Genomic DNA, 144,179 nt, shown 5'->3' with positions numbered 1-144,179 from the left:
GAACTGGAAACTGGAGTTGGTGCACCCGATTGCATAAATCTCATCCCCAACCTCCGACCTACGGCGTCGTTCGTCGCTTTCCACTTCGCTCCACCATCGATAGAGAGTTCCTCGCTATTGGAGTCGAACATGTCGGCAGCGGAATTGAATTTAAGCAAAACGGAAAAGGTCAGCAGACGGATCGATGGCTGTGCTGTCGCGAAACCGGCACTCATCCGGGTAACCCTAAATCGGCTAAGTACGGGTGCGAATTTCGCTTGCGCAAGCATCCCGGCGTACACCAGCCGTCATCGCACCGTTCGCGCCGCGAGCTTCAATTAGTCGTTAGCTGTTTGCCGCGACTTTGGAGCAACGTAAATCCCGTACGCAGGAACGGTTCGAATATCGATCCGGCAACCATCATAATCGAATCGAAGAAAAAAAAACCCAAATCAACCATAAAAGATGGTTTTGCATGCTCAGCTTTTCAATCACTCCAGCCCGAACGGCAGAGGAAATACCCCTGCGAGGGAACAGGAAATAATCATCCTTTCGCAGCAGAGCTGCAATCATTGACATTTATATTAACGCCGCGCTAAATCTCAACGCACTAGTTACACCGGGAGGGGTAGGGGGCGGAAAAGGAAAGGCCGGGTAGAATCGCAGAAAAGGTCAGCGAACCGCGCGCGTCAAATCCGATTCCGCAAGGTATGGAAGAAAGGAACGCGGCACCAGACTTCAGCAGACGCCAAACCGGCGTCTTGAAGTGAACTTTTTCCTTCCTTTAATCTGTGCAAACCTCCCCTCGACAGTATCTGGTTGAAGAGTGGTTTGCCAATGACGCTTTTGCTTGGCAACTTCTCACCGGTGCTACCTTTGTTTACGGAAAGCCTTAAAAACCGGTTCATTCGCAAATTGGTACGTTGCGTTCCCGTAAGCTACAACCGGTCATTGGGAGAACCTAGAACGTACGCGTTCCCGGATGTGGGCAGATTCTGGTTCGGTTCACTTGCTTCCAATGTCCAGGTTCTGGCTTTGGTTGCTTTACGATTGGGGCGGTCCAGATGGTTGCCGGCAATGCAAATGTCAATTCGTTGGTGTTTGACATTAATTTAGATGATCAAATACATTCTTGGTTGCTAATTCGAAAGGTCAATCAACGCATCTCCAGAATGGTTGTTCTGAGCACGAATGTTTTTTTTTCTGAGGTTTGGAAGACAGCTGTCAGGAAGATATTCAGATATTCAGATTGTGAAGTGAAGTCGGATGGATTTCAAGTTCTGAACTTCAAGTTCAAGTTATTCATCATTTAAGTTCCGTACGAAGAACTGACTCTCCTCCTACGGGTGATCTCTTGAGGTTGTAGCATCACTAAAGATGGAGAACTTCAGGTTGAACTTGAGGCTTTGGAATTCTAATAGATCAAACCTTTCCTTGTAGTGCTGTACTAGAATTTTATCACAAGTAGTACAATAATGAAACACATTTGCCACAGATGACATGTGAGGTTTGGTCTACGCCCCTTTCGATACGTTAAACTTTAGGCCAAATGCAAACGAAAACAAATGAAAATGACAGCTCTCAGTAAACTCTACTAACATTATCCCGTATCCCCTTCTAAATGCAAATTACCGACGAGAATAAAACAGCAGTACAGCGCTAAGAATAACCGTCATGCTGATTCTAGATCTTCAAGGTTTCGTCTACCATCGGTCATCTTAAAGGTTATTCTTCGCAGACGGTGCACGCGACGATGGTTTCAGTGATCTGGTTTTAAGCACCCAGCACGTTGCCGTAGACGAGTAAAAATGGACCACCACACTAATGAATTCCTACCCCGAACAACCGATTTCCTTTCGAATTCGTCGTTCGAACGGCGGACGGTTGATCTTTACCCAAAAACCTCGGCAAAAGGTGAGCATGTGGCTTTTCTCGGCACACTGATTGCATTTAAAACAGTTCGACCGTGCAGCAGGAAAGCAGGAAGATTCGCATCGATGGCCGTGCTGCCGAATAGGGGGGCAATATACTAAGAAACTCTCGTTCGCTTACCTTTTTGCATAAGTTGGCCATGAAGGCACACGCGCTGGGAGTCGGGACTCGCTTCCCTCGCGGACGGAAGGATGTTCGGTGCTGCAGCTAGCTGGCGGTTCCCGCCGGGAATGCCCCCGGGGGTGTTGCGTGCAAAATCACGCTCGTTCCCTTACTTCCGGCTGTACGCGGTGGCTTTATTCCGATCGAACACTCGACCATTTGCCTGTTTCATGGTCGCAACTCGTTGTCTAACCCGTTGTCACTGGTCACTTCGGGACCACAAATTCACAACCCACAAACGTAAAAAACGCACACACTTCCCACAGACCTTCGGTTGAATGGTCCGATATGCACCAGCGCCCGGTGGGACTGAAGTTACGCAAAATTCACTCAAAACAATTATGGACAAATTTTTCACTCTTTCCCCCTTTTTCTTTCGCACACACACACACACATACACACACACTCGGTGGCGTATGTTTGACGCGTACTTTTCGGGAAAGGTATTGATCACGGGGTGGTGAGATGTCGATCATGTAACACAATGTCGCCGGTGTTTCTCACTTGGCTGCACTTGGCGAAAATTTTTAATACACACCGTAAGACTGCAAGGCTGGAAAAATACTGGAAATGACAATCATCATCATCATCACTTTCTATCATTACCGTCGCGGGGGGTGTGATTTTTCACTCGTAAAATAATGCTTCATTTCAAAAGCAACTGCATGTTCTTTTGGACGATAAAGCTCGCTGCCATTCCCCGGCTCCCGTTTCACTTTCATTCTCGCCTTCGTGACTTTGTTTTGGCGTTGTTCGTTTTTACCTCTTGCGAGATAAGATATGCGCGTTTTATGTGTATATTTCTTCGTATCGTTTTTTCTTCTCTTTTGACCCCATCTTTTCCATAACGTCGAATTCTTTTCACTTTCGTTTGCGATTAAAAAAAAAGTACACCACTTCATGGTGATGCTTTTTTTTTGGTCGTGCATGTTTCTGCTTTTGTTTATACATTTTTCACCATTCTCGTGCTGTTTTGGTTTTGATGTTGTTATTTTCTTTCACCTTCGATTTTACTGGGTTAGTGGATCGGTCGGGTTTGTAGCCCGCAGCTCACAGGTCACATCGGACAACACCGTGCGCGACGCCGCACATTACAAACCCCGGCTGAGCGCGGTGCGGGGTTTTAAGTGTTTCTCAACGCGCAATACTGGCGATGGTGCATAATGGTGCGTAGACACATTTTGATAACATGTCTATAGCAGTCGCGTAACATGTGCTACTGGGAGGAAATAATGTACCGGGGACAGCGATTACGGGTTTTGGGACAAGTCGGGATTTGAATTAATAGAGAGACAGAGAACAAAAGAGGCAAAGGTAGGCCTTGAAGGGTCAAAAAATAGGTCGAGGTCGATAAGGTACCGTGGCGAATCCGATTGGTAGTGGTGGAAAAATGCAAAACCCACCCGCCCCGAACACATCGTAAGAAGTGTTTACGAAGAAATTAATGCACGATTCAATTTACATAATTGTAGCAGTACCAGCGCCTGACTCATGTCTGAGCTACATATTATCGTGTCCTTGTAAGGAAAGTTATGCAGCATTCTGTAACGCCCCTTGCCACTGTAAATTTATGCTGCTAGAAGTAGTAATCAATACCAGTTATGCACGTTTTACGCATTTTAGCGAGAGATCATTTAACCGCACACTTATTAACCGGTTGTTCGGTTTATCCGTGTGAGTTGAAAATTACCGTGTGAAGTTAGTGATCTGTCAGTTTTTATTCACTTAGCTCTTTTAACCGTGCTTTGACCGATTGAGAAGTGCACAGATACGCGACGACGTTTGTATCTTTCAGGATTTTCTCTGTATTTGATCTAATTAAAGAATTTCATGATAAAAAGAATTTTTTTTTATAATTTACAAACAAATTCTAAACATTGAGATACAATAACTTGTAAATTAACAAATCAATGAAATAAAAATATTAGAAGTTAGTCAATCATCACACCATTTCACTGCTACGAGCTGCAAATACATGTTAATCTTTTTTCATAAATTTTCAAATTTTGCCCGAATTGCAAACATTTCTGCAATAGCATCTTCAGCTTGTCCCCGCACCACACATCACAAAGTCATGCACGCAAATGATTGTGTGCTAAGGTAGCAACAACAACACTTGACCGTGCTCATCATCAATTCCAAAACGGTCGCCTCGGTTGGTTAGGAAGAGCATACAAAGCAGCGCAGGCAGGACGCGATCCTACCGCGCATAAGGCACGCTCGAAGGCAACCTGCTGGCGAACGTTCGACCGATAATTGCACCTTACCCGAACCCGAACCAAACCGTGCGCCAATGACAAACCCGGCACCGACCGTACCTCGTACTGGTGATTCAATTGAACCGTTAATTGCTTTGACATTAATACCTTGCTCCAGTCGCCGGGGACGTAAAGAATGCGTTCTACTGCCGGTGTCCCTCTAGACTGGCGGCTTTAAGGTCAGTACTAGCCGTATATGCCCGAGCCATCGATCGAACGATCGATCGCCCCTGGTGACAGCTCGATGACATAAGAGCGAATGCAAATGCGAGCTTGTGGGAGGCGATCGCTCGGAATTATAACGGTTCCTGTCACCGATTGCGTAAGTTTGCGCAGGTTTTGTGGTGGTTTTTTCTCAGTTTTTTTTCCAGTGTTACAAACTATCTTTCTCGTTTGTGTTACGTTCACGGTCGATGCTGGCGGGAATGGGGGCAGTGAATTTATCATTTTTTGGCAAGAACTTGCAGAAATAGTGTAGCGCTTCCTGCTCGGTGCAGGTTTGGAGGACAAACCCCATGAAGCGTTCCGGTATGCGGAAATTACGAAAACCCGACCCGTAATCAATCAATGTACAGATGCGACTAGAAGAAAGAAATGTACAGATGCGCAAGAAAGAAGACATCAGGTGATGAGAGTGTTGACCGGTTTTACCTCATGGTCTTGTAATTTATGCCCGGTTTACTCGAACCATAGGCTGGTGTGTATGATCCATTCCCCGGATCTGCCGGCCAATGCTAATAGGCAGGTTTGGTGGTGGCATATGGTCGATGTGGCTTGTTGGCGAGACTCTAGTGGATATCAAGTGCTGTTTTTTCACAAACATGCTCAGTTACGGATCAAGTGCATACCGATGTACCTTCAAGGGTATGTCTTTTAAGTGATGGATGTGCATTTACGCATGGAGATCAATAAATGCCTTGATCTTTCTTGGAGTGTTCAATAACAAGGTTAGGTTTTTTGATTGAGATTTGGAGCAGAGAGCAAAAAAAGGATTTGGAAAATAGCAAAGTGAGGAATAGTAATGCATGGTTTAGCCAATTTTAAACCTCAAATCAAATTTGTTTTGATCTAGGCATGAAATAGGTTATTTGCTATACAAGAACTACATTTAGATTTTGAAGTTTCTAACACTTCACAGATTACATAAAAATAAGCATCCACAAAGGTATATACCGGATTTTTCACATAAATGCACTTTGCCACCTCCGTTTCACAACCGAAACTCAAATTTGATAAAAGAACACACTAGTAAGTTTATGTACTTCTCGGGGGTTCTCTTACCTTAATCATTGCAGTCAATGATTTGAAAGTTCCCATTTATATCCGCCATAAAAAAAAGCATACCCACTCTTGTGACTATACAACCCAACAACTGATTTACGATGCTACATCTCCCCCGAATTCCAAGGGGTGGGCGAATAAAATTCTGCGAAGGATCAATTCACCCTGGGTGGCATTGGATCGGTTCACCTGAGCATATGTCCACACCCGCGGGCATTGTGAACCGGCTGAAGGTTCCGACATTTTAGCTTTTACAAAACCCATGTGCCATCAGCGTCATCTTCAGTGCCACCTTCGAACGCGTGCCACGGAAAAGGCTCCCACATCAAGAGGATCAACTCGACGCTAATGGAGCTAATGACAGCTCTATTCCCCGCTGCGAAGGAACCTCCGACGTCGCGGTCCGGTGGTCTCGAAAAGCATCGCGGAACGCGGTACGCTGAAATGAAAGAGGAAGAAAACACAGAACCAAGATAAGTAATGGTGCTTTACGAGGGGTAACAAAAAAATACTCTAAAAAAAAAACCCGATCCCGCAAAGGTCAAACCGCTGGCAAATTGCATCAATATCAATATTTGGCATATTTGGACGTCGGGGCGGATACTCATGGTCGGCATAGGACGATGCGCAAAAGGTCCTCCTTCTATAGTTTAATGTTACCGTCCGAGATGTTTGCCGTGTCTGATGTTACTGCGCCGATATGATGATGCGGTTTTGCAGTGTTAAATAAGGAACAGCAAAGTATTGAAGGTCTCCCTATCGTTCGTGCACTCCGATGCTCAGTTCTACTGTGGAATGAAGTTAGAAAATGAGCGCTGCAACACTCGTCTGTTGTCATTACTTGATGACCGCACGGTGAAGCTATGAAAATCAATCTTTTTGTAATACCCCAGCGGTAAAGATCTCCCTAGTGGTTGTTTTTTTTTGCATACTGCGCAGTTTGACACCGTGTCCGCACCTTTCTTCCCGTGACACACAGAATGGATGGCATTTCCTTGTTCGATGCACACTCCACTACACAGACCGACCGACCGGTACAAAACCCATGCCAGCGAGCTTTGTGTGCTGCACCTTTCTGTGGTACTCCGAGCGAACAAAGTCACCGATCAAACATGACGCCTCGCCGGCATGTGAGCTGTAGCTGGCCCCTTAGGCGGGAAAGAAGCGAGGCTAGTTGTTGTGCTTTTATCAATTTGAAAGGTTCGTCCCAGGGAGCGAACCGTATCGTAACACGATGACAGAGATGAATGGAGCACTGTGTGTTCGTGCGGCGATAATAGTTTTCTAATGACTCTGAAGGCTAATATCGCGAGACCGGTCCTCCGTCAGGTTGAACTTCGGATGCCACCGGTTCGTTTCTGAGGCGCGTATCCTCACGAAAGGCACCGTGGCGCTTTGTTCTACTTATGGTAATGTGAGTTTTTTTTGTCTACGTCAAACAAAGCTTCTCCATCCGGCGAGCACAAATAGATGCTTGTGCTCCACCACTGACAAACAACATAAGTTCCCAAGAATAAACATGCAAAACCATTGGTCTTCGGGTTCGCATTTTGACATCTTGCCTTCTGTCACAACAGCACACAAATCATGCGCCTCGGATGAATTGGGCAGGTAATTATCATAATTAAACTAAAAGACCTCGCGAGTGCTGCTGCTTCAGTGATCGCCAGGTTCGACACCCCGTTTGCAGAAAAACGATCATCAACAGTAATTTGTTATCTTCCACGGTGCTGCGTTACAGTGGGGATAAAATGTCAAACAAGCGTATACGCGTGGTGTATGCGCGGTCAGACAAACGTCACATTAGGCATCGGTCGTATCCATATCTGTCAAAAAATAGTAGCACGCTACCCCTGTAATTAAACATGGCGTCCAATTGCATTCTCGTTTCGTCAAATGTGAGCCGATTTTTTGGTGTATTCGTTTCGTTTGGATTGCCACACACACATTATCAAATATAACGCATCCCTATCAGTGGGCTAACAAAAGAGTGGTTAAAGCTAAACATCTCCCCGCATCGGGCAGCTCAATGGGGTATGTTTCCACAGACACGTGCAAACTGTTATCATACTGCCACCGCCACAGCCAGCTGAGATTGCCCAACGATGCTTCAAACAGCGGCTTCACACATGCGCTTGAATGTAGCTCAAAATAAATTGAAACGAAACCTCAACGCGAGCTGCAGAAATATCTCGCAATATGCACAATGCGCGAACGGGTCCCATTATCATCATCTTTCAACCACCCCCACCACACGCCACGTCCGCGCAGTGTGCGAAGTGTCATAATTTCACTCCACATACATTCCGGCCCAGCACCGAGCGCTTTCCTCATCGGCGTTATCGGCTGCATTCTCGTGCAGTGTGAAGTTTGCCCGCTGAAGAAATGGTAGCCTTCGTGACCCGAACTCTTTTACGCCCCATTATGGGAGAGTAGGTCAATCTCCTCGCCGGGAGTGTGTGATGTGGGTGTGTTGCTATGTGTGTGAAACTATAATCGATTTGAAACCATTCCAATAAGCCTCAGACACGCTGATGGGGAGCCGTTTGTTATGTTTTTTTTTTTTTTGCTTTGCCTTCAAAATTCTTCCCAATTACAAATGTCTGATGCAATGTTTGCAGGCAGCTGGCGCTGATAGAGTGATTACCGTGATAGACGAGGGCCCAGGCGCATGATAAATAATCGTCCAATAAACATAGCCAGGCTGCGCGGTTGAGCGGTGCAATCTCCCGAAAGCTACAGCCACCCCGCGTTTGGGAGATTCCCACCAGGTACCACCACAGGAAGGTTCCGCACGGATGACGGGCCGGTGCAAAGGGCACCCATTCGGAGGGTTATTTCCCACGGAGGGAGGGCGGTGGGACACCAAACCAAGACGATTGCCCGGGATCGACGGTTTGCCGTTGCAACTTGGACCACTTGGGCAAGACCCCCACAATGATCATAATTAATTCAAAGCACCCACGGCACGGAGACGTTGGCGTCGCACGTGATTGCGGAGATTATTGGTGAAGGTGGTGGCGCTGGTGTTAGAATTGCCACCCCGGCGCATTGAAGCCCGTCTAGAATAGCCGCGTAGTGTGCGGTGCTATGCATCGAAGTTGCAGTTGCTTTTATTGCACTGGAACTCGCCTTTGTGTGGTGGCCGCTTGCCAATGTTGCACACGAAACCGGTGCACGAGACGTTCTGTGCGGTCCGTATTCGGGCGAGACAGGGAATGGCCACCTAACCTTTGTTGAGTTGCTGGGACAAGATCAAAACCTATTTTTCCCCTCAACGGTGTGACCTCAGACCGAAGGGGGAGGGGACACTTTTGCAATTGCAAGTTGAAGCAGATTGGTGATTTTTTTTTGCAGCAATCTGCTCAATAAATTGTTGCTAGATAATGAAGAAGTTTGGCAAGACAAAGGTTTTCGATTTGCACTTAAGTTTTACATCCTTATGAATTCTTGTTGGTAAACTTGAATTTAATGCTATTCGAGTTGAATTTCTTATTTAAAGTAACGATCAATGTAATCAAGCCCGGGATAAAATACCTCCTCCCACATCCTTTTAATCAGTCTTTGCTTGAAGAGGATGGGGCGGCCCGATGGCATGATTGTAGCGACGCCAGTCTTCACACGAACGGACCGGTCCAAAATCCCATCGGGACCCCATCCCTCGTACGTAGGACTGAATATCCAGCTACGTGTAACCTCTTGAGACCTCTTGAGGTTGTTGTGGAGATCGGATTTGATCCAAGAATTGTTATCCGAACTAACATTTAAAATTTTGTTTGTACAGAGCTTGCCCTTGCCGGAAAAAAACTTACGATCCATCACCATTTACTGAAAGACTAAACATACCTCCTGGTGGTCTCATGTCTCAACCAGCATAGATTTAGCTAATTTGTGTCACCCACTTGAAGTGAATGTCATTCCAGCCTTGGACTTCTATGTCTGTACCTTTGCGCAGTTCGCCACATCGACATATTCGCCCCCTTTCTTATCTTATAACGTAAACCGTCGTCTCGGTGGGGTCACTCGTGTCGAAGGTGTTAAGTACGATCGTGATCAGATTTCGTTCTTGGCGCATGCGTCTTACATTACCTAAGCACGTGTGCAACAATCATTAAACTCGTATTGCTTTCTGGATTATGGCGAATCGAACGAGCGTGTGCAAAAATAGAGAACCTTCACCGTGGTCCCGGCTGACCTTTTGGCACACTGCCACGGGCAATACACTAACCCGGTCGGTCAAAATGGCCTACAGCCTGTCCGAATATATGTACAGCTCATCCTCAACCAATCGCCAGATGTGATCGTGGATGGAGACTCCGGCTATTAATAGTGACCAGATTCGTACGAATTTCTCACGCTACCAAAGCGCACACACGGTGCGCATTTTCGACACTACACACGGCAGCGGCAGCGGCGTCGGCGACATCAACGAGCTCGCAAGCGACGAACCGCAGCGAACGAACGAAATCGAAAGTATTCACTCCCAGGCAAACGATGCGCGCGAGAGCGCCATGTGGCGAGGTTTTTGCTCTCCCTTTTCGTGATCTTTGACTAAAATGTTAACCGGTTTTTCCCCCTTTCCAACGGTCGATCATCTTCAGCTTTACATCCTCCGGCACGCATCTCGTCGGCTAATCGAGCAAACGGACGCACACTAACGATCACGATCGGGGCGGGAAACGGTTTGAATGGTGGCGGGGGATCGGATCAGAGTACCGCGTCCTCTGCAGCACAGCAAGATGTGTAAATGACACATGCACGACAAGCAGGAAGTCGACGCAGCATCGCGCCGGCACTGTATGGTTCATGTCGCGAAGGCTACCAAACGAATGTAAACAGCAGCGTCTTTCCATCCTCCCGATCGGAACCTGTTTCTGTCGATCGAAATCGAAACCAATTTCCATCGCAGTTATTTTGCCTGGCTGGATGAACAAAGACGGCGCGATAGCGTTGGCCCGGAACCAGCATCGGTATTAGTCAGCTGTTTGGTATGCTACGGAATGTCGCATCGAGCAAGCAAACAGATAATGTAGCGTGTTAGTGTTTTATTAAACAATTATTATTCCCTAGACATTACTTCATTTTTTTTGTCAAAAGAAGATATTCTCTTTACAAAAAAAAAAAGAAGCTAAAACTCCAAGAGGTTATAGGGTCGCCCTGGTTATTTTTGTCGATTGTGGCCTTTCTGGTGGCCTTTCTATTTTCATCCCATGTTCCACTTCTCCCCAGTCAATGGATCCCCCCCCCCCGTCCCCTCATTTGCCGGAGGATGCCAATTTGAAGATGCGATCGGGGGGCTGTCTGGTTGATGATGTGGTGAGCATAAGGTGCAAGATGGAATGTTGCCGTCACCGTCATCGTTGCCTTGGTCGATAATGCGTGATGTAAGACGATACTGTCTAGCCAAACAAAAATGCGTACAACCACGGCAAGAATGCAATGGCACAGCGTGATGGCGGTGTTTTGTTGATGTGCGCAATAATGCAATACTAACAACATGGTTCATTTTTAAACCAATGTATGCAATTTATATGAATGTTTAGAATTGCTTGTGGTATGAAAAATGTTCAACAACTTTGTTGAATAATTGTTAGCGTAATTGTTTATTTCGTGGACCGAAAATGTAGACTTTGGTAAGAATTCACAACATGAAACATTCAAGAATTCAATACCAAATAATTGTAATTATATACAAATTCATCTAATCGATTTGATTCATCTAATAGCAACTCTTGTTGAAAAAATGTTTTCTTTGATTTATATGATAATGGAGCAGTTCTCTCCCACGTTCGAGCCTTACTAACATTTAAGAGAATCCATCATAGTATCAGATAACCATTCTCTTTCAAACTACTAACGTGGGATGAACACAAGAAATAAATCACACCAACTTAACAAATGTTCACCACCCCATCCGTCACATAAATTTCGCCAATCACTCGAAGGTTGAGTACTGTTTGGTTTGGTTCAGCGTGTCGCATGAAAATGTCACCGAGAAGTCATCCCAAACGGGACACGCAAAACGACTTCAGTATCGCAAACAAAAAACGGGCCTGGAAAGAACGATTTGCAAATTGACTGCTTGCGCGGTTTAACCGAAATCTTGGGATGCCATAAGAAAAAAAAAAAACAGCTCACTCGCTCACATTTGCTGTGCTGAGCTTGACAACGTCGCGTTGGCTACCCCACGCGGTGGCATTTTCCGGCGGGTCATAAAGTACGCGTGCCATTTGAACCATGGCGGGCGAAGTGAAAGGAACGACCCGGGTGCGCAGACTAACGAGCGATGGGCATGCAATGTGCCCTGAGAATTCGTCGCGACATGTGCTTCTCGTAGTGCCGAAATTTAAACAAAACCATGTAGCAAGAGAGAGAGCAAAAAAAGAAAAAAACGCACGCAAACACGAAACAAAATTGAAACGGAAATCGAACACAAGACACCCCTGTTTGCACAAACATCGCTTAAAGAGATTAATCTTTTCCCAGCCAGTTTCGATTATGAAAACCGATTAGACACACGGACAGCGGTGGAGTGGCTGGGATCGAAGAAGCAGTCATACATCGTCATTTGGCGATGGCGATTCCTACCGCCGGTTTAACAATGCCCGCGTCTCTCACGGTGAAACAAGCTCATCTGCTTGACATCATGCTAAACTGTCTGATTTAACCTGGGGGCGATTTAATATTTATTACCAAACACACTCACTGCACAACCAGCAGCTTGAAGCTAATCAGCTTTCCACCGATGATATTTCACAGCGCATTTGAACGCATGGTGGCGGTGCACCAACGGATCTCTCTGCTGGCTGGAAGGATACGAGGAGCATCCCTCTGTACCGGCAATTATCTTCAATTCCCGACGTACCATCCATCAGGCTGGGACAAACGGGCATCCAGCTTCACGTTGGTAAGGCGAGAGACCTGTGCGATTCGCTAAAACACCCGATTAGGTACTGCGCATTATCCATCCATGCGGTTGCTAGGGCACTAAAAGGGACTCCTCATCGTTTGAGGAAAATGTGCACATAATCGCCTATCATGAGGAGAATGCAGCAACATCTACCAAACCAGATAGGCAACGATTAAGCACCACTCGCGTCAGCTGATTGAACGGTGGTTTGCAGTCGATCAAGTAAACGACGCTGCTCCTCGAAGAGCCCTTTGAAGCGTTCCGGAATGGAAGATACCATTATGCAACCGAAGGTCATCCAGCCCTGCTGATAACCTGGACACGTTCCTGTACGCATGGAACCACCTTTCACTATATTTCACGGTAATACTACTTTCACACGGTTTTGCCCAAAGACATCCCCAGGACGACTCCCGTACGGAACGTAACCCGTAACAAGGTCAGTAAGTACGGGGCACACTTGTGCATTACAGAAAGCTTCACTTTTTACTCAATTGGCGAAGGTAAGCGAGATTTTGGGTTATTTTTCGCGAAACCTTTAGGATCGTCCATGGGAACCGGGTTCTTATCCGGTCCCAATTTTAGTCCCAAATGATGTCGCTTTCAACGAACGGATTTATTACACATGTGTGATTGTCATTTCTACCCCTTAAGGGAAGATTTTTTTTAGCTTCTTGATTCACATCTTGATTGGCAGAAAAAGACTCTCCAACGACTCTCGAGCGGTCGGTTTTGGCAGCGGTTTTCCGGCACTGTCCTATGAGTCCCATAAGTCTACAAGTCCCCACGAGGTCTAACGCATAATCTTATGCAATATTTTTGGAGAGCTCACGTCGTAAGTCTGCCAATGGCTGTGGCAGGCATTATTACGATCTTCTGGAGGTATTTTAAGCTCCACAGATCCGACCGAGGACGAAACATCACCAACGATGTTTTGTGAATTATTATGAAGCAGATTAACAAGGGGAAGGAAGTATCAAGAGTTAAGGTAGCAAGGCAGAGGCAAACCGGCATGTGCAACTTCTACCATCATGTGTGAGTGTGCTCCGGTGCTACTAACACTGGTATCTCCACCCTAGCTAGCACTGTGAACACTGTTTTGTGTTGGTGGAAAACGGAGAGGAAGGAAAAAAAAATCCGACGACAACCCTGCGCTACAACCACTTTGCCCATAAACAACAGCACAGTCTGCAGCATGTGCAGCAGCTTTCACTCTTTTTCACACTCTAGCCATCCTTTTCGTGCCGTACCCGCGCAACGATTTGCACCCTCTCATGTCCACTCATCTACTTCACGGGGCCCCTGTGTGCACCTGTGTTTGCTCTCATTTTGATTTGATACGTTTCGGGTAAGACTGCAATGCACCTACACTCCACCCTGCGGATGGGGGGGGTTGTTTCCTCGCACTCACTAAAAAGAAAAAAAATCAGATATGCCACCTGAAAGACGAATCGAACGTTGGCCACATCTTAGATCCAGCGTTGGCTGAACCTACGCTACCATTAATGTGAAGGAACGATCGACCCGACCCGGCGAAGAAAAGCCTTCGACGGGTGGAAATATTTTTCCCCGCTTTTTATTATGAGTGTGTTTCAAACCGCTTGTGATAAGCGATAAGTGCTCTGAAGGGGGGAGGGGTTTTGTAAAAGCAGTGCAAACCAGACACGCTCCAAAACGTGCCACTCCGATTCGCATTCGAGCTGGTCCTGGCGGAAAGCTAACCTGTTTGTTGGTAACCGATTTCGGAACCAACCTGTTCGGTGACGGTGTTTGCTCGGGGTTATTTTTTTTTTTCAGAGTAGGACTGTAGGGCACTGTACGCACACGCACAGAGACACTTTCGTTGATATCTGAGCGAGCTGAAGGTAACGCATTTTGCCAATAATCGAACACCACTAATTATTGCCTTTTAGACGATCAATCCGAGTGTGTGATATTAATGCAATTAGCCGATTAAAACTGGTGCCAGCGAATGCGAAGGGTGGTTTAGCGTTGTTTGCTCAGCTTTTCTTTCCATTTTCCGGCACTCCGCCTGGCAGAAAACATGCAGCAAACACGCGTGCAACCCATCACCTCACTGTGCCGTGTGCGCGCTCTTATCGTTCCTCGTTGCTTCCAGAGCCAACATTAGTGTAGGTGCAACATTGACCCCAAAAACGGGTTGATTTTAATCGTACCCCCGCACAATGTAGTGGATTGTGGGGATGGTAACGTCTCGACGGAGAAGATGTTCCTCGCCAGCTTTCATCATCAGCATGTTTCTATGTTGAATATTTCCCCACTGCACGACATTGTCTCGCTTGCTCGTTCGCCGTCAGTCGGTTATCATGTTGTGGTGTGTGGAATTTTCGTTGGAACTCCGATGTTGTTCGGTGCAGAGCAGTAGTACTGCGGCGCCCTTTGGTTGCGTGCCGTACCAGACAGACAATTGGGGTTAGTTGAAACCTGAGCTACCGTCGTCAAAGTGACGGGCTGTAAAGCGAATGCTCATGACGCTTCGGTGGTGGTTTTCGTTTAATTATTCTTCTACAGGTGTCTTTAGAGGGCAAGCAGTGGCATTCACCGCGATCAAATGGTTAATGATGAAGTTTAGTAGCAAATAATATATACCCAATAAAGCATCGTGTGCTTAACATGCTTAACTTTATCGTGTGGAAAAATCGAGAACTTAAAGCACCCGGCGCCCGTGTGGCACTGCTCCTGAAGCGTGGCGGAATTCTATTCGATGCGGCTCGGCGGCCAGGCAACATGCTAATTGCCCCCAACGGAATAAAGATGGGTAGCTCCCAGTGCGGGGCGCCATTTTGACAAACTGTCTTGGCGAATTAAGTTGTCGTATCCATTAAAGTGACGCGCTCGTTCCGATTCACTTTCCGCGCTGCCCTTGGCACTTGTACGGAACGCTGGGGGAAGATACATGGTCCGAACGCTGCAGGCGCGAAGAGCACACCACACCAATTAGCGATTCATAACGGAGCAGTGACTTTACGCAGCAGAGAGGGAGGAAACGAGCTGCTCGTGTTTACCGTCACGAGTGAGTGCGTTTTACATGTTTTGAAAGAATTGTTTTGTTTTGGTTTTTTTTAACAAATACTGAGCATATTCTTTGCAGCTAAAACACAAATTTTAGGGCAAGAATGCGGAACAAGAATTAATAGTAATTGATTAAATGCAATTATTTATGCAAACAGGAAGCTTTTATGGTTATTATTCATCTACGCTAATGTTCAAGTTTCAAAAAGTTCAGCGTCTTCTGGTAACATCACATTTTCTAACTCTTATCTACTATTTCAAGCGGTAACATTGTACCTCGTTAAAACGTGTTTTTATTAACATCTTCAGACTTCAGCGTGGCAAACACAGAATTTCAAGTACATCACGGTCTCTCTCTCTCTCTCTCTCTGGCACGCCACTTCAATCCAACAACGTGCTGCCACCAAAAAGAACGTCCCGTTTGCCCTTCCCTTTTGTCAACAACAGAACCGTACACGGGTCGCCCGAAAAAAAAAACGTACACGAATGCACCTTTCAAGTGGACTAATTATAAGTGAGAGACATACAGCTTCAGCATGTTTACAAACAACATACACGTTACCGTGCCAGACGAAGGTGCAAGAATGGGAATGTATTCGAATGCGACCTCAAGCGACACATTTGCCTAGCATCACGCATACATGCGGGGGAAAGCCTCCCGCGTTTATGTGTTATCAAGAGATAAGGCGGTTGGGTACGAAGGCAATGTGCGTTTCCAGATGTGGCGGTACACTGGTGTCAGTCTACGATTTGACGTACCGTGCGGTGAACGTGATGAGCTAGTACGAAGTGATTTATTTGCTTGTTTGCTGTGGCTCTTTCCCCGGGAATGATTTTGAATATAGAATCGAAATATCTGCTCCGTTCCGATGGGAGAGTGCATTAAGTCGTGTTGCTATTGCTGTGTGTCGTGCTACAATACACCGATCTGCTGTGTTGGAAGGTTTTGAAACGAGAGGTGTAGCAATTGATTCGCTGCTAATCACAGTGTTGCCACTCGCTCTTTCCCTCCCCCTAGTCTTTGCTGTTTGCTGATACCGCTGCTCGGATTGCTCATCATTCTGTTTGGGCTAGTGTTTGGGATGATCGTAGGGCTAGCCTGGATAGCACAAAACCACACCGAACCGGAATCGGTAAAGCGTATGCTTGCAATATTGGCCAACAGTTCCTCCAATGACGGACATGCCATTGCGGAGTAGAAAAACAAGCGCCACGATGGATGTAGATGTGCATGTTCTTATCATTTCATTATTGCTTCGTAACGAAGCAAAGGTACAGCAGAACACACACATCGGCTGGAGGTAGTATGTGTATGCCGAATGATTGCAGCAGGTACGCTGGGACCCCTTTGATCGATATCGGATTATACGAGTGCATTAAATTAGGTGCAGAGGCAAATTTCGCTTTGCAATCAAGCAGTCTTGTAAGACGCTGTCGTATTGTAGCCCTCAGAAGCAAGTAACGCACGTAAGTATCTGCTCAATTCTATGGGAAACCTTCGTACTGTGTTGAGAAAAAAGAAACCTAACGGTGGTTCGACGTTAAGGTCACATTTCAAACGCACTTCTCACATTCATTGCAGACGTTCTCGGATGGTCTAGGCAAAAAAGCTGCGTACCCTAACCGCAATGCGTTGCGCGGCAGATGCCATCTTCCAGATTAGATTTCCCCGATTACCCACCGGCACCCGATACGGTCGTCAGCATCGTTAGCAAACACAGCCCGCGTATAGGATATATAGGTCAGCAGGTTCGAAACAAAAAGCAAGAAGGGTTAGCATAATTAGCATGCAGATTGCGAATATGCGATCGACGGTCAGCCCGAAAAAAGATTGATGATGGTTTTGCACCGTGCCGTGACGAGCAGCGCGTGTGAATCACGCACTGGTACACTAGTCTTTATCAGATAATCGAAGATAGTAGCGCAAAGATAGAAAAAGCTAAAGCAAAAAGGTTTGCAAAAACCTTACGACACCGGCCCCCGGAGGTAAAATCTATCCCGCAATTCCATCACTTTCGGTCGATTTAATTGATCGACGGCTAAAATCCTACGCTCCAATTAGCCGATGCACCAAGGCGAGCATAAAACCGGCAGCATAATCGAAACCAAACTGTATGCGCGCGCGTGCGTGTGTGTGCGCAATAATTTCGCCACCACCCGGGGTTGGCACCGTCCCGCAACACCACACCGCCACACTTTCACATGGCGGGCGAGCGCGATTTGTTTGCATCTTTTCCCTCCTGCACGGCGTTACATAAACCTCGACACTCGAGCACCGTGTGGACCGGTGCAGTTCCACAAATGCACCACATAAAATGGTACGAAGCAAACAACAAACAATTCAACTCGAAGGGGAGTTCCAATTTCCCACCTTGCGCGCACGGGAGCATAGAACAGCATGAGAAGCGGGGCACGACTGCAACGGTAGAGCAATGCTGTACCCCTTGTACAGCATCAAACCGAAACCGATGGACCGGGCACCGCTCCTGCTTGGTGTCATTTCGTTGAGTATCTTTTTTTTTCATTTAATTTGAAATTTCATCCCAGCTTTTCGGAATGCGTTGCGTAGCGGCACGCAATAGGGGTGAAGAAATGCCCTCCAAAAACGAAGCACGCTTTCCAAACAGCAGCCCCTATTGGATGTGTGCCCATTAATTTGTACGCATAATATTTACGCAAATTGGCACTTTCTTCCGCGCGGGACAACCGTCGGACCCCGTGGGTCATGGAGTGACATGATTGATTGGTAAAGTGGATGATGGATATCAGGACCGGAGTTTGGGTGTGGTTAGGGAGAAAATGTAAATCTTAAAAGTTCCGCCTTAACATAACCTCGGGATATTCCTACCAGGCGATCAAGCGTGGGTTTGGTGTAGTCAGTTTACGTCAGTGAGTTTACTAAAAATAGGTTATATTGCGCAGGATATAGCTGAAGGTTTAGAACCTTCCGAGGAGTTAAAAGAACGATCTATAATCATGTCGGTAGTACACTAGCATACAAATTAAAGGTGATACACTTTAACAACATTTTGACCTACATTTCATTGGGATCGCCATCACAAGAGTAAGAAAAACCCTACGGCAACGATAGCGTATGTGCTCGGAAAGCAGGCGAATGACCATAAAATATAAATAATTCACCCTTAGCAAGTGATTTTAATCCATAAAAATTCGTACAGTTCCTTCTGCACGGTTTCTGCAAGGTCCCTGACAATTGCCATTATGCACGCAACGAAGGAAACATATTCATTACAACTAGCCTCCTGCAGAGAGCGCGCGCGTGTGTGTGTGTGTGTGTACGTTTTGTAAGTGCGTATCGACTTACACGTCAATTACCTCATTCAACCCGATTGGGGTCTGCTGAGTCACAGCAGCACAACGAGGAAGGATCCCCGGGTTGAAGCTGAAACTGACCTCACACGGTGGTACCATGGCACGTAAAACACCAACGACGTCTTAAATCACAGCAGATCTTCAGCGTATTCAGCCGAAGGAGTCATCAGCTGGACACCGGTTGCGTTATATGTGCGTCATAAAGAATGCAGCATTGTGCAGCAGGAGGGTTTCAGGGAAGAAACTTAAAATAAAACGCAGACATAGCGAAGAACCCTAGCGGACGTCTTTTATGGCCGGGAAATGTGAGGTACTTTTATAATCACGATGGAACACTGTAATTTGTCGTCAATTTTATTGCACCGCAAGTGGTACCGTATTGCTACGCTCGTAAAGTTTAATATTAAATCAAATGGCAGATAAGTCCAGCATCTAGCCATTACAAGATGGCGGGCAGGAACTGTAACATGTTTAACTCCCGCGCAGTTAAAGTCAACCAGCTCGTCGGTGCGCTGTAAATGCAACCCTACAGATTGCGTAAAGCCGTTGTGCGCCTACCCGATCTCGTCCCGAAAAGTGTGGGGTACCCATTCCCAATCTCCAAAAAGCGTGAGCCACTTCCTAGAACCCGTCACCGGTGGGAATTATTGCTTCTTGTTCGAAAATTGCATCGAACTACGGTGCGGCTGCGTTATGTGATCTTCTCCCGGTGCCTTTATGGCTGGAAAGTGTTTGCTCGACCGCCCCGAAACTGTTCACCATCTCCCCCCCCCCTCGCAAAACAAAACGTTTAAAATAGTGCTCCAGGTGAAGCGCACCAGAAGGCAGAAGCTTCCCACCGCCGCCATCGTTAACTGGCGACATGACACTAAACAACGCGCTCCCGGGTCCCCGTGGAGACGCGCCAGATGAAATGAATACATGCTCCAACAAAATTGGCCACACGCTTACCCTCCTCCGCTACGTGTTTGCTCTCCCCGTGGGTGCTTCGGGAAATGCTACAGCCGACGACAAAAATGGCTCACACCGTCGGTCCGCTCTCGTCGCGTACACTGGGTTTGATGGGAAAAGTAAAAACTCATCCGAAAAACAAAAACCCTCCGCAGACGGCTCGAGGTATGGCGGTGGCAAAGGTTTCGGGACAAGGCTTTACTGCCCCTCGAATGCGATGCAATCGCATGCAGGAAAAGTGCAATGAAATGTGCACTGTAAAGTGAAAGACACCAACGGTGACTCGTCTTGTCTTTCTCGTGGCACAGGTCCCCCCGTTTCAAAGGCTGCACAAAAAAGCAGACCCCAGCGTTGTATAACATCCTGGAACGGCGTCAAACGGTAGCGTGACACCGCGCTTACCTCGCGCACAGTCGCCCCCTCTGCCGCACAGTGTGAACCGTATTTCTCCCGTCCGAAAAAATGGGCCAAGCTCCAAGCTCCGGCGAGGGTTCACGTTGTCACGCAATAATGGCCGCTTGAAGGTCGTTGCGACTGGCTGACGGGTGCAGGCTTGCAAATCACTGTTCAATAGTGGATCTCAGTCAGGGTGTTTGTTACGGATTGGTCTGCGTGTATATGTGCTGTGTGGTCACATCAATCGTCAGCGCTAAAAGAGTGATATCAATTTCAAGATATTTATAACCACGTACACTTAAGAAGCAGTTCAAACTGTGAGAATAATCACCAGCATTGCTGTAAAAATCGATCTCTTGCACAACTTTCGTCCCTTGACAGCTTCCCTTGTTTGTGTACTTTTAGAATACTAATCCATTACACTAACTACAATGTTTCTAGTTTATCTATTATCGAATCCTTCACTACCACCACTCTGCAAGAAGCGTATCCGATCAACCCTAAATCAATACTCTATCGAAGAGTACTAGCCGGATTTATGTAAATGTGGGTAATCACAGACTGTGAAGCTGTGCGCCCACCTTGGGGCGCTTGATCGTGTTAGTGCGAGGTTTGAGAACCATCCAAATAGCGATGGTGCCTGTTTGCCGATAGGTGCCAATGTCTTCGTCACCATCGTCGATCGCTTTTGATGCCTGCACAGTGTAGAGAACCTGCGCACCGTTGCTCTCCGCGGGGGAAAGGTAGACATCGCCGATCCGACCCCAATAAAAAAAAAGATGGCGGTCGAGAGCCCGTCGTGATCTTCTTAACCGTACCGCCAGATAGACGAACGATGGCTGGTGCGATTTCGCTACGTTCCAGCCTCTATTGCCGCGTGGTGTTGTACCAGCGCCAAATGCCAAATGTTGCGCATCTTCACCGAACGCATAGTGGCGTGTGGATTGGTTGTGGCGCGAGCGGATGGCACATGATGTACGCGCACGAAACTTGCCCGGCAGGTTTTTCCCCATGTTTTCTGTGTGCCTGTGAAAGAAACTGGCTTGTTTTCTGTTTAGCTGCCTGGCTCTACTACTCTCGGATTTGAGTTAAACTCATCGCCTTCGCCGCATATCGCCACTACCCGGTCCTGCTGCTGGTAGTGGCAAAAACATCGAACCGAATCGAAGATATTACCTGCTATTAATGTGGCTTTCTTGTGTGTCTTTTGCATCAAACCATCGCAGCTATATTTAGCATCAGATTTACATGCCGGCTATCGGAATCTTTAATCTGTCTTTTTTCAATGCTTTGCGCAATTATTAACTTGTGTTTTCTTCATTTTCTTGTCACTCTATCATACAAGGTCACGAAAAGAATTGATGTGCCTTGAACAAACACCATGACTCACAGACGATTTCGATTAACACCAGCGTGACTTACCGATCTCGTTCGGAAACCGGTCCGGCAAGAAAATACAAATTCCTCGGGCAGATACACTATCCCACTACAGTCCAAGAATCCATGGACGTGGATGTCCATGTCCAGATTTTTACCTCACTAAGCATTCCACACGGTTGCGATCTCTCACATACTCGTGAAGGGTAACCTTTTTCCTGCTCGTTTTACTAACCTAATTCACACATTAGGCAATTACGCAATCGGCATGAGTTTTGTTTCTATTTTGGCTCATGTTCAATGAACGCTTGCTGCTTGGATTCGCTCTCGTTACGCAGTGTACACAGCCGACTTGCAGCAAACCGATGCTCCCAATCACTCCCTACAGATCGGGCTGCAGTGTCAGTGGTGATCTTCACTGATCACGACATCATCTCCTACTTATGGCTGGGGGAGTGAGAGGCTGCACACGCAAGGTCCCCCAAACGGCAAAAGCCGGCCGAATGGATTAATGCTCGGCTCGTGTTGAAGATGCTGAAGATCATCGGGCGAATGATCGCCAATGTGCTTACGGATGTGTGTGGACTGATGTCGAAAATCAAGCAGCAGAAGCGTGTACTAGCAGCACGCCATAGTGAAACAGCAGAGCTGGATTTAAATCTTGCCTTCTAAACACACTCACACACCAAACAACTGACGTCAGTACGAACATCTTCAGTAAAGTTGGTAGCGAAAGAAACTGTTTCCAACCGTCGGACGGCTCACCCGTAAAGATCAAGTACACCGTTGACCCTCACCCGGGAACTCCCCACTATGCACTAAAAGTAACCTCAAAAAATGAAAGATTGCAATCATCATCAGCGGAGATACTTTGTTTAATATTACTGCTGTTGTCGTACGTACACCGCTCGGCATGATGCAGAGTAGCGATATTTGTTTCCATATGTCCCGACACGCAAAACAAAAGCTCCTCTAAATTAGCTTCAGGCGTCCACATACAACAGGTCTTTCGCCACACCAATCAATTGCAAAGATTCGGTAGAGAAAGGTTTCTTTTCTGGACTCTTTCAGCATCGGAGAATAGGCACACCGCACCGTCGAGTGTCTTCAACAATAAACACTGCCAAAAGATCCTCCCAAAGGCTGAAGATTGCAAAAGAAATGTTCGTCCCTTTACAAAAGGCAACTCGAAATCTGCAAGGAGTCGACCCTACCAGAGGCACCACCAATTGAAACACAAAACTTCTACATTGGCAGGCTCAAGCTTCCCCGTAGTTGTCCCTAGTTTCGCGCGTCCAAAGTGGTATTCGCCAAAGCGGTGTTGAAATACGGTTGCCCCGGTATTGACGCACTTTACTGTTGACAGAATAAACACCAGGTTGGGCAAATATTATCGTTTGCTGCTGCAAACCAACCTCATCTATCGGCTTGTGCGACACATCTTGCACCGTTCGGTGATTTCTTTGCTGCTTGCTTAACCTTGGGTATGAGAGGTAGCATTCAAAATGGAATTCCTATTCCCCACGTACGTACCACCTCGAGCATGCATCTTCCTGCCCATTGTAGCAATTGTAGATTATATCACCGCTTGAGCTCTCTTTTCTGCGGCCCCTTTCCAAAGCGGCCCGATACGTTTATGGAACTCGAGCCCACCACACAAGCATCATCATTCTCCTCCCGAAAAAAAAACGGCAAAACCCCATTCGCACACTTCAAAGCACAAACCGAGGTACCGAAAGTAACTATCAGCTTTGTGCACTGGACGGCACTGCCAGGCCCCGGTCAGTGCCACGGGGAAGGAACGAGATAGATTCCCACGATACAAATATGGCTGAATGTGCTCCTGTCAGCAAAAATTTGCAATCGTTCCCGACATGCTTCGTCCACCGCCGTGGTAGGTGGACATTAGACCATTGTCCAACGTGTGCGCCCCAACGAGTTTATTTGCTGTATGTATGTATGTGTTTGTGTGTGTGTGTGTGTGTGTAAAGACGCACTTTTTTGTTTTGCTCTTCTTTCACATGGGAACCGAACCTCTTGGCAAAGGAGGCGGGTTATATTTATGCTCACAATACGGTCCCATCCAGGCAAACAAACAAACAACTTCTGCGACCAAGCAAGTGACGAACCCACCCTCCCGCGTGAGGTTCTTCGATCGAAAGCTCGTGTTAAGGCTTTAAGACCTGTTTTCGCAAAAGATACGGTGGCGGATACGGAGAAAGGAGGGAATGGAGGGGGGGAGGGGTGGTATTTTTGCACTGCCTTAATTATGCATGACAGGGCTGGACACCATAGACACATTTCGGTGTGCGACAGGGAAGTGGTGGAGCCCTGTTGCTTAATTATATCATTAGCTCGCATCGCTTTCCGGACTCGAGACCGGATGTGTATTTTTTCGTCCGGAGAAGTTTGAGAGGGAGGGGAAAAATCTTGACACGGGACCGTATATTTACATCCTCCAACAGTTTGGTGGATGAAAATGTGCTTTTCCCCGTCTGCGATGGGTTGTCCTAGGTACCAGAGCACTTTCGGTATAGTGGCGATTGCATCATTCGAAGCGCGAGACAGGTTTTGTCTAATTTTGAAGTGTACGCACTAGGCGTTTTGCTCATGTGCCATTACCTACCATACCCATTTTCCACGACACCTGCAGCAGCGACGGACAACAAGGTGATATTGAAAGGTTGCATTGCGACGATCGGGAAAGGGTCCACACGCCACGGTCAGCTGTGCCGTGTTGGATGATCTTTGCTGGCAGATATATTGAGCACCAAACCCACGGTATGGGTCTCTACAATGTGTGCATTCCATTCGAGTTGAACGTTTCCGACGCCATTCCATTTCTCTTGCGATCTGCAAGCAATGGCAATTGCAAGCGGAACGGAAGAAACCAACCAAATGGCATGCCTGTTGCTGCACAAATCGCTTTCGTTTCGAGCATTTGCAGCTAACTGCTGGATAAATTCCTCGCCAAGATGAAAAGAGCGTACGATCAGACGCAATCGTAGTGCAAAGCTTTGCTTTGTATGACCCACGGTTATCCTTCCGTTGGACTATAAACTGTTTCATCATTTAGTAACTTTAATTTCTCGTCGTTAGAGTACAACTTCCATCATAAACTATATCTCTTTCCCGTATGTAATTTGCTAAATACATTCCACAATGATAGAGATGTTAACTCGCTTCACCTTTTCGCACATTTCCATCTGTCGATGGGTGGGTGAAATTTAATGAACAGAAATACTGCTATCGGGGGCGAAAAAAAACTTCAAACGCCAATCATAACAAACACTTTAACCAGATAATAACGAACTCAACAACGATCCATCTCCGTTTACGCACACTTACCATCAACCTTCAACCAACGCGCGGGGCAGCATAAACGCCCCTCCCTTAGTGCAGCAAGTTCCATGCGTTATGCTATCCTAAGCAAAGCATCCTCCCGAACCAGCAACCCGCCGACCAAAGCTTCGCATTCCACGCCCGGGCTGCATTTAGCGTGCAAACCGTGGCTGGTTCCTTCTGCTTTTGTTTTCGACCATTCCTCCGCCAGGCACACCAACACATGCGAACGTACTACACAAAACCATTTACAGCGATACCGATGGAAAAACTGCCTCGGAAAAGCGCTAATTGGTGCAGGTGAAAAGCACTTTTCCTTCGCGCGTTATGCACTTGGTGTAACAATAACAGTAACACTGACCAACCCATTACCGTCGTGCACCCTCTGCCAACATATCGCCCACGAAAGGGGAGGAAAAGGGGGGCTCACTGCCCACCGGTCAACAACATACGGGGGAACAACTCTCTCAATCGTACGCACACACACACACACATATGAACACGTTTTCCACAAAACGACAGTACCACACGTCACTCGGCCGGATTCGGAGAAAGGAAACGAGAAGCGCCCCCGAAACCGGAAGAAGTTTGAAACGGATCCAAGATTGCACGAAAGAGATACTCCACCGGGTTCAAAGGAACAGCGTGTATAAGATAGCGAAAACAACCACTTCGAAACGGTGCATTAGTTAAGACGCGAATTGCCGGTTACGATTTGCAAAAAAAAACTGAAGGGAAGTCGACATAGAAGTTATGTAAAATATTATCTTAGTACTGTCTTGGTTATGCTCAGAAATTTTTAATCGTTTCTCGATCGGCAGTTGTGTTTGGAATCCGCGAAGAAGAACAAGGTCAATAGATATCCTTAGAGCAACAACAATTTAGTTGCGCTGACTGACGTTGAGTGATGATAACAGTCGTCTAAGAGTGATTATGAAATATTCATGATATAAAAGGTCGCTGTTCTTACTAAAGTTTCTTAAATATTGAAGACAAAATAGCTCCTTTAATACCTTCTCTTGTCCTTGTTACATCCCTCGGCAGAAATAGTGACTGATATTTGAATGGAAAAGGCATGACAGTTGACAACAAACATCACCCGCACGGAACCAACACCCACAAGACAGCAAAGTTTGTTGTTATTTGTTGTGTGCTTTTGCTTTTGCACTTCCATTCGGTTCCGTTCCGATTTTTCCTCCCTTTTCAAGCGGTAAACACATTTATGGTTTTACGGTAAGTATGCGGCAAGTGCTTCCACTACGTCGAAAGCCATGTAAACATTCACGAACACACGTGCAGATAAAACAGGTCGCACGAAACGGACCGATTAACGTAACGATTTGTCTACTGTGTGAAAAAAATACGAAAAACACCAGCACGGTTTGGGTTCGGTTTGTCACCGTAGGACGTCACCAACGGCAAGGTCTACGAAGGAAGAGCTTTAAATGATGTTATGTCCCTTTAACTGGGATATTATGTTTGCTGTCAATTTTCTTCAGCAACTCCCCTTGCTGAGAGACACTTTAAAGCACCCTTCGATGATTAGTTGTCCGTTTTTGTTTCATATTATTATACTTGTGTGTGCTTCTTTTCTTTTGCACAAACCAGCACCTTAACTTTCTTCGCTTTTCACTGCGAGGTCCACTTTGGTTTGCGCTTTTGCATCGTACGGTGAAGGGAATTGGTAATGTTTTGTTTTCCACTTTTCTGTCACCGGATTTTGCCTTTTATTTCGGGTTCGACACTTTTTTTTCTCTTATTCCTCCTTCTTCGACGGGCCGGGAGTTTGTTTTTCTACCGGAAGTGAGAGCTTCCGTTGGGAAAGGGTACGCGACACTGGGCGGCCACTGTCCACACTCACCCGGAATGTCAAGAACCCGCCAGCCTAACAATCACACTCTAACACACCATTGCCCGTACGTACGTTGGATTGTGTCGTTGGCAGGTGGGTAGATAACGAAAAAAAAAGGTTGAGGAATGATACGTACGAAAGACTTGAACGATCGCTAGCAAACGAAAACGCGACGAACAGAGAACACAGAGAGCGGTAACGGACGACCACCTCTGCGCGCACGGACTGTGTTGCGTACACTGAACACGGGGCAAGATCGCGGCCCGAACCGTACCGCCAATGTTCGCTGTGGCGGATACTTTGGTGGTGGGGATGCTGCTAGGCCCCTTTGGGGTGCCCAGGTCCGTTCCGATCAGCCGTTCCGAAGGGCGCCGCAGGAGAGTGAGAAACGAACGACTCAAAGACACGAACCCGAACAACGGCGAACAACTCCCCGGCGGTAGGCGGTTAATGTGTGGTTGTTGTCTGTGAAAGGTGTACCGGGGGGGGCTCTCAGGTTCGCAGGTAGGTGGTTGGCATCGCTCTGTCTGCGTTCGTACGCAAAAGCCCCGTTTCTTGGTATACGATGGTGTGATAGACGGTAGACGTATGGTTGCATATACACTGACGACTGGTACGTTAGCACATGCGGCCCAGGATGATAGGGAGGTGCAACTGAAAGTGCACATAAATCCATGAGTAGCGTTCTACTCTTATCTTAATCAACCAGATTTATAAGTCTCCTAAAACGAAAAAAAACAACATTATTTTCAAATGAAAACCACTAAAATCCACGGAAACTTCTCATCTTACCCTTCAATATCATCAGCTAAGCATGTGATATAGTGGACTGCGTCCGCATGCATATTACCCATACATCTACCCAGGGTTGCTTAACCCGGTGGGTGTTGGTGAAACGAGCTAGAAGCACAACAACGAGCACTGCCGCCCCATTCACCCATCGGCCGGGAGTCGTCCGAGAGATGCACACCTTCGTTGACCGAGCTTTCTTCCTGAGAATCCTTCTCTCATTGTGGTGTCATGGAGATCGAAGGTAGTAAATCCTCTCTTGCTCACGAGCAATACAAATAATCGCGCCGCAGTAAAGATTCCCGTGGTTGGATGGATGAAGGCACCAAGCGGATGCATTGCAGGCAGCTCCACAGCGAACGGACCCCAGCGAAGAGCCATCGAGGAGAGCCTCTTGCAAAGTGTAGGCAAATAAAGTGCAAGGGAAATATTTATCTAACCGTGTGGTTTCCCTCCACACAGCGCAACAATGTAGTGTTGCCACTGCTGTGATTGCAACTGGAAAAGAATATCCATGGAGTGACTTTGAAGAAACAGGTAGATTTCAGGTAGAAATATGCATATACTAATAACCAATCTGCAACTATAACCTTTAATAGAATAGTACTTCTTTGGAACCCTTCCATAAAAGTAGCAAACGATCGATTCATCTCCGTTGCGAGTCTCAATCGCCGAGCAAATAGAAGCTTTACGCCAGCTCGCACACCAACACACGCCTCACAAACTGCCCACGAATAGTTGAAATCTTTGCAACAAAGTTGCACATTGCACTGCTGGGCTCAGTGGTCAGGATGGATGCGATGGGACGTGATGAGTCGATAAGTCTTTCTTGGCAGTGAACACAACGTGGTGGTGGTGGTGGACGGCAAGTGATAAATACACTGTCGTGAGAAGAATGCCGACAGCGAGCGGGTGTAAACTGTGTGGCGTGTGTTCTTAGGGATGTTGGGACATTCATACACATCAACGGAGGAAGGTAGTTATGATTGTTAGAGAATTGCTTTTGCTTTTGGGCATTTTAAGCCACAGCATACAGATCTTTTTATTCATTTAAAATTCCTATGGTATGTTTATCTTAATCCAGTGCTTCTTAGTCGACTATTTACTAAATCCTTTGTGTGTCAATAGGTTATGACAATTGTTCTCATTAGGCTCCGCTCTCCGGGCGCAATGTCCATGCCTAACCTGATGCCCTTAATTCATATGTAACTGCATATTTGTTTGCCCATTTCATCATCAAACCCAACCACACTGATTAAACAAATTATGGGCGATAAAAATTTATTGCCCCGTGTGCGCGAAGGAATTGAAAACGCTCTCCACCGACGATTCGCATAACATTTTCATTCCGCGCACAAACACAAACAATTCTAACAGGCAGAATACTTTCCTGGTACGGTCAGGGAATTTTTTTTTACGATCGTTTTCGACTCCACTCGAGGCGGATTTTACCCACCGCACTTGCCGATACACACTTGCCAACAATCACTTTGTTACGGTTGTTTGGGAAGGGTGCCATATTTCCCTCCGTTTACCCTACTTTGGAATGGACACCACGCTGACAGCCTTCCTGTGCACCGTTACGCTCCCACAGGTCTAATCGCGGGGGGGGGGGGTGGATATGGATATGTCGGTTGCAGCCGGTTGAATAGAACACCGCGGCCACACATGACAACGATGCTCATTAACCGTTAACAATGAACGCATCCGTCCGAAAATGTCGCCTGGCCCTAACTGTTTCCCGGCGGTGCGTCTAGAGTGGTTTAGCCATCGCTACCATCATCATCAGCCGTGCCGCAGTGAAGATGTCAAGGTCGACGGTTTGAAAGCAGGAGAACCGAGCGAAGGAAGCCGTTTTCCTTGACGCTATGGAAATTGATGCCCGATGCTGATGATCGCCCGGCGGCACACTAGCGAAAGTCCGGCTCGGTTTGCTGATGATCTAACCTACCCGCTCGCGCTGCCCGGTCGCATTGCGCGAACCTGACACCTCGGAACTAATCCGGCCAACTGTGTAGAATGTGTAGAATGTGAGCGAAAGATAGCAATGTGCGACCGACCGGCCCCTGCAAGCGCACGTACGCGCGCCACACCGACTAAATGGCCGTATCCGTCGCAAAAGCGCGGCATCCATTAGGTGTGTGTGTGTGTGTCCGGCGCTCGCACCATTTCCTTGATATTTCAATCACCCGGGCGCGAGGCTCCAAAGCGTGTCGTGTGCCCGCAGCACTGGAAGCACTTCGGGACGATACGATTTCAGGTGACCTTTTCGGTGTGGCTCACGGTTGCGCGGTGACTTCAATTCGCACCAAGCGACGAACCTTCTCCTTTTTTGCTGCGGGATGGAATTGATGTGTGTACATCAAAGCAAATAATGCGCCGCTGAATTTGTGAAATGAAACGGGTACTTTGGGATAAGACAAAGAAGAGCTAGTGAAAAAAAATATTGACTCAAGAAAAAAATAACTTCAATGACCACATGTCATACGTGTAACATTTAAACTTCGGTTAAAGCAAGAGGAACAATAAATAGCAACAGACACATCGATCAACCGATACAATTATGTACCCCGTCCAAGATTAGTTGCGTAAAATGCAACCCAAACCCCTTATAAGGACAAATTATTAATTATTTCAAGGCAAATCATTCATCAAAGCATAACTCCCGATACAATCAAGTCTCGAACCCGAATCAGCGACCACATTTGGTGGCATAAAATAATTCACCTATCAATGCCCTGTCGTTTCGTACCAAAAGCTTGGTACTTTTCGGACCACCCATAAGTTGCACATAAATTAGCTCGCAGTAACATAACTCAGCCAACACATTATGCAGGGCATTGTGTGGTAAAGAGCAAACGCGTAAACTAAATCACGCGCTGAAACGATAAACTGGCGAACCGTTGAATGGTGACCATTCGCGTACAATTAAACGTTGATTCACCTGATCAACATCAAACGAATATTTGGTTTCTATCAAAACCAAAACCGCTTGTAAAACATGCCTTTGGTGCTTCCTGGAGGTAATGTATTCTTTGGAAAATCTCTTCCTAACCATCGTGAGGTGCCACTTTTGTATGTGAACAACGCAACAACAACAACAAAAAAACACGAACGTTCCACCGTAATGAAGTGGACACAAGAAAAAAAAATCATCACACGCATCGAATCAATCACGCTTGAACGGTGTGTCTCTTAGGCTTCTACATGGGCGATTTACTACAATTAAAAGCAAACCAATTGCAGAGTTCCTGTCATTCACTGGTGGTCCACTGTATGTGTACAGAACCATTTGCAATTAGTATCACATCTGTCAACTTAGTGCTCTATAGCCCCATGGAGGATGTACACCTACAGACACCCAGGGAAGGTTAAATGTAATCTTATGCGAGGTCTTCTAAGACTTAACTATACAACCACACCACCGAAGGCTGTCTTCATGGGGTGCGACAGTTGGCGATCGTTGAAAACATAACCTTAAATAATCACCATCCAACTCAAATGACAATTAAATCTGTCCGATTAATATGCTAACAACATTTGTAGCAAAGATCACCTTTCTAAGATCGCGAATCGGAAGCCTAAACCCCCCCCTTTCCCGACCACACCCACACACTGCGCATCGCAAAGGGTAGTTAAACTCATTTATCTTTGCCGTTTGTTTTGTTGCTTGTTTTGGTCGCAGTGTTTTGCAGCAGTGTTGCGATTTACCATTTGTTTTCGCGCCGCCGTTGCCTCCATCCAAGCGATTTTGCACCATTACCATTCTGTTTTCGGTTCTGTTCCTTTAGAGGTGCTGTTGCTTTGTGATTTGTTTTGTATACAGCCTTTTTTTTTTGTCTTTGTCCTGTTCTCCACTTCAAACCTGACTTTTATGACTTTTGCCGCCCGGTGTTACTTGTTATTGCTGGGCTTTATTACTAAAAAATGACTTCTTGTGTTCCCCTGTGTGTGTCTGTACGTTTGTCTTTAAGGACCGTCTAGCGTCCATTCGAATGGTGCGTGGTACAGTTACGGTTCGGGTGTGTTGAAAAGGAAAATAAAGCACCAAACGCGTGCAGACAAGGTTAAATTTTCATTTCATTTGCCTCCTGCCGGAGCCAAAACACATGCAATACACCTTTTGCCAAGGTTACAATGGTGCAATTTTGTGTGTGTTTGCTGCCCTAAATTACGGCTGGCGTTGGTACAAGCACCAAAATTGGGCACCGTACCCGTGTAACCATTAAATACGATCAATTAGTCAATGTCGTTGAAGAGTGTGCGGTAAAGAATGTATCGCCCCCGCTTTGTAGCCAGGAAGGACAAGGAAGTCAAAAGTATGAACACCTTATTGCTCCAGTAATCAACCGTAATAAGGTGTGGTGATCAGACCTTGAAGGGTTTTGGACAATTTGAATGATCCGCTCCCGTTCACAAACAAACCAATTTAAAAGTAAATTCTCCATCACGCTCAAACTGGATTGCATCACAAATCACACTAGATAAGGTGTGAGTTTTAGTTTCAAAAAACCCTTTTGAATACCTTCCTTCCTTCGTACGCACGATGAGAAAGTGATGTGACGTAAAGTACCAACGCACCCGAAAAAAAAGAAGCAATAGAATGCATTTTATGAAACAATCAAATATACTAATCAGCTCCTAACAAGCTCGCCTTTATCTCTCAATACAATCCCCTCACAATCACAACCCTCCGATCGGCGAGCAACAACCAAAAATATGGGCGTACGTAACAAATATGGACCCAAAATACGAAAGTGCCCCCCCTTCAAGTGTATGAATGACGGGTCGTTCGTTCCGTTTCTTTCTATCGTATCGAGTGCCGTGGTTAATTGCCGGTTTCGGCCGAACATTTCCATCAATCGCTGACGGAAATGGTCCATTTTCAATCAGCTCACATCCGAGCGGTGAGATTCGAATATGATAAATTTGAACCACCGCTTCTTGCCCGGTGGGACGCATGCACGCACTCTGGACAGTGAGCGTTAATCGGTTTGAAAAATGCAATAATAGTTGATAAAAATAAAATGAAATCTTGCATGACAGGTGAGCACCATTAACGCAATACAATTGCCAAGAAAAATAGGCATACATTTGAGGAGGAAAATTTGTAATTTGGATGGTCATTTCGGTACTACGGATACGGATCGGATCTAAGGTATCGGACGTCAGGAACTCATATTCTGAAGTTACTGATATCAGCTATTGAGACTCCTTGAGAAGGACAATATGTAATCTGGATGGTCACTGCGGTACTCATCTTAGGTATCAAATATTAGCAACTCTCACTCTGAAGTTCCTGATATCAGATATTCAGTGAACTCAAACTCAGCTATTATGTCTGGACCAAAATCAGTGGTTGAGACTGGTCAAATCTTGAGCAGCGACAACCTGAGGGCAACCAATACTTTTGAGAAGGAAAATATATAATCTGAACGGTCACTGCAGTACTCATCTTAGGTATCAAACATTAGCTACTCTTATTCTGAAGTTCCTCATATCAACTATTGAGACTCCAGCGAGCTCAAGCTCAGCTATTATATTTTGAGTAGCTACAACCTGAGGAGTAGTGAAGTAGTATCAAATATTGATACGTGAACCCGTATTTCTCATAGAATAAAAGAGGTTTACGTGGTGCTGAGGATGTGAGAGTTGTTGACCTTTCTTGGATGTACTGTTTTAAATATCTATATTCTATATCTCTATATTTTTATCTTTTATCTCTGTTTTGGACCTTGTTTTCGTAGATTCTTCAAATGGTTACAAATTTCAGAGTTTTTTTTGTTTTAATTTTGAGATTTATAGTATTTGACAACTTCGAACACAACGGCATATAAATAATACACTTTACTCGTTTAGTGTCACGAAATGCCAATAGCAAATATTTGAAAATTTCCAATAATGTTGCAATTCCGTGTAAGTTTTTTACTGCAATGCATTACTGCAACTAACTCCAATCTAATTCCTACAATTCGTTGCAATTATACTAATGTGCAAACATTTTAAAAAGCTGTATTTTGTAATTTGTAATCGCTGTATTTTTTATACGATGACTTACACTAAATTATCAATATTATGCATTTGAAGATGGTTTGTTTTAATTAATTATTTAATCGGAACCATTTTTCTCTTTCCAGACCATTTCCCACTATCAACCATACACCCCGAAAAAAAAGGCAACGGTCCGCACACTTTATTCATTTCATTTTCTTGCCACCGTCCCTGTCGAATTTCAAACCCAACGCAACCGGTATGCGTTCACAACGTACCACAAGCGGAGAAAACAATTATCACCGAACATATTAATTTATGATAACTATGAATGTGGAATCTCCAGCACCACTAATTGCCCACCCTTGCCCCGGCGCCGTGGTTGGTGATTGAAAAACGCAACGAACGATGAAAACGGTTTCGGTGGACGAATTGTTTTTCCTTTCATCCGGTCAGTTTCACTCGCCCGTGATCGTCGATACGGTTCCCATGAGTAGGGTTGGTTAAGCTCTTTTGGGTATAGATCGCTAACGCCCGCCTAATGAGCCAACATGATGGTGGAACATGAGCTCAAGAAAGAAAAAAAAGTTTCCATCTCAAAAGTAACCAAAAACAGAAAAAGTAAAGAAACAAATAGTTGAAAATGGTTAGTGTGCGTGTGTTTTTTGCCTTAACTTATGCCTTGCTTCACCACTGCATGTCTACCGTTCGGAAACAAAGAAAAGAAGGGCACTTGCTGATCAAGCGCACACACAGATCGTGATCACCGCGTTGCGTTTGTTATCTAATACTCTGTGTTTTTTTTTCTTCTTTACGTTACTGTCCCGTAGTGGTCCCGTATGGTGGAAATTCATTTTCGTACTGTCCATCAACAATCAACGCTTTGGGAGGTTTTTTTCTCGGCTTGTTTTAGCTTTCTTCATGTTTCGACCCATTGCCACAAACCAATAAGGGCCCCGTTTTGGTGCGGAATAACACACACACACACACACAAGAGAAAGACGACGAAAAAAAAGAGTCATAAAGCTCGGGAATGTCTGAATGGTAGAGTTTTTGGCTAAGAAGCTAATGGTTACCGTGATCATAATCTGGTGGTCAGAGATTCCAATTGACGAGATGTCCAAATGATCGTCTAACGCACGAGCCCTCGACTCTCCCCTCCCCCAACCCCACCCTACCGGGCATTATCTAACCGCGTTTGTCAACGCGAACAAGAAGGTGTCCGGCGTGCCAACCAAATTGGGTCCAACGTTGGTGGATTGATTCTGGCACGGAGTGTGGAGTAATTGAAAATTCCGCCCCACTCCACTCCACCAGCCAAAACTCCCTTGTGTCCCTAGTGCGCACCCAGTTTCATCACACCTGCATCCAAATGGTCAAAATTGAATCAATGAGGTGAAATCCACTATTTACAATTGGCCGTTCAATTTAGATGCCCTCGAGATGATCTCGTCATTGTTGCGAAGAAGACGTACATATTATTTAACTTTACCGCTGATTATTGTTTCGTCAGCCGTACTCCGGCTACCCGGCAGGACGGCAGGGCGTTAAAAATCAATTAGACAATTTGCACCTGTCCGCCCGAACATCAACGATGACGAGTTTTTCGCGTGTTGCGTGAATTAACCTCACATTCATGGCTATCGATTATGTGTGATGTGCTTTTGAGGGGCAATTGATTAGTAGCGGCCAATCGAAGGAAAAGCGGGAGTGCAAAATTGAGTGAGAGCAAGCTTTTACTAAAAGTGAAGCCAAACGACTTACCAAACATTAGAAGGTCGATTAAATTCGGTAGCTAGGATTAACCGTTGTCCGACTCGACGAGACAGCAAGGGAGTGGGGTTCGGTTTTGCGGTGAGTTTGACAGATTTTACTGCGACAAGATCGTGCTGCAGTGATAGCTTTATGTTCACAGATCGTTTTAAGGAGTTATAGCCGCAGGGTTTGCAGCCAGGGCGCATTAGGTGTGCTACAAAGTTTGGTACAGTACGAAGTTTCGCTAATATCTAATTCAGATGAACAATTGAGTTCTGCAAATAATTAAAAAATGCATGAACGGATTATATTCCAATGTTTTAGATAATTTAAACTTACTTCAATAATTCCATACACAATTATCGCACATCAGCTTTCTGGGGAGATATATTTTTGAAAACATATAAGAACTCGATTTCTAGTGGATTTCTAAGTCATGAACATTCGACTTATTTCTTAGATCGTTTTTATTCAATTAGTTTTCTATATATCTATATATATTAGATCTATTTAAATTATTAAGAGCTACAGTTTTGTAATGGTTCTGTTCTGTTGATCTCCAGAATGTATGTTTCAGATATGAGAGAACATCTCGTTTTTGGCATGTTGAGTGGTAAGAACTACGTTATCAAGACTGTAATTGCATGTAAACAAAAAAAAACATTTCAAATAGTTTTACCTAAACTAGTCAGTATCGAGTTCTTCTTGCATACGCTCTTCACACGCAAGTACGCAAAAATGTAATTTCTAGGTTAGCATCGATGACGATAATTCTATTTCTATTACAATCAAACTGAAAACATTCAAAACTTATTCAAACACCTAACGCAATGATTTACTTTTAATGATGTGTTTACTAAACGGACTGAAATAGTCAGCTGCAAACCCGGCTCCGGACGCCTCGGGGAAGGTTAGGAAGGCGGGAAACAAACAAAAAATATAACTCCCAATGAATGTTTTTGGGCAGTTCGGGATCACTTGCTTAAAAACAAAAAAAGCAACTGCTTCATTAGTACGTGTATAGCAAAAAGACCACAGCTTCATGGCCGCAACTTCATTCATGTTAACTGCTTGTAAAGCAGTATGTATCGTTTGTCTTGACTACCGCACTGCCATATTACAATACCACAAACAGGGAGTTCACGCAAAACCCAAATCCTTTAAGAAGCAGTTCTTCAGACGATTAAAATGCGATCACTTTCAATGTCGGCATCACCCCGTGTATGGAGTGAGGCATTAAACACATTTCTCTCGTATTATAGGCCGAATGTCCGCCGCACAACACTTTTTATCTCTGCTCATGCGTACCAAATCACAACAAAATGGACACATGTACACACCGCGCAAAGGAAAATTGAAAAGATTGAAATATTAAATCGCACATTAAATCATGCTTGTCATGCCTTTGGGGGTCCGGCAAACAGTGCACAATGGGGACAGATATTTCTCGGAAGTCTATGGTCGCTATCCCACGGGGACATTATTGTGCGAATCATTATCCGCGTGGGGTGTACAGTTTCGGTAGCCCAACCCAAAAAACTTCCATGCCTTCATGTGCCAACGGTCATTGCAAAAGAAATATGCATGCTCCCGCATGGCAAGGCATTTTGTGTCCTTGCTCCAGTTACTTGCGAGGGCACATATCGTATGCGCAGACACAGCTTACGGAGCGGAGTTAATTTATCGGTGTGTAAAATTGTTTTCGATATAACAACAACAACAAAAAACCCACACATACAGTCACTTGGGCACTTTCACACGCGTTTCCGTACAACAGCCACACCTTACACAAAGGGAGGTTGAAGTTCTGAGCGAAGCATGCATAAATTCCAGTATCACCACCGGCGGGAATTGGACAGGGAATCAATTGCATAATTTCCTTGCAAACCAACGCCCGCGCCACTGGAACAACGTGCCGGGGTCTGTCTTAATTCCAGCCAGCCTCGAAAACGTGCCGGGTTTCACTTAATTTCGCATTACAGATCATGTTAAAAGGTAAAATTACATACTGGCCGATACATCTGTTGCTAACTGCACCGCCGAACGGGACACAAGCAAAAGATAATCGAAATCGAGATCCTTGAAGAAAATCAATCTTGATTGGGGTTGGTTTATAAGCACGTGTTGTGGATAAAAAAGCAAAATAAAACCCTCCAAGCACGATAAATCGTACAGCATTGATTAGTGGAAACACGGGTTTTATCTTATTGCCATATTATTATATTAATTGGTTTGTTTTGTCTTATTCAAACTATGCTAAGCATGGAATTGATGTTACTATTTTTGCTGAAGATATTATTTCCTAAAATAAACACTTAATTAGAACCTTTAATTGTTACCAAGTCTTTCATTGGCCCCAGAACTTCTAATAATACTGTATTTCTTCTTTATGAAATACATGAGCTCAAAAACTGAGAGCATATTAATTCATCAACACTTTTGCCGTTGTGAGAATCTTATCCAACGCAAAATCGACCTAGCCCTTCAACATATTTGCTACACATTATTCACCAGCAGTAAACAAAAAAAACCTGCAACTCTTGTCCGATCATCCGATAGATACAGCAAAGAAAACATAAATCATACCTGACTTCCCATAAATACCATCTCACACTATGTTTGTTTAATGTTTCACAGCGATGCCGCGACAGGAGGGGTCATTTTTAACAACACCATACCCCCAGGGCATTACACCATCCATCATCCACCCGCACTGCAAGGGTTAATTGTGCGGTACCAGTGCATGTGCTGCAATTTGCAACTACAACAAAAAAATGCTATAAAACCATATCTCGAGAACGAGCACCCGATCGATTGCAAACGCGAGATCGAGATCCGACCTGCCACCGCCTGACAGTGACCTCATAAATCACGATCTCTTCCACTGGACCGAGCACGCAAGATATGGGGCACAAGGGGTTTGGAAGAACTCCGAACCGGATTGAGTAATCGCAGAAACAGCGCATCTAAACATGATGCCAGCCCGCATCGCCCACCGGTACGGTTGCGGTGCGTTGCATTTACACCGCGCAGCACGACCGTCGGGTGCGGGGGAGGGAATTGTCTTATTGCCTATTTTCCCTGACCAAACCCAATTTCACCCACCGTGAACGTGCGCCGTGTAACGGATCTGGTTGCGAGGTAAGTTTCTATGGGCCCGGGTTTTAATTCGATTACATATTAAGTTATCAAATAGTCATACTGCATCCTTTCGTACCCATTCCGGCGAACGTAATCGCCCAATTTTATGCCTCTTTTCGCACCCTCACCGCTGGGAGTCGCATTCGTTTAACAATCTGCAAAGTAGATCTCGTTCAGCAGATCGATTGATCTGCTAATGAACGTGATGCGTTGTGGATGAGGAAGATGATTTAACACCAGCTTCGCAGCTAATCGGGTAAAGTGATCCAACCGAGTGCCCTACAGAGCGGGCGTATCTTTTAAGTGGCCACTATGCGTCAATTTAGCGAAGTCTGCAAACATAGAGAGAGTATTATTAATTAATTAAGAGCTAATCACATCTTTACGTTGCGATAACGCTCTTACCAAGTCGTAGTAGGCACTTTGTTTTTGTTTTCAAGCGTCCTAACCTAACAAATACCCAATTACGGGGCAACCACCATTTGCCGTTTGTCACCACTGCGTGATTGTTTTTTCGCACGACCTCTCGCACATACGTACACGCACACGCAGCATCGACCCCAAAACCACGGCAGGCCACGCCTCGGACATTACGCAGGTTGCCCTTCACTCGGAAAGCAAAAATGAACGGAACACACCTCACCGGTACCGACTTTCGATGGGACTGAAATGGCGTCTCGTTCGGTTTAGCCAAAAGCGGCACCTGGCACTGCGCGATTGCACTACGTTCGGATTTGCCCAGGGACACTAACCACGGCCACCAATAGAACACTCACACACAAAACGCACTCCGGGATTGAAAATTGCAATCGATTTGATCTAATGAAAACATAAATCAAAACCAGCGAACCAAACGCGGGTGCTCGTACGACTGTCACATGAGGCTAATGAGGGAGGAGTACCATAGGACAGTTGTGGTAGAGCCGTCGCCTACCTGTGATCGATCTTTCGCGAGTGGAATTAATCCTATTGCTAACCATACCCGAAAAGGGGGTATCACTTTCACACACTGAACTGAACTATAACTTATAGACGAGATTATGCACGGCCGATAAGTTCATACCGATACAAAGTGTGTTTTTTTTTATTTACCGTGCTGGATATAGGAGATTAGGTCAGGAATACATAGGATGATTTGGTATCATTTTCCCGTTATACAAGAAGGAAGATAAGCTAAGATAAGCTGCAAGTACAGGTGATGGTGTATAGCAAACTCTCGGGACCCATTGCTGCCACCTAGGGTTTCCGCCGAGATGATGGACTAGCTCGTCTACTCTTTAACCTAGGAAGGTCCATCCGCGACTCGGAGAAGGAAACTTCTGTAACTATCTTCTATAATTCAATCAAGATCCGCTGAAAATGTAGACATGATTGGTTTACGGCTCTACTGCGTAGTGGATGTGTCATCTAGTATCAAGTAGGCGGTGGAAATCGTGAAGATGCAGATTAACAAGGCAAACCCTAAATTAATGGTGGCACCACCAACAGCCATGCTAACCTGACCGTTGATGCGTCCGGCGATTGGCAGACGGCGGCATTAGACCGCAAGTGGTTTAGAGGACTGCTGCGGCAGGGTTGTACGCCAAATAAGTGAGTAAATTGAAAGTACATAGGACGAAGATCAAGAATATGATTTAACATAGAATTTCAAGAAACTAATAAAGAAGAGTAAAGAAGTTTTATGAAAAATAAAGCCGCAGGTCGTTCTTTCAAAGAAAATTATGAAACTTCTCCATCATTCCCATTAATCGGTTAGTTGTTTCAGAATAGTGAAGTAGCTGTACGATGCACGCAGAATCTAAATCAAATATCAAGCGAATATCAGTTAAAGTATGACACAAATAAGTTACTAACTTACCGCCAAGAACGTATCCAGTGACATGGAAATAAAGAAAGCTTGCATTTTCAGTGGCCGATTGCTGTACAGGATAAATATCTGAAGCATCCGGTTTGTACCACGATCGTACCGATACCAGTCACTTTTGTACGCCGACATGGACAGCTGATCGGCCTGCACAGATCGTAGGAAACAAAATGTGTAAGAAAATTCACGAATCTTCTCCTCCCCACAAGAACACTTACGCATGCATGTATCTCATTAGCGTGCCAGTAGTACAGGAAAAGAATGACCGTCATCGTGGTAATGTAGCAGATATCGATAAACACCTGCACACCGGAAGTGGTCATCGATGCTTCGAAGAGTAACGCGCACAGCAGTACGGAAAATACGACAAAGTCCAAGAAAACGGCCGCACGCGTTAGTTGCTCCAGTTCGCGTGTGAACGCAACCAAGTTTGCTTGCCGTTTGATGCAATCGATTATAAGCGAACGACGTTCATCGTTATCTACCTGGTCAAGGACGCTTGCTTTTGGTTTGTTCTCCTGTTCCGGCTTATGGTAACGATCGAGAAAGCAAAGCCGATGATTCAGCACACTACACTCGATACGGCCGTAAATCATCAGCGTTACCATAAACATGTGCCAGGAAGGAACGATCAGCTGTCCCACGTACATGATGTACAGCTGAATGAGATAGATCTCGAGAAAATGCTTATCCATCCCATCTGCGGTAGGGTACCAGGAGCGCAGAATCGGTGTCGGGTACTGTTGCGGTGTGGTAACATTCGAGCTTAGTCCGTCCAAATTAAGTTGCTCCTCGGTAATGCTAGATCCTTCGTACATCAGATACAACAGCAACGAGTAGATACACATCATGTTGGCCGTTACTAATGCGCAGCTCCAAAACACAACCGCAAGTCGGTTAAGATAGCGAACATTGCTCGTCACTAAATTCTTCTCTTCGCTCCATCCATCTCCAAGGATTCGCTCAATTCCGGTGTGTGCTACTTGAATAATGCTATTAAACCCTGCAATGAAAAACGATAGCGTAAAGCATGCCAAATCTCACATCTTCTACGGTTACTTACGTGCTCGATGAAAATAGAAGAAAATAATCCGAAAGATGGTGGTCGTGAACAGTAGCGTGGTGGCCGCATTTGCTGTCATATCCGAAACCGATCCCCAAACTTGCCACAAATCGACGTACTGCGTACAGTTGAACAGTATCATGGACACGGTAAAAACCATACCACGGAAACAGTGCGCTTTCTTGTACGATTGCGAATGGCCCAACAGTAGCCCGTAATACCGCAGACCGAGAAGTGTTCGTTTAAGCAGCGGATTATCGTATACCGCGTCCGGAAGGATCCATTCTTCCTTGAGCTCCATTTCTCTTCTGTGTGAGTCGACCAATAGATCCGCGAATGCCTTTTATAAGTCGTGGAAGGCTACGTTTGTTTGTTTATAGACTGATAATTAGCTCGACAGTTGTGGCATAATTAACTACGATGCTTAGGCAATTATAATGTCCTTTTATGTTACATCCGGATGCATGAATAATTTATGTAAGAAGCAAGACAGATGTTTCACAGCCGGTTGGCATGTGTTTTGGAATATTTCTTTCAAATTTTCACCTTCTTTTTAAATTACTTCACTACACTCTTTTTCAGTAGAGTAAATTAAATTAATTATTTCATTAATCTTTCAAGTACATAACCGTATTTTAGATAAATTGTTAAATAATTAAACCTTTTACCAAACGAAACTCCAACAAACGAAAGTGTGCGAACTGAATGAGAAAAAATACAATGAAAATGACCAGTTTATACAGCAGCGTACACACTAAAAATTTAAGCTAAAGCTTCTCCAAACTTCCTGCACACTAACGAAATGCTCAATAATCAACATCTTCCATTTAAGCTGATTAATCCTTCGATTTCTTCTTCTCCTCCCCGTCTTTGCTTTTCGCTTTCTTCTCCTTGGCATCTGGACAATCATCATCGCCATCAGGGCACTGCACATCAATTAACACCTTGCCGGTGCACTGTTTCTGCTGCACAAACTCAATTGCTTGTTGAATTTTAGCTAACGGAAAGATTTTACTAATGTGTCCCGCTATCATACCCTCCGACCGCATCTCGATCGTGTCCGATATCATCTGCCGGTACGTATCCACATCCGGGTACTCGTACAGATCGAAGTGACGTACGTTTTCGATGAGCTTTGCCGTTCCTGACACCTCTTCCGGTTTTTCGTCCTTCTCCTTCCGCTTGGGACGTTCGAACTCGGGCACTTCCGTTGGAAATTTAGATGCGTTGAAGAATGGATCAACCGAGATGAGCTGTCCTTTGTTAGGATCGACACTGTTTGAAGAAAGAAGAATTGCACAATTTACAAATACGATCTTTTCTCAAACCCGGTAACAACTTACAAATCTGCAAGCAGATGCAACAATCCTTTGCCGACCGCGTCGTACGCAACCTTCGCCTTTTTGTCGCCCATCGCATCCTTTACGTTTTTGTAGAGTTTCGTGAAGTTATTCTTCGTCATGCTGACTACCTTGTGTGCACCTTTTTCCCGCACCAAATCGGAACTGCTTTCCGTGTCGCACACTGCAATCACCGTTGCCTTGTATACGCTAACGGCCAAATCAATCGCAGCCAGCCCCATACCGGCCGGTCCGGCGGTAATGAGTATCAAATCGTTTTCCTTCAGGTTACAGTGCAAGGCAAATGTTAGCAGGGCTGTTCCATGGCCGTACGGTAGGACAGCCATCTCACGCAGCGGTACCGACTGTGGCACTGTCCATACGTCCCGATTCTTTACAACCGCTTCCGAAATGAGTCCGCCATTTGGATCTTGAAGATCGTTCATTACCACCACACGATCGCCACGGTTGAAATGGTGCGGATTATCCTTCCCAATGTCGACGATTTCGCCGGAGAACTCATGTCCGGGAATGAACGGCAATGGAACGTTCAGTTCGGCATGCTTTCCGGAAATGATTTTAACGTCGGTTGAATTCAAACTGCAGTAATGTACCTTTACACGCACCTGGAACGACAAACGGAAAAGTTTAGTATCGTGTAATTAAAGCAAGAAAAATCGTTCTTCGCTGCTACGCTCTTGATTACCTCATCACTTTTCAGCTTTTCGATCTTTTTGACCGTTTCCAATACGACGGGTTTGCCGGCTTCCCGTAGCACCGCAGCTCTGTGGGCATGTCGTATCAGGAAGCCACTACCGTGCTTGCAGTTGTGTATCGAAATTTCGCATAATTTATTCACAATTTTAGGCGTAATCGTTCTAAACATTCTGCGAGTTATCTTTGCTGAGCGATGTACCGCGCTCGGCTATTAACAATAACAAAAACACACTGACAGTTTTGACATTTCGTTCCAAACCGGCTCGGATTCGTGTTAACATGGTGGGGTTGGATTTTGGAGCACTTCCTGTTGATTTTTGAATTCACAACACGAGAAACTTATTTAAAATATGTTGCTGTTTCTGTGGTGCGAAATGTTTTAATAGGTTCATTTGCTGCGTGGTAAAATCGTCATGAAACTCTTCTCAAATAAAAGCCTTTATTCAGCGATGTTGAAGATACAAAACTACACGCAACCAGGCGCACGCTTCACACCATCCAAGTGACCAACATCCATTCGCACATGCAACATAACTTCCCCTCCCAAACGCGCATATTCACTGAATGTGTGCGTGTGGGCAGCTGAGTTTTGTTTTGATGCTGTAATCACCTACCAAGCATCAGGAGAAATCGTACCAAATACTACTACTGTAAGAATTAGTTTTAGGTTTTTTGCTCATTTATCTCGAACAATCATCCCCAAACCTCCCCACATGACCAACATTTCTACGGGCCGTATGGCCCCACTAGAATCTTCTTGGTTACACGCTACCAAAAGATAAGCGAACGACAAGATTGGCTAAAATTATCAATTCCTTCGTTTGAATACTCAACGCTGTTGCTTTGGTGCGTGTGTAGCTACAGCGGCACTTTGGACAAAGTCACTTGCGACGATGACGATGATCGCCAACATTGCTTTACGCGCTGGTACCAGTTCACGGCTGTCAACCACCATCGTCACTGCTGCCTTTGGAAGCAAGCGTTCCAGTTGGAATTACGCACAGAGTGGTTCTTCACGAAGGTAAAACGTTTTTCAAATAGTGATATGCAACTAACAACCAATGTTTAAATGTTATTTTTTATTTTTTCCTCAGATTTATCTCCCAATCCACTGCTAAAGCGATGCGTTTCGTTCAGTACCGTTCCGCGACCACGGGTGAAAAGCAGCGGCTCGGTGTGTTATCTGAAGATGGTACGCAGGTATCCGACATCTCTGACCGATATGAAGGTGACCTGATAACGTTCATCCGTTCGGGTGTTTCGCTCGATGAGGTGAAAGCGGCCGCCTCTAAGGCAACTCCGTTGAAGGTGGACAGCGTGGAACTGCTGTCCCCCGTTACCAACCCGCAGAAGATTCTGTGCGTCGGTCTCAACTATAGTGGTCACTGCGAGGAACAGAACAAACCCATCCCGAAGGAACCGATGTTCTTCAGCAAATATGCGACGACCATCGTTGGTCCGCATGACAACGTTATCGCCCACAGGATTTCTGATGTAAGGGGTGATGAGCAACTCCTCTCATTTATGGATACTTAAAATCTGTCTCCAAATTGTAGCAAATCGATTGGGAAGTAGAGCTGGCGGTCATCATCGGCAAGAAGGCCAAAAGTGTGACCAAAGCGAACGCAATGGATTATGTGTTTGGGTACACGGTGGCTCAGGACATTTCGGCACGCGACTGGCAGAAGTTGCGCAACGGTGGTCAGTTCCTGATCGGTAAATCGATGGATACCTTCTGTCCGCTCGGACCGGCCGCTGTTCACAAATCGCTGGTTAAGGATCCACACCAGCTGGCCATCAAGTGTAGCGTGAATGGCGTGGAGAAGCAGAACGGAAGCACGAGTGAGCTAATTTTCCGCATTGACGACATCATCGAACGGGTTACACAGTGAGTTTTATCCTTTTCCGGGGGTCATGACAGATTGATTGACAAAAGGGGTTTGTTCACGTTTTAGATCCATCACGTTACTTCCGGGCGATGTAATCCTGACGGGAACACCGGCCGGAGTAGGTATGCATCGCAAGCCGGCTGAATTTCTCAAACCGGGCGATGTTATCGACAGCGAGATTGAAGGCTTGGGAAAGATCAAGAATAAGGTCGTAGCAGACTCCTAAAACGATACAGAAAAATAACGACACCGGTCCCACAAGTTGCCATGCTATCTTTTTACGGGTTTTGATTGGGATGTGATGTGCAATAAAAATACTTGATGCTTGAGTTGATGCTAAATATTGCAATTGGAAAGGAATACTGCATCTTGTTTTACTATGAGGTACCCAATTCGGATGTAAATATTCCGTTTACGGTAACTGGACGCTCGAAATGTACGCCTATAATCCACTGTTGAATTAGCTTTAATCGTTCAACTACATTACTCCGGCACGATGTACCGACATCACTTCAGTGGCTTCCTTCTAGTGTACACAAATTCTTCCCTGGTGTGGTACGGTGCGTACGGATCGTCGATGTAGTACCTGGGTCGCTTCCAGTACTTGGTAACCATCTTATCCAGCAGCGTAGCCTGCGTCCCATTGACGAGAACGTGCTGCCGTAGACGACGCTTGCGGCTCGCTCGCTTTCGCCACATTTTCTTATGCCGTCCGGAGATGGTCCGTATCCAACCACCCCAATCTAGTCGTTTGAATCGTTTAACCACTGCTTTCACCGTCTTTCTTTTGCCTTTGCGCAAGGAAAACTTAATCACTGTACGGCTAGGTTGGGTTTGTAACACCGGGGATATTGCCATGGCATCAAGCAACCGGAGGGATGTAGACGGTTCCATGGAACATGTGTTGTTCGGTAGCCGTGAGATCGTATTACGAAAGAAAGGAACCGCATCGTTATTCGGTCGTACAAAGAGTGAAAAATTACGACCCGAGTGGGATGTAAAAACGGGAACGGCCGGCAACTGAACACGACTAGCGAAGGTTCTTGTTTGTATCACTTGGCGTATAGCTAAAATGTGAACAAGAAATGATGTTTTAATCCACCCATCGAATGGATCTATCTGCTCGAAAAAACACTCACCCAATGAAGCCATGCTCCGGAGCATTTTCCTGCGAAAATTGCTGTATTTTTTCTGGAGAAAATATCCCTCAATATCGCTTCAAAACATTACGAGCTCCTCACGTAAGAACCGGATTGGCGTATTTCACGTCCTTTTCCACTCTTGAATGACAGCTGTCAAAATCCGCTCGCCGCATGCTTGCTGTTTGTTTGGGTTGGAAAACCTGTGCAGTTCGTGCATCCTTTTTTGATTTGTTGTCGCGCAATGGCTCAGGGAAAATTGAAAGTAAAATCGAAAGCACCACCTAATCTAAAGAAAGCCGCTAACAAGAAAAAAGGAACGGCATTCAATAAACGGAAAAGTAAGTCATGTTGGCTTGAAGTAAAAACATGGGCAGTTTGAAATGTTTTGTTTTTCACACAGATGCACCCATTCAGTCAAAGAAACACAAATTCGAAGAGGCCCACAAACTGAAGCAAGTCATTACAAAAACAGTCAACAAGAAGAACGAGGATGATATACGGAAGATTGCGTATGAAGGACAGACAAACCTTAGTCAGGCGCAATTAGCTGTGCAGGAACATCATCGGAAACAGAATCAGAACGATGGATCTGAGGCGGGTACTTCGAAGGGTAACTGAAGAGTACACGGTTGTTTTTTACCTACAAAGCCAATCAATTGATTGAAAAAGGGCAAAGTACAGCTGATCATACCATCCATCAAGTTGTTTACGAATGTGGTTTAATTGAAAAATCATCAGTTTTAAGTTTGAGAATAAAAGATGTTTATTCAATTGTACGGTTCTATAGCAGCAGAATAGCAGTAATACTATTCATAGCTCTATAACTTCAGTCCGATTAGTTATACATACCATAGTAAAGAGCTCATAGGGCAAGCTCAATGCAGCAGAGATTTGTGAGCATTGTAAAGGTAAGTTCTAGGTCCGTACACCGTTGAGTACATCGTGCTGATAAGGTCAGGTCACCAACTCGTTTCCAAACTTTTTGGTCCACTAAATCTAGCATCAACGACCCCCAACCTTCCCACGTTTTATGCTGATCGAATCGTTGGTGACCACTTACCACGTGCCTCGGCCGTCGTATTCTTCCAACCTTGGCTGCCGTCAGGATGTCTGTTCCATCAAACAATTCAGCTGAAGCTAGTGTTTCATTCAAAGATAGACCCGCAGGACAGGACTATCGCACTATCGAAGTGTGATATTTGCTGTCTTTCGTGTTTTTTTGGACTCTTGTAGGTTGAAGGAGCTTGTGGAAATCATAGTAAGCACGATTCGCAATGTCAATGTGCCTCCGGATATCGTTGGTTAAGCTGTTATCCGAAGTTACTATCTTACAACGGCAACAGGATTACTCTACTACCTCGAGAGCGTCGCCATCAACTGATACTCTGCTTCCCCGGCGGGCGATATCACAGTCATAGCCTCCGGGAAGCACATACTATGCCTTCGTCGCATTGATCCTCAATCCAATCCAAGTCTCTAAGGTCCTGTAAATAGAATAAGTTATACCCCAATATTCCCATAACACATTGCATACCCACGAGCAGTGATCTAAACGTACAATAAAAACACAATCGATTTGTTCCGGGTTACATACTAAGCAATCACCAAACCGACAATACCATGATATAGCGGAAGTGCAATGCTTAATGCATGGTTTATTGTAAGCAGTTCAGCTCAAGTTCAATTGTACATTAAAAAATTTACCTGTGGCTGCATCGACATCCGATGATCCACTGGTGTGATAAAATAAGATCACCTGTGAGGCTAAATACGGCGAGGATTTACTTCTTCGCAAACGATATCTTCATCGCATGGGTCGGAGTAATCTTAAATCCTTGCAGAGCTTCTCGTGCCGCACCACTCTGCAGTTCCGTCGCGAACTCCACGAACGCAATGTCGTGCCGGTTCGGTACCAAACGAACCTCCTTGAAACCCGGGAACTGATTGAACAACATCGACAGCATCATCTCGTTCGTTTCCTCCGGCAAGTTCGTAAGGAACAGGATTTGGTTCGGCGGCTGCTCGGCGGTGGCCGAATTGTTTGTCGCTCCCACCTCACCGGCACTTTTCAATTTCTTCGCCTTTTTGTCGTCTGCCGTCTGCACCGGTTTCGGTTGCCGCACGCGCTTCGGCCGCTCCTGGAAGGTTCCCTTCAGCTTCGCAATCATATCGCTGTCGGTTTTAGCGTAGTTGATGCGCATCGGTTTGTCGTAGAACGGGAAACCTTGCATCGTACGCATCGCATTCGTTGCGCTGGAGATTTCCTTGAAGATGATAAACGCTTGGCCGCGCATTTTCAGCGTTTTGTACGCGACGATATCTAGTATTTGGCCGAACTGGGAAAAAATCGCGTAGAGTGACTTTTTCAACTCCTCCTTGTTGATCTTCTCGTTCAGGTTGTTGATGTAGATTGTGTAGTTTGGTCGGATATCCATTTTGATCGCGAACACTGCACTAAAATACAGTAATTTTCTGTAAATTTGCTTTACTGCTAAAATGTGCGGCTTCACGAAAGGACGCTACTTTTTTTTCTTCTTCGGATGCACACTGTCACATTTGACATCCAATGAATCGAACAACGGTTGACGTTTACAGCACTGGGTTGAGTGCGTCAACCCTCCACATATTCTAAGAACAGACAACTGTTACTCATTTGAAAAAATAAAAGTCGGTTTAGAGTTTCTTTTTAAATATAATTTGTAGTGCTTTATTTGGCTTTCTCGTTTCCACATTGTTTTGCCACAGTTTTGACGTACTCAAACCGTCCCATTCCGCTTGTATACATCTACAGACAGATACAGGTTCGTACATAACTACAAAGACATGCTTTTTGAATCGTGGACTTTTTAATCTGACCATTGAAAATTATTATTTCATTACTTTGGGAACCGATGGTACTCTTTTTGTTGAGAACTTTCACATTGTTCAAACATAGCGAGATAGTAACTATCGACCTATCGAGATTTGGCGTAGAATATGTTTATTCCATCGCTAAACTCGAGTAAACTTTATAACTGTATTACGCACAGAATAATTACAAAACTCTCTTTTTACTTGTCACGATCTATCATTCCACACTTCGCATTCTTTTTTCTTCGTGCCATCGTGATAGTTCTTGCACGCTACAGGACAGGGTTAGGATAAACTTGATACGGAAAGAATATTATGCTACAAATAGTTCACCGTTACGTTTTGCTTACATTTGTCCAATAAATTAGCGTGTATGTATGTATGTCATACTTGATAATAGGACACACTTGCCCTATTTCTCTCATCGTCCTTTTTGCATTGAAAATCTACATACAATCTACGTGGTACAGAGCTGGGCTAATTATGAAAAGCATTTATGTGAAACATTCCTGTACTTCCAACCAATTTAAGTAAAACAAAAACTAACTTAAAACCGGAAGCTGGACACTTACGCGTCTGTGCAGTGGTGTAAGAGTGAAAAAATGCGCATCTTTCTAACTTGTATGTATCACAACACTGTAAATGAATGTTTCCCTTGGTAGAATAAACGAGTGCGTTACATTCCTTTCTGCACCAGTTCCGTGGCACGCATTCTATGTACACATTGGTGCCATTTTGGGTAGCATAACTTGGCAAAAAAGAAATAATTATTTTAGCATTAATAATGAACTTTAGAACTGCTTAATGCATGCTTAAATGACGACACTGTAACAAAGAACCCAATATCATGGTGTGTTCCCTAGAGTACGCTCCTGTGTCGCGTAATGTTTCCTCTGCCTATTATTCCCGCCCTGGTGTGCTTGGTATAAAAGCATTTAATAGTTACTCACTCATACGCGTACGAACGATAATCAAAGGGCAAAAATAACCACTTCTTGCATTTCTAATACATACGGCAGCCCGTTCTATACGTTCTGTACAATGAACATTGCGCATCATCTAATGTTGTGTATGTGTATGATTTAGGTTGAACATCAACTCTGCTTTAAACTCTAAAGCTAAATAAGAAAAAAAGTAGTTAAACGTTTGCTGGAGCTACCGCTGGAGCTGTATGGTGGATTCGGCCCGGATATTGGATTTGAACCTTGATGGGACCGTTCGTTACAAACGAACTTAACCACTGCAAACTTCCGAATGATCATCCCAAGCGTTAACCTGAAATTAAACCGATGTTGCTATTAGCGAGCTCGATGAGTGACAATGGATGTCTTCATTACCTGACATGCTCGGCTACAGTACCACTGATTGCCACAGCCCGCACACACAAACTTAGCTTCCTGTTTCTTGCAGCCCTGGCATTGTGGCACTTCGTTCTCGTTTATTTCGGCTCCGCGACGTTTGCCACCGTGCAGTACACTAGAATCCCTTTGGCCCATATCGTCTCCTTCATCGATTACCAGCCGATCGGCACTGTCATCGGCTTCATCGTCCTGCAGGAAAGTAAACATTTTAGAACAATACTCTTATCCATTTAACTGCAAATAAACAAAATCTGCTTACCAAATTGTACAGTTGCTGCTCACGAAGCCTTTGCAGTGATTGTTGCTGCTGTTGCTGCGCAAGTAGCTGGAAATTGGACCCTCCGACGGGTGTGATAGATATTTCACTGCTGTTCTTGGACAGGTTCAATCCACCAGTGAGGCTATTGGTCTGTAGGTTAGCCAGTGCACCGGATGTTACCGTCGAGGACGACTGCGTATTCATCCGTTCCGGTACGGTAAGCAATCGGGCTAGCGTTGGCGAAAAGGTATTGAAATTTCCGACAGCCGCAGCTACTGCTGCTGACGTTGTTTGGCCCGGCCGGTTTGACGATTTGGTAAGAATTCCATGCAGAAGCGAGTTAGTGCTGGTGCTAACCGCACTCAGATTCGCACCGGTCAGTGAACCGTTACCGTGGGGCACATTGCCTCCCAGCATATCCGAATGCGCAGTTGAATTCAACACTGGATGCAGTGTCACCTCGGGCAGGGAGGCCTTTGACAGCAAGGACGATTGTTGCTGATGAAGGCTACCAGCCTGGTGGTGTGCCTGATGCTGCTGCGGGGACTGCTGCGGAGACGAGACGGTGTTAGTACCGCCGGGAGTGGCATTACTGGACAGTAGCTGCAGGTTCGACAGCAAGCTCTGCTCATTCTGGCTCATCTTGGCAAACTGGGCAAGCACTTCCTTAAAGAACTGCTGACTGCTGTTGGCCGCACCGGAAGCGGACATCAGCGACGACAGCAGGTTCGAGTTGCTTTGGCTCGAATCATTGCTGGAGGGACGCGAAGTCTGTGAAGGCGAAGAACGCGGAAAATAAAGGGCACGGTAAGAGCCAGATTTGCCAATAGGAATGGCGATAGGTCGCGCCATTGTAAAACAGAACCAAGAGAGCGATGAGTGATTACAACAACACGGTGGTAATGTGCAACATTAAACGACAAGATGTGCAGTTTTAAACCCGTTCAAAGTATAGTTCGATGTAGGAGTATATTAAAGTTTCTTTGGAAATTTTTAGAAAATGCGATCATCGATCACTATCGAGAACTTTACGTTTGGTACAACAATGGGGTTGTTAATGATCGTGCGAATGAGGTTAGTAGTTATATTCTTATCGATATTACCCGGTCCAAAAAGTATTGGGTGTGCTTGTATTATATACCAGTTTGCCAAAGATGAGTCGGAGTGTACGGTGTGCGTTGACTGCCCCACAACCCATGTTTTCCATACTTCCACCAATGAAAATACCGATGAATCTAATGCAGCATAAACACAATACATACCTCGGCCGCTGCCAGAAGTTCCGATATACGCGTCGACACACTAACCGACGAGTTGGAACGCCCATTTCCATCGCACGGAGATTTTCCACCGGATAGCGCGGTCAAACTAATGGCACCACCTTCCCCAAACGATCCGATACTATTTCCCACGGACGTGCCATTGTTGCTGGCACCGTTGCCACCCACATTCTTCAACCGTCGTCCGCGCCGCGGTACATTCTCCGGATGCTTCTGCCGGTAGTCCGCTATAATACTGCTCACGTCCTTACGCATACCCTGTCGACCGATTTGGAGCTGCTGTTGGTTAGCCGCACTCGAGTTCGACCCACCAGGATTATGATGGCCGTTCAGTAGCCCCTGCGATGTAATACCGGCAAGTAGGTTAGTATTAGCAAACAGTTCAGCCTGCAGCTGCGCTTGAATCATTGCATCTAAACTGCCACCTACCGTGCTGGAATTGTTCGATCCGCTAGCAGTACCAGACGACCCTGTCAAACCGGCCGACATGGCTAGATTGTTCAGAATCTGCTGATGGTTGCTAAGCATCGGCTTGGAAAAGATCTGCCGATGGATCCGTTCCACTGTGGACCTTTCCTTCTCCAGCTCGACCGCGTTCATGCTGGCACGCGCCTTCATAATCATGGAAGTCGTATTTGGCAGTGGTACCATTGTGACGGCATTGTTGCTGCTGTTGAACTGCGACACGAAGCTGTTGGTATCCTTCGCGTTACGCGATTTGCTGGAAGTGTTCGCGCTGGTGTGGACGCAGTTACTGCTACTGCGTCGGTTAGAGATCCGAGAGTGGTTACCGAAATGGTTACCTTGTTTGTCACCACCGTTCGTGGCACCGCCGCTGTTCGATGCATTAAAACCGTAGTGCATCGAGTTCGTGACGGAAGCAGGGCGAATTTCGACCTCCGGCGGGGGTGTTGGTGGTCGCGGACCAACAGAGGACGATCGGCCACTCTGCTGCTGGTGCTGACTGCTCAGGTTCGACGAATCGAGATGACTGAATACCGACACCTCACCCAGCTGAGTGTCCATAATACCGATCACGTGCTTCCGGCGGTTTAACCGCAACAGAATCTCCTCCTTTACCTTCTTCAGGTGTAGCATATTGTTCCACTTGACCTCCGTTTCACGGATCATATCGTTCAGAGCCTCGATTTCTTTCACCAGCGTATCGGTGTGATTTTGAATCTCGTCTACCGAGGTGTTTTGAGTCGTGTCGATATAATCATTTACGACCCGTTCATGTGTTTGATAGTTGGCTTCAACTTCGAGCTTTAGCTTCTTCGCTGGTTCAACTGGTTCTTCAGCGTCAGCACCGCCACTCGCCTGTCGATCCGCCTCGATCTCCACGGATCGTCTACGTTTCCGATTGGTGGATGTTGATGTATCCGATTGTACTACTTTCTGTGCTGGATGTGCACTGTCGCCCTCGCCACGAGCCTCAGAAGATTGCTGTTTGGACAGATTTTGTGCTTCATTTGCATCGCTTTTTTGTTCATGTTCTTGCTTTACCTCCAGTGAAGAGCAAGCATCTTCCTGCTCTTGATCGGATCGCTTCTGTTGAGCTTTCTTCTGATTGGTAACGGGTGTGGATGTGACAACCGTTTTATCGTGCATATCCACACGTGCTTCTTTCGATGAACTCACAGCTACCAATGTCGAGGATGGAGGTCCTGTTGAGATACGATCAGTTGAATGCACCTCAGAGGACGACGATTCTTCGCCCTTCTCCTTCGACTGCTCGCTGGTAGATGTTAAGTCAATGGCACTTTCCTCGCTCTTCTCCTTGCTCGAGATCGATGAGCTTTTTTCGACGGGTGGATCAACGTCCATCTGGAATGTAAGATCTTCGTTGAACTCTTTCTCGTGCTGCTTTTCCTCATCACCTTCACTGCCCGTATGATCCATAAAATCGTCAATCCCCGCCATCACATCATCTGCCGTAGGCTCGGTATTGCCCGTGGGGGAAGAAATGGCTTCCTTTTGGCTATTTGGTTCTACTGTATCAGTAGTGTTGCTTTCCTGCTTATCTAAACCAACCGAACTAGAATTTTCCTTAGTGGACGATGCATCTTTAGCTACAGCACTAGCCTTGGACGTCGTGTCGGTTGTGCTTTCATCCGTGGCTCTTGCGTTTTGTTCTGCTGCTTCCGTACTTGCGGAACTGTTTACTGTTGGCGTAATCGCAGTCACCGATTTCTTTGCCGACGTTGAAGACGAGAGCACCGAAACGGCATCATCGCTCGAATCGGCAATCTTCTCCGACACCTCGACCGCCGTTGCCGTTGGCATCTTGTCGTCCGAACGGGATGAGGTCGTGCTGGAGATAATGTTGACAGGCTTTTCAGCCACTTCTGCCGTATCACTTGCCGGGTGTTTTGGCTGTACCTTCGAACCTCCTTTGTCACCGCCAGCAGTACTTCCGGTGTCTTTGGTTTCGTTCTGATTTTTCGTCGAAGCGGAAACGTGGCTGGGTTTCTCCCGCGCTTTAAGAAGTATATCCTCGAGCCCTGACTGCTTGGGCGTGGCGAACACAGCATGTAAACCGGTCGATAGTTGGGTTACTTTACAATCCGAAGACACCGCTCGCACATCATCATTGTCTTCCATAACGTGCATGCTTCGCCTGTTTAATCTAAAAGTAGAAGAATGAAAAAGGGTAAGAAATTGTAATTAGTTTATGACGCTCGATATATTTAAGCTAATATAAGAGGTTCATGCGGTTATACATTAGGTGTCGGAAATTAATCGCTGTTGCTTTATGACACCAGATCCAACTTATGGAAACAGCCAGATCTATCATCTAGTAGTTACAACGACCTCATTTCTACACAACCCATTGACCCTGTGGCACTAATCAACTGTAGCAGTTCATCATCCAACAGACCTGTGTCTGTTGCAGATATCCATACAACGACACCCCTTTTCCATCTCCCGAAGGCTCTTTCGATTAGCTGGCCTGCAATGGAACCCAATCATCACCGGTCAGGCGGTCCACATCCTTTGATCTACGCCCGATGCTGCATACTTCCCGATCGAGTAGATCCTCCTCAACGGCAGCACCGAATCGTAACTGACACGGATTGGTTGATTAGATTGCGGTGACGGGTGCGCAACTGCACTGCAGAAATGTTACACAAGGACATTTTGATTAACATAAAAACGCACCACACTTGACGCATCGTAACCGATCGAACGGATGGAAATGCAAACAGCCAGCAGCGTTGGAATGCATCCGTTCTCCGAGAAACGCCAGAAGCACGTGAAGTGTGATTTGAATAATGTGCGAAGAGCACCAACGAACGAGCTCGCCCGAGCATCCGCGTGGGAAACTAGAAATCTCGAAGGTCTTGGGCTGTGCGAGGAACGCTCGAGCAGAATACAAGAGACGGGCTTACATCACACTTCGCAGGTACCTTCACGCCGGTAGGTACAGCGCACCGTGTACTGACCTTCGGGTGTAACTGCTTGCAACATTTCACGGGGTTATTGCTGTTTTCAGAACACCCCCAAAACCTCGCTTCGACCCAACATGTCGGAGGTAGTAGCTAAAGAGACCCGATAGGTTTATGTGTTTGCTGCGAGTTGACACACTTTCTGGAATGATCGTGCCTCGCCGTCCGTTCAACTTTACGACCTACAGACGGAGCTGCGTCCGTCTAGTTGTGGGGCCGTCTGTCGGTCGGCCAATAAACCATGCACCATTCATATCCCCCTGACCTCGTTCTCGGTGGAGCGGTATGGGAGTATTCTTGAAGAAATCCCTTGGAGTCTTGTGTTTCGAGTTCCATTCTAAACTTGCGGCTTATGCAGTCGCGTTGTATGTTTACACCGAGATCAGGAGGAACTAAACCACTTCACCCTGCACCGTTGAACATGGTTTATAAACGGACAAACTCAACCGATCGGATTGTTGTTGTCTGTGTGTTTAATTTCCACGAGGTCACATGGTAATGGTGTTGGGTTCAGCTTCCTCTCTACTTTTCGAGTACGCAACTCGCTGCATTGTTCAGCCTTGGGATGTACTTTTCCATCTCTTCTAAATCCGTCCCTTCGGTGTTCACAGGCTAAGTCGCGCATTGGATGTGGTGCACAGTCTACTATGAATCGTGCTTAGAGGGAACAGCAAATGTAAACTACAAATTCCACTTCTTGGAACTCTCTTAAGCAGTGCGGCACCGGTCAAACATTGTCGACACATTTACTGTACCATCGCGCATGATGGTTGTGCAGCGCTAAATCTAGCTCACTTTGCAAGTGGCTGCAGGCTCCCTACGCCGTCATCCCCCCCTCCCGCCTCCCCCAAAAGCCCAAGGTCCCAAAAGCGCTCTCAAGGGTTGCGCGCCAATTGAAGCGAAACTCCCAAGAACGGGCATTCGATTAGACAGGTTGTTGGCGCGGCGTTGAAGGCGATCGTATTACCGACGGTGCGGCCGGCCCTGGAAACTGTGCGCATACGGTCTACACACCACCAGGCGGCAGCACTAGGCGCATGCCCATAATCTCAAAACTCGCTACCACTACCACCTCTAGCCTCTTGTTGAGGTGCAACAAAGGAAGATGCAGGCCCGGTACAGTCCACCAGCAACCGCCGCGCGCACTGTAAAAGACAACTTCCGATCCGATGAAGTCATGCGTCGACAGATTTTCACCACCAGATGACAGTTTGTGGTGCGCGGCGGGCTCTGGCCCAGTGGCGCCGCAAGTCCGTGGCATTTGCCGTTCGCAGGCCGTACCTATGCTGCAGCACATAGAGGGAGAGATTGTGCTTGCACACAGCGCCACAGAAATGCCCCCGGTAGCCTCGACATAGAGCGCAATCTAAGCACCACGGCGAAGGTTATCGAGTCGAGCGCGCGCACAGAAGGTTCGGGCACGATGTGGGCATTGCGGTAGGTAGGTAGTGCGCGATCGGTTTGTGCGGTTTGGTACGACTCACCGGTAATTGTTACTGCCAGCTACGATCACGTCTCGCGATGCAGAGTGTAATTGGTGTGGCCTTTACATAGTAGCCTACAACAGGGCCAACAAAGCAAGAACATATCTGCCGTCTGGGTGATACGGAATGTTCTTCATCGATGTTAAAGTTCTGATGCTTTCACATCCAGAATGCTTCACCTTTAAGACCGACAGCGAGCGCTCCAGCAGGGTGAATCGCGCTGAAGAGCATCCGGTTTTCCAGCTGGGCACGAACCGAAACGTGCAACGAAGACCCCTTCTGCTGTCGCGACGACCACCACTGATAAGAAACTTTGTGCAAACATTGGGAACTTCTGTGTCCGGGTGGATAGGGTGTTCCGAAGTGGAAGGTAAAGATGGTTTCAGGTTTGATCAACGGCAGGGAAAAACAAAGACATTTCTTCATACAATCGAATGTTTGACTGGGTGTGCTTTCTTGGGGACTTCTTTGTTGTTTGAAGAGTAGTTGCGGGGCACGTATGCCCGTGTTAAAGAACGTGAAGATACGGCACGTTTCGTACACCCCAAAACAACTCCAAACATTATCTCCCTGCCGAATGATGTTCCAGTGATGGCAGGAAGCAGGAAGAATTCGTCAACAACTGTTGACGTTTGCCTGACGTGCATGAATGTTTCTTCGAAGGCCACCGGTCGGATTCGGGGTAAATCTGCAAAATGACACCAGCAAGCAGGCACGTTTCGTGCCGGAACGTCATCATCATTACCATCCGCGCCTCGATGACCTCGATGAGTCATGAATGCAACCGCGAAAGTTACGCATGGCGATGGCAGTTGCGGTGCGTCGACTGCTCGTCTTCCGGCGATGGACAGACTAATGCGCTCCGGTACGCTTTGCGTGTTTGTCAGCACCAAACTCGCTGCCAATGGAGCGCGAGGAGGCACACGATCCAGTCGGGCTGTGTCAAGGTTAGGCACATAAAATCGCGCTGGGTTGACGTTTGTTCACTGCATATTGTCGCTATTGTTCGAGGGTACATGATCTCGTACAAATATCTATCGCGTGTTGGTGCGATCGGTAATGTTACATCGATCGAAGTTTGTACGGGCAAAATGTTGATAAATATCAAGTGTTGTCCATGGGAAGTCTACGGATATTCAGTGGTATTTCAAATTAATAAATTACTCGAAAAACAGCCACTCAAAATTGATAATATGAGCGAAAAATTGCGAAAAAAACGACCAACGTCCGTAGTTGATCGGCCCCTTGGGTGGACGGCTGGGTCCATGTTTGCGTGGGGACAACTCTACCCCGGTACGCACCCCCTCCATCTGCTTCGGTAAACAAAATACACTTGCGAAGGCCGTCCAATTTCGTACCTTCCCAAGCAAACCCGGTAGAAAGTGCGACCGCGATGATCCATACCCATGCGCGGGCAGGGAAGATCTTGCCGATCCGTCAAGGATTTCTCAAGCAGAGGAGCGGTAGTCAGGATACCCTTGAGAATCGGCTCGCACCACCGACGGAAGCCATCGTCTCAAGGTTCGTGCAAGCCGATGGGGTGGCCTACTTTGGCGGTGGAGCGCACTTGAAGGACTAGAGCAGACCTTAGAAGTTGGCGCTGCACGGCCATCGGACGTTTCTACCTCCGTGGCACGCGCGGCAGTGGAGGTCAGAGGCCAGTTAACCCTCTTGAAAGCACACCACCGATGGCCTTCTCGGCGGTGGTGGCGATCTCAATACGGTTTCCTCCATTAGAACAATCGCTCGACGGCTGTAGGTGTACGACGCGTTGACCTCATCGATCATCAATGCTGTGCTGGTGCGTCCATCGTAGCATAAGCACTCGCCATTATTATAGAGAGCCAACATCAGACTGCCGCCAATAACCGTACCCAATTTACCAGCACCCACACATAACCACCGGTACCCGTAGGGGGGGTATGTTGAAGCCCTTCTTGCATTGCCGGAATGGGGGGGGAGGGTTTCTGATACGTCCGCAGCAACCCTCAACTAGCCCAAGTGGTTCATTGAACGTCACGGCAGCTGTCCGTCCGTCATGCAGACACGCTCTGCTCCGAAACTGCATATGCGCTCTCGATCCGCTCCCATCTCCCCCACCATCCTACCCCCTTGTCTCAGCACGCGCCCAGGTAACGGTACGGAGAGGGGGGGTGTCGCGCGGTTGGCCTTAATTTGGCTTTGATTGGTAGAAGGTCGACACTTTCCGGCTAACCGGTTGGCCGGCCTGCTCGCCTGACTGTGTGCGGTGCTGCGGTTGCTGGGTCAGTCGGTAAACTCGGGACGGGGTCACGGGTGCTGTCGGAGAACGCACGAACACAAAACTGCACTTGCACCGGTGTGGGCCATGTGTTTGCGTGTGCGGTACCCAACACTCACCCATATCTCCCGCTGTACCGCCGTTGGCGAAGGGCGAAGAAAGGAAGAACCAAACGCCGTCAAGTATTGGCAAACAATTGTGTCACACCGATCGGCATCGGGTCTATTTCGAATGCGAGGTCTCTCGCACCATTCATTTTTACTTTTGCAAAAGGAAGCTCTATTTTATTACCGGAGGCGAGCCGAACGATTTACTGCTGCAAAACTGGGACAAAAGTTTACGGGAGCAGATGATTCGATCGATTTTACCAGGTTTGTCCAGCGTTCGGAGTTGAAAATTATTCACCTAAATTTGATCGTTTCGGGGATACGATTGTGTGGCCGCCCATGGATAGACACCCGTCACCAGTGGGGCGGTGATGGCGATGGAAGTGGTCCACGATGTCTCATTGGAAATTAAGATCAGCTGCGCGAGAACGACGGCCACACCACACCCCATATATTCTAATGGTATTCCAACATGCTCGCCAGTAACTGGCACAATGTACTCCCGTTGAACTTTTCCATCTTGGACAGCAACGTGGTGATTATCTATCATGTCGGAACTGTGTGAGATGGTGGATGGTGGTCCTGTTGGAGAAGTGCAATTCATTATGCAACAGTACTGAGACTGTTCGACTCTTGTTTAAGGATTATAGTTTCAATATATAATCAAATTATATGAATTTAACAATCTGTCAAACCCTGTCCAAAAAGTCTTCTTGAGGAACTAGACCATTTTGATTTAATCTTTTTTTGAATCATATGCTCCAAGGTTTTTTTTTTCGAATCTGTGAAATTCTTGATACAACAAATTTAATATAAAATAATTTTACCATCTTCTAAAAGTCAATCCAGATCATGGCCTACGCTGATGACATAGACATCATTGGTTTACGGCGTTTCCTACGTAGCGGATGCTTACCAAAGGATTGAACAGGCGGCAGTAAACCTCGGGTTGGATATTAACGAGGCAAAACCCAGGTTGATGATGGCATTAGATCCAAACTTAGATGAGTGCACTTTCGAAGTCGTCCAAAACTTCACCTATCTTGGGTCAAAAGTCAGCACAGGAAATAACAATGATTCGAGGAAACTTCTTCACTCAAAACACTTGTCGCGACGAACGAAGCTGAGACTATACATGACCTATATAGTTCCAGTACTCACATACGCCTCTGTGACATGGACTTTGTCCAAAACTGAAGAAACCCTCTTAGTCGCGTTCGTGAGGAAGATGCTCAGAAGGATTGTTGACCCCCATATGTGTGGAAGGACAATGGAGGATCCGCTACAGTGACGAGCTCTATGAGCTGTACAGCGAACTTACTGTCCTACAGCGGACTAGACTCGTCAGACTCCGACGGGCTGATCACGTCATGAGAATGACACCGGACAACCCATCCCATAAAGTGTTTTTAGATCGTCCCCATGGACAGAGGAGGTGTTGATGCGTCAAATGCCAGAAAGGTCGGGATAATGGATTGGCAGACGAAGGCGCTCGACCGTGAGCGGTTTAGAAGACTCCTGCAGCAGGCCAAGACCGCGAAGCGCTTTTAGCGCCGGAAAAGTAAGTAAATAAGTTAATTTAAAACGATGAAAAGAAGCATTTCTCGAACTCTGAAGATTAGTTTACACCACAAAATAAAGCAAACAATTTGAATCTTCGTTTGACACAATGATCAATTCATCAACCCGTCTGCACTACGTCTTTCGCAGTAGTGGAGCAGTTGGGGGATTTTTATCAACTCTACCGACTGAAAACGAGTGTGTACCACCGCTAAATCAATTATTTATGATTTACCATGCCCGGTCTTACCATTCCCTTCCTTCCATTCGACCCCATTTGGTTGGCAAATTGATTCCATTCCACACATGCTGATGCACATGCAGCGGCACCGAACTCATGCGGAAACACCACCACTGGTGGTAAAACGTCGTGGGGAGTAATTAAAATTTATACCATTTCGACAACTGGTTCCCGGGAGGAATGTTCTACCACCCGCACGGCGAACACTAAAAAAACACCATCCGTAAAGCCATCGGGCGACATTTGAAATCTTTGCAAGCCGCTCATCACCTTCGTCACAGTCACCACACTGCACGCAGTCGCCGGCACTCACACAAAGGGAACCATGCGTCTCCACCGAAACCGGATATCACCCGGAGCGGGCGAGAGGTTGGGTTGGACACGTGTATCCACCGGAGGCCATTCTTACCGTGGTGTTGTTGTGCACCGCTCAAGTCGATCGTGTCCCCGGGGGGGGCCCCGAGGGTTTTGCCAATTACACCGACAGTGATGTACGTAACCTTGAACGTAATACATCTTCCCTAACCTATGCGCACCTGTGCGATATTGAGGCGCATTGGAACATGTGCACTGGTGCTTGCTTAAGAAAGGAGAAGTGCAATCGTGTAGATTACACAGCAGCAGATCTTGGTTAACACTGGAGGAGTTATGAAGAGTGAGACATTTTGGAGAAGACTTCTAAACATTGGAGATGTCTGGAGATGTCCATCGACAAGTCTTTGGTTTAGGACGCAACTAGAAGATATACTTGGAGTTGAACTTACATATTCTACAACTAGTGAAGTTCCATTTCCGGGAGGTTCCCTTCGGTTGTGTTTCTTCGTACTTAATGTTGCGTGATAGAACACGAAAAAAAACCAACGTTCAACTTGGCTCAACACGATGGTCGCCACCCTTCCAGACACCATGCATGCACTAACCACCCGCTTGTTACTAGTACCGCCAACCACGACCAACCCTCTCTCCCCGGAGATGCCTCGCATAGTTCGCAACCGGACACCACGTGAGATGCTGGTGAGATTGCGAAGGGAAGCAGCGCGATCGAGAACCCGTTCTAACCATTCGTAATGACGATAATGCATTCTTCAAGAGGAAAGAACACGCTCCTCGTGCCCCCCTCAGGGGGTGGGGGGGGGGGGGGCTCATCTTGTGTGAGAATAGTGTACACCGCATCCGGACCTCTCCCTCCCGCTTAGCCCGTTTGGTGCACACCACCCCGACCGTGTGTGGCCTCGAGTTGCGGTCGTGTTGAGAAATGCACAGGAAAAACCTCCCTTTCGCTTGCTCCATTGTTGTGCCGAGTGAGTTCATGTTTCTTTTTTTTCGCGATGCGATATCGAGTTAAGATAACCGAGCATCGAATCGAAGCATCTCCCCCGCTATTGAAGCTAAAACATTAGAGAGAAAAAACAACAACCTATCTAATCAAGAGGGCGTGGAGCAGTGGCAGGTTTCGGTGAAGAAGAGACACAAGATTTTCTTCTACCGAATCGAAGCGGAGCGATCGTGCCTTGATCGCAGGATGGCGAAGGTCAGAACTCATCTCGTACCATCTAACGCTGTTTATGGACTTTGCGGAAGGGTTTCTCTGTTTGCTCTTACGCTTTCCCACTCGTTCCCTCTCTCTCTCTCGTGCTCCAGCACAGCGCTGGTCAGGTGATGGAGCCCGCTGGGTGTTACATAAAACTGCGAGGCCACGACACGGAACTCGACCCCTCGCGAGATGCAGCTCTGGCCCTGAAGGCTACGTCGTGTATATGTCTGATGCATCTCGGTTGAAATAATCGTCATGCAGCCAATAAAAAAAACCATACACACACACACGCCAATCGCGCTCTGGAACTGGAAAGGCAATCGTGAAAGAGAGCAACGTGCCGTGTTTAGAAGGTGGCGCGCGGCTATCGCCATTTGCTGCATATAAAAAAACCACAACCAAGGGTACGCATTAGAATAAGGTTATGGCACGGTTGCGCTAAAAGGTAGAAGACACAAATCGAAAATTAACCATCAATCGCCATCCAGCGATCACCCCCCACCCCCCTTTTCTCTTCCAAGGCACGTGCCCTTTAAAGGCGTTGAATAATGCATACGGGACCCGCGACGAATGAGCACATGGCGTGGTTAAAATAGCGTCTTCTAATTCTGGATCGAACACAAAAGCAAAGCATCCAACCCGATACAGCGGCAGGGAGACAGAATCCTCCCATCCGCATTGCCTTTAGTGAGTGGCACACGCGTTCGAAGAATTTGCTGCCCTATAATCGTGCAACCCCCCCGGGTGTGCAAAAACCTACAGGCACTACTTGTTTTCCCACACAGGATGCGGCCAGTGCCGCCGCTGCTGGAAGTTACGCGCAGTACGCGAAATACAACAGGGGCGCACTCTTAATGGCCATTGTTTTCGCGTGCAACTCCCTTATCAGTATCAGCAGATCTCGGCCACAATCTACGCTCGAACGTGTGGCGGAATTTTGTGCGTGTGTGCGCGTGTGTGCACATTGTGGAGCACTGAGTGCAATGGTGGTTAATCGTCTTGTTCGGGCATCGTGTAACGGACGCCATCTTGCCATTGAACTTCTAAGACGCGTCAAGTAATCTCTGTGGGAAGAAAATGTAAGCCCGCCGTAGTGAGGGAAATTCCGGGTTTCGGAAGCTTTACGGAATCTAAATGAACCGACTGCAACAGGGGAGACTTGTTCCAGCAGCAGAACAACTGCTCCGATCGATAGGCACTGAGAACTAGAGGTGGGAAATTTAATTCTTTTCAAAGGAGTTAAACCCGATTTTTAGAGTCATAACGAAGATTTAACTCCTAAACTCACTCTTCAAGATTTCAATTACTTTAAGTAAGTGACGGGGTGGGGTTGGGAGGGAGGGGGGTGATTTGATCTCATAATTTACATCATGAGTTAACTCTTGTGGGAGTTAACTCACGATTTCCATCGTGGGCTGCAGAACGCCGCGAAGAGTTAGATCTTAATTATGTTGAATGATTTGATTCTTTGTGAATGAGTTAAATCGCAAATAGTTATTCTTCTTGGAGATTTTGATTTAACTCACTCCCTAAAATCATCAATCAATCATTTAATGATTCTGAATCATTGTGCACATCTCTACTGAGGACATTATAAGGAAATCACTCCACGTTAGAGCGATGCCAGCTTGCCGTGGCCAATTCATTAACTCCAAATCAAGATTGCGTAAAGCTATGAGATTGCGCCAAAGTGAAAGGAAGCTTAGAAACGACGCAGTGATGCTTATCCGCACCTGTCTACGGCGATCGTTCTGAAGATGAAAGCTCGAAGATCGATCGTTCGTGGACCAATCAGCATTTGCAATTATCTACAGGTGCAGCAGTTGAGCTTTAGATGCGTTATCTAACATGCAAAAACCGTTTCGTTCAAATTAAGATATACGACCGTTGAGCGGTGAGAACGCTATTATCGGTCATCTGTATGCCTTCTGGCCAGCGCCTAACGATAAAGTGACCGCGTAACCAGCGTTAACCATCACGAATATTACTGGCCCGTAAGCTAACACAGTACACGGTGCGGAATCTCAGTTGCCATGCCGATCCTAACAAGTAAGACGCAAAACACCTATTCCCGTCCATTTTACGATCGAACGAAACTTCCCCGCGTTCGCTCGCAGCGCAGTTCGAAGCAGAAGCAGTTTAGCCGATCGTGGCATCGAAGCAGGCTCTGGGGTTAGTGGGATGGCTTTTTCTCCCTTTCGAGGACCTGGCACAGGCGCATCAACGGCAAACCAGCAACATTTTGCAACGCCCGATCTTTGGCACTGTTTTAGCGGTGAGTCAGGCGCACACGTATCGTACGCGCGTGGAAATGAACTAAGCATCTGAAGCGATAAATAGCGCCATGTACCGAAACGTAACGAGCAGTTCGGAGTTCGATGCTCTCACGAACTAAACCCTACTCGAACGCGAACGCGCCATTATGGTACATGTCGGCAGAGCGGGCACAGCACACAGATTTAGATAAGCCGCCATGGAACTGAACCGATCGGGGGCGGTGGGATGGATTTGAAGAGATGCTGAGCCGAGCGTGCGCCCATCAACGAGAACATATGCACACATGGCAACAGTTTGCCTACCTCCTCCCTTTCCCTCTGCGGACCCGATCGCATAAACAAAACCCCGGGCAGAGACCGCTGCAAAAAAAAGGGCTTGTGTGATGAACACAGCTGGTGGCCGCAGGCAGTTCATTTGCCCCACTTAAAACTCATTGAACGTGTGCTGTTTGCTGGCTGGCTGGCGTCACTCTTCGGCACGGAAGACCCAAAGACCTACAGCAGAATATCGGGCGGATCGGGTTCGAGAGGCACGTTCGTCGGTCGTTGAAATGAATTGGTCTTATTCATAGTCGCCCGATCATAACTCAACCGGCACCGTATGACTCCATACTGCGTGTCGAATTGAGGTTACCGCCAGTACCGAAACGGGGAAGCAGTTTGAAGATTTCGCATGCAAAAACGGAAAATGATACGCTTGCACACACACACGCACATGGGTGACTCCGAGGCTGACGCCATGCTATGTGGGGGTCTTCAAAAAAAAAAGGGATTTAACAGGGAAAAAGCAAGTATGACATAAATTATTAAGTTTAACATCTTTCTTGCAGTGAAGTGCAAATACACTTGTTGACATCATCTGAACACAAAGGAGCGAATATTGCTAGCGGTTCAATGGTGGAGTTCTTCAATTTAAAGCATGAATTGTAAATACATTACTTCCCAAACTAATTATAAAGAATGACTGGATGTGTCGTCTACTGGTACCCGCTTTTTCCGCCAGAGGGCAGTACTAACATTAAATTACTAAGCTCCGATTCAAAGCCGTCGTTGCTTCAAACCAGTGATTAGGGAACTAGCCATCAGAATAGAAAAAAACCTTATGTATACACAGAATGATTCCAGCAGCAGAATGAAATGCGCCAACCAATCACTACCGTGCGTGCGCGGACTAACCCACTCAGCACGGTATGCAAACTACAGCGGAGAAGACTCGATCTTCCGATCGTGCTATTGCGACTCATGCGAGCGTGCGCAAAAGCAGGCTGCCAGGTCCGGCAAGATTTCGTAATGCATCTTGCATTTCCTTCCTACACCGACTGCGCTCACCCCAGCGACAACTCCTTCTCCAGAGATTGAGGATTGTTTTGTCTATTCTTGGTGATGTCTTACTTCCTCCTCAAGCTTCTGCAACGTTTGCGGAGAGGACACGGAGTTACCCGGCAATGCACCACCCACCGACGGTGAGTACAACACTGTGCACGGTCGGAAATAGGTCACTCTGTGTGGTACTATCCATCTGCCTCCCTATATTCGTGCCATCTCGCGTTACATTCTGTACTGCTCAGCGCGCGACGACAAGAATCTGTACACCCCGTGTGACGGCGGCTTTGACTAATGACAGGTAACAACAAACGACGACAGACTTGGACACTGGACTTGAAACCGTCCCTCCACCTCCACCGAACTTCAAGGTTTTATTTTTCCCCGTTTTTACCCCCACCTTTCCCCCCACACTGCGGTCCACCCTACGGGGGCCGCATCTTCTCCGCCACTGTTCCGATCGCTCGCAGCAAACGTTCAGCCCAAGGTCGCTGCACAAGTACTTACGTAATGCAATGCGGCATCATGAACTAACCATCGAACACGCCGGGCAAGGGGACCTTCGGCACGATGGTCACGAGGCCTCCAGTGGTGATGGTGTTTGACTCGCGCGTCACCCTCACCCGGTGCGCCCTCAAATCGCAACACCTTCCATCTGCACCATAAAATACATTCATTTCTGTCGGTCAAGCGGTCGTCCCGAACACCCACCCCCCCCCACGCGCGACTCGCGGGAGGTGCGCGGTGGGTTCGGTTTTTACATGCGGGAGCCCTAAATAGGGTTTCTAAAAGGGTGGCGGTTCCGCCGGACAACGGGGTTACTGTGAAACAGAGAACAGGAAAAAAAACAATTGCTTGCACACACAAAGCAAGAAATGCAATAAAATGCGACAACTCATCGAGTGCAGTTTCCCGACCCACTTGGTTGGTGATGACTTCCATCGGAAAGACCAGGACAATTCCGTGCTCCCTTAACTTTGATAGCGGCACACGAGCAGGCCTTTCTGGCTGGGTAGGGAATTTGGTGAGGTTCAATTTTTCCCGCCTGGCATATTTTACAAACGTCCAACAGATATTTTCAACAGGGAACACATCTAACGACTGTTCTGTCACCAGTAGGGAGTTGGCAATAAAAACAGCAATGGGACATAGTACGAGCACATGGGATGCATTTACATGCAGCGTCTTCTGCTCACATTTGCACGCCTCACGGTATGGGTAGCAGGGGCCAACGCTGCACGATCAAGTGCCATTCGCACTTCAGCTCACCTTCAGAGTCATTCTTTCGAGTGATTCTAGCTTTACACAGTCGCTCTACACCTCCCCCCCCCCCCGGCCTCCCATTACTACCTTCGCACCGAAGGTAAAGTCAAATCGTGCCCTCGCGAAAATCGTTGTGTTCCGGTACGAAGAGTGAAGAAAGAGCTAGTGTTTGTTGACCACTACATTGAAACACCCGTCCGGCAATGGGTGTAGCGCGATAAGCGAAAAACTAAGCACGACCGATGGTCATTCTCTCGAGTACGTGGCACCCGGGGGGACCCACAGTGGTGCCACACAGGAAGAAACCACCACCTCACCTCACTCGCACCCCGGAGTGGGACTTTTATTGCTATTCTTTGTCAAGGTAGCGTAATTGCAGCCCTTTTTCACCCGGAATGGGAGAATGATCATGCAAAAAAAAAATCTCTCTCTCACTCTCTCTCTCTCTCTTTTTTACAGTCTGCCAACTGAAATAGAACTCTCCTTGCGGGGTAGCATACAGGAAGGCCACTTGGTGAATCGCGGAAAGCAAAAGATCGGGAAAAACTCTACCACTTCCGCATCGAGTTCCACCACTTTTATTGCATTCAGGTTGAGATACCTCGAGCAAAACTGGCGAGAGCGCACACCTACGCGTCGTTACTCGGGAAAAGAACCACCCCCCGCTGGAGGCCATTTTGATGCGATGCTTAATTAGAAGATAATCAAGATCGATGCTGCATCGCCCGGGCAACTGCTCATTATATGCATCAAAATCAAGAGCATACGGCCACCCCGGAACTGCCTTATGGAAGTTTGTTTAATAAAGCAGCGAGGGCAGTTTGCAGTGAAAACGATTGTCCCAAGCAAGCATTTCTCAACGATGACCGAACTACCACTTTCTGGAACGTTCATGTTCGCCAACACAATGGACCGTATCGAATGACGGTTGACGGTTAATCATCTTTCAATAAGTTGTTTCGTGCCTGGCCCTCCCACACCCTAAACGGGCCCAACCAGGGGCGTTAGTCACCGACCCGTGTTGGGCCACCGCAAGCAACGAAAGCACATAAAAACTGCTATCTTTACAGGCGGATCTATAAATAGTGGCAGCTTGACGGAATTCCCTTCTTTTCACCGATTATAGCTTGCGGTTTGCGGCTACGAAAGAAAATTAGCAGCTTCGGAATTGCAAATTGAAATGTGAAGCCATTATCTAAAACAAAAATAATAATTTAAAATATCTTCAACTAAAGGCGAGAAAATCACGCATTGGACTCACGCTCGAAAATGGAGACGCTTGGTGTTTCAGGAAGTTATAACAGCAGGCTATGTTTTGATGCGGAAATTATGGCCCAATAAACCCAAATACGCCTTAACGTTAGTCACACATTAGAACATACATTGCAAATTCTCATTCAAAGTTTTAAACATATCACGTCAATGTAGTTTAGCCCTTTCCAACAGCATTCAAAGCCACATTCATGACGCACCACGCCAGTGGCCGCAACCCACAAACACTAACGATGTGAAAGTTAGCAGTGGCGTGAACTCAAAAACAACTTAAATTAATTAACTAATGCCATGGGCACACTTGTGCCAGCAACCGGATGGGATTGATTTCATGTGTTCCATACACGATGGAGCAGCCTGGTACTTTGAAAAGGCGCACGGTGACTCCTCCTGGGGAGCGAGTTCTGCTGAGTGTATGTAGACGAAATTGCAGGCATTGGAAATTCGTATCACTTTCAATAACTGGGAAAACATAACTAAAAGCGGGAAATTATTCTACAGCGTCATTCAGTCCTTTCGTTCCGATATACAGGGTTTTTGAGTTGACAGGACAACGCAAGCGCCCGTCACAACAAGCGCAGCACATGGCATTTCAAAAGGCCCTACTAGACACCGCAATCGCAGCAGGCATACTTCAATGCAAGCACATGATATCACAATCGCAGCGCAGCTTACCACAACAGCAGTACGACGATACAAGTGAAGTACGACCCGAGGAGTATAAACGCGTCCTAGGATCGATTTTCACTGCCAGACGATAATTTTTAGTAACATTTACAGTATTTTTCATGAGAGAAAACATATTTGATTCGATAAATCAAAACATCGTATGGTTGTCAAAATCATTTCCAGAGTGCGTTTATACTGGTCGGATCGTACTTGGCTCATACCGTCGTACTCGTCGTCGCCATGTGCTGCGGTTGTTGTAATATTCGCTTGCGTTGTTCTGTCATCTTAAAACCCCCTGTAAAGACTCTTTATACCCAAACTTCGTTATTGCAAGCAACGGCCATGATGGGGGAGTAAAAGATAAAAAAAAAAACAAACAAATAAAAGAGCAACCGCAATTATACTCATATTATGGTGATTGAGGAGGACATTAGCTACCTTTCAGCGTGCGGTCTTTAGCGTTCTTCCGATACGATCTCCTGTATTGGTGATGGTACTTCTTTACAGTACGTGTTGGCACGGGCGGCTGCCTGCTGCTGTCCCGGTTACTAGCCGCTCAGTGCTGGCCATCAGTGAGGGTACAGTTGTCGCTTCTCCAACGCCAAATTGCTCACAACAACAGTACTCGCTTGCAGCTGATTTGCATTGCTGCTGCAACACGGCAGGATTATACCGTACCGAGCGCTTCTATTTCGAGTAGAGTTAATTTCTATGACCTTCTTCTATTTCTTTCCCCAACCCAGACCGACGACTCGAAACTGTGGCCAGTCCGGGTTTTTTCTTCCCGCTCAACGGTACCGCACCACACACAACCCGGGCCAAGTTGGTGAATATTCCAATATTTCGATAGACTTCTGTTCTTTCGGCGCGGGTTTTAGAACGCGGCTAGATGTTCGTCGGGCGACCGCAAGCGATTGCGCTAATGATTTGGCCGCTGGCCAGTAGAATGTGGGCTTGCGGTGTGGTGCAACTTTCGATTGCCACTGCGGATCGGTCAGTCCTTTGAGCGTTGCTTGATGTTTGCGGAGAAACTTAACTCACTAAAACTGATGAAAAATGCTCTTTTATATATCAATTTTGACACTCTCTTTTGCAGGGTGTAAAGTTAACACAATGATGTGCTGTCTGGGACACACAATCGTATATTAAACCAATTTAACAAAAAATTGCTTGTTCAAACACTGCTCGAAACAAGACGTACAATAGGCAACATCACGCCTGGATTCACACTTTAATACACTTACAGCAATACGCATCACAACAACCCCCTGCGGTTAGAGCAAACGAGCAAATTTGCTTAAATGCATTCACCACTGCCAAACTGCCTTAGGACGGAACAGGACAAGGGTAAGCGCACGCAAGCTCGCTTCATCCCAAAACTTCTCGGTTGCTCTATTTACACATTCCACTCGCGTGGCGCACTTGCGCGAACAAACGCACATCACACAGCACCGTCCCGACAATCATTCAGAAATGTGCAACAATTTGCGCGTTCTTATCTATGCTGTGCAATTTATTTACACGTCACCGTTGAATGCACCGTTTTTTTTTTGTTTGCTCATAACTCCACCATCACCAAGACTGCGGCGTATGCGTGTTGCGCGTATTAGTCTCGGCTCCCACACTCCAACACACGGACACAATGCGTCAGCATAAATGCATTTGCAGAATCATCCTTAAAGCAGTTTTAAAACTAATGCAAGGCACACCACAATTTCGACAAAAACACCCACCCCGTTTTGGGCGTTTATTTTTGGTGCTGTTTTGTTTTGCTCCCACTGTTCGCTTCCATCCCCATGACACTGCCACCAGCAGACGGGGGAGGGCCGTGAGCAAGATGCAGATGGACTAAGGTTAAGGGGGGGTGGGAGAAAGGGTGCCAAAACGATCAACAACGGTTTTGGGTTTAATCGCACACCGAACGGACGATACTTGAACGCGGCGCTGCTGTTGTCTGTCCGCAGACGCTGACGGTTGCACAGTGACTGAGACACTGGGGACTATGGTGCTGATGAGAGCCGTGGCCCCGACCTGCGAAAACTCGCGAGTTCGTCGAGCCATTGGCAAAGGTTAGATTCGCCGTCCAGAGCGGGAGCCCAACACACAAACGGAACAGCATTGTGCGAGCGTGCGAAGAGGCCAGATATAGACGGTGCCGGGGAACACACCGCACAGTGGGCGCTTAAATGCTCGTTCGGGAGAGCAATCTAACAGAGTTTGCTCTCTCTTGGTGTGGTAGCAAAAAGTGCAACCCCCTAGTGGTACCGCCAAGCGGTACGGGGCGCTTTAGTGCACTGCACCCTTAGTATCGTCGGTCGGCGAGGCGATGTGTTCTTGACACTGCAACCGTGCACGCAGGGGCTCGCTTCGTTGGAAGCCGAGCTTCGTCATCGGTGCGGCCGCCCCCCCCAGAGAAGAGCTCCCATATGGTACGGAATACACACATACACCAACGATCGACAGTGCAACAATTGAGAGGTGACATTTTGCGGAGGACATTTTTGTTTGTGCTGACAATAAAATCCAGGCGTTTGTATTTTAGGATTGTTTTGGAAAGATTGCAGCGCTAACAGTGCGAAACAACAGCAAACATATAACAACTAAATGTTAAATGAAATTGTAAGATACTGATCGCCGTCCGAGATACATAAAGTCCTCGCATATGCGAATTCTGAGTTTTGACAATCGATCAATAAGTTTCTATAAATGTATATTAAAGAATTCTTGCCACATGACGAACCAAATGCTTATATATTACGACTAAGTAACTCAATACGACTCAATAACTTTCAAATATGATATTGCCAGATTCGACATACATGGAAATTCAAGGTACTCGAATCTTCACGGTAACAAGGCTGGGACTAAATAAATAATCTCAATAACTCTGGGACTAAATAAATAATAACTCGAACTCTGAATAAACTAATCACTTAGCCTTGTGAGGTAAAGTTTTGCTACCCAATTAGTCTTTCGATTATTTCTTCGCTACTATATCTGGGGTATCTCATAGCAATACCACCAGACGTATCTGTAGAACTTCTTGGAATTGGCAGTTTCTCTTTATTTCCTTAGAACGACCTAAATCGACTTAATTTGCCACACAGCCGGATAGTCAGTTCTTGCTACGGAGGGTAAGTCTGGATGGGATTTTGGTCCGTTCCGTTCATGTGAAGACCGGCATCGCTACCATTATGCCACCGGGACGCCCCTGGAATTGGCAGTTAATATGGTCTCATTAATATTGAGAGTTACCTTAGAAAAAACCCAACAGACTTAAAGTTGCAATATAAAATGATAGCATCCAGCAGTTCATCAAGAATGATTCAATGGAGGTAAATGTTTGCGCTGAATGTTAAAAGTCAAGCCGTCATAAATAATTATATAAAATTAATAATAATGAGCTAATAAAATATTATATAAACATGCAACAAATGTTAAGGTAAATGAAATAATTTCGATCATAAAATTACATCACAACTTCTAATGACAGCTTGTTTCGGTGTCATTAGTTACAATAATAGGCATGAAAACCTATTACAACCAACACTTGCCGTGCAACGAAGTGTGAAAACATAAAAGTTCGACCTTCTGCCAACCCAACCACCTTCTCACAAGCGAAGATGAGGCACGAACAAACCCCTTCATCGTTGTGAAGTGACTCTTTTTTATGCTACCCAAAGGAACACACATTAAAAAAAGCTCCCGAAAGGGCAGAAAGTCAATGGTGACACAAACATCATCAGCTGTGCACGTTAATACAACCGATGCTTATCCGTAACCTCATTCACAATCGATTGCAGCTATCCTAAGCCGCTCACCGTCCGCAGCAGAAGCAAGCCACCGCACCAAACGTTGCCCCGTTTATTGAGGAGTGTGACCGCCGCATCTGCTTCTGCACAATCCGTCACTCGACAACCGAGAGTGGGAGGTTACCTTGGAAATATGCGAATGGGAAGGTAAGGCTGTCTTTAGCTTACCTCCGTTTACCACGACCAGTTCCTCCAAAATATGACACACCGGGAGATGATGACGGAAAGGGTTGACCTCTTTTACTTTACGCCCACCATTCAAGACAGACCCGCGGCCCGTCACGATCGCGGAGGTGTTGCACACCATCGAAAGGAAACGTGGAGCCCACCGAGGGCCATGAAGGACATTGCATTGGGGGAGGGGGGTACAGCAAAGCTGATTAGAGGAATGGGCGCGTTTATGCCCGGTCCACGATCTCCGTATCCCATTGGCGGTGGTTCCTCGGCCAGTGTCCAATGTCATCCCGCCAAGAACGAACCAACACACTTGAGCGTAATGGAGGTGTTGCAGTGTGGTGTGCAGTAGGATCTACTTAGTATTAATGCGTCCGGCCGCACAGTGCTGCACCGGTGTTTAACTTAGCACTAAGCGGCCTACTGTCAAGGTCTAGAATTTGTTGACTTACTCTTGTACACACAACGAAGCAGTGAGGAGTGGAGCAACTATCAATTCTCTAAACAAGCTGCAATGCAACCGCCGGTAAGACCACGGTCGAGGACGTCGAGCTTTTCAAACTCGGGAGAGTGGGGGTTGAGATAATGAGAGAGAGAGAGATAGAGAGAAAAGAAAACTTTGGAGCCACCCGGGGTCTCCATCACGGTCAAGCCTAATCCAACAACAAAAAAAAAAAGAGAACGGATAAAGACGACGGCATGGTAGACACACGGATGAGGGAAACGGGGATGTTTATGCCGGGTGGCATTGAATGCAAATGCAAATGCTAAAGCTATAATGGTTACATCCGTTCGCAAGCGATCGATCTCCCGAAGAGCCTACTTCACGATCGTTTGATCGATGCATTAGAGATGCCCCGGTGTGCCCGGTAGAAGCCACAGCAACCTCAAGGTTAAGTTGCAAACCGACCACCAAACGGTGGTGGCTACCGATCGATTGCAACGCATCAAACAGCGCCAGTACACCGGGTGCGATCATCACAAGGATCACAAGGTGAATGGTGAACGTTAACAGCACAAAGGAACCAAACCCATGATTATGATCCCCATCGGCTGGCATGAATGGCAGCAAACCATAAATATTTAAAAAAAAAAACCAGCAACAAACGCATGTCATCTGAAAGTCACACAATTTTGCCATCAAACAATGTCATCGCCTCCAAAAACCGTATCCAATCTATTGACGTGCCACCACCACCACGTCGCGCTAGCGTACGGAGCCTCACACAAGAACTCTGCTGTCGAAACACACCACCATGCCACCTTTTCCTTTCGAGAAAGGCTCGTTAGAAGACGAAGGAGTGTTTTTTTGTTTTGTTTTGTGGTGAAGTCTCCGGGATTTTTTATATCAACTTCTCGCCACAACACAAAAAAGTTGTCATCCGGGCAATGGGTTGGAGGTGACGAGAAGGTCCCATAGCTAGGACGGAGAGCTAGAAGAGTTGCCGAATGACAAGCACGTCAGCATGAAGGCCAAATTTGGACGACGGTTCACTGAACCTCAAACGCACATCGAGAGAGCATTGGCGACGTCGAACCAAAAAAAAAAAAATAGTCCCCATCAGCAAAGTCTGCGAAATCCTCGGCGAACGTTAAAGCTCGTACGGAGACACGCGGCGATGGTGGCGATCGTGCGGGTTTTTTGAACAAAAAAGGAGGTCAACTCTGCATTCACTCTCGGTTCGCCGGCGAGCAGTGGTGACACTCGGTGGGGTTGGCATATAGGGGTGAGATTTTTCCTTACCGTTTGACAGGCGAGTGTGCGAAAAACAAAGAAGCGCATCTCTCGGGTGGACACACCGATTCCACAACCGACGATGATGATCATAATGTGGGCATGCGTTCGTGAAGCGGGGAGCGGGCTGTTGGGTTTTGTTTATCTTTCGATTTATCGTGGTCGCCGAGGAGATGGCAAGCAACATTCGTTTCGTGGCAGATAGAGGGGAAGGTGTGTGTTTGTGTCTCTGAGGAGATGTTTCTTAAGGTCGTTTTTAAGATATGCAGTTGCATTGAGGATGCCGATAAAGTGTCCAACTAACAGGATTAAACGAGAGTAGTTGCTAGAACGAGAAAAACCTAACTCTAAATCTTGTATTTTATTTAACTAACACCGATGAGTTCGCTAGAAATCAATTATCTCATCTTGGTCAGCACAATTTCTCAGCATCAATTCTACAGTGAGTACCATAATAGTAAAAACTATGTTCAATTTAATTAATCACTGATTTTATAAACATGCTTCCGTGGTAAATTTTAATATTTTGTTAATCATGTTTGAAATTATTGAACACCCCCGAAATTCTCGATAAAATTTATTGACTGTGCACAATGTGTCAAACAAAGCCCATGAATCAAATAGCACCTTCCATTCCTTATATTAATCGAGAGAAAAATTTATTCAACCTGCGCCCATTACTTTACGGCACACACTGTAGAAAACCCTTCCAATTATAATTATCTAACCATTCTCTTCCCTAGAAAGGAAACTTCTTCGCGACGAGCTTGTAAGACCAAGGCACTCATTCGCGCTTACATAAGCAGTCGATTGCCCTCGTTGTATACCATCGCTATGCCGTGTGACCCTTGCGCTGATGCTCAGCCACAAGTAGAGTCCACAAAGTACGCAGCACACACCTTCTGCTGCCCTTACCGCACAAATGTCACCTTGGGAATCGATGACAGCAAAGCGTATATTGCTCTACATAAATTGCCAGAAGCGTACACATTCATTTCTAGACACAACATTAACTACTTCCTTCCATAATTCACCTCTTTGGTAGCGTGTAGCGTGTTACACGCTGTATGAAAAATGGGTTTAGAGGAACTGATAATGATTGTAATGCTACTAATAAACAGGAATATCCGGTAGAGTTTGAACAACCGGAAGTAAGTAACTAGAATTAAAGCCTTTTCTAAGGAGAAAAATTACATATCTTTCAATGATCAACCAAAAAACGGCTTACGTTTCCATAAAGGTGCAGCGAATTGCTAGTCTTCATATGCACCGCTAATCTTTTCTTACAGTATTACCCATAGATAACGTGAGTTACACACTCACCCTTCCAGACAACTCGAGCTGTTTGCAACATTTTGAACAATTTCACGCTCAAGAACTGGACTTCATACTCATCGCACGAAAGACACACGGCACTAGCGGCACTACCGATGAAGATGCCGAAACCGAAAGAGTATCTCTCCTTGAACAGACCGTTCCCGTATTAGTGAACGATCTGCAGTAAAGGAGCTTCAAGTGCGCAACTTGCGCTTTGCAAATGTAATCACGTGTTCGCTAGTGCTAGTGGAAAGATGACGCAGCGAACGGCTAGAAAACCTTCGGGACCGTGTCTTCTGCAAATTGCACGCACACACAACGCAGCACATTACGCTATTGCTGCGACGAATGCAGTCCAAGGGCACGCCAAAAGGAACTGATACGCACCGAGCGGGCACCGGCAGCGGGTACGGACGTGTGTGAGGAGTGATAAGTGTAAACAAATGTGCGATCAACACCACAGAACGGCAGCAGCTGCGTTACTGTTGGTGCATCGTTAGATGTCGCTCGTGGACGAGTTGGTTGGAGTTTCCCCGACCTGTCCGCCTGTGAGCGGTAGTTACGTAAAGATCGATTCTTGATAGCATTGCAATACCTCTATCTGTCTCTTCCGAGGCTACCACTTGTCACTTGCCAGATTCAACCTTCGACAAAGAAGACTGAGTAGTTCGACGACATAGTTTCATCCACTAGTTGGGGAGACCCTAGCATTGATGATGACACTATCATTTTCCAAACGAATCTAACCAACAACACGGTCAGCTAGCCTTCACACGTTCACGAACGGAATCACGTCTGATTCCGGCGATAAGCGCCGCCCGAAGCAGGTGAAGTTTATCTCTTCCGACGCAAGCCCTGAGAGTTGCCCAAGGTAAGATAAACCGTTTCATGGGAACAACGATGGTGATAACGATCGTGAAATGCGTACCACGCCGTGTTCCAGCGGGGTTGTTTTGTGATTGTTCTGCAGCAAACATCATGATCGTGGATCAATCTCTTCTTGACGCTATTCAAATTCCAGCAAACTCTTCTCGGGCGCCGAACGGTTCAACCACGTCCGCAGACACTCACGTCGTCAACTAAAACTGGAGCTCATGATCTTTCATCGGTTTCGGCATTTTTTTTTTTTTGCACTCTGCAGCTGTGCAAATTTTTCTCTTGTACGAATTCCTTGTGCTCAAGGCAAACTGTTGGCCATGGTCGGAGATATCCTTCAGCGTGTTTGTCTATGCATTGGCATTGGATGGGGAGGGCACGCCTGTGCCCTTTTACATTGCAACACCGCCGCGGTAAACATTGTTCCAATGACGTCGTGACCGCCGCTCGGGTAAGCATTAGAGAGCACGGATCGATCCCCGTGAGATTCGGATTTGTGGCATGCTAAAATTGAAAGTAAAGTTTGAACCCATTTCAGCGGATGAAAAGTATGTTGAAAGGAATGCCTTGAAGTTATGCTACGGTAAGGATGGGTCGCTTTCAATTCTCTTCAAAATTTTCCAAGGATGTCCAATAATATTACGAGCACTCCAAAGCATTAAAGGTCTAGGTAGAAAAAAAAACTATTCGAGCTCAATGAAACTGAAATAGCTTCCGACCGTGGCTGGTGAAACATTTCCCATTCTTCTCCATGGACCAGCGATTATGTTCCCGTAAGAAAACGATCATGCGAGTGGAAAATTGTTCTCCGATTTTCCTCCTTCACGCTTTGATGATTGGGCATTTATGTAAGAATTGAATTCGCTTTGTTCCTTCGAGGTGGATGGCTTTTCTCCGATTTATCGTGCACGTTACGATGACCTTCCTTGCAGCCCAGCGTTACCACACCTGTTGATATCCCGATACAACTCGTGTCATTGCCCGTATTTCGCTGTCTGCGCTATGCTTGAAGGTTAAATTAGTCTCAAGGACAACAGTCTTCTTCTGTGTGCTTAGAGGCAGAAGGTAAAAAAGGAACATTTCGTAATGGAAAACTGAACCTATTAGCTGGCTTTATTATCATTACTTAGTGTGTGTGTGTGACTGTATGGGTGGAAAATTGTTTGGACACAGTAATAACGTGTCATCCTGCACTTATCCTCCGCAATATCGATCCTACCACAAAACAAGAATCGTTATGAAATCACCATAGTGACACTTGTCACCTTCCATCCACCGAAAGCGAAAGCCCTCAGACAGGCTAGGGCTAGGTGTGGAGTGTACGCTTTGTTATGCAGACGAACCACCAAAACGAACGTCACTAAAGTTTGGTCGGTCATCCGCTAATCAAGCTGCCAAGGTGTTGTTGCGCTTTTTGCGAAATGGACGACGGGTCAAAAGCCTTTTGGGGAGGACCGGCGCTAAATGACGGGACCGATCACCGACCGGAAAAGTTCGATGGCACACGGATTTAACGATTCTCTAGCGCGATTCGAAGTTTTTACTAGATTTGGAACTAAACGATAATGATAAAAGGTTAGCCTACGATGAAACTAAATAAAGATAATATTTGCCCTCTTCGTGTGTTATCATCCAATCTTTTGATATTTCCCATGAAATTTTAAACTTACTCTAGATATTTTCTTTTGGAAATTTGAAATTGCTCTATGAATCATTAAAAAATTAGTATCAAATTTAGAACACAATTTTTGATGACACATTTCAGTGTCCAACATATGTGCACACGCTGATGTCAAATCGCTCAGAACGTGCGCTGACGATAAAACAACAAAATTGCAGCCCAATAAAACGATATTCCTATCCACCCGCGATGCCCTCTCAAATTGAAGTTATTCATTATGCAAATTACATACCCCCGGAGAGTGAACGTTACCCGTTCACTGCCCTTTTTTGCCACCGATTTGCTAGTACTGGAGCGGAAGTGGCGCCTTTTTCCTTTGCTATACCGCTCCTTCCACTCGCCAATCACCTACACCACTTCCACCACGCAACAAGCAATCAAATGTGTGATGTGTATTTTATATTGCAGTTTGGCTGCAACGAAAAAGGGAAGCTACTGGCGCTCAGCAGCAAGAACCGCGCCGGAGGGTTTTATCGTTTTATTATGACGTGCGCGGATGGTGCAATGAGCTGTGCAACCGCACTGCACAATGCACCCGGGTAAATCCGAGCGACACTTGCATTTTTACACGAGTGTATATGTCATTGCCATTTGCCCGTTTCACTTCCATACCGATTTAATGTGAAGAATTTCAGCAAAAGCAAAATAAATAGGATCTCCCGGCGGTTCGTTGGGTGAGTTTTATGGTTCTCCGACCGTGCATGAAAAGAATCTTGTATTCCACGGCCATGTCTAGCACCAAAAAACAGATGTTCCCGAAACGTACCGGGGTTCCAAATTTTATCCACAATTGTTTGCCTATTAAACTTGATCGACTGAACAACCATTTGATAAATCTTCCCTTTCTTCTGCCATTGTTCTTGGCATCAATCAAAACAGCGATCGGGCAACGTACTTTAGCAGGATGATATTAAACTGATTGTGCCAGTTCATTGAATGGTCCTCTCATCTTCCCTCCTACGTAGGAGCATCATTTATCGCGGATTAAGCATTGCCACACTGCAGGAAGGTGATAGAGTAGGTAATATTTACCTCCCGCCCAATCGCCTTCCACACACCTTATCTACCCACAAATCGAGAAAAGCATGTGCGGTGCTTCGCGAATGTGTTGCCTGCCCGAGCCAAACGGATGGTGCGAGCTGACTACATTCAATGACCGTACCGGTGGGATAGGGCGGCGGTGTGATCAGTTGCCATCTCGTCTTCAGTTCATTGACCTGCCCACACCCGCCACCACCGGCCCGCTTTTCGTCTACCGATCTACAGATTATGTGCACACGACTGTGTGCGCGGATCGCTTGCTTTTACTTTCTTGCTGATGGTTTTGCATCTTCCTCACAGTTGCCACCAAACCGTTTCCCGACCCGATCACCTCCAAATGCGTTACGAGCGGACGCAATTCGGTCATGTTGAATTCTCATTTGTACAGTGGTGCGCTGTACATTGGTTGCAGCATCGATCTATTCCCATCCGCTGACAGTTGTGTATAATTCAAATAATATTTGTCGACTAAAAGTAAAAGAAGAAATATAATTAACGTAAATAACTCAAAAATGTTTCAAAATACATAATTGTCCTTCAGTTCACATTGCGTCAAGCACTGTACCTGTTCGCCATGATCAAATGGATGCTGTCAGTCGCTGTTAATAAAAAGCGCCGTTCGAGAATCAAACGGTTGAAATATCTGGATCACCCATAATCGAATCAGTTGGTTTCAATTCGGTCAATCCGAATTAAATTCATTACATGCTTCCCAGCGTAATGTTTGGAGATGTGCAATTCAGCATTTATTTCAACTTCAAACTTTACCATTTCATTCTTAATAAAACAAGAAACAACCTATTAATTGGGATGGGGCAAGCAATTAATACATAGAAAAACAATTAGTGGGGTGGGGTAATCTCAGAGAAGGACATTAACCAGGCGTAGTGCAGTGTCCTGTTTAACTTCTACAGCATTACACCCACTTCCAATCGTCAACTTTCTGTTCAATTTTGTAGCAACAATGAAGCGCCCAAGGAAAGTAACGTATCGTGTTAGATCTATACCTGGGAGGGGAAAATCCTTCTATTTTTCCATTCCCATTCCCGGGCTTGCATTCCTAGCGGTGGTAGATTCGCAATAGGGCCCACCCACCCGGTCGACCATACGCCCTCGCTGGTCCAAGTTCGTTGAACTTCTTACGTACATTCGAGAAACGAAAAAGGACGGCAAGGAGGAAAAAAAAACAATACGGTTGTCTTTATTTTCGTGCCCCCGCTGATCAACTACTCGGCACAGTTAATCAAGTGCATTGCTGCAGCGAATCGGGTGCAGTGCAGTTGCGAATCGGTGCAACGATAAGAGTAAAGGGACGGTTGTCCTACGTGACCATTCCGCGCGTTTCTCTGTGACTTCGATTTGTGAGGTTAGAAAAATCAGGACGAGGGACGCAGTTAAAACAAATAAATATGCAATTTCTATAAAAGTAATAGGGGGTTTAACTTCAATAATTCGGAAACATTAAAATAAACACAAAAAATCATGAAATATAACGTTTTTTAACCAGGGTAACAATAAGGTTCTACAGGACCCTGTTCCCAATTTCAACCAAATTGCATTCGCATGCTACTGTTATCGTTCGTGTCCCCGGTAATCATTCCGGTCTACGTAACAAATCGCTACGAATAGTATCGTGTCGCGGAACGGTTCTTCTGCCTCGGTCGGTGTGGTGTTTAATTTGAGGTTAAACCATTCAAAGTCGAAGGACGGAAGGTCATCCTGTCAGCAAAACGGGGCACCAATAATATCAATAATAAAATAAAAGCACAGCACACATTCCGAATGCCGATGCACCCCCTTAACGAAACAAAAATGCTAATGAACCGCCTCGCACACACATATGAACACCACACACTCACAACCCTTCGAACGTGTATGTTTTGATATAGGGAAAAACAAAGAAAATATCTTACTGGAACGGGGTCACCGCACCCGTGGGCACCCCCAAAATGATTTACAAATTTTGGAACCAATTGTACGATAACGTTCAGTTAACCACATCAAATGAAAGGAGCGAACCGTTCGAACACCACGGCGTGTCCTTGTGGTAACCTCCTGCTTGGCAGGGCTCCCGAAGGACATGGCCCATTGAAGAAGGGTTTGCTGGTTTGCTTGGTACGCCAGACGACATGCAAAAATATGAGCATCCATAGACATCCTCACTGGCTCAAGGAGTCGAGCAGCTCATCTCTTCGGGTAACCTTCACGTGATTGACTTCAATGAACGGCGGCGTGTCATGAAGGTGATTTGCCTTTTTATTTCGTGCTGTACGTGTGGCTCACGAAGCGAGTACGAGTAATGCAAAACAGTAAACGACATACGACACATCCTTGCGGGGGAGAATCGCGAAGGTTATAACAATTGAAAGGATGTTTACGAATTAATAATAACAAGCGAAACACAATACAATCAACTCCCTGGCTTATGTGGGAGGTTTGTTTCGATGAAATTTATTCGTAAAATTTAATAATCCATCTTAAGCAACAAAAAAAAAAAGATTCTAGATCAATTCTATTTAATTTCGTCAAGGGTCACTTGTATTATATTGATTTTCTCTTATTAGTTACGATGATGTTTGCTTATATATGGGGAAACTTTCAAAACCTCCAGCATGTCTTCAGGTGATTGAGTGGAATACTTATAATCTGATGTAGATTTTGTCCCCGTAACAATACCAAAAAACTTATTAAAAGTTATGCTCAATATGAGCACTGTGCAAGTAACGCAGGACTTTTACGTTTATTACAATGTTGTGTAGTGATATAGAAAAATAGAATATCAAATCTCTGAACCAAATTGATTTGAGATTGAACCAATTCTAATGAAAACAAACACAGTCTGTCGCACACGACTGCACAGGCAAATCAAACATTATACAGTCCTTCCATATTTATTCTGCATCTAGAAATGTCAAACCGTTTCCGAAAACAATTCCATGTGATTTTACTGTCTGTACAATTGTTTGGACAGCTTCACCCAAAACCGATGTCTTGTGCGAATTGTGTATTTTGGGATGGGAAAAAGACATCACACGAGTGCTCAGAAAAAGATTCCTCTACCATGACCATGTTGGAGATGAAGTTCCGAATTAGCTAATATGTTTCCAAGGTTAGCCGATGCACGTTGCACTTCCCGGGAGCGAAAACAAAGGAGGGAGAGAGAGGAACTACGTCTTCCGATCATCGACCTGTTGCCTTGTGAATCGATCACATGTAATGCAATTTTGCACGCACACATATGTGCCTTTTCGTCCCGTTCCGAATAGGGTACGTGTCAATTTTTATTGATTAGTAAGTGATCGTTAAAATGCAGACTAGTATGTTTGGTGTGAAGGAGGGCTTCCTCTATCGGGACAGAGCTCGTTTCTATCAGGGGGTGAAGAGGGTGAAGAAGTGCATTCAATCATTCCGCCAGAGAACCGATGCACAATTGGCCGTGCATGTGTGCTAATGAGCAATGCAAACGGGACGTTCCGATTCTGGTGACACCTTCACGCTCTGTTTCCTAGGTCGGTATTTGTTTTCGTTGATAGATTTCCATAAACGAAAATCTTTAGAGGCGCATATATGCATTAAAAACAGCGTTATAATGTTATTGCTTATATAGAATTGTGTGGTGGTTTGGGATATTCTATTATGTGTCTTAAAACAGTTCACCGAAGGTGCATCAACCCAGCGGTTTTCTTACACAACTTCCACAGCTAACGCTAAATAGCCGCAGAACGAAACTCGATTCGATGAACTTACGCCATTTCGGTAGAATATTTACAAAAGCTGTGCATGTTAAGCAATAATTGGGAGAAAGTAAGCAGCACTCGATCATCGGAAGCCATTCATTCATTTGTATAATTGCCATTATACGGCTCCTTGAAATTATGATTACGCTCTAGCTTCGAGGGTTTCGCACCTGAAACGACTTACGTAGTTCACTATCGCTTCCAGTCATCGTACTTCCAACGGTAGAATTCTACACAAACGAATTGCGTGTGTCCCTACCCAACGAACTTCGGTCTCAAAAACCTTCTCCTTACTTGCATTTTGTTTATTGCTTTTGCAACCTCTTTTGATGCACCTCCAGGCTATAAACAGTACGTAACAAAAGGAACCACCGCAGCACACACATACACACACAACCGGGTAAAGGTCATCGGAAGGAGAAAAGCTAACCAGCACTCTCTGGTGAGTTCACCGCAACTGCACTGCAGCGGACGAAGGAAAATGCATCGCGCCCGTTTCAAGGGTAACGCAAGGATACGGCATGCGGGGTTACTCACCAGAAACCCTAGCCAGGGGCCCGGTCAACAGCCTTTTTAGCGCTGCAAAGCAGTAGTTTACTCCCACATGTAGCGCATTACCATTCCGCAGCGGTTGATCCGTGCATTATCGCCTTCGTAAGATTGTTAACTTACGAGCGTTTGGACCCATCGAACACTTTACCACCACCAACGTGATTGCGGTGGTTGCTGTGATTGTTTCTCTTCAAACTTTCTCATCCCTCTTTGAGGTACACATTTCCTTGGTGAAAAACGTGACGACGTTTTGGCAGCGCGATCACAGTTTGGTGCAAGTGCAAGTTGTGCATTATCTCGATTGAAGCGGACGAAGCTTTTCGATTTGATGGAAGCTTTTCCCTACTGAAAAACCATTATTTTCGTGCTATTTTCCGTGAACTGAAACGAAACGAATTTGATTAACTTCCAATTCCAACGAATGTGATCAAATTTACTCCTTTTATTGCAAATATCCAAAACAATTTTTTGTTATGAAGAATGAGCATCAACAACAACGCATCTGTAGTACCGAGGCAGGCAATTCAATCAGTACAAATTCATGGAAAACTGTAATATCCACTCAAAAGGACCGAACAGGAAAGCAAACGCCATCGAATCGGAGTGAGGAGTTAAATTTCATTTCGATTCCAGCAAAATGCAATTAAGAGCATTACACATGCAGCACGCTTGCGGTTGGCTGATAGATATTTGCTTCTCGTTGTGTACAGCCAACGCACATCTCAATCAAATTTCCAGTATCAAATATCAATCCCTGAGCGGTGCACTGTACCTGTTCTGTACCTGGAAGGCGAACAAATCAATATTCATAATTAAACGTACGGGTGGGAGTAATCCATCCCCGGAATTCTGTTTAATATGATTCTGTCAATTTCACGAGATGAGAAGGACGCAACATGTGGCATACATTCAATAACCCAAATTTTATGCACTGCAAATCGATTGGTAATTATAATGATGAAGTACCGTCTAGTTTTACATCATTTTGCGCAACCGATTGATGCCTTATTAAAACGAAGTTAATAATTTGATCAATAATTGTTTTAGATAGGTTGAATACCATTAACTAACGTGTGGATGTTTGTAGCTTACACCTTCTAACTAAAATATTGGTTCCAAATCCGTACAAATTATTCATATTTACCGCACGTAATCATTTCAACCTCGACCTATCACGCTTCCGCTGTGGATGTGCACGGGTTGTAACGTCTTTATGGGCTGGGTTTTTTTTGTCGCATACCATTCTAATGACTATTAAACAGCTGTGTATCCCTTATCCTCAAAAATGTCACTGTACACTAAAGCAGACTATGAACAAACATATTTAATTCGTTAAATACTAATCACTAAAGTTTCCGCCCACAAAAAAAAACTACTCAACGGTAGAGAAGAAACTACTGAGAAGTGGATGGATTAGATTGAGAAGAGTTGTCCCATAAACAAATGAACCGTGGCGTGGAGGGCACACGCTAGGGCAAGGCATTAAAAGGTCAATTGAATCAAATTGAAGCATCCACCCCGCGTTTAGTAGCAGCTGCTGCAGAAGAACCGTCAAACGGGGTTCACCAAACCAACTATCATCGCTTCTGCAGAGACGCTCGCTCACTGCAAACCGCTCTAATACCGTTGAAGCTTTGGCCGGTTACCTTGGCATGATTTTTGACTTTCCTGCCCTTTTGCTTGCGCTTCCACCCTGCAACATGCAGCATGCCAGATTCCCCTCCTCCCATCACATTACCTTGCTCTGCCCCTGGTCAACAAAACAGCAAGCGTACGAAGAAGAAAGGCATTGGGAGCCACTGCTTCAGGGACGGATCGGTTGCGCTGTCTGGTAGATTGGCAAAATCTCACACGCGGGACACGGCAGCATCGTGGTGTATGACCCCCACACACACATACATCGCACCAAACGTCAAAGCACTGCAAATCATTTCCTTCGCCAAGGACGCCAATGCACGAGAACGTCATAGAGAGGTTTCGTTTCGTTAATGTGTGTTTTAAAAACTTTACGGTCTTGCAGAGCGGGTTACAAACGGCAATGAACCCTTTGGCGCATAAAAAAAAAATCACATCTCATTTCATAATTTGGAGAATTATAAACATCCTTACAGGTACAAAAAAAAACGAAATTACCCCGTATGCACCTTATCAAAAGAGGTAAATTAGTAGCTAGAGAAACAGATTCATTCCATCCGAAACGTGTTATCCCATTATCGACGGAACCCTTTTTTGCGCTGTCGAATAAAAACAAAAAAATGGAAAAAGAAAGAATATGCAAAGACGGAAGGTGGTCGCAGTTACTCTGGCCACCTCAAGCGCCATGTAAATGTGCCGTCTCTTCCCAGCATCCACCGATTTCAAACAGTCCATCCATTGACGCGCGCATGTGCAGCAGCTTGATGGGAAGCATCATGCCCGTCAAACGAGGAGGATGGTGTTGATGATGGCGATGACGATGATGCTGGTGCGCGTCATCTCATCCCACAACAAGCAACACCCAACGAGCCGCCTTCTGTAGTGTAAATGAGAGCCGAAAGTATGCAACAACAACAACAACAAAAACAAACTCCACACGGTACCATTTTCTGCATCGTGTAACTATGGAGATAAAACGATACGAAAGCATAGTAGCTGCTGGCAATCAGATAGAATTTCATGAACCTACTGCACGCGTACATGACGTGCAGCACGGATTGTTTGAAATGACGTGTAAAAATGGAAACCCGCTACCAACCACGTCTCGTTTGGACGGATATTAAACCTTACTTTTGTAGTAAGTTTTCCTTCGGCAAACACTGGAAAATTGTTGATTGTTTGATGTGGTGAAATAATGTCTCAGAAAAGTGAAAGCACCAATGCAGGACAAACCACAACTTCCAACCGAATTCGCCCAATCAACGCAAAACCGCTCCACCAAGACAAGCTCTTATTTATCTATCCACGGCAAACGTAATTAAAATGAGCTTAAATCTTTCAGTTGTGAAATATCTTCAGTTGAAACATAAACAGAGAAGAATCGCGATGCGACTGATTTCCAACAGGGATTGGAATTGGGAGCTGATTGGAACACACGTTTAACTTCAAGCACGTGTCAGCACGATACCTTGCAAATTGGGGTGAGAAATTATTTCTTCTAAAACATGTATAAAAATACTCGCCGTTAGAAAGAAGACAAAAACTACTTACATTCGAATAGCTCGGTGCCGTAAGCTGGCCACCTGTTTCTGCGTATAGTTGCGATACTTTACACTGCTCACCGGAAACCCTGGTGGACTATGACGGATACCGGATTCGGATTTCGGTTTCTCCGCATGACTTTTCGGCTGCTCGTTCTCCACTTTCTCGTCCAGTTCACTTTCATCTTCATCTTCTTCCTCCTCTATCTCCTCTTCCTCTTGGTCATCCTCTTCAATTTCCTCGTCGTACGATATTATCTGCACATCGTCATCCTCCTCCTCCTCATCCTGCTCAAGATCGGACGATGGCGTTTTGTGCAACGTTGTGCTAGCAGATTTTGGTTCCATTTTTTCTTCCGTTTCCCCGTCCGTATATTCGTCGGTGCTGAGATCTAACTTGGACCCGTCGTCGTCATCATCGTCGTCCATGGAGTTGTGCGGATTGGCCGATTCCTTCTCCTCGACGTACACTTCATAGTCCTCATCCATCTCGTCGTATTCTTCCTCATCTTCGTCCTCCATTTCCTCTTCCTCGTCTTCCTCTTCTTCGTGTTCTTCCTCATCGTCGATGGAGAACACCTCCAGTTCGGGGCTTTTTACAGCATCTTCTTTGGTGTTGCCCATCGATGGGCTGAATTTATCCGGTGAAGTATCGAAATCCCGTTCATCCAATCGATCCTCTCCGTCCGCAGTTTGACTTGTCTAGAACAACGCATGGACATAAAATTAGCAATGCAATCGATTTTATTCCCTAACCTTCATGTAACATACCTTCGCCTCTTCTGCCGCCACTGCCCGGCCCTGAGGGATAGCATTTTCCTTCTCTTCCTCCTTCGTCTCGGCGGCGTTCGTTACATCCATTCCAGTAGCTTCTTTCCGGCTGTCAGCACACTCAGTTGACGCAACAGTTTCGACCGTAGCACAATTTTCCACATCCGGCAATGGATATTTCTCCTTTTCTTCCGGTTGTTCTTCTCCAATCGGAACCGATTCCATTCCCGATACCGCACTTTACGGTGGTGTACAACTGCAGAAAGGTGGCTTCCTTCACCGCACACTTCGCGTGGCAAAATGCAAACACTGCCGTCACCGCTGAAATGCCTTATCAATCAAAATCGCCCTTCGGTTGGTCGGTTGATTTGTGCCTACCCTCACTTGCGCATGTATGTGACTAGAAAACGACGACGGCAGCAGCTGTAACAATTCCTTCACACTAAAACGCAAAACGCAAACTGTGCAGATATTTTTTCACGAAACGGTGCAATTTTGCTGGTACCCCAAGTATCACCCGATTTTTGCTCTTTTCGTACTGATAAACCGATAAATCTTACTCACGCACGAAACTATATAGCGCCATTTTTCCAGTAAAACCACGCAAATGGGAAGCGGCACACAGAACTCTCTTAATTGAGTGTCGATCCACACCAAACAAACTATATTTCCTACACGACAAAACGAATCATTCAACGCAGAAAATGTGGGATATGACTGAGAAGAAGCAAAGCTGATTGGTTACGAAAAATTACTCATTACAAAGGAACGGCCCGCCCGGTCGTTATTCCGGTATGGATGTATTTCTGTAACAACATCCTAACCTCGATGTTTCTTGTGTTTGGAAAGGAACTGCGGTTCGCGCGTTAAACCCGTGAAAACAACACCCGTAAACCTTCAAATACCCGGCAAAAATTGGTAAAACAGAACTACCATTCACGCTCGCGTACGGGTTTTCTTCTACTTGTGCTTTTGTTTTGTGCAGCTTTTTTAGCTTTTGTCAATATTCAACTCAGCTACGGTGCGAAAACTCAAGCTGGCCGAGGAATATTGCCATGAGCTGTGAACAAGCTAATTTTGCTGATAATGAAATTCAAAGTGGGTCGAACATATAGAAAACAAATTCATAAAAGAAAAATAAATGTCTAGAAACAAACCAAAGTGCATAAAAATTATTTTCTTGAATATAAAATTGAATTCCACACTAAATGAATCTTTAAGCTAGCGTAATATAAACACATGGTCTTCTATTTTGACAGCGAAGCTGTCAATTTTTCCGCGCTTGTTTTGTTTACGGCCATTCGTAATCGAAAAGTTCACGCGAATTGTGCTGCGAAAAGATACGCACGTGTCGTAAGAATTTAGTTGTTACTTTCACTAATAGAGGTCGCTAGCAGCTACATGAGGTTGTCGTTAGAATTTGAAATGGTTCTGTGTAGGAATTAAATTCTATCTTTTCTAAATACATAAAGTTTACTGTGATCACTGTGTAAATGATTCCAAACATTCGCATACCGTTGTATACTCATGCAATGCGAATAGAAAGCTACTAAATGCTCTTATTATGACTGGCTAATGTAGACGAATTCTCAATCGCTTCTCTTGGCCACCGTTAAGACTGAATTAAAACCCTTTCGCCTGCGTCATCGAGGGTGATCGCCCTCGATCAAGCATTTGGGTAGCAATTGGCCTTCAGTGGTATGTATGGCAAACAAATACACTTAAAATGACACACTTTCCATGTACGCTGGCCACCGTCAATTGCAGTCTAACTGATCCGATTAAGTGCAATCGACTCTGTTCATGAACAAAACGTTGGGAAATAGCTAAAACAATTAAATGATTATTTCAATATTTTACGAAATAATTTTTCGGTTCATACAACATCAAATGCAAACAAAACGCACGCATTGGCTTAGTATATTTTTGTTCCATTTTTTTATTCGAAAGAACTATATTTTACTCTCTTTGTTTGTTTAATGCTGTTTTACCTCCCCTTCACTAGCTACGCTCTTCATTAGGCATTAGAGCCTCTTATGTTTGTTTTATTTCTAGTGCCACCGCTTTCTTCATCGCATCGCCACCCGGTGTGGCAAATAGTGGCCAAACGGTAATAAAGTTTCCCCACTTCTCTCATAATATGATACCTGTTTTCCTGTTGTATGTGTGGTTGTTCTGTTTTTCTTACTTGTTTTACAATGTTTCGCTCTGCTCTGCTGGTGATGTAATGATTTTCTTTGACATGTTTGTTATGTTTCTTTTATTAATTCTGTTTACACTAGGTCCTTTCCTAGGCGTTTTAGATATTGTGTCTTGTTTTGCTTTGTTCTAGTTTTTTTTTATTTAATTTAGTTTCACCAAAAGACTCTTACTGCTACTGCTTCGCCAGGTATTTATATGCTTTTGATTTGTTCTAATCCTTAAGATGGTTTCGTAGCTTCTCTTATTAGACGATTTGTAGTTGTTTGGATATTTTCTACTTGCTAGCATCTTTCCGGATGCAATGTTATGTTCAACTGTCAGGTTGGCTGTACTTGCCCCGCAACATATCATTCTGTGGTGTGTTTGTGCTTTTTCCATGCTTTTTTTTATAATCAGATAGACCATTTCCAGGGAAAGAAAAATGAAATCATTTCCATGATGTATTATCCAGCCTTCTTTTCCTAAAGTGCAGCAATGATTCACTCCAACTACTTAAGGTACAACAAATAATTTTCAAAACATTAACTCAGTGACATTCTGCCTCACTTCTTGAAATCGTTCCAATTTTTCTGGTATCTATTCACAGGAAGCAGCAGTTTTTTTTTCTCTCTATTGTCTCATTTTGGGGCAAAAATGTATTCCTTCAATTCCTAGTTAGTTTTAAGAGCAATAGAAGGTGTTATAAACACGAACGCAGATTGTTTACAAGGGAAACAGTAATTTGTTCACACTAGAATGTAGATTCTTTCAAACGAACGATGATGACGGGACGGGCCGAACTTTCTCTGTGTGTGTGTGTGTGTGTAAGCCATTAGATGATTTTCTTTTCATTTCTGAGTGAAAATTTCGTTTAGATATTCATTCCATTTTTAACTTTCATCCATACGGTGCACGGTTTTATTTCGTTTTATCATTCTTTCTGCCTCTCAGCTATTTTGCCCCATCGATCTGCGATCATTACTGCGGGTGGGGAAATATTACACAGTTACAACTATACACATTGGGTTATTTATTCGTATGTTCAGGAAGTGGTACGCGTTTTTCGTGTGTGTGGCTTCTTTCATTTTCCTGCGGGAAATGTTAGCTTGTTGCCTTGTTTCAGTGTTACGCAATTGGCTTGCAGTATATTAGGCTTTACTGTAGCTTACATCATAGAATTAACATAGAGGACACACCACATGCTATTCCTTGCCTGCTTGCCCGGTACGATCGGTTTATGGTTTTTATTTCCTCAGCAATGCTTCATATTTTAGGGGATTCTGTGTTGAAGAAGGAGCAATTCCATAAGCACGCGTTCTTTTGGTTACATGCGGAGGGACTTCTACTGCCGACAATATACATACATTTGCGCCCTCTTCACTTGACCCCGTCGGCACTAGTATCCTTGCAGTTACAAACTCTTAGTAATAGCGGCGAGTACCCTTTGTATCTGCGCACAAGTATTAGCGCGGCATAGTAGCAGTAGTGTCCCGTAGATTGTTTAAATATAAATAAATATGTTTTTTACATCACAGTTCGTTAAAATTAAAAACAAATTGTTATACTTATTCGACTCGTAACGTACACCCTTCATGTGTTGTGGTCTTCTCTCGCAAACCGAAATTCCGCTGTTTCCCGTGAAACTTGTGCTACGTTTAGCATAGCTGACTTTTACTTTCACGATCGCTTTCCCTTTTCCATTTTCTCTTTTGTTTTGTTTTGGTAGCCCTTACTACACACACATACATACACATCCATACATACGCTACACATACATACACACATACACTTGCCTACTGCTGCAGCACACACAACAACAACACACCACGTTTGCTAGCAGCTTCATCAGAAGGAGGAGATAACGAAGGGCCAATGCCGGATTATTTTAGAAGGAATGGTGCGTATTGTCCTTCTTTATCATATCCACTCGATCGGTTACTTTTTGCGCTACGCTTCCTTCAGTGTGTTGCGTGTATCTTTCCTATTGGGTGGTTGAGATGGTATAGGCTTTTTAAAATTTCACTTTAACTACGGCTAATTTCACTAGAAACAGTTTTAGATTTAATCTTTTCCATCAGCTCCCGGCGTTTTCGTCCTTTTCAGAATGCATTACGAATTGTTTACCATGCCAACCCCCACCCACCCACTTTCTTCTCATCATTGTTAGTTTACCCTAACCTCTCCCGGTCATTCTCTCAATGGCCCAACACGTTTCAGTCTAAGAAAAAGGTATAACAAGCTTATAAGCAAAGGGAAATTACTGGAAATCTAGTCGAACGCAAACGCTGCGTCGATAAATTAAGCGCATAATTCTTCCGTCGCGCGTACTCGGGAAATCAGGGATTCTCTTCTAACGCTAGTGGTAGAATATTATTGTACCGGGTTGAAATAAAACTAACACGACGCTCCAAGTATTAACAGAGGGGAACGACAATCGAAGGGGGAAAGCATACTTTACATAACACAGGAAAGATAACCACATTTCCAACACATTCGCACTCGGACCAGTGCCTGCGTGGGGATGTCACGGAGAAAGGCCTGATGATTTTTACGCGACTATTTACATTACTATTTGGTCTATCTGTTTTCGTTCTGTTTTTGTATTGCGCCACTCCCATTTTGATAAGTACACACCCACACCCGGTACCTGCTTCTTTTTGGCAGCTGCTGATTGCAGCATCTTTGTTTGTTTCGTGCTTTTACTACAACATCGAAGAATGTTCAGTGGCCCAAGTTTTTTTTTTCTTTTTGCTCTCCTCTGTGAACTATCCCGTCTCTCTGTTATCGCTGTCTTTGACAAATTCGTAGTAGAATATAGCGTGTGTGATTTTCGTTTCTATTTTCCTTTGTTTTGCGTTTTGTTATAATGCACCACCATTGCTACTGCCGGTGTTTCGCACTGTGTTCCGAATGCTGGGTGTTTTACATGTAAATTTGACCTAAAACTTTCATCTAACATAGGTTTGTATTGGTGGGGAGCAGCACTGTTCAAAACGCTCCACATTTAGTTACTTTCGATTTTACGTTACGTTTTTGCTTCAATAATTACAGTATGGTAATGGTGCTATTCGAATACGCGAGCTGCACTAAATAAACTCGCGCCACATTCGGTGTTTAATTTATGTTTCTTCTTTACGTTTCTTCCTCTTCGTTTCTGTCTCTCTCTTATCGACCGATTCGATAGTACACTTGCGTAATGAGCGAGTTCGTGGTAGCACTCGTGCTATTGGCACCACGACGTGCGTATGTACATATACACAAATAGAATAGGTTTTTGGGGTCTGTTTCATACATGCGTTCTGTCCGTCTTGCTTTACAAAGTGTGTCACAGTGTAAAACGGTTTAATATGTTCGATTTTTTTTAACATTTTTTGCTAATTTTGATTTTTTTTTCCTTTCCACTTTTTGACTACTGATTGTTTGTTTGTTGGTATACTTTGTTTGTTGTCGTTTCGCTTGGTTATTATTTCACATCAACGGGTGAGTACGAACAAAGTGCACATCAGCAACAGCATTCGCTTCGTGTGATCATTGCCCTTTTTGCGTGGTAACTTTTCCAACTCACAACGTTCATCATCTTCCTCTTGGCCACCAAGCGCCAGAATAACGTAAAATGCTTTCCGAAAAAAGTAAACCCCGATCGGACAGCAATTAATGCACCATCATCAATTAAGCTTCATTTCGTTTACATGTTGTCCTGCTGGTGTTCTTCTCCCCGGTTGCCTACTAGGTGTGCTACCCTGCAACACAAACGATTCCAATTCCGGGCGTGCAGTTTTTGTTTGTTTGGGCGAGGCAAAGAGTCCTGCTGTATGTGACACATCTGAAACGAAATAAGCGAACGAACTGTTAATCGACAGTGAAAGGCAAAGAAAATAAGCGTTCCGTTAATGAAAGATATGTAGAATGCAGACGCCACTTTCGGAGGTTCCATTAACCTATTCTGTATAATACAGCCCCCACCAAACCGAGGTGCAATCAATGTTTTACGACTAATGAGCACATTTTGGCAATTTTTCCCGTGTTCTATTTGGCATACAATTTCCACCGTGCTTGCATATCGATCCAATTCCCGCATCACATGCATCCCCACGCACAAAACAAAGGACGCTTTCACTCCGGCAACAACTTCCAAGAATATACCAAAACAATGCGATTTTACTTTATGAAACATTCCCACAACAAAAGCCCTGCTAGGATAGCATCATCATCGAGGCGGATGGTTTGAACACATTTATATGGCCATCCAATTTTACCATCCATTCGGAAAACGATATCGAACTCTCATTCACGTCGTCTTGATTACTTTCCATTCTTGGAAATGGATATTTATTAATAGTTGAAGCCCCTTCATAATGCATTAACAGTACAATCGGACAGATTGATAGATTTGTGAAACAGAATAACGCACAAATTTAAACGAAGCGCCATGTTGCGCCAGCATCCCGGCGGATTCAATTAGTTACCCACCCGCTTAGGTGCGCGATTGGACAACCAGCTACTCGCTGTTGCAGAAGAGAATTAAATTTGTGCAATTTATGTAAGACCAGCTCCGCTTCACTGTCAATCAACAGTAACACTTTGCAGGTAAACAAAAGGACACTTGTCGATTCATGCGGACAATTCAGCCCCGCCGGCAGGTTCTTCTTCTATGTTCCGATTTGAAAAAGGGCCTCCGACTGAAAAGGTTCCGAAAAGCTCGCCGCGAGAACTTCGCTGATTGGATGGGTCGAATTCCGACCTAGAAACAGAAAAAAAAAAACGCAACAAAGAATGTTCCCGCATAACCCTCAGGTGCGTTACTGACGATGATGATGATGATGGTTGTCAGGATGTTGGTGTGATGGTGGTACTCCTTTACCAGGGATCCTGTGCATCTTGCGTGTGCTGCTTCTTCTCGGGATCTTCCACTTCCGGCAATACACGGACACGACCGTTGGCGCGCATGCGTATCCGTCGAAAGCTCCGGTCCCGTTTGGTTCGGTGGTGTTTCGGAGGAATCGGGATCTTCTTTTCCGCGTACCAAAAGTTCGCACAAGCAATCGAAATGGACATGACCTCACGCATCGTGGGTTCCGTGCCTTGCATGTTGGAGTTGGAGCGATATAATTTCAAGCTGTTCTGAAGACCATTCAAGATGACGTCAGACATTGTTTTGTGACAATATCCCCAAAAGATTGGACAGTTCTCAGCAATGACTCGAAGGATAATTTTTGTCGCATAACATCGGCTCCTGTCCAGAGCTGTCAGGTCTCTTCACGCAGTTTCAGAAGGGCTTTAGATTGCGGAGGTTGAACCTAAAGTTTGACGAGGCTGCTAGCCTAACAAACCGCGCCACAGTAGATTGTAAACACGTGCGATGTGTATGGGTGGTACTCGATGGAACTAGTCCTCGGTGCATCACCAACCGTCTGCCTTGTTTGTTTTGCTTCTGATGCTTGATGGAATTGTGCATACCGTCTCCTTGCGCCGTCTGCCCACGAAACACAATGCCCCTTCGGTTCTTCCTGCCGGGTTATATGAAACCGAGTGCCCGCCCCGCCAACTTCCCCGCAAACGGCAAACCGCCATGGGGAGATCTGCTCCAAAATCCTAAACACCATCGACACATCGACCGATACTGCCTGCACCCGAAGCTTCCACCCGTTGCACGCGGCCGCGCATCGAGATTTCACCCTGTATAATATATTGGTTATCAAAAACATATATCAGACCGTCCTGGCACGGATGATGGTTGGTGGTGCACAGTTTGATTGCAAACATTTCGTTCCGCGAAAGGAGGGGGGACACGGAAGGCCGCGAGCCTGTGCACCAACATAACAGGGGAAAATGGATATATTTCCGCTCATGCATCCGCGCGCGCACACACAGCGACACAAGTGTGTGTGTGTGTGTGTGCGTGTGTCTCGTGTTTCTCTATCTTGCCGTCTCGCTTGTTCTTCTCCAGCTCCGCTGCTTGTACATTAAGACGACCCGACCGCGGAAAAGCAAGCCCTCCAACCACCACCAACCCGGCACAACCCGGGGCCGGGTTAGGATATGTTCCCTGCACTATGTGATGTGCATCAAGTGCACTACCGATGCAATTTCGATTTGCGGAAGCAAACACACACACACACACGCGCACGCACGCATCAGAAGTGGGATGTTGGGTGATACGAAATCGAAGATCGAAGTTCGGCAACGTGCCGGTTAGAGGAAAGGTTTCAATTTCGCCACTAACGACAACAACGATGGCTTGATTCTAGAAAGGCTTCTATTCACTGGATGTGTTTGTGTGCAGCATTGTGCAGCCTCTGGTCGATGCGCTTCGTATCCTGCACTGGGGACGGGCGGGATGTATGCCTGGGGAAGGGGGGGAGACGTTGGGTTGGAGAATCTGTTAGACCATAGGCCGTCCGTTTTGGGGATGCATCCGATTTCGAGGAATTGTTTGTCGCTCAAAATGCAACACGCAGAACTGATGCTGCTGCTAGCTACCGTACCGTATTTGCACTGCATTCATGCACAAACTCACAAACTGGGCCTGCCTGATGCACTCTGGCAAAACTCGTCCTTATCGCTGGGGGGTTTCCTATAGTGCTCAGATGTGCTGTAAAAATAAACCGGTAAAACATCGTAGCAGGCGGGCAGCGGGTTTCCAATCCAATCAAATTGAATGACATTGAAGGGAATTGGTGTAAGGGCGTGTTGCATTAGAAGCTTTTCATCAGCAACTACTTGTTACATTCGAACGCAAAATCCGCTTCTTCTGTTAGTAATAAGCTTATGAAATTTGATAGAATCCGCACCAGTTTTGCATATTTTCGTTTTGATTCAGTTAAGCAAAAATGTACGGTATCTCCTTCCTTTATCGGCCATAACTTGAAGAGGTATAAGAGACCTGTCATTTCAATCGTAACACACGCAACGGGATTATAAAAGTCCAGCGTGTGGAGGACTGGTCCGGATGGGATGTTTGGTTCGGTTCTGTCGTGTGAAGACCGACGCCGCTATCAATACACCCCCGGGACGCCACAAAGATCTAGGTGATTGTGACTGTTAATATTCAACGCCAGAGAATTTGAATTTGAAGTTTTGAACCTTTAAAATTTAAAGTTTTGAATTATTGAACAGTAAAATTTTACATAAGATTGCCGAAATTAGTCGCAATTTACCTAATAAACTAACAAATTGTCATAAAAAAATTATTATTATTATCTAAAACCATGTTTTCTTTGTAAAAACAACTTTCAAGAACTGAAATTATATCAAATATAAGTTTGTGGCGCCTGGGGAATTGAATGCTCTAGACTTCTCCACAGGCTAAGAGCTGAAGAAAAGAATGCTAACATCGTCGGCAAAACAACCCCATGTGGTCTAGCGGGATTGTCAGTTCTGCGTACGGGGTCCTGATGGGATTTTGGTTCGGTCCTGTCGTGTGAAGACCGACGCCGCTACCAACACACCACCGGGTCGCCCCGAAATGCAGAAAAACAAATCTAAAAGTTAATTAACAAATAACATCTATGAAATAAGCTCAGCACTAATCGGATTCAAACAATCTTCATAGTGGTTCAGTTTTCTTAATCACAAAATAATTTCCAAAGACAGTTGCTTCCGCTGGGCCACGAGAAGAAGCAGGAAACCTCCTCCTCGAAAGGTCACTGGAAAACCGGTGCGGTCTTATAATAATCATTACTTCCGACCGTAACTGTGCGGACGGGCGGAGTCGGAAGTGGATTTGTATCCTTTCATTTGGATACCGACCAGTATCGTACAGCAAGCAACACGTCCACACAAACGACGCTGCTGCTTTGGCTGACCAGCAACACTCGTACGAGCCTAAAACTGGACCCTCCACTAATCCATTCCGCATACGTAGCAGGCCGTCCTCGTAGGAAAATGGATGGGATTGGGGAAGAGGAAAAGGCTAATTGTGGTACAACATTCCATGCGCGACAGAACAACTCCTGTCCAACGTCCCTTCCGTCGAAGTATTTGCCGTGCGCGCGAGTGCCACAAATTGTTGGAAGTTTTCGTCCTTGAAGGCCAACCGACCGGCCATCTCCATACCGGGAGAGCCCACAAAACTCCCGGAAACTTTACCGATTCGTGTCGTCGAAAAAAGGGGAACCCAATTAGGAGGTGGACAAACAAAAACAAAGGGTGTACCATGGTTTGCGGTTGGGAAGGTAGAACATTCTGAGCCACCCGATGCAAGAGGAAAATGGTGGGAAAATCTATCTCACCCAAAAGCAATGAGGGAGGAAATTGTGCTTATGCGCTTCGTCCCCCCCGGTGGTTTCCATTCCCCCTTCCTATCGACACATTGGGATTTGGATTCGCAATTGCCAACATTTCACCCGTGCCAGGCTACCATTTTCTTGTGGTGTTCCTCCCGAAAACTCATACCACCAAAAAAAAAAACACAGAAAAGACTCAATCGACATAATGGTGGCTTGTGCGAGGAAGTGCTTTTATCGATTCGCTCTCCACTTGGGTACATATATTTATTTACAATTTCCAATCGATCACGTGTCACGCGCACAGCTCCCAGACATTCATTTTTATCGCTTTTTGGATTCCCATTTCCACCACTCTGCCGGTGGTGCTCTCGCTCTCTCTCTCTCTCTTGTCCAACCCTTGTAAAGCTTTTACCCCTAGCTAAGAGGCTGGCGTTAATGTGCCCAACAAGCAAATGCGACGCAGCAAAACATTTTCTTTTAACAATCGATAAAAGGAAACAGAAAAGCTCTTTTAATAATTTAACAACCATTTACAATTCTCACCGCACCACCGTACGTGACATTTGGGGAAGGAATTTATAGAAACCGAGCGAGGCATTTTAAAAAAATGTAAAACATTTGTTCGATTGCGTTCTCTAAGTCATGTAAATAAGTAAAGAACGTCGTGTGAAGTACGCCGCAATTGTAATGATGATAATTATTGGCAAAAAATTATTTCCATTATCTGCAGGCGCCCGTTCGTGCTCGGTTAAGACAAGGATATACGGGACCCATACGAAGATTATCCCATAAAGCAGAAGACACAGAAAAGATTTACCGCTCCCTTAGCAAAGGAAAAGGAAAGGAGCAAACAAACCGGAAAACCACGATACTACTATTACGCCAGGCAGATGATGCAGTATTAGAGGATGCGCCCGGTCGGTGGGCGGTTGAACAATTTATGATTGAACACGGAATGATTAATTACGCTGCTATTTATTTTCATTAGAGTAATCAATTACTCTCCGGTGGGCCATTGTGCGAACTGGATGGGGTTTGCTTCGCGAAAGGAAAAGAACACTGGGATGGTACTGCTTCGGCCCGAGTAAGGCACCTCCACCTCCACGGTAAGAATTAAAAGAAACAAAACCTTATGCTAATTAATTTTACGCTCGTGATTTTGTTTTTCTTCGTTAGTTTAATGATGCAAATTATGTATTTTTTTCTGCTCTTTCGGTTCAATTCATTTTTAATGGACCGAATTCATTCGCAACTCAAATTGACTATTTGAGTGCAAGCGCAATTGATGGTCCAGGCCAGCTTGTGGTATGGTAAATAACTGCCACTGTGCAAATGAAGCATTAAAAACGCGGACCATCATCACTGGCGGGAATGTAATTCGAGACATTCGATCCATTTCGTACCACAAATATGCATTCATGGCTTCAGCCAAACATACAATTTCACACAAAGCGCCCATGTAAATAACGACGCAAGAATACGAGAAAAAAAAGCTGCACAATGCAGCCCAAATAACAACTATCAATGATGATGGATCGCTTTCGGATACTTTTTGCTTCCACAGCTTCCTCTTGTTCTGTTTTCCCTTTTTTTTGTATGTGTGCTGTTGTAATCCATCTCAAACTATTGCACAAAAATGTTATCTACACATTACACGCTGCGCAACGGCACCCCCGGACCCAATCCATTCGCGCTTCCCCTCCCTCTCCTCCCCGTTGGCCGGTTTGAGTTGATGGCCATAGTAACGGAATCGAGCCAGAAAATGCCATTCCCGCCCGGTGGCATTTTAACGTCAAACTGAAGCCATTCCCTCTCTTCCCTTTTTGCAACCATCCCATTCCCGACCAACGCTGCCAAGCGCCAAACACATCTCAATCCTTCCGTGCCAAAATCGATCCTCCCGGCAGGATATGCACACACATTTATCATTATTGAAAAGTGCAGATGAGAAAGATTAATCGCTTCCCGGACGAGTGCAGGTTGGTGGTGGTGGTGGTGAAGAAATTGAACGTGATGGTAAGAAGGAACACAACAAAAAAGCAAGACGACACGAAGGAATGTACACCACACCGGTGTAGTACCACCATTAGTACATTCCCTAGCACTGCTGTTCCAAATGGCGCTTGCCGCTTAAGCGGATCCAGTAAACCACACCGAACGAGGATCTCCCAGTGCAGGGTGTCGTTCAAATGGTGCGACCCCTCCCGGGAGGGTCGCTGAAGGATTTGCAAGAAATTATTATTCTACCTCCACCCGCCCCACTAACGGCTGGCGGGAGGACGCGTTTGCGGGAGAGGTTCGGTCGAAGTTCACCAAGTTCCCCACAGCAAAGGGTGTATAACCCGCATAACGACATAAACATGATTTACCCATTTTCCAGCGTCACACATCCATCCGCTCCAAGCGCACCGTCATGCATGAGAGTTTTTGCAAAGCGCAAAACAAAACTTATGCCAAGTCATTTTTCAGGCCGCACCGGGTAATTACTTTCGGCTACTCAGTCTCGTTACGCCTCAGCAACAAAAGCCTCCCACCGTGGGGGTGCTTCAGCATCGGGAGGGAGGTGAACGTTTTAGCAAGAAGCGATCAGCTTGGGGATTTTTGGTGAATCATTAGTAGAATCTCTCCGGAAGATCTTTTATATTACTTCAGAGATATAGCCACGTTGTGCACGATGTTATGTTGTACAATAAATTCACCAGTACATCGTTTAAAAACTCATTTAGTACGTAGTATTAATAACATCTGCTTGATCGTTTTGGAGCTAACTAATCGTTATTCTTTGAACCATTGCACGCAACCGTTCTGTGAATCGTCTATTAATACAAATCTTACCTCTGAAGCACACTTTTAGATAAATCACCTCTTGCTAGAAGATCACTGGCTACGAAGGCTCCGGTTAACTAATGCGACAGAGCCTGAGACAATATTTTTTTTTTGCTGTTTGTTGACAATGTGGACTTTTCCATGTCACTCAAGACAAACTTCTGACGAATTTCATAGGTGACATCAGCTAATCAGCATTGCCAAAATTAGAAGTAGTGTGAAGAATGATCGCACCATCATGATCTGCATGCTAATCTGCAGTATAAACTTCATCAAACATATATTCTGATAATGGGGCAGATCGTACTATAATAGATCTTAGAGAGTTAGAAGGCTTAAGCTGTAAGAGTCTGTATCTGCCAAATAATCCAGGTGCCGTACCATATCATTCTGTACAGATTCGTGAAGGACATAGCATTTTGACATAAAGAATGACACAAGAGATCATTTTTGTAAAACTACAAATTGAGAAAAGTCGATTAAAGTTTAGAAATTTAATTTTAATTTCAATTCATTTGAAATAATATACAAGTCTGATTATTCAAATAATCCTTTTACAGTTGTTTTCGTTATAAAAAATTTAGTTTTGTTACATATTTGTCAAGCATGGGTTAGCTTCGTTCATTGGGAAACCAATTTAATCCTTCGTTCCTAGGCTTAACTTGGCTTGCCATTTGTATGGCGAGCAGTAAGCGGATAAGCCTGGAAACGTCAAAACGCATATAAAAAAACTGGCTTAGAGTATGATTCCGGCTGGATATCTGGATCGTCTAACAGACCAGTTTTGCCCTTCTCAAACAATGCTATCTCCATGGCATAGAACCTTGACAAGGTCTGGAGAGCTTTTCATTAACTTTACTAGTGATTATGGATAAAATTCAAGACGGACATCAAATAAATATCCATTCGTGATACAAACTTCTAACATATTTGAAATATAGCATCGACTTTTCTAATATTTAACGATCATTCCTTTCGCGTTGTTTAGATTTCCTTCACATCATTATTCAATATTAGTTAGAAGCAAGCTGTGTTTTGCATATCGCGAATGCGCAAACAACGCACCGAAACAATTTTCATATCCCCCCCCTCCCGGTTTCAGTTTACTTGGCCACTTTCGCGACTTTTTGGCACGGCATTTTACGTGCTTCAAAAGGTTGCTGAGCGTGTGATCAGACAAACAACGCAAGACACATTGCGAGCACTGTTAACGAGCTGGTTATGGGTCTTTTTGCTTCAAAGGAGGAATTAAAGACGCACACAAAGAAGCTCCACAGCAGCACGGCTATGACCTCTTCGAGTCAAACGCCTATTGCACATACCCGATCGGCTAACGACTGTTGAAAGCATTGTACGTCAACTTCAGAATGACCGTTGCGCTGAGAAACGTAAATGGCGCGACGCGTACACGAGCTGATAAAAAAAAAAACACACTGGAATTGTGCCTGAGCAATGCGTCGAAATGGTGGATGATGATGATGTTGATGTACACAAGTGCCAGATCGAACACGATTACGGTTCCTAAATCGCTTCCACTACTTAATCAGCCACTATAAAAACCTACGGCCGCTGTACAAATATAAAAATGCGAAATTTTATTAAAAATTTTACTGAGAACAATTGTCATAATTAATAACTTAGTTTTAAAGAATTCCGAGATTCTTGAATATGACCTATTGGATTGTTCTACCAGAAATAGTAAATCACGCATCTCACAAGTACTGAGCGCTTTGCTCAAAGACACTAAATTATTCCTTAAAAAAGAATGCTCCAATAACTTATCATACAACCAACAATTCGAGTGGATTGTGCTCTCTAACTATTAACAAATGGCAAACTCTCAACAATTACATCTGTAACAACAGTGCATTATGGTTGCTTTTCCAAAAATATCCACCCAACCACTGGCGCTCCGCAGTCGAACCAGGCGATGCGGTTCTAAAATCGAAAATCCTTCACCATATGCTTTAAGCTAAAACACACAAAAAAAAAAACAAAAAAAGAAACCAAACTGTCCCAAATACTTCTCTCAAACCTGGCGAGACCGTAAGTTGACCGAACGCAAAAACCGTGGGGCATCTTTCAACCGCAGTCGAATAACACTCCTTTTGCAAGTACACCGCAATCCACGCCCGCTTCTTGCATGGTTCGCGTACACGCAGCAACTATTAATAGAACCGAAAATAGCACAATTTGCAGACGCTTCATACGCTTCGTTTTTGTTTTCCTTTGCTTACGAGGAGCGGTACGATCATACTAGCGAAATGGTCGCACTGGGCGACAACAGCGATCGCTGCGAGGTGGAGGAAACAGCGGCCAGAAGATTGGGTAAGACACAGAACAGTTTCACGCTCTCGTTACGTTAGTCCAAAAAATAACGCCACACAGATGATTATTACAACCGGCTGTGCCATCAAAAGCAGAACAATCGATGTAGTAGAGGTAGAGGTTAAGCTGGACAATCACATCGCTATATGTGCGGGAGAGACTTTAATACCTTGATATTTGGTTTAAATGTCATTTTACGATCGAATGATCGTTCACGCATCACGATGTTGCTTTTTGATGCACATTTTGAAATTGTTTATAGTTGTTTTGAAAGTAAACATTAAACTACACAGGACAGTGAGTTGAACCTCATTTGAACTGGATCTTGAATTGGATGATCGAGTTACGTTGAACAAAAAGACTACTTCCTACCTTCTAGTGTTGGGTGAGTCTGATTCAGATTCATGAGTCTGCATGAATCTTTCAACTGAATGAATGAACATGACTCTTTGTTAAAGATTCATCAAGTTTAGAGGATTCCTCCACCTATGAGCTAGTCAGTTATGTACACTATTGATGTACATAATGGTTCAGAATGAATGATTGATTGAAATCTTTCTAGGGAGTGAGTTAATTCAAATCTCCGTGAAGAGCATTTTTAAAACTCTTTGCGATTGAAATCATTAAACAAAGAATTAAATCATTCAAAATAATTAAGATTTCACTCTTCCCGGCGACCCGACGATCAAGGCCGTAGCCCTTACCCGTCGCTTATTCGAAGTTATTGAAATCTTCAAGAGTGAATTTAAGAGTTAAATCTTCATCCTTAATCTTAAACTCGGATTTGAATCCTTGAAAAGAATTGAATTTCCCATCTCTTATGTACACCATTCCACTTCAGACCTCCAAAGGGCATGATCACTCTGCGGATTCATGAATCTTTTGAAAGTCGATTCTTGATTTGAATGATGCTTTACGAAAGATTCATATGAATGATTCTTCTCAAAAGATTCATTAGCCACAACACTACTATCTTCCTCGTTCGGCATGTTTTAGAGCCATTGCGTAATGATCATACACTCTAATTTACCAAAACGCCACACATTCCACACACTCACTCACTGGCGCAGTTTCGCTTTGCCATTAATTCGCTTTTAATGACAACAAAGTAAAAATTGTGTGGTGCGAAGTGTTTCCATCTTTCGACCATTAGGCAAACAGTGAATACATTGGTGCATAACTAACGTCGTTAGGTCATTCGCAAAGGTCGACGGTTTACTTTTCTCACGCGTCCTCTTCTTTTCGCCACATGGGAGATATCGGCGTCAGGGAGGGCAGGGGGGGGGGGTGTTGGTCGGACGGTGGAAAAATCAACATGGCGTCAACGCAAATGAGTATGTTGTGGATGCAACATTATTTGAATTTACTGTCGAAAAGAGTCGTTATGTTGAGTTACAAGAACCGTGCAGAGCGCGGTGCAAAAAGTGCTCTGTCCGCAGCTGCATGGAAAGCATGCTTGCAGACTGGCTAAAGTATATATAATTTAGGAAAAGGCTTCGTATGTACGTTGCAAATTTTCGCAGTAGGCTGCCCGTCGTAAACCGGGCACGCGTTGTTGTTAGGCATATATTTATTTCAGCCTCCTCAGTGACTCCCCCCTTAAAATGGCCAATCGTTTGACCACGCATACACGTATCACGTACCAATACAGAAAAGCAATACACCGGGCACCGAATTCCCAACAGGCGTGCTTCCAATCAAGGCATACAGAATTTCATTAGAAACATTCCAAATCTTCCTCTAGGGGGAATTACACGCACGAACATACACATTTCGATACAAAAATACCAGCTAAAACCGAGTGCGTGTGTGTGTGTTTATACACGCAGGCACTGCACGCAAAACCCTTTCGTCGAATTGGGTGGTCAATCTTCTTGTACCGAGATTAAGCGATGGGAGGATTATCTGTATGCTAAAAGGCGGCGTAAAGGGTGGTGAGCAGGGAGCAGGGGCTAAAGTACACACAGAAGGGACGCTGCAACACGAAGCGATTTCGTCCACTTGAAACGTGTTAAGGGGTAGGAAATGTGTGTCTCTTTCCATCTCGGCAGTCCTTCGGAACAAGTGGATTGTGCTCACCGTAAACCGTGGGAAAACGCACGCGACCAAGAGCAGGGAACGTTGTTGGTGGGGTATGATGCAAATCCCCCGAAAGAGTACCCAATTTCCCTAACGCAAAACCCGTCGTCCTCGAATGCTTTTTTATATCTTGTTTTTTTTTTTTGGTTTGCTCTGTTACTGCGAAAGATCCTTCTTTTATCCCAATTTTGTTTTTTTTTGGTTGTGTGTGTATCTCCTTCAAAATTCCAATTTGGTACCACCTGTCAACGATCCGCACACAACACACGCACAGGAGTTGATGGACCGCGGGGAAATATTTCCCATAATACATAAAGGATTCAGCAGGAATTCGTCCAAGTCGTCGCCATCGTCCGTCGTCACACTGTCACACCGTTTTGTCGTCGTCGTCATCGTGTGCTCTCTTCCGGAATTATTGATTTTCTGTCATATGACTTTAATGGTCCCCACGATGTTGCTGCCCGTTCCTGCAGCAGGTCCACCAATAAAGTTTCGCCTATCGCTCCGTCTCTCTCTCACTCTCTTCCGCCGGGTGCGGGTGCTTCATAAGGGCAATCTACAAGAGACAAGAACATTCCAGCGTTTCCCAACGGATTTTGCGATATACAACAACAAGAAAAACCCTCCACACACTGGGCTGATAGTTTGAACTTTAGATCAGGACAGGAAGGAAAAGAGGACAATTTGGGAGTTTATCATCAAAAGTTGATTGTGTGTTGTTGCGGTTCTATTAATGGAATGTATCACTAGTGCAAAACTAACCGTTTACAATCCAAGCAAACGAATGTTCATTATAGTTTCTGCACTACAATGCGCGGAACAGTACAAGTAATGCAAGTAAGTAAGAAAAAAAACCCCTCCATCCCTGAATCCTCCAACACACAAAAACACACACACACATTCAGGAAGAACCAAAAATAAGAGCCACGGCCTGGTTCCGAAAGTTCACCTCCACTTTGAGAGCTTTTTTTTCTTTTTTTTTTGGCGGAGGGAGGGAGTTGGGTGTTTGCAAAGTTTTGGTTTGGTCGCGCGAGTTTTCGCTATCAGAATACGCTTTCCGGGTGAGGAAATGTTTGCACCACACAAAGACCACGAATCTCAGGCACACACACACACGTACAGCTACAGGTTCAGAAGGGACAACCAACGGACTGTGGAAGTCGCGTGCCGTGAACGTCGTCGTCGTCCTTTGCTCGGCATATCCTTTTTTCGGAGTGTGTGCGCGCGCGCGCATAAGGATCCCGAGGCTTTCTCCTTTCCGTCTTCCGGTTTGGCCGAGGTGCGTACACGAACATTAACGTTTCCACACAGCTCCACACGCACCCGAGGAGAAAACGGCTGCTTCGTGGTTGGCGACCAGGGATGTTTCGTGGAGGTGGCAGTCTGGAAGCGACCCCCCGAGGGGAAGGAAGCGGGATGCGTGCGTGTATGTATGTATTTGGCCAGCGCACACTTGAGTGTGTCCGTGTGGAAAAGGGGACCGCTACCATCATCAAACAAAATCCCTTTCCCTCCCATCCGACCCCGAATGGACCCGCGCGCTTCTTTTAGGGCGTACTGGTGCTGTTTATGTTCCATCCAAAGGCGCGAAATGGAAAAACCAATCGTAGATGGAAATATAACGGACCAACGGAAAGGCCCAAAGGGAGTTCACCTAGCCGAGGCAGTAGGCGGGTGGAGTGAGGCTTCCGTCCGAAAGTTTTCCTCTCACAAGGGGGCATTAGTATTTTGATTCGTAGCTCTTCTTTTTTTTTTGCATAGGGAAAACACAAATTCAATATGCGTGCGTGTGGTTTGAGGAGCTTTTTCGGGGAGCTGGAAGACTAACAAGACGCACCTTCGACCGGGGAAAAACCACGGCGAAAAAGAGATGGGTTGCGGTCCATTCCGGTCATGCAAATGTAAATGCCTTTTCCGAGCTGGTTACGGGACGGCCATCCTTCCAATATTCGCATCCTCCCTCCCTTGATGTGGAGAGTGTACGATCGAATGTGTTCGTTTGGTGCTGCGAACCGGATCATTCCCGGTATATTGCTGATACCGATGCACACGCAAGCCAGGTGTACTGCACGGCGCCAGTAAAAGGTGAGAAGGAGACGGTGGAGCATCGTTAGAAATTGAACTACGCACAAGGACTCTACGCAATATCCCATTCCCATCAGAGGTTCGCCCTGAGAGGTTCGGCGGTGGTCGTGCAATGGCGTATCGTATCGGTGCATGTGCTCGAGACCTAGCATTAATTGTGCTGGCTCGGCTGTATCGGGTGGTATTGACCACAATGCAGCAGAGGAAACACCCGGTAACGGTGGGGAGCACTTGCGCCACGAGCTCGTGTCCACAACATGCCACAAACCGTTCGATACATACAGGTCCTGTGTATGTCCCTTATTCTCCACATGCGAATCGCGCTGAGTTTCAAAATAATGGCAACGAATCTTGCGGACGGAATAGCGAGACGAGGTGGAATAAAGGTGGAAGCGCCCGTCTATTCGCCATCTTCGCCCTGGGTTTCCTGAGCGCAGCCACCCAGGGTTGCCAGGGCACATGAGTGCCTAGTGCTAGGCCGGACGGTTGCCGTGTGACGGTTTTAATGGTAAACATAATATATTGCAAGTAAATATGGCTCCGTGCGAGATCCGAGCCTCCTGGATGGCAAGGATGCAAACAGCATCCAGTCCCGTACAACCATCGAGATTTTCGTCAGGGAAAAGGTGCAATGCGCGTAAATACACACACACACACACACACGAACACATAGCAACAAACGGTTGCGTTTGGGTGAGATGGTGGTGTATCCGTTTTGCGACCAGTCCCGGCACACATATGCGCGGGGGGCATGGGGAGATGGGGAGGGTTTGGGTCCACACACCACGGTAAAACGTCCCGGATCCCGATCTGCGTCCCCCGGACGCATCGGATCGATTGAAGGTTGTGCGCGCTGCATTTTGGTTGGGTTTTCTCCGGGCAGGTTGTTAGGCTCGCAAAACCTCAAACCACACCGACCGACGACAAGCGACGGATGCTGACGGTGCCGGGTTTTGGGGCTTGCGCAAGGAAACGAGGAGATGAGCGGGTCTTGCAAAATCAACCGCCAAGTATTAACTGCCATAGAATGCCCCGGGAACTATAAAACTGCTGCTGCTGATGATGATGATGATGATGATGATGCAAAATGCAAATACGAAATTTTCATCCGGTCAGGTATTGGCCACGCTACACCACCTGGATCTCCTGGTCGTCCGACACCCCGACACAACTCGCAAACGCATTCCCGGGCAATTCTTAGCTGTTGCCGGCTCCGAAATCGGACGCAGGAGCATCTAAAACAGTACCAATATTTAGAATTATCAAGGGTCATTTTTTTGTGTCCGTTCTTGACCGTTTGCGAAAATTAATACGGTTCGCTTTGGCATGTAATTTAGATGTGCAAGTATCGACCCAAAACCCAACGCACCAAACTACAGCCTTCTCGCGTCATCATCCCGACCGCGTCGTTGGATCTTTCTGACGTTCGTCTAAGCGTAATCGCAACATACCAACCAACCGTACACACAAATCAGGCACAGCGGATAATTAATTCAAATTTGCTGTTACTGAAAACGCCATCCAAACCCACCCCCCTCCCCCCGGTTCCTCGGTGTCGGGTGCGCTTTGTGCGGCCGGTTGCGTTGGGAAGACGCGTCGGTCGTAACGGGAAACCAGAGACGCGCGCGGTTTCTAATCAGCAACCCGCATATTATTTGACTGGAATGTGGTCGTCTCTAATTGAAGCCAGGGAGAAAGTAGGAGAACAAGACGCAGCGCGAAGAGGGAACGAAGCGTAAAGCAATACCGAGATACATAGTGAGGGATAGAAAAAGAGTCTATAATTGCATGCACACTCTCATATGTCCACAAATCATGCCGTTGTTGTGCGTCCGCGTATAGAGACGCATGTCTTCTATACGTTGGTTGTCCCAATACCCGAAAGGGGCCGAGAACCGCGAATGTATGACCGTGTGGACCCGACACCGACATGGCTGGCAGGTGAGTATTATGAGAAGGAGACAAAAAAAACACCCACACATGACCCAACCACGCCAGTGAACACAAAAACATGTCACATCATCATGGCGACCGAAATTACGCGGGTCATTCCCAAAATGGCTGACCTGTCGTGGTACACCCCCCCCAGAGTGCGGGGGATGAATAAGTACAGAGAGGCAAACAAAAAAAAAAAGATGACAGAATCTAAATGAATTTTCCACCGGGTGTTCTTCTGTGCGAGATCGAAACTTAAGCTGTCTGACGTTGCCGTTCATGTTGGTTCCTTCTCCTCCCCCGCAAAACCCCTCCTACGGGAAGCTGCTGATATATTCTGACTATACCGTTGCGGGCAATCTGCATTCTACATCACCGTTCGTGCATACGCATGCAATTTTTCGTTCTAGTTTCCGCTACGTACCTGGACACGGCTGTGAAGGACACGTACGGGAATATGTCGCGAGCCGCTTTTAGAAAGCTCTACGCTCTTGCGCTTCCCCATTATGGCGCTGTTGCTGCGTTCCGTCCGTTTTAGTAGTTGCTTTGAAAGTGGTTGAAATCAAATCCGAACGGGTTGCGCTGCGACATCATGGCAGCACTTTGGGCTGCCGATAGGCCGTGATGGTGTCCACCACCGGAACCGAGCGTTTGCTGCTGGTGTTGATGTTGCTGCTGCTGTTGCAGCTGCTGTTGCTGGTGCTGATGGTGCTGTTGCTGCTGCTGATGATGGTGAAGATGTTGCTGCTGTTGCTGCTGCTGCTGATGTTGCATTAATGCTGCATTGTTCATCATCGAGGTTTGCTGGTGGTGGTTTTGCTGCTGCTGCTGTTGCTGCTGCAGGTGGTGTTGGTTGTGGTGTTGTTGTTGCTGCTGCTGCTGCTGTTGTTGCTGCTGCAGAAGGTGTTGCTGTTGTTGCTGCTGTTGCTGGGTTTGATGTTGTTGTAACAGATTGCCAAGGTTGTTGCCAAACGGTGTCTGAAACGATCCCATCGCGTCCATACCGTGGCCGGACGTGTTAGCGTTCACCGCAGCACCACCGCTGCCATTATTACTGCCAACATTATTGCTACCGCTGTTGGTGGTGTTGTTGCTATTATTGTTACTGTTATTGGTACTGGAAGTGTTGCTGCTATGGTGCTGTTGATTCAGTGGAACCGTTTGTGATTGAGGTGGTCCAGCAACAGCGGGCTCTTTACGAGCCCCATAATGTCATTCGCCCGTCGCGGTAATCGTAGTCCATTGCCATGGACTGTGATAACTGCTTGCACCTCCTCCTCCGCCTCCACCACCACCGCCACCACCCGCGCTGCCACTACCACCGGCACCACCGCCGCTGCTGCCGCTCGCAGAAGCAGTGCCACTTCCGGAGGAACCACTTCCAGTTAGGGACGACAGGTTGCCAACGCCCGTACCGGTTGGAGTGACGCCAACACCCGCTGCAAGACCTTTTTGGGCACTGCAAGAAGAAAGATAAAGCGAAAATGTGTTTGTTGTGAGATATGGCATTTATTGATTCTTTCGTGATTTATTGTTACTAAGCATGTTGTTATCATGTTGGAAAATTCCTCAACTATTGTTGCGGTACGAAACACAATTCGTCGTGCTGATGGCATCTACCAACAACTGAACGCAATAAACCTTGTATACGATTGTTCTTAAAAGCTCACAATGCAGGGCAATTTTTCTTGCGTTGCACACAAGCCACGCAATCTGTTAAGGGCAATGTTCGCTGTTCGTCTTGAGGAATTGTATTCTTATTTGCCAATCCAAGTACATATAACTAACTCAGGCCTCGCGCGGATATATTGTACAGAATTTTAAATATATTAGTGCAATTTTCATCGTGATTCCACCATTAGCTTAAGTCACTTGATAGAAGACATTTGAAGGAGATTTGAAGGACAACAGATACCGCTCCTCCAATAGTCCCTTACCGGTTGGCCACCATTCTACCCCTCTTTTGCAGCTCTCCACTCGGTGCGCGTAAACCAATTTCGATCTCCAACTGGCTGGTTGGCTCAACGTGGCTAAAATATCAACCGAGATAATGTCAGAATCGTGTGCGCGGCTACACTTGGCTCTCGTGTCGCATCGACCCAACCGCACCGAACATGGAAAATTCATGTTAAAGTAATTAACGAATTCACTTTACAACATCAACGTTCGAGATGCGGTATTGAAGGGTGGCAACGTGTGGATGGGAGGACAGGAAGGGAGAGGGGGGCGAGAAATGATTCTCCGAATGATTATTCGGAGTGATAGCGAAAGGGAGCGGAGTTTCAAACCGGGGTTCATTGCACAGAACGCGTTCGATCCATTATGTTGGCCCGAGAATGTACACATCAAGGGAGAAATGTTTGCAAATCGTTCGCCGTTCGCCGATTGATGATGGGATTCGCGATTCACGATATTAGGTTTCGCTTTTAATTGTTAATTCAAATTCTACCATAAAACTGAACTGGTTCGAGTTGGAAGTGCTACAGCTATTGGAGAGATATTTAAGGGTCTTCAAAGGCGGCTAGCAACACATCGACCATGCGCGCAATGGAATGACACAGACACCGCGCGCGTATTGATGGATCGAATGGGCGCGATCGTTCTGCGGGATCCATCATACCATCGTACCGGTATACGTCGCACAAATGGAAGCGCAATAAGGGTGTACAAAGATGAAAAAAAGCACACACACACATACTGAGTCCCGGAATGAACATATCAACAACTTCGCCCGTATCCCCGGGGTTGGTACAGTTGTACACTTCGATGGGTTACCATGTGCATCGATATCGGTACCGAAAGCACAATAAACACATGCACGGGACGGATAGGCGGACTCGCAATGCTCGCAAGTGAGCACATCACACCGCGAGCCGCGATGCTAATTGAATTAAAAACCCACTCGAAACGAGAGAGAGAGTAAAAAAAAAGAAAGGAAAAATGCAATATACATATTCCCGCACGGGAACACGCACACACAACTGCGTCCCGCACCGATGTGATAAGATGCCCGCGGTCGTTAGATACTGCAGCTGGGCCGTGTATGGGGCCCAAAGGCTGCCTCTGCCAACTGGGCGGGAGTGATGAATTAGATTGATTTTCTTCGATGAAAGCTAATGAAATTAAGCCCATGCCATCGGTCCAACCCGCCCTCCACAATATCGTAACTTCACGCACCATATCATAAGGAATCCGATCTGGTCGGAGGGTGCTGAGGGGAAAAGCAAAACAAAAAAGCCTTTTTCACAAGCCGCTCTTAAATTGAAACTCGAATCGAATGCGGCGGCCCGTTCAGGAGGGGCACCGTTCAGATTGAGGTTGCGAGACGAAAACTTTCCAACATTTGTCACACTTCCATCACGATCCGATCACATCCAGACTCCCTTTTAGGATGGCCAATCGATGGAGATTCACACTTTTCCTCAACTCACTGGAAGACGTTTGATGAGATGAGATAGAATTAAAACTGTACCGTTTGGTTTCATAAATCCACCCTCAATGCACCCCCAACAAACCCACGAGATCCCCAGCGCTTGGTAAGATAAAGACAACATCTTCGGACATACACTGGCCTGGCTGTCTGTGCGGCCATTGATTGAAATACATTACCACGCTTTATTTCAATTTAATAGAGATGGATGGTCAAAACCATTCTGTTTATGGTGGCGGAAAAGTTTCGCCCCGGCACGGAACAACAGCTGCATTTTAAAGGCAGCATAAACTAACCGGAGAGGACGTCTCAACCTTTCGCTGCGAAAATAAGAACTCCCACAAAACAAAACAGCCCAGCATACACACTCAAGTTGCGTACAGCGCAGCGGGAGTATGTGTTTTAGTGCCGTCCTGCATTATGTGCACTGTCGCTTGCCCGTTCAAGGCCGCACCAAAACGGCTGTACATGAAACCGTTTGAGGCGGGCCGCACCACCCGGGGGGAGGGGGATCGCATACAGTTTGGAGCTTTCTTCAGCGTCCCGGGGTAAGACTTGTGCACACCGTACCGTAGAAGCTCTGCCTCGGTCGCTAGGCATTCCCCTTGCACCCGACACACCACAGCTTAACAACAAACGGGTGATGATGGAAAAACAATAAACCAGCATTAAATGCACCGCGCGATGGGGACGGGATGCAGGGTGTAAACAACCCCACAAACACACATAAACTTTGCCAGGCTTTGGACGCGCCATCAAACGTCAAACTCCCTGGCCGGGGTTTATCTTCATCCAGCGTCCGGGACCGCACACCGTTGTATATAACGTGGTACATGGGAATGATGGGGTTTTGCGCCAAGGTTGAACGTTAAGGGAGCTGCAAAGATCTGCCAAGACTTGCTGGGAGGAGGGGGCGTGGTGGTGGCGGATGGTTTGAAATTGGAAACACAAAGGAAAACTGTCAAAGAGATTGATCTCCAACCGCACCCAACTATATTATATCCGACGGCTCGTAACTACAACACTATCGCGCACAATTTACAAACCAACCCATGCCCGAAGTTGGTACAGTGCTGAACGAATAAGTGGCAGCATTCCACAGTTTTGAATACAAATTTTAATCAATGATGAATTGCAGCACTTTTTTAGTTAGCAAATTTACATTCAAGGATTTTTTAGGTGGCAGAACAACGCAATCGAATATCACACTCATACGACGGTATCAGCCAAAGTACGATCCGACCAGTATAAACGCGATGTTTTTGACAACCAAACGATGGTTGTTTTGGATCCGAAGAAATATTTCCTGCATTTATCGAATTGAATATTCTTTATTTCATAAAAAATAGTAAATGTTACTAACAATCATCGTCCTGGCTGTAAAAATCCATCCTAAGACATGTTTATACTCGTCGGATCGTACTTCGCTTGTATCGTCGTATTGGTGTTGTAGTTTACTGCGCTGCCATTGTGATAACATGTGCTTGGATTGAACTATGCCTGCTGCGGTTTTTATGTCTAGTAAGGTTTTTTGAAATGTCATGTGCTACGCTTGTTGTGAAAGGCGTTTGTGTTGTTCTGTCATATAATAAAACCTTGTATTAGTTATTTATTTTAGTTTATTTAGTTATAAAATTTGTTTATTTTAGTTTCTTAGGATCTCTTTCGTGCTTGTGTCAATGGACCCTTCCTTCTGTAGAACCATTCGAATAACAAATTGAAGCAATGAGACAAGAAAGACAACAATTGTTGAAATAAATAAGATACCTTTAATGAGAGAATACCTTTACAAAATAACTCTTCCTTTGCTTATTTCATAAAAAAGGCTTCATAATTTTACAGCATTGACGTGGAACTTTAACATTACATCAGCTATCTTGTGCAATTTTCGGTCGCAAATAACCGCACAAGTACGGTCACCGGGAGCTGGGCATTTTCAAGCATTCCGCTCACGCAGATAACCGTACCAAACCGTACGGTGGACGAACCGAAAATGCGGGCGTACCGAAACAAAGCACAAAATAAATGCCAAAGAACAAGATAAGTTTATGCCCCGGGAAGTTCCGGCAAACTTTCCGACCCTATGCTTTTCCCGCAAGGGAGGAAGGTGAGAGTTCAGTGGTTCGTTTCCGGTTGGTCGTGTGTCCCGGGGAGTTTCTTTTCGAATTTCGAGATAGAAAACCAACGGCCAGGGTGTGGATGGTGGAGGTTTCATGCCTCTGGTCTGCACTTAATGCATATGTAAATGGACGTTACACGTCTCGTTCTTCGTGTTAAAAATGAGAATTGCCGGGAACGAAAAGTGATGATGTGCACCAAACAAAGCCACCGCAACGCAATGATCTGTGTGTGTGTGCATTATGATTCGGTTGTTGTGCGCACTGTTGCGCTTCTTCTCCGCTTATCGGAGCGAACTTTCTACTCGTTCCGTGTTCCGACCACCGTATGTCATATTCGCTTGCCCGCATGTTTTCCATAAGTCAAATTATACCAGCCAACAAACAACAACAATGAAAATAAAAAAAAAACACACTCCGTGCAATTTTCTCTCATTCAAATCAGACTCGCTGCGCGCACATACTCTCGCATACCTCCGTGCCCCAAGGGCCTCTGTGGTGGTGGTGACAGAAACGAATCACAAACAAAAACACAACAATCTCTGGAATGTGGGTGGCCGGGCACATTCCACTGTGGAGGAACTAGTGGTGTGGCTACCTAATTTAAAACAACCATCGCCACCACCACCACCTTTATTTCAGACCCGATTGAGGATCGCGACGTTGAACGCACACAGATAGACAATCATCCCAACTCCAAGGCCCAAGACGTGCGACAAAGGAATTCGTCTCGCTGCATATTACACACAGCCTAAAGGAATCGATGCGCGCGCTCTACCGCTGCTACTGCCTGGCTCTGGCCATGAATCGGTAATCAGCTTTGGCGGAGAGGTTTCTACTTTGTTTTTTTTTTTTCATTCTTCATCCGCTTCCGGCTCTGTGTGTCTACTTCCGTCTGTCTATTTTTTTTTTATTTCAAAAAAAACCGGTTCTTGAAGACTTATTGGGAAGAGTTTCTCGACGCGATGGTAACTAAGGGACAAGACCACACGCCAAGCCTTCTTTCAGGCACTCCAAGTTTTGACCCTTTCTTGCAGTGAACTCACCTCGTTTGTTGCGGTGGTGAGCTATCCAGTGAGCTAGGAATTAATATTAATGGGCTGTACTTTTCTTCAACCAGAAGCTATGAAAACATCCAATCACACGGTGCGATGCCAAAGGTGCAGTCGTCGGCTGATGTCAACAAATAAGTCAAAGTTCACAAGTCAATCAGCCTAGCCACGGTGGACAAGGTTTGAATGTTTTCGTTTCTGCAGCGCACAAATGAAAAGTTACAAAGTCATCACTGTGCGTGTTGTGTGTAGATAATGGATCCGCAATAAATCACGTTTTACGACCAGCAGTTGATCGTTTGTCGAGAACGCGAACAACATGGTACCGAGATGCCAAAACACACACACACACACGCACACACACACACAACGTTGCTATCGGGGGTTTGATCTTTTACAAGACCAGCTTCAGTAGGATTATTTCTAGCGGATTGTTCAGCGCGGTATGTTGAACATACCTGTGCAGACTGTGCAGGAGTTTAATATAGTCTTTGGGATTGAGATCTTGGCATCATCCACAGCCCCGTATGATCGTCAATAAGATATTCTGTCAAATTCTTCGCAAATTTACAGCCATAATTTATAGAACTTATAGCGTTTGAAACTGTTGGTCTGGCCGGAAAAGGGAAATCGACTAGACATCAGATCTTCCAGAGATCTAAGAATCCTCAGAAGCAGTTTAGTTCTTTGATGAACTCAATGCCGGAGTCATCGTCACAGTCGGGGTAAAACTATATGACGCAATCAGCCCTATTTCGGAAACTCGGCTAGGTTTGGTTGCCAGAGTCGTTAAAATAACTCAATAACTAACTAATAGCACAGTAGGCACAGTAGTCGAAGTAGGCTGCATATTTCTCGATCGCATTTGATAGCACCAAGAAGTTGACAAAGATATATCTGCTTCAACTTCACACCAGAAAGCGTCCTTCAAGGTTAAAAACTACGGAGAACATCTGCCAAAAATTACTCTCAGATCTGTTATTTATGTTGCAAAGCAAGATCTTGAGAAGAATTCTTGAACTCTGAAATGTGCACAGACCTTTCAGGATTAACACTTTGTCACTGCGTTCCACCATGAAGAAGAATCGCCAAGCAGCCTGGAGTGGATTACGTCTTGAAAAAGGCACCAAATACAAATATAATTTTAACAAATATTATATTACTGAACTTTTAAATAATTAAATAAAATAAAAACTTTATTAGAAATTTCATTCATTCACCCAATTAGAACACTAAGTACATTGCTTGGATACTCAGGTATCTAAAGTACAATGACCCAAAACAAATAAGCTATCACTTATCGCGGTTTGGGTCAGTAGCACAAGGGAATTTAAATGATTGATACGCAGCAAAACTCGATTAAAGCATGCGTCACCAATACACCAAACGGGCATAAAACAGTAAGGCATGGTGGTAAGAGAAAAGTGCAACTAAGATCCAATGATTTCGAATGTATATTAGAAACATTTATGCATACGTTAAGAATACTGTATATACATTTAAATTTAATACTTTAAACTAAAATGCTTAAATGAAGGTAATAATTAATTTAAATTAATGGAATAACACATCACATTTGAATGCTGAACTAATACTACCAACACATAAAAGTGATAATAGTAGTAGTAGTAGTAGTAATAGATAGTTGGTACATAAAACCCCCTCTATAACATCCCCAAATGTGGTTAGTCAAAAACGGCCGCAAAATAAGCGGCCATTTTGTTTTCGTCTAAAGCGAAGCAATAAAACGTACTAAAAATGTGCACACTCACATGACCATTTCGCGTTGCGTATCGCGCGCTTTTGCTATTCCTACCCATCCGGCTTTCCTACCCCGCACGTACGTACGCGTTCTTCCCGCCATCCCGTCTCCCGGGGAAGACCGGATTTAAATTGGCAAGTATGGCAAATAATTAGTTCACCCCGGGCGCAGCTCATTATGGCGCAGCAGTAGTGTGTGGCAGTGACGCAATCGTCGAACGCGCGCCGCTGGACGAGATTAATGTGCCGCTGTATATGCGCATGTTTGCACGAAAATACGTCAACCGAGTCAATGGCTGGCTGGTATGCGGGTTTGGAGTAAATTTAGTGAACTCAAATAGCAAAAAAAGAAATTGACGCTAGCTAACTTTAAAAACAGAGGAGCCTTTGTTTGCGTGCAACGGGTGGCATTCATTGCGAGAGGCCTAACATCTCAAGGTAAAACACGATTCCAAGCTTATTTTATATTTTGCCAATATTTCAAAATTAAGTTGAAGAATGTGAAAACAGAGATCTTGTTGTAGGATCTTTGACCTCGCATAATTTATGATCATTTCTATAATTGAACTATCGCTAATATTATTGGCTATACGCTTACATCACAATGATACGACGATAAGCTCGTCGATGCGATACACGCTAATCTATAGCGTTTTCTCCCAATAACTTCTGGCGTATGTTTCTTTTTATTAAATAAACAATCTTGAGCAGAAGCGAGTCGGCAGTTTTCGTACTGGAATGGCCCTCCAATCGATATACGCCACAATCTGCAACTAATACAACAACGACCAGCATCGAGCGGTGACGCCAAGAGATGTCGGGAACTATAACGCGCAGAGCGCACAAAATGAGGTCGCGCACCCAGTTGACTCGTCAACGAGCGAAACGCCACACTGCGCCGTCAAGACTTTGACCATCGATCAGGGCAAGCTGAACCAACAAAAACGCATGATCCGCCGGCGAATTGATGAACAACCAACCAGACGATGCAACGTACGCAGAAAGGGAGTTGTTCTTTCGCATGCTGTGGACTGTTTCCAATTGGTCTTCTAACTAAGCCCTACGTGTCTAGCGATCGGTGGGAAAGGGAAGCAACAAGAACCACAAACACCCCCCCGTGCAGTGTCATTGACATTTTGCGTTCCTCTAGTTTGCCACTTACCGTCGGAAGTGCGGATTCTTGCTGCTCCCGATATGTGGCTCTCCGTGTGTGTTTGTGTCACCTACCCCCACCACAAGTCGCTGCTAGAGATGGGCAAAACGGTTCTTTTGGTGAACTAGAACGACCCAGTTCTTTTTCAAAAAAAAGAACGAATCGTGAATCGCGATTTTTTTGTTCTTTTTCGTGTTAGGGTAAGTGTACCAATAATTGTGCCGAGAAACTAAACTTTGTTGACTTTGAAAATAGATAACAAATGCCACTGTAGAAACTAAAAACAGGCATGTTCCTATAGTGGTCGTAGTAGCATGAGCATAGAAAATAGAAGACTACTTGGATTGAACATAGCAAAACAAACCGCTGAACGGGATGACATCTATCGTTCATTGCCATCGGAGGGACAAATTGATCTCCGAAGTTCGGAAAAAACGAACTAGCGAACCAGTTCCGTTTGTTCTTAGCAGTTCTTAGAAATTTGCATAGCAATATAAGTCCTAATTTTTTGAAGCTTTTTTAAAAAGGACCGTCCACTCTATTTTTTACGAACCTAGTTCGTTCGTTCTTTTCAAAGAACTGCAAGAAGTTTACGGTTCTGATTCTTTTGACACATCTCTAGTCCCTACTGTCAGCCTTTGTTTGACCTCTTCTAGAGGGGAAGATCGTTTTGCGTGCGTGTATATAGTTTTAGTTTTTGTTTTTTATATTTTACTAAGTGGCTCGTTGATCACGTTTTTCGCATTGTAAAACAGTTTCACCATTTCCGTTCGCAGTCATGCTGTATGTGTGGAGTCGTCGTTCAGTTTAGGAAATTAACATTTCCGCTTAGCTTTGCAAACCAACGACTTATATGCGCTTCGCGCGGGACGGTACAAAGGGTGGCCACTCTTTTTCCGCTCCGATTATTCCAACTGAGCGCGAGTGTTTCATTTTATTTTTCTGTTTTGTTACACTCAATTCGATTAAGTTTCTCATAGCCCCATACATCACTTGATCGGTGCCCAGTAACCCTCTTTTGAACGATCGCTTCGCTGTAACGCTTAGAAACCGCAAAACGGAACAAAACTGCCCTTTTTTTTTGTTATTTTAATTTGTCCTTTCCTGTGTTGTGCGATTGTTTATGTCACACAAGCAAACAAAAAACCGCCAGCTTCGGTTGAAACGGAAGTGGGAAGAACTGGTGATGCGAATAATAACTCACTAAGATACATTGACTCAGAATAATGAATGAAGTGAATGAATGAAAGAGTTTACTCTTAATCTGACTTATCGAAAATATATTCTTTGGTAACTGAGTCGTATGACTGAGCACCGGATTCTAATTTAGCGTCCTGTGGAGTTCATTTCGTTCGACTCACTCGTGAATGTGTTATTAAACTCATCAGTTCTATCCCTTTACTATCAGTTCACACACGAGATTAATAAAACGTCGTTACAGAGTTATAACGCATTCATCATTTAACACTAGAACAAAATGACTGAGATCTTCCTCATGCGGTAGACCTAGTGGTAAACCTGTGTGAGTTCTAACCACTCATTGTGGAGTCTTAACCAAAACAAGATGGAAAAGAGAGATTTCACCGATCTATAATAAGAGTATTTAAACATTGGCCTTTTACAGAACGTGAAAAATTAGATTATTTTAAATAATAAAATTAATAACAGCAAACAAAACCACATTAAAACAAAAGTCACACTAATACAAAAATAGAAAATCAATTAAAAGATAGAAGAAATATCGATAAAATTGACTGTTTTGGTTCTAACATGTCTAACAAATAAATATATTTCACGTTGTTTAGCATTAACCGATTAACGACTGTTAACGGTTGTGCATAAAGAATATACTAACGCATACCACAAAAGCTCAATTGACCCTCTTCATGCAACAAGCACTAACATATTCATACAAACCTGAACTACGACATGGAATGCTGAGTTGTTTCATTTCCATTTGTTATAATGAAGCTTGATCTGATTCTGTCCTCTAATCTCTACTCGTCAATCTGATTTTTCCTTCCCATATACGCGATGCATGCAGTGAGCATCGTACGAATGTATGCCAGACCGCTCTCTCTCTCTCTCTCTCTCCGTCTGCCGGTTTTTCACTTTGCCCTCACCACCAAAAACTCACCCTTCGTGGCGCACCCCCCGGTCGGAGAAGAAAGAAATGAATCTCAAACGGGAACGGGTTTTTGGTTTGGCACAAACTCACAAACTACCTCCATTTTGTCCTAGCCGTACTCACCCTTACCTACTTCCCCCCGATCATAATCATCTACCACCTCGCACTCCCGCCTAACCACCCCTGGCCGAAGGTGCATACTTATTGGCTCTTTGCTGGTACCCGGTCGGTCCTAGCGTTTCCGTTGGCTTTTCTTCACTCGCGATTGAACGAAGTCCAATTGCAACTAATGATCGTCGTACGTTTCCTCGCAATACCTTCTAAGAGGCATTCTCTGCGGTTGAGAAGACAAGAACACCGAACGGCACGAACTCGCACAGACCGACCGCCATTCCGCTGGCAAACCATCGTCGTGGCGGACATGGCGGATTAACGGAACAGTTGCGATCGTCGTGTTACGATTTATTACATTATTTCCACTTAATTACGATCGGCTTTTGTTCCATCTTGACGCAGCGAGCGAGTGGTAGAGGGAGAGAGAGAAAGAGAGAGGAAGAGTTCCTCTGTTGGGGAGCGTTCCGTTGCAATTTACGGGTTTCTTGCTGCCTTGACTCCGGCGATTTAAATGAAATGTGTACGGTTTTGTGCATGTATTTATTAGAGCATTCAAACGATTTATACGAGATTTATTAACCAAATTATTATTAATGGCTTTTATCCACTACAAAAGAATTCCCAATGCGATCGATTATCATCAAGAGAAGAGGAAGGATTTGTTAACATAAATGATTCTTAGCACAGCAAACGGTATTAAAGCAACAAAGCGGTACAAAACTTCAAACAATTCCAACAATTAAAAGTACACTCTAAATTACACACAAAAAAATAGGGGCCAGTGTTTCAAACCCACTGCAGCAGCAGATAAAATCCATAAATTTAGTTTAAATATGTAATAAATAACAGACTCAGATAAGGCGCGCGTTGTGGGTAATGACACGTGAAATACATTCTACCACCACCCATCGTCCCCCGTTTCCACCCTTACAGCCCAGTTTTACCCCACATCACACATCCGGTTAGCTTACCCGGAAGGGGGAGGTCTTGCTTTCATAATTTGTAGGATCACTCGTCTTACACTTTTCGTTTTGACAGATCACCCCCTCTCTCTCACACTCTCTCTCTTTATCCTCTTCTGTCAAAACGATTCGACTAAATTTTCGCAATGATTATTGCTTTCACCAACCACCTACTCACGCATACAAACAGATTGCAGGCGTAGTTCTGCCATGGCGTGTGTGTGCGGGATGGAGGTGGTAGTTGCGTTCGGGTTGCTTAATTATTTTTAATTTCGTTACCTTAATTTGCCGCAATCTCAAAGTGCAATCGTTGCCATTTTCCAACCCATCGGGTGCATTGATGGGGGGCCGCGGTCAGGAGGCCCACCCCTCCTGACGTGACGGTAAAACTGCGCTTCGGGATGGACGGTGTACCTTTATTTGTGCCACTTTGTTGTTTGTGTTGCTGTTTGGCCACTAGTTTGGTAGTGCGATAACTTCACCGACCCTGAGAAGGCGGGCGGGAAAACGGGTGCCGCACCCGACACCCCAGATGGACATTCAAATGTACGAAAGGTGGTGATAATGGTGGTGGTGGCGATGCACTTTCACAAACGGCGTGTGCAAAGGATGGTGTAAATGACCGATTTCTGGCACATGAACTGGTTTTCTGTTATCAAACGGTGGTGTGCCCCGCCCGCCTGCCCTTGCCGTGCGGCCAACCAAATGCATAGAAATAAATTATCGCCCGCAGGGTTGAAGCGACGGGCGTAAAACGGGGATCAGTAACAGCCAAGACCCAACCGCTATGGGTTTGAAGTAGCTTTAGCTTATTGTCCCCAAAACAAGATGGAAAGCAAAAATGAGACAATTTAACTTGTTTGTTGCTGGCCAAAATGGTGCATTAATATTCGGCACTTTAAACTGTGGTTTTGCGTCTTAACATCAGTTTAGGCCATCGATCCATAGGCTTCAATCTTAATGGCACCATACACAAAGCTATGCCAAGGCTAAAATTTATGAAGCGCTCTTGTGCGACGCTTATAATTAAGGTGAAATAAATCTAGAACAGGATTACCTCCAGGTGAAACGAGTGACAAGAAACAACAGCAACGAATCAAAATCCTTGTATATCATTACTTGAAGCTCGTAAACTTTAAAATAATGCAAACAACAACAAAAATGCATGTGGGCATTTAAATTTAAATTTTGTCTTTAGAAGAACACCAGAAGAAATAGCAAGAACAGTAACAGAAGGCTTGTAATTGCACTGCACAAAACCCGTACATTTGTTACAAGGTTTTACGCGTCAACATTACTCATACGAGCAGGAAACAATATAAAGCAACCGTGTCACGACTATCATCAACCGGATGACGGAATGGGTCGGACAAAATCAATGTCAAAACCCGTGTGTTGCGGTTGCCCCAAGGCAACGAGTCGCCAAACCGAAACCATTAAAGAATGCACGAGGAAAATTAAAGTTGCGTGTACTCGTTGCTCTTCCCGTTACCAGCTTATTGCTGCAATATTCGACGCCATTCAGCAGTTTACTCATCGTTATGCCTGTACTCTGCAAGCGGAACGTACGTCCAGAGAAATGCAGAGACAAATATTGGAACAGAGGTGCTTGCTGACTTTTGCGAAGCATATTATTATCATATCCGATTGCGAAAAACGAAATTCGCTAATGCTTCTCGCAGTAAATGTCTATAAAACTACAGAAATATTCCAAATTGACCGCCATGTTAATAGTCGTAGCATCATCCAGAAGCTAAAGATCGACAACAGAAGAGTTTGCGCTATCTACGGTCAAAGCACGGTTAAACAGCTCCAACAGCTACCAAACCAGGACCAACGATCGGCAAGGTTCTAGTGTGATGTTGGTGGGACTGGAAGCAGATCATGTATTATGAGTTGATTCCTAATACCTCAACAAGAAATTTAGAACCATACTCTCAGCAACTGGACGATTTGAGGCTAGCGAATGAGAAGAAACGGCCTGAATCGAGCTACTGGAACAGGATTCCGACCCGCCAGGAACTTAAGGATCTTAGTAACGGAGTTTCAATGCCTCCACTAGTTGGGACCTAGCATTTTAATGCCACTTTCAAAATGGCAAAACTGTTAAATTAAGTCTAGAATTTCACGCAAAAATATGGGATTTCTTTTTCCCGTGCCTAATATTTCGATTTGTTTTTAGTAAATGCTGTACAGTAGAATAAATAACAATAGTTATTTATCCTTGTCTAAGTCTCTCTCTGCCTATCAGTTGAAATACTTGGAAGGTATCGAACAGAATTATAGAATATTAAACCAAAAAATAGGAAAAAATTAAAGTGTTTGCAAACTGAACCATTCACCCAAAGAACAAAATGAACAAACTTTCCCCAAAAAACTGAGAAAAAATGATAAAAGAAATTAAAAAAAAAAGATAAAAACCACCCCCAAAAATAAAGAGATGAAAGGTCACCTCGGTGAAAAGAGATAGTTGGGAAGGAGGGGTGGAATTAAAAAAAGGACAAGAGTTGATTGATGGAAAATTGTTTCATTGTGTTGCGTTTAATTGCACTGCATTTGTTTTGCTCTTGCGCTGCGGTACAAACACACACACACACACATTAAGCCCAAAATATCATCAGTCCGTTGTCTATAGCCAGGGCGATGTTTCTTGCGCATCATTCCTTTGAACCCATTTTCCCGCGGGTTAACATTTCAGGCACTAAAAACAGAAAAAAAAGCTCCAAAGAAGTAAAAACAATTGGCAAGAAATGAAAGAGCACAGGGTGAGACAAAATAAAAAAAAACAGCACGTATGAATGGTACAATTTTTGACCAATTTCCTCCAGTTGCTGAGAACCTTTTGGATGCACTTTCGTTTCTTCTTCAAAGTTTCGTTTTCACACTCGTGTGCGCACTCAGATTGACTGGCAGTACGACATCATTCGCTGCTCGCGGAGTAAAAACCTCGAAATAAACGAAAAAAGAAATGGGAGTACCAAAAAAAAACCGCGAACAAGCTGACATTGTGTTTGGGTGGCGCGTCCCCAACCCGTCCCACTATACCGGGCCGTTTATGGTGTGGTGATGTTTGAACGGATTTCGCCAGAACCGGGCGCACACACGCCGTTCTGTTGGCCACGATGCAACAAAATAATGTGGTTAAAGAACCAACAGGGGAGATAGCGAGCGTGGGAGATAATTTTCCGGTGGGAAAAACCAACGAACCGCAACGGGACCGCCCGGCCCGACCCGGAGGTACAAAGAGGAGACAGGGAGAGGTGACCAACCGGACACCGAATCACATTGTATTAAACAAAAAAACACACACACACCCACACATACACAGAGGCATGCAGAGAAATTGAGGCAGGATCAGGCACGGGAGGATGGCGATCAGATTTTTGTGTTAAAAAACAATCTGAGTTCGTTGTGCTTTTGCTGCCACCGCCCCGCCGCGCTTCAATCACCCAACAGAGAGTCCGAACGGATTTAATCGATGGGGTCCCATGTTTGCTCTTTTTCACGCCTTTTTTTTTTAAAAAAAAGCTTCCTAGTGAACCGGTGGGTGGTGTGAATTTTGGCAAATGGATGTTATTTTCCGAATTGTTTCAAAGCGGGAGAAGGAGTTTACAGTCATTTCCTGCTCTGGATAGTAATCATTTAAAAGTGTAAAGAAAAAACCGGTCCTTTCTAGGAACGGTCACTTCAATTCTTCGCTATTGAGCACTATTTGTATAAAAAAAAGTTAACTCGTATTACACATTATTACGTCCTTTTATTGTGATTTACCCACTCGCTTTCCGATTGCGAAAAGTTCATCAGGTTGACTAACCGAATTTCCCAAAATTCTTAATTAAACCTCACATTACTCTTCTTCTTCATCGCCACAACAACCTCAAGAGGTCTAGAGGCCTGCCATTTCTGGCTTTCTTTGACTTCTGGCTTTTCGGGGGATTGGTCCGGATGGGATTTTGGATCGGTCCTGCCGTGCGAAAAGACCGGCCCTGCTACGAACAGGTAGCAGGTCGATAGGATACAGGTCGATGCATAGTTCCAGATCTTCGGCCCCTTTGAGGACACTCCAGCTCCAGACTTCTTCGAGGACAGTCCAGCTTTCTTCCGAGTCTCCTTTGACGACGTGGTCTTAAGCGGTCCTACACTGAATACCGTAGGATCCGCCAATGGTTGTTGGTAACTTTGTTACTTGAAGTTCGGGACCCTGACCTGAAATGACCACTTAGTCCACTCTTCAGAAAAACCACCTGAATAAATGTAAGCAATTTTTCATGTCAAACTGTCAAAAAAGTTCCCACGGCTACTTGTCATTTTATTCTATATGCTTCGACCTGCATCGTATAGGGACTTTAATGAAGGTTAACAAACTGCTACTACGAAACACCGTCCAATATGTTTATATTCCACGCTTCATTACCCATCCATTCATAATGGTATTAATAGTTCTTAAATTTTTTTCTACACCCAACACCACACAAAGTTCCACCATCAAGGCCTCCATCGAACGATTTTAATCCTAAATGAGCAGCAATAAAAAAAAGTCTTCTTCTTACGCGCACGGTTTCCCAACCCACACGCAGAAATTGCTGGTCGCCTGCGAGGCCAAGGCAAGAATAGCTCAAGGTTAGGGACAGAGCAATAAGCCGTGTATATCGATCACTTTCGATCGGGCGAAGGAAGATTTATTGCCGCCTGGTGCCCCGACCAGGCCAAGACGATAGTGATTCTTGAGGGACCGAGCTTGTTTGTGATCTCGCGATACCAGTTGGACCACCAACGCTACCTTCCCGTAACAGTTTTAAGCATATGCATTGTTAAAGAATGTAGAGATATAATGTGAGGAACGGAAAGGCTATGTCGATAAGCGGATATATAAGGAAAGACATCTTAACGAACTTCAATAAAGGATAAGTTATTCAATTCTGAGGATAAAATATTTTCAACAAATCGGAGTTTTACATCTTTTTTTAGAATTAAATGTTGGTTTGAAATCTGCAGAATCTAAGAGACTAGAGAGACTCATCAAACAAACCGCAAGTCAAGTAGTACATAACACCAATTGGTTTCAATCTGCGACGTGATTCAACCAATGATTTCTGTATCACAACAACACAACCGATGGAGCCGAGGTTTATACAGAACACCCACGACAGAACGTTTTTCGATTGCTTCGATTGATGTAATGGAGATTCGTGTGCTACATGCAACAGGGTCTGTCCTTGTAAGGTATCTCAACAAGCTGACCCTCTGACTGACTACCTTCAATGCTGCGAACCGTTGACGTTCGTGTTCAGCTGCAGTTTATCAGTTCGAGTATCAACCCCCTAGAAGAAAATCGCTCCCACATGTGCCTGCCGTTCGTTGCCTTCTTACTGCCCCGCTGATGAATCATTTCCGAATCATCAGCGCAAAAACCATCATCACGCACGGTCTGCAGCGAAGAGAGGTCATCGTCATCGACATCCCACACGAAGCATCTCTTCTTCCTTCTACGTTCGAGGGGGGGGGGGGCCCTACTAGCAACTACGTCGACCATGACACCAATTTTGGATTTCTTTCACCTTTTCACCGCACCAGACTTTTGGTCGGGCTCATACACGGCCGAAACGGGTGGGCAACAAGTCTTGCGTACCGAGTGTGCCGCCCCGTAAGGTGGGAAGGCAAACGCTAGAGAAAGGCGAACGTCCGGTCTATTCCCATTCACGGTGCAGTGGTTCTACTGGCGACGGTTTTCCCATCCGCCTCGTGTGACCTAGTAGCTTTCTACGGTGTCCTTGCAGTGCTGGGAAACAAAAAAAAGGCTGAGCAGAACCGTACAGTGTGTGCATGCAAACCGAAAACGGTAGCATACCACCAGGCATTCGTTATGTCGGGCCCACCACCAGTGCGAACATGTCTCTTCCCGCTGGTGGCTGGACGAGTGGGAACGGCACCCCCAACTTTTCTGTCCCACAAAATGTTCTCACTCATCCGAGAGTCATCGTCTTCGGGCGTCCTTCTTTGCGCCGAAGCTTACTTTCGTCCGATTCAGCGTTTTGTGGCCCATTTTATCGGGGTTCGTTTTTTTTTTTGCCGTTTCCTTCCCATCGCAATGGAAAAACGACCCGCTCGGACTGGCGACGAACTCAAATGCTACGAGCAACCGGGAACTACTCCTCCCGAAGCAAGAGTCCAATGCCACTGTCGCACGCTCAGGGCAGGGGGAGAAAAAAAAACCATTGGACCTTGGCACTAGACGACGATTTCGATGGCTTTAACCTTGGTGAAAGCAAAACTGTCTGCGATCCAAAACGCGTGGCACGAGGTTAGGTTGGAAGGTGGCTGGAAGTTCCATTCATTTTTAGCCGATACGCGCCCGGTCACCATTTCTAGGGCAAAACGGTGTTCCACTCGGGCGGAACTAAAACTCGGCAAATCGGTGCTACGAATTGGACACGTCCAGTGAGAGTTTTTGCCAACAGGACAACGAAACGGTTAACTTTCCTTTATGCTCTCCAAAGCTCGTCTTGTCTCCTTTAACTTCCACCGGGTCATATCGGGGAGCACATGGATGCACGGCTTTAAGCTTAGGAATATACAGGAATATCAGCTCCAACTCAACGCCAACCACACAACGTGTGTTGAAATAGAACAGAAGGAAGAATTACGAGGCACAACAAGTAGTTGCAACAAGTCGTGTCGTCCCCCTTTCCACGTAGAATCAACGGTGCTATTGCCCACCTGTATGGGCCTGTGGTGAGCGTTACTGCCCCAAGCCTACCACCTTAGAGCATCCTCCCTCCTGTTCATGTTGCATTCCATCAGTTTTCGACTTCAATTATGCATCGGGAAAAAGCGCTACCACACCGGATACACCCCCCTAGATAGCTGGCCGCATCTGTCTAGCAGCACAGCCATTCACAGCCCCGACAGTCGCCGGAATCCGGACTCTGATCCGGAGTGGTAAAAGTGCTGACCTGCTTCAACAAAAAAAACACCCCTCGATCGACGGCCTTAGAGGTTCTAGCGCAACAACAGCCCTGAACTGTGCAACCGGTTTACGGATATGGCCACACACGGGTGGGGAGAGTTCCTTTCTTATTTCTTTCGATCTTAGCTCCGGTTTTGCAGATTACTTTATCGCTGTTACGTTCGCAGCCATGGCTGTGCTGTGGTAGACTTGTTTAACAACAATATGCACATATGGAAGCGCGTACGATGTAAAGCCAGTTTCGCACGGACAAATCCGTACGCATTAGCGCAGCAGTGCTGCTCAGAAGATTCGTTACCGGTTTTTTTTTAAGTTACAAGCCTTTTTACAGGAATTCTGACATACAAATGATGGAGACAAAGGGTTGCTACAGAACTCGTCCTAAGAACAATGTACATGTAGAGATACTGCCTTATGTGGTTTGTCACCTTATACCAGGGGTCGCCAAACTTTTCAGCCCGCGGGCTTTTCAACCAAACTTCAAAATTAAGTAGGCAATTAATCACCAATATTTATCATCATCAAACATAATTTTTAATCGACATTTTAAGCAAGCATCGTGTAAAATTTCGTACATTAATTTTGTATATTTTAACTCAACTCTTGAATCCGCCAGGTACGTAAACAGCCTGGCCGGATTTGGCATTCACTAAATTGTGCCCCCGAAGCACTAAAATTGTAAATTTTCCCGTACGTAGGATTGACTATCAAGCTACATAAAGTCACAGAAAGCCATAAATGGCAGGCCTCTCGACCGTTTGAGATTGTTGTATCAAAAAAGAAGAAGAAGAAGAAATTGTGCCCGTGACTCCAAAGCCAGCGTTTGCGATTCAGTAAAATGTGTTGTGTTTCACTATCAATCGCCCCCGTTTATCTTATAAGCTTACGCGATTCATTAAGTTGGGCTCATGATATTTTATCTGTTGCAAAACCCTGTATCTTGCGGGTAATTTACACATATGTTGCGCTCGAGATGACTTTTTCACATTTGATGGCATTAAATGCTACTAACTATTACAGAAATTAATATTTGAACAGTTGAAAAATATTACAACTTATTATTAGACATTTTCATTAAAATGGTAACATCAGCAATAGCGTCGCGGGCCGCGCTGGAGACGCTCGAGGGCCGTAGTTTGGAGACCCCTGCCTTATACGAACAACCAATATAGGGTTTCTTTGGACAAAAACAAAACTCCAACCGAGCAGGTCATCATCTCCGCCAATCGAGAGAACCACGGCAAAAAGAAACTGCATTTTCCAGCCATTATTAATGCCGTTAATGAATATTTCGCCCCAAAACAATCAGCACCGTACACGAATAAATTCTTTCCGTTCTATTTTTTGTGTATCCCCCTTATAGTGCACTCTTCAACGCCATCAATTAAAACAGAAACAAGACCGTATGGCTAACGGGGCAATATGAACGCAGGGACAGCGTTCACCCGGCCTGGTGCGCATCTCATCCTTCTTATGTTAATTTTGTCCACTTCGAGAAGGACACCCCGTGTAGTTGGTTCAGTTCCCCCCCCCCCTCCCTCCCCCCTGCCCAGCCATATGCTTAATCTCTCCGATGTCCGCTCGAAACGTTCACGGGGAACAAACAACGCGCAGAGATTTCGGGCAAAAGGGATGAAAATTTGCAACGCTTTTTAATTAATGAAACGTGATGCTTTGCGCAAAAGTTTTGCTTTTTCCCGGTACCTTCATTATAATACATGCATTATTATACACGCAAACCTCTAAAGCTTATTTGCAACGTTTCTGCCCTTTCACTCGCGCACCCGTATATATGCACTGCACATTTGTTACTGGTTTTATGATTCGAAACGCTAGTCGAATACTCTTTTTTTGAAGGGACGTTCGGTGTGTTTTGTTGGCGGTAGGGCAATTGCGTTTCCACGCGAAAACTGAAGCCACAATGTGCAACAATAACCGGAGGCTTACGCTTAATACCAACGTGTGCAGTTGTAAGGTGCGCGACATAATGCTGCGTCAGACGGAGAGTGCAGCATGCATGATGCAAAATACCCCCCACCGCCAATAAGGATAGTAAACTTTCCATCGCTGAATGCTTGGAATGCTCCACAGCACAACCCTGGCTGAACGACAGAACGCAATAAAAGACGAATCATTTGCTGCCCATTTGCCCAACCCGCCTCATCATTAGCGAGCATGAAGTTGTTACTTCTTCGTGTGTGCATGCAGGCGCTCGGCGCGGGGTTGGAAATTTCCAAGGGCGCCATCCCAATCGCACCCGTCAGATGTCTTCCAGGCGCGAGAAGAAAAAAAACCCGTCTTGTATCGGGGTATTCAGTTTCCACACATACCAAACAGTGAAACGGCGACAAAGGAACACGTTTTCCCGAATTTTCCCACGGGAGTGGTTTTTCGCTACGCCCGTCCGTACGCTTCAGCGTAGCGTTCCAGTTTCCAGCCAGCTCAGCGGCAGCTACGAACAGCGGCACCAAAGCGAACGGATAAGAACGAGCCGGAGATTCTGAGAAGGAAAAGCGCAAACGCATCGGAAGAAAACATCTGCGGCAATGAACCCACCGGAGGTAACATGAGTAGCGAATGGACCGGACCGACGTTCCCACATGCCGTTCACTAGAACTCTGAACTTTTGGTGGTCCGCGTAGTACCAAGGGGTTAGATCTTCTCCATCAACCGCGATTGGTTTTTCCACTTCCCTTCTGCCTCATTTCAACGATCATGATATTTCCCGACTCATGATAGACCGACGTATGTCTGTCAACGCAAGACTGCTATGATCGTCCACCAATCGATAGATCTGGAGACGGCGCGATCTTCAGTTTTTGTTACGCATCACCAACGTTGAAACCCCGTACAGAATACAGAGCAACGAACGAATTATACACGCTTCATCAAAAACAATATGTTGTTGCATACACCCAAACAGTGGGATCAATTCCTGTACAAGCTTTGTTCCTGTCAGAAGTCGCTCGGGCATCGTAAAATGAATATTCTCTAGGGAACACAATTTTAAACGAAAAAGAAACATGGATAACCTCAAACATATGGATTTTTTTTTCTTTTTAAATGATCAAACTTTTAAACAGTACATCAAACATCGCTCCATAGCGATCTTTTATGGCACCAATCTAAACATCGGCGAACTCAACGCAAAAGGAACAGTTTTATGGTAAGCTTGGTGATGCTAACGCTTCCTTTCCCGAGGTTGAAGGTTGATTTAGTCTTGAAGTTGAATTCACGAGCGAAGGGGTAGTAAAAAGAGAATGATAAAATAAAAAAACGATCGTCGCGCGAATGATTGATCGAGTGTTGGGCAAATACAACTCGTACCAATACCCGCTGGGAACCGATAAGAAGATTAGAAAGTTTTCAAACATTGCTCTGCAAGTCTTCCTATGCTTTCGTGAAGCTTATGGTGGCGCGCGAATAAAATACACTAAAGTCTCTCTAACCTGCAAGCTACAGGGACCGCTATCTTAGAGAGACTTGCAGCTTAGGGAAACAAACACACTTGGATGGTATACCATTTATGTATGGCAAAAGTCTTCAACCATACCCTGTAAACGCAGCCAAGACGAGCTTTAATTGGCAAACCCCAAAACACGACTACCTTAGGGTCGGGTCTATGAAAATGATGCGGCACCATTTGTTCCTTGGCAACAAACTGATGTGGTCTACAAATATCATAGTTGCAGCAACAAGCAACTCTTGTTATGTCAAATTGAAAAATGCCATTTTTCAAAAAAAAACATTGGCGTTTATTAGCCAGCCTGCTGCAATAGAATCATTAATAAAATCATTGCGGGAAGATTCGAACCTAAATTTCGAATGCTGCGGCAACACTCGAAAATGAAACAAATCGATTTGTTCCTCTTGCAACAAAAATCTTCCCGCAGCTTGAATTTGACATTTCGACCATATAATTTGGCAACAAAAGTAGAAACATCATGTGCAGCTTAGAGAATGCCATGTTAGGAAGACTTTGCAGCTTTGAGACACAAAAAAAATGTATGGAAAATGAAGGAACTGTCAAAAATGTTCATCTCAGGGCGACTTGCTATCTTTGAGAGACACTACCATAGAAACGCAGGAGAAGAAAATTATAACCCGAAAAACCCAACGCGATCTTTACTGACAGTGCAAGTGTACTAGCCGCTATTGAACAAGGACAAGTTAAAGACCCACATAACATTCAAGCAATAGAGACAATTCCTCACATCAATAATATTACATTTTGTTGGATTCCGAGCCACATTGGTATCACTGGAAATGAGATAGCAGACAAACTTGCTAACGAAGGTCGACTTTCAACATATCCCTGCACTTACACTATTTCTAGAAGAGACACTATGAAACAGGTAAAACATAATATTCTTTCACCTTGGCAAAGTAACTGGCAAAAAGATCAATCTGGCTTGTAAAGATTCATTAAAATCTCTACCCAACCCTGGGAGGACCTTAACAATAACAAGGACCAACAGGTTTTATCAAGATTACGTATTCTTCCTTTTCACACTATTTTTTCCCCTATTTTCGCCAGAGGTGAAAGAGACCCAGGAGGTCCAAAACCTCTTCAAAAATTCCAACAAAAAACAACTACCTTAGAGAGACTTGTATAACACTATCAACCGTGTATAGTGTTTAGATTATTGGACCAAGACATTTAAATTGGAGTCCAATATCTTCAGATTTTTCTTAACTAAAAAAAAATCCCTATTTGTATAAGACATTATAAAGGGAATTATGCCAGTATAAAGGAACTCACCTGCCGAACAGAGGATGCCACAGTGGCGACGACAGATCGGTCGTATCGTCGAGCCCGTTCGTGGTACTGCCCACCTCCGCCAGATCGTCCGTGTTTAGCAACCGTCGCTGTACGGCGGCCGGATCGAGCAGATGCAGCCCGGGTTTCACCTTCAGCTTCGCCTGCTGATGCATACCACCACTGCCACCGCTACCACCAGCACTGCCCGATTGCTGCTGCATAAGGTGATGCTGTTGCTGCTGTTGCTGAAGGAAGTTGTGCTGCTGCTGCTGCTGTTGCTGTTGCTGCTGCTGCTGTAGGAACATTTGTTGCTGTAGTTGTTCGTGCTGTTGCGCCGTGTACAGATCCATCCCGGGGATGGCCATCAGGTTGGCTAGCTTGCTGGAAGCGCTGGAACTGCCGGAACCACCACCGTTCGCACCGCCCGCACCGGAATGTTTGTGCAGTTGCTGCTGCTTCTCCGGTTGCAGCAAGTTCATCAGTGATTTGCACGTCACCCTTGGCTTCTGCTCTTCCTGGTGATGATGGTGCTGTTGCATCTGTTGCTGCAGGAGCTGCTGGTGCTGCTGTTGCTGCAGTTGGAGCTGCTGCAGCTGCGAATGCTGCTGCGGTTGGTTATGGTGATGGTGGTGCTGCTGCTGATGCTGTTGCTGGTGCTGCTGCTGGTGCAGCTGCTCCTTTTGGAGCTTCCGAGCGAGCTGCTGTTGCTGTTCGTGGAACTCCTGGAAGTTGGTGGGAAGATTGAAGAAGGAATTGGCCGCCGCCGAACCGAACATGCCCGCCGCGCCCAGATTTGCCTGATGCTGCAGCTGCTGCTGCTGTTGCTGCTGGTGGTGGTGCTGCTGTTGCTGTTGCAGTTTCGCCTTCTGCATTGCTGTGAGCTGCTGCCGGTGGGCACCAGCACCGGACGTATGCTGCTGCCGGCCGCCGGACGCTGCTGCAGCCGCTGCCGCTTGGTTCATTAGGTTGGCCATATTTTTGAAACCACTCGGGCTGAACGATTGCTGCTGCTGCTGCTGTTGGAGCTGCTGCTGATGTTGCTGCTGCTGCAGCATGGATTGGGCGGAGGTTCGCGAGCTTCCGGCACCGGTTCCTGCGTTTCCGCCACCGTACCGATTGCTGCTACCGTGCGTCATGGTGGGCGGTGTCATGAACTGAGGTATCGAGAGTGGATTGATCATGCCGGCCGCTGCTGCTGCCGCGGCGGCCGCAGCCGCCGCCTTCTTCTGCTGGTTTTGGAACATGTTTGCCGCTGCGGTGACCGCCGCCACGGAGCGCTGCTGCTCGAGCGTCTTCGGACCGATGACGGGTTTGCGGTCGACGTGGGCTGCTGCCGCGGCGGCCGCCGCCGCTGCAGCGGCTGCCTTCTTTTGTGCCGCTTCCTGCTGCTTCCGTTGCTGCAGGTTGGCGGTGGTCATCGCTTCCTGCAGCACGGCCAGCTCAAGCTGGCGCTTGTAGTCGAGCGGACTGGTCGCGGTGGCCGGTGGCAACCCGCAGAAGTCCTGGAACCGTGGACCCATAAACGGCAGCATGTCCGCCAGGCTGGTTCCACCTGCCCCGGCAGCGGCACCACCGACGGCGGCCGCAGCGGCAGCTACGGTAGCCGCCGATGCCGTGTTGGGCAGGTTCATCATCGCCTTCAGCAGATCCGGTGCAAACTGGCCCATCTGGCCGAGGTACGGTAACCAAAGCATCTGGTTGAACGCGGCCGTTGTGGCCGCATCGATATCGCCCGCCAGCCCGGACGCAAGAAGCGAACTCATCATCGGGTTCTGTTTGGCCGCCTGCGCCGACAGGGTCTGCTTCAGCGTCTCCAGAGGACTCGGCGGTGCTGGTGTGGCGGTGGCGGCATGGGACTTTTTGCTGGCAGCGGCCGCCGCTGCCGCCGCCGCCATTGCCACCGGCGTAGTGGGCGGTGTGGCGACCGACGCCGTTACATCCAGCGTACTCTTCGATTTGAACTTCACCAGCTCTTCCTGCGTTTGCAGGATGGTTTCCAGCTGCTGCAGTGAGATCACCAGAATGTCCGGATCTTGTAGAATGTTGGGAAACGCGAACGCTTCCGGAAGCCTTAGCTCGGGACGGGTCGTTAGAAGTAGCGGAATTTCACGCGCCGGTGACGCCAGCACCGCGTTCAATCGATCCTTTGGCACTAGTAACGGATCCGGCACCTTCCACGCGGGGTTACCGACCAGCAGGCGAAGCTGTGTGAGCGGATCGGGATCGTTGCCGGACGTTAGCATCTCCACCAGGCGGGCGGAGTCGTTGAGGTTGCTGTAAGCTGCGGCCGCGGCTGCTGCAGCAGCCGCCGCCGACTGCGTGGAAGCGGTGACCGAGGCGCCACTGCCGCCAGCCGCCATTGCGTTGATAAGCGAGGCGACACTTTGGCCGCTCGTGCTGGATGTCGTTGCGGCCGCCACCGTCGTTGCCATACCTCGCGGCTCTGCAGCTAGCGGCTTGCCAACACCACTGCTGTTCGGACGCTGCTGTGCCTCGGGATCGGTTTTGATGCGTTTCGCTTTCGGTTCACTCGCATCGTCGTGGGCAGTTACGCTGCCGCCACTACTGCACAAAGACGACGCAGTGGAGCAGGACGACAGCCGTTTCGCTTCCTCCGAACAACTCACCGTGGGGCTGGCAGACTTCCGGCACTTCCCCAGATCGAGCGGTTCCTTCTGCTGCAGTGTGCTGCCCGTTTTGGTCGTGGTCGTTGTCGCCACCGCGCTGCTGCTGGTGCTGGTGGCCGTGCTTGTTGTCGTGCTGGAACCACCACCACCAACTCCACCACCACCCCCCGACGAAGGGCGGCCACTTTTCGCCACACTCACGACCGCAGCGGCTGCCTGCGACATCAGCGCCTCTATTACGCTGGACGCCGCGGAACTCGCGCTGGACGCCGAGATGGATTTCGGCTGCAGAAACAGATCCGGCGACGGTGGTACCGCCGGCAGGCCGCTCGGTTGCGGGGACTGTATCGCATCGGAACTATGCGAGACGGGCCGCGGGGCCGGCGAGAGACTGCGCTTCCGACAGCTGAGATCCTTCGGCAGTTCCTCCTGGCACGAGTCGGGCGATATCACAATCGGAGCCTCCGCCGGCAGCTCCTTTGCCGAGGTGCTCACGGACGATGATGATTCGCTGTTGCCGCCGGCTCTGTCGCTTTCGGTCGGTTCGTTCACGACGTTAGTCGTCTCTCGGTTCACCTCTCTGTTGGCGGTGTTTGCGAAATAGGAACTCGCGTGCTCGCTCGCCTCCGTCAAATCCTTTATCGTTATGGACAGCTCGTCTTCCAGCGTGCTGGTTGAGGAGGAAGCCACCGATGAGGTGGTCGTTGTTGTTGTGGTTGCACCCTCACCCGCACTCGCCATCGACACAAGTTCCACCGTGCTGGCGCTTGGTTGCTGCTGCTGCTGCTGCGATTGCATGGCTGCACCCGTTCCGGACGATGCCGGCTGTGGCGCGAACGGATTCGGCAGCAGATCATCATCATCACCCACATCACCGCCATCGATTCCACCGCCACTGCCCCCACCACTACCGCCCCCACCACCGAACAGATCGCCCGTCAGACCCTCGATTTCGCCCGCCTCGTTGAACGACAGGCACTTGGGCGAGGTGCTGAGCGATTCGCCCAACCGGGAGATGATATCCGCAACCGGTTCCGGTTCCAGCAGCACATCATCATCATCGTCATCGTTGTAATCGTCCGCGATCGTGTAGATCGGGTTGGTGCTTTTCCCAACGGACAACGCAGCGGTGGTCGTTACACCCATCCCGCCCCCGTCGGCACGGCGCTGTTGCTCCACCAGCGAGTCGAGCAGTTCGGCGGCCCCGGTCATCGTAGTGTCGCCGCAGCCCGCTGCCGCCGCTGCCGCTGCCGCATTCAGCAAATCGTCCGCCGCTGTCCCGGTGTGTGCCGGCCCGCCAGATACCGCTGCCGACGCCGACGCTCCGCCTCCACCACCACCACCTGCCGCACCTACCCCACCACCACCGGCCGCCGCCTGCAGCTCCCCAATGCCTTCGATCAGATCACCAAAGTCCGCGCTCAGATGATGGTGGTGATGGTGCAAGTGATGATGATGATGGTGCAAATGGTGGTGTTCTTGTTGGTGTTGCTGCTGCTGTTGCTCCTGAAGATCCGAATTCTGCTGTGGCAGCGCGTGCTTCGGATCGTCATCGTCGAGCTCACTATCACTACTGATGGTGATGTGCGGTGGATGATGCACTTCCGCGTTGTTCTCGATGCAAGTCGATTTCGTCTTGCCCGCGTCACCGCCCGCACCCGCTACCACCCCCCCGGCGGTGGTGCTGGCGGTGGACGAGGCCGTCGTCGTAGTGGTTGTTCTTGCGAACGTCGTACCTACACAATCCGGGCCGATGATGGCATTCATTGTCGTCGTCGTCGAAGTCGTGGTACCATCGTCGTTATTCAGTCGTGTTCCTTTCGCATGGTCCTGCTGCTGCTGCTGGTGCTGCTGTCGTCCTTGCGATGCTGGTGTTGGTGTTGGCCGCTTCTCCTGCTGCTCGAGAACGCACACTTCATCGTCGTCAATCTCCACGACGGTGGGGCTGCTGCTCGTTCTCGTCGCCAATGGTGCATCGGCTGCAGCTGCAGCGGCAGCCGCCGCCACCGCGGCCGCTATCGCAGCCGCCAACGCACTACCACCGTCGCTCTCGTCCGCGTTGTTGTTGTTGATACCGTGGGCATCGTCGTGCTCGTGCGTTCGTCGTTCCCCAGCTTCCTTTCCGGCACCAACACTAACAGCGTGACCGTCGGCCACCGCCAGCTCGATGTCGTCTCCCGGCGATGGTCTTACCGCCGAATCGAAGCGAAGTGCATGGTGCAGGTGCATATGATGGTGATGGTGGTCCACGCCGAAGTTAGACCGACCACCACCTTCCACGCCGAGCAACTGCACATCGTCGTCGTCGTCGTCGTCGTCGTCGTCTACCATGGTGTGGTGTTGGTGCTGCTGATGATGATGATGATGATTCAGCCCAAGTTCATCCAGTGCAAGCAGACCCCGCGCCGCCCCACCGTCATCGTCCTCCTCCTCGTCCACGCTCAGGACGAGACTGCCGAGCGGACCCCCGTTCGGCGCATGCGCACCGATGTCGCTGCACCGATGCTGCTGTTGCACCGGGATGACGTTTGTTGGTATCTGTGACTCGATGCTCGTTCGGCGAGCTTTCATCTCCGACGACTTCTTCGCCATCGCAATCGGCCACTCCCGATCGGCTGTACGCGCTAGTGCTGCCAGCGTGGAACCATGCACATCATCGTCGTGCACTTCGTAATCATCGAGTATGGTACCACCGCCAACCGCCTTGCCACCTCCGCTACCGCCAACACCACCACCATCGTCATCATCATCATCATCGTCATCGTCCAGCTCCAGCAGCTCCAACTTATGCGATAGCTCGGTCTGCCGTTTATGGCTATTGCTTGTGTTCTCGAGTGTTCGTCCTTCTCCGCCGCCATTGCTATTACTACTACCAATAGTTTTGTTGATATTACCACCACTACTACTACTACTACTACCGCTACTGTTACCAATATTGTTACTACCGCTATTATTATTGCTACCATTGCTTCCCAGCAACAGCCTCGGGTAGAAGCCGGTTCCACCGTCCTCTTCCGCCTTCACCGCCATGTCTCCACTGGGGTCGCCACTAACGCTAGCGTGATTACCGTTGCTAATAATGTTGCTGTTCGCCGGGCTGGATTCGCTAAAACTACTGATATTGTGGTGACCGGTGCCGCTCCCACCACCCAACAGCTCACTTCTTCTGCTGGCCTGCAGCTTCTCCTGCAGCTCCTGCAGCTGCCTTTGCTGCTGCTCGTGATAGTTCCGGATCAGCTCCGCTATCGTTTCTTCGCGCTCGCGTTCCTCCGCCGCTGCCGCCGCCGCCGCTTCCTGTTCCGCCGATCGTAACCGGTCATGGTCATGGTACATCGCCGCCGCACGATCCTCGATCGTGGACGCTGCCGCAGCTGATTCACACTTCTCCTGCTTGACCCCGAGGCTGAACGTAACCTTTCGCTGCCCGGTTGCCACCAGCCTGCTGATGGTGCTGCAGCTAGTGCTGCTCCGACTTCCCCCACCACCAACACTATCCGCTCCCTCATCCTCCTCCTCCTCCTCCTCCTCCACCTGCTCTTCCTCCACCATCTGCTCGGCACATTCCGACGCGGCTCCTTCCGAAAGATGGCGCTTCTTTCGCTTCTTGCTCTTTTTATGCTTATGGTGGTGTTGTCTGTGCGCGGACTTGCCGGAAAGTTTGTACTTTGGTGACACGGATGAGGCGGACGCGGATAGGACGGACGTTCGACCACCACCGCAACTATCGCTCGCCGTTTCCTCCTCGCATCCACTCTCGGACCGGGGCGGCAGCAGGGAAAACATGACGGAGGAGCTCGTATCGGTGCGGGGTATCGCCCGCCAACTACCCGGCCCGGTACGGGTCAATCGTATACGGTTGCGCTTGTCGTAGTCCTCGCACCGGACCTCCACGATGCGCGTGTCCTCCTGCTTCACGAACAGAAAGATTGGATTTACCCTAGGAACTGTGGAGGCGGTGGCGTTGGAGGTGACCGTGCACGGTACGCTCGGTGACCGTTCCACCGTACCGGCAACCTGTGATGCCGCCGACGAGGACCTGCCCGACGAGGACATCTCCAACCCACCGTTCGACATGGCGGACGAGGAACGCGGCTGGGATGACTTTGGTGGTTTTTTCACCGTAAGCGCAGGAATGGCACGTTTTTTCGCACCCGGTCCGGATGCCATCGTTGCCGCAGGTTTGCCCACGGTTGCCTTGCACGTCAACTTCGGCTTTGGCTTCGGACGTACACGTGCGTTGAAGAAGATTTCCGGCAGACAGAGCGTGTCAATGATGCGATCGGTAAACTGTCTCCGCCGGTTGGACTTTCGGTGCTCCTTCGGTTCGAGCGGCAGAGGTAGTGGATCGTCCTTGTAGCCCGATCGCTTCGGGGCATGTCCCACCGTGGGGCGTGGAGTTCCAGCACTCGACGATGGGATTGCTCCCGATTCTACCAATTCCTGCTTGACCACGACCATTGTTGAAGGTAGTTTTGGCGGGTTGTCCACCGCCTCCGTACTGCTCTCGGTGGCTTCCGTCTTCACGGCAGACACCGGCCTTGACGTCATCGTTTCACAGGCCAGTGTCGCATCGGTTGGCTTACCCGACTGTTCACTTCCGCCGCCGGGTGACGCAGACGTGACGTTCCGCCGTCTCAGTATCAGCTTCGTGTCCTTCGATTCGCTGCACTCCCCTGCAACAACGTGTGCAACATAGTGCTGTCCTTGTCCGTTCTCGGTGCGATGTTTCTCCGATGTCACGCCACCGTCCACTTCCGGTTTCTCCCAACCAATGGTGGTGGTATCTAGTGAGGGTGTTTCGAAGCCGGAGTCCCGATCGGTGTTTGATTCGGTTGCCGCACCGAGTCCGATCTCACCGACCGTCCCACCGGCACCGTCACCCCCATCGTCCTGTCCAGCGATGGCGTCCAGTGCGCTTAGCACCAGCTCGCAGTTGAACTCCTCCGAACATCCGTCATCCTTTTCGGATGGCCCCACCGGTACCGACGACCCAGCGCCGGCCAGTGTGCCGTTGCTGGCCACGTTGATTATGTTGTTGTTGTGATTGATGTGCTTGTCGCCGGAACCGTTCTTGCGGTCCGGTTTGCCGGCTGGGGACACCACCGTAACACCGGAAATCGGTATGAGATCAGGAAGTGTTGTCGCCGCCGAACTGGCCGTATCGCCATTGCCGATCGCGGGCGACGATACAGTGCCGTGCGATGATGGCGGCGGTCCGCAACCGTCGGATGTTGAACCGTTGAATCCGAGCGATCGCCATTGGGGTGCACTAACCTCGGCGCTCATATCCGCGACCGGTGACCATTGCCCGTGTTTCCCTCGATCCAATTCACCTTCCTCATGGGGGGAATTAAAGCAGACAACAAAAAAAAAAAAAAAACAACACGAAACCAATAGACGGCCGAGAGAGAAAACGGCACGCACTCTTTACTCCCGCACTACGCACGCACCGATATGGGACACACTTTGGCGCGCCTACACACACTGCGATACGGGTTCGCCCGCTGCTCACACACACTCGCTTGCCGATCCGAACGCACGCACACACGGGCCGTAATACTTGTTTGCAGAATCAGCGAGAGCATCGCAATTCAATTTTCATGCTTAATTTTACCCATCACTACACTACTCGACTGGCACGACACACCAAATGCATTCGTTTGCTTTGAAATACTCTTGGCAAATTTCACTATTTCACACCGCAAATACAATCAGCAAATTCGGTGTACGTTGATAGGCACGGCAACTGTGAGCCACCGTCACTTATTCTCGAGAATTCTATGCACTTTGTATTGATGCACCTTGCGCCAAACAATTCGAAATCGCTCACGCACGCACGGTTATCACCTTTCCTTTGCACAACTCGCGTATGTGTGTGTGTGTGTATTTTTTCTTTACTCCAAAGGATTTTCCTTTCGACACTTTCCCAATTTCCCAATAATCACGAAATTTCCCTCCGTTGTCATACGCAGGCAGCGAATAAACGCAATTGGGAATACTTTTCCTTCGCACATCACCAACAACACTGGATTTTTAATCACTCTTCCTTTCCGAAACCACCACCGCTTCTTCTTCTTCTTCTCCGTCTCAGGAGGCCAGCTTTTCACGAAATCGATCGGCTCCCCCGTAGTAGGGACCGTTTTTTTTTTTCTTATGCTCCGGAATACTTCTCTGTCGGTCTAAATATCTGCCCAAATCTGCGACACACTTTTACCACTGGATGGTGCGTCGTCAATGCGCCTAACAAACATTTGCGTTGGTATCACATCCCAAAAACCCACATCATTATTGCGTGAATGATGTTTTGATTTCTTCGCTGGCTCGTCGAAATTCCGTGTCACTTGAACCACAAATCATGAAAAGCCTCCTCGCGAGAGCTGTCAAAATCGTATTTCGATTTTTTTACTCACCAACACTACCGCACTGGCCCATCATTTCACTAACACCACCACCTCTTTTCCGAGTGCACCACATTTCTCTCATGCTTCATTCTCTCGCTCTCGCGCTCTTTCTCGCTCGCACCTATTCTGACACGCACACACCTGCACCGTTTGGACCGTAGCGTGTAGAACGACTCGCGTGGCGGCGGGAGAATTTAGCTATCTTCAGCAATTCCGCGCTTGTGTGACAGCTCGCGATGCAGGACTTGATTGGATTGATTTGGGATTGTCGGTACGCGAGACGGTGTACGACGGGACAACAAAAAAAAAGAAAGCCACGCACCGCACACATTAGATACAGTACGCAACCATTAATCCACACACGCGTTATATGATGGGCGACGCGTAATAAATCACTTTACGCCGTATTCTGAAACACCCACTTGCAGCACACCGCTGCTGTTTCACTGCACAGCTGGACCTTTTCACCTTCCTATTTTTTCTCGG

General features: G+C 46.2%; 9 protein-coding genes across 9 annotated transcripts; 2 read left to right on the top strand and 7 right to left on the bottom strand.

Moving 5' to 3' along the window:
* Positions 1-40,226: 40,226 nt before the first annotated feature.
* LOC128708961 (odorant receptor 56a-like) lies at positions 40,227-41,710 on the bottom strand. Its single transcript, XM_053803943.1, has 4 exons — positions 41,410-41,710; positions 40,565-41,349; positions 40,341-40,493; positions 40,227-40,280 (listed from the first exon to the last, which is right to left on the bottom strand). Exons 1-4 carry the CDS (start codon positions 41,708-41,710, stop codon positions 40,227-40,229), a joined length of 1,293 nt encoding a protein of 430 aa, XP_053659918.1.
* Positions 41,711-42,245: 535 nt separating this feature from the next.
* Positions 42,246-43,635, bottom strand: LOC128707893 (quinone oxidoreductase-like protein 2 homolog). Its single transcript, XM_053802850.1, has 3 exons — positions 43,456-43,635; positions 42,753-43,375; positions 42,246-42,684 (listed from the first exon to the last, which is right to left on the bottom strand). The coding sequence occupies exons 1-3, from the start codon at positions 43,633-43,635 to the stop codon at positions 42,246-42,248; spliced, it is 1,242 nt and encodes a 413-aa protein (XP_053658825.1).
* Positions 43,636-44,359: 724 nt separating this feature from the next.
* Positions 44,360-45,581, top strand: LOC128719858 (fumarylacetoacetate hydrolase domain-containing protein 2). The gene is made up of 4 exons (XM_053813497.1): positions 44,360-44,487; positions 44,561-44,960; positions 45,023-45,354; positions 45,422-45,581. Exons 1-4 carry the CDS (start codon positions 44,360-44,362, stop codon positions 45,579-45,581), a joined length of 1,020 nt encoding a protein of 339 aa, XP_053669472.1.
* A 281-nt stretch (positions 45,582-45,862) lies between these two features.
* LOC128707150 (39S ribosomal protein L35, mitochondrial) lies at positions 45,863-46,519 on the bottom strand. The gene is made up of 2 exons (XM_053802098.1): positions 46,495-46,519; positions 45,863-46,422 (listed from the first exon to the last, which is right to left on the bottom strand). Exons 1-2 carry the CDS (start codon positions 46,517-46,519, stop codon positions 45,863-45,865), a joined length of 585 nt encoding a protein of 194 aa, XP_053658073.1.
* A 219-nt stretch (positions 46,520-46,738) lies between these two features.
* On the top strand, positions 46,739-47,115 carry LOC128709068 (uncharacterized). Its single transcript, XM_053804054.1, has 2 exons — positions 46,739-46,835; positions 46,898-47,115. The coding sequence occupies exons 1-2, from the start codon at positions 46,739-46,741 to the stop codon at positions 47,113-47,115; spliced, it is 315 nt and encodes a 104-aa protein (XP_053660029.1).
* A 1,163-nt stretch (positions 47,116-48,278) lies between these two features.
* Positions 48,279-48,932, bottom strand: LOC128719792 (U1 small nuclear ribonucleoprotein A). Its single transcript, XM_053813429.1, has one exon. It carries the CDS (start codon positions 48,930-48,932, stop codon positions 48,279-48,281), a length of 654 nt encoding a protein of 217 aa, XP_053669404.1.
* A 1,648-nt stretch (positions 48,933-50,580) lies between these two features.
* LOC128708391 (uncharacterized) lies at positions 50,581-88,782 on the bottom strand. The gene is made up of 7 exons (XM_053803368.1): positions 88,558-88,782; positions 87,797-88,488; positions 52,677-54,876; positions 52,230-52,586; positions 50,968-51,738; positions 50,685-50,897; positions 50,581-50,622 (listed from the first exon to the last, which is right to left on the bottom strand). Exons 1-7 carry the CDS (start codon positions 88,780-88,782, stop codon positions 50,581-50,583), a joined length of 4,500 nt encoding a protein of 1,499 aa, XP_053659343.1.
* A 21,971-nt stretch (positions 88,783-110,753) lies between these two features.
* Positions 110,754-111,221, bottom strand: LOC128709328 (putative cyclin-dependent serine/threonine-protein kinase DDB_G0272797/DDB_G0274007). The gene has a single exon (XM_053804315.1). It carries the CDS (start codon positions 111,219-111,221, stop codon positions 110,754-110,756), a length of 468 nt encoding a protein of 155 aa, XP_053660290.1.
* Positions 111,222-111,355: 134 nt separating this feature from the next.
* On the bottom strand, positions 111,356-142,578 carry LOC128706913 (serine-rich adhesin for platelets-like). The gene is made up of 2 exons (XM_053801855.1): positions 134,666-142,578; positions 111,356-111,678 (listed from the first exon to the last, which is right to left on the bottom strand). Exons 1-2 carry the CDS (start codon positions 142,576-142,578, stop codon positions 111,432-111,434), a joined length of 8,160 nt encoding a protein of 2,719 aa, XP_053657830.1. The 3' UTR covers positions 111,356-111,431.
* Positions 142,579-144,179: the final 1,601 nt, after the last annotated feature.

Source organism: Anopheles marshallii, chromosome 2, assembly GCF_943734725.1.
Source record: "Anopheles marshallii chromosome 2, idAnoMarsDA_429_01, whole genome shotgun sequence".
In the NCBI taxonomy this organism is placed as follows: Eukaryota; Metazoa; Arthropoda; class Insecta; order Diptera; family Culicidae; genus Anopheles; species Anopheles marshallii.
Note: the sequence above shows the minus strand (reverse complement) of the source record. Positions and strands in the feature narration are given on the sequence as shown.

What these genes read in the sequence shown, in the direction of transcription:
- LOC128707893 (XM_053802850.1), bottom strand. Translation starts at nt 43,635, where the DNA reads ATGTTTAGAACGATTACGCCTAAAATTGTGAATAAATTATGCGAAATT. An exon ending in AAAAGCTGAAAAGTGATGAG is followed by an intron (nt 43,376 to 43,455) that starts GTAATCAAGAGC and finishes TTGTCGTTCCAG; the next exon opens with GTGCGTGTAAAGGTACATTA. An exon ending in TTGCATCTGCTTGCAGATTT is followed by an intron (nt 42,685 to 42,752) that starts GTAAGTTGTTAC and finishes TTCTTCAAACAG; the next exon opens with TGTCGATCCTAACAAAGGAC.
- LOC128709068 (XM_053804054.1), top strand. Translation starts at nt 46,739, where the DNA reads ATGGCTCAGGGAAAATTGAAAGTAAAATCGAAAGCACCACCTAATCTA. An exon ending in GGCATTCAATAAACGGAAAA is followed by an intron (nt 46,836 to 46,897) that starts GTAAGTCATGTT and finishes TTTTTCACACAG; the next exon opens with ATGCACCCATTCAGTCAAAG.
- LOC128708961 (XM_053803943.1), bottom strand. Translation starts at nt 41,710, where the DNA reads ATGGAGCTCAAGGAAGAATGGATCCTTCCGGACGCGGTATACGATAAT. An exon ending in CTTCTATTTTCATCGAGCAC is followed by an intron (nt 41,350 to 41,409) that starts GTAAGTAACCGT and finishes TTTTCATTGCAG; the next exon opens with GGTTTAATAGCATTATTCAA. An exon ending in CTAATGAGATACATGCATGC is followed by an intron (nt 40,494 to 40,564) that starts GTAAGTGTTCTT and finishes CGATCTGTGCAG; the next exon opens with GCCGATCAGCTGTCCATGTC.
- LOC128707150 (XM_053802098.1), bottom strand. Translation starts at nt 46,519, where the DNA reads ATGCTCCGGAGCATGGCTTCATTGG. An exon ending in CCGGAGCATGGCTTCATTGG is followed by an intron (nt 46,423 to 46,494) that starts GTGAGTGTTTTT and finishes TTCACATTTTAG; the next exon opens with CTATACGCCAAGTGATACAA.
- LOC128708391 (XM_053803368.1), bottom strand. Translation starts at nt 88,782, where the DNA reads ATGGAATCGGTTCCGATTGGAGAAGAACAACCGGAAGAAAAGGAGAAA. An exon ending in TGGCGGCAGAAGAGGCGAAG is followed by an intron (nt 88,489 to 88,557) that starts GTATGTTACATG and finishes GCGTTGTTCTAG; the next exon opens with ACAAGTCAAACTGCGGACGG. An exon ending in GATCGAACAATTCCAGCACG is followed by an intron (nt 52,587 to 52,676) that starts GTAGGTGGCAGT and finishes ATTACATCGCAG; the next exon opens with GGGCTACTGAACGGCCATCA.
- LOC128709328 (XM_053804315.1), bottom strand. Translation starts at nt 111,221, where the DNA reads ATGGACGCGATGGGATCGTTTCAGACACCGTTTGGCAACAACCTTGGC.
- LOC128719858 (XM_053813497.1), top strand. Translation starts at nt 44,360, where the DNA reads ATGACGATGATCGCCAACATTGCTTTACGCGCTGGTACCAGTTCACGG. An exon ending in CAGAGTGGTTCTTCACGAAG is followed by an intron (nt 44,488 to 44,560) that starts GTAAAACGTTTT and finishes TTTTTTCCTCAG; the next exon opens with ATTTATCTCCCAATCCACTG. An exon ending in TCGCCCACAGGATTTCTGAT is followed by an intron (nt 44,961 to 45,022) that starts GTAAGGGGTGAT and finishes TCCAAATTGTAG; the next exon opens with CAAATCGATTGGGAAGTAGA.
- LOC128706913 (XM_053801855.1), bottom strand. Translation starts at nt 142,578, where the DNA reads ATGAGCGCCGAGGTTAGTGCACCCCAATGGCGATCGCTCGGATTCAAC. An exon ending in TGGCATCCTCTGTTCGGCAG is followed by an intron (nt 111,679 to 134,665) that starts GTGAGTTCCTTT and finishes TTCTTCTTGCAG; the next exon opens with TGCCCAAAAAGGTCTTGCAG.
- LOC128719792 (XM_053813429.1), bottom strand. Translation starts at nt 48,932, where the DNA reads ATGGATATCCGACCAAACTACACAATCTACATCAACAACCTGAACGAG.